The sequence below is a fragment of the Hevea brasiliensis genome, chromosome 16 (genome assembly GCF_030052815.1).
Source record: "Hevea brasiliensis isolate MT/VB/25A 57/8 chromosome 16, ASM3005281v1, whole genome shotgun sequence".
Lineage (NCBI taxonomy): Eukaryota > Viridiplantae > Streptophyta > Magnoliopsida > Malpighiales > Euphorbiaceae > Hevea > Hevea brasiliensis.
In genome coordinates this window covers 54,012,079-54,147,618 of record NC_079508.1, presented here as the reverse complement: position 1 = coordinate 54,147,618, position 135,540 = coordinate 54,012,079, and the positions used below count along the sequence as shown (strand labels likewise).

The 135,540-nt window shown below is 34.0% G+C and overlaps 11 protein-coding genes across 26 annotated transcripts; 6 read left to right on the top strand and 5 right to left on the bottom strand.

The window, feature by feature from the left end:
* The first annotated feature begins 17,546 nt into the window (after positions 1–17,546).
* Positions 17,547–20,318, top strand: LOC110635788 (sm-like protein LSM8). Of its 2 annotated transcripts, XM_021785240.2 has the most exons (7): positions 17,547–17,819; positions 18,107–18,141; positions 18,647–18,752; positions 19,422–19,462; positions 19,571–19,645; positions 19,901–19,953; positions 20,096–20,318. In XM_021785240.2, exons 3-7 carry the CDS (start codon positions 18,716–18,718, stop codon positions 20,184–20,186), a joined length of 297 nt encoding a protein of 98 aa, XP_021640932.2. In that variant the 5' UTR covers positions 17,547–17,819; positions 18,107–18,141; positions 18,647–18,715; the 3' UTR covers positions 20,187–20,318. The 2 variants fall into 2 exon arrangements, with proteins under 2 accessions (XP_021640932.2, XP_021640931.2); XM_021785239.2 differs by lacking the exon at positions 18,107–18,141 and having other exon boundaries at positions 17,552–17,819.
* A 13,469-nt stretch (positions 20,319–33,787) lies between these two features.
* Positions 33,788–35,247, top strand: LOC110635744 (uncharacterized protein At4g00950). 2 transcript variants are annotated; one of them, XM_058138277.1, is made up of 3 exons: positions 33,788–34,605; positions 34,707–34,789; positions 34,890–35,247. In XM_058138277.1, the coding sequence occupies exons 1-3, from the start codon at positions 34,036–34,038 to the stop codon at positions 35,077–35,079; spliced, it is 843 nt and encodes a 280-aa protein (XP_057994260.1). In that variant the 5' UTR covers positions 33,788–34,035; the 3' UTR covers positions 35,080–35,247. The 2 variants fall into 2 exon arrangements, with proteins under 2 accessions (XP_057994260.1, XP_021640862.2); XM_021785170.2 differs by lacking the exon at positions 34,707–34,789 and having other exon boundaries at positions 33,795–34,605.
* A 133-nt stretch (positions 35,248–35,380) lies between these two features.
* Positions 35,381–36,936, bottom strand: LOC110635787 (protein RKD4-like). Its single transcript, XM_021785238.2, has 3 exons — positions 36,643–36,936; positions 36,098–36,527; positions 35,381–36,006 (listed from the first exon to the last, which is right to left on the bottom strand). The coding sequence occupies exons 1-3, from the start codon at positions 36,735–36,737 to the stop codon at positions 35,848–35,850; spliced, it is 684 nt and encodes a 227-aa protein (XP_021640930.2). The 5' UTR covers positions 36,738–36,936; the 3' UTR covers positions 35,381–35,847.
* Positions 36,937–56,941: 20,005 nt separating this feature from the next.
* LOC110637122 (protein ECERIFERUM 2) lies at positions 56,942–59,132 on the top strand. The gene is made up of 2 exons (XM_021787064.2): positions 56,942–57,550; positions 58,059–59,132. The coding sequence occupies exons 1-2, from the start codon at positions 57,101–57,103 to the stop codon at positions 58,932–58,934; spliced, it is 1,326 nt and encodes a 441-aa protein (XP_021642756.2). The 5' UTR covers positions 56,942–57,100; the 3' UTR covers positions 58,935–59,132.
* A 1,321-nt stretch (positions 59,133–60,453) lies between these two features.
* Positions 60,454–66,488, top strand: LOC110637121 (NADPH--cytochrome P450 reductase). The gene is made up of 18 exons (XM_021787063.2): positions 60,454–61,087; positions 62,111–62,170; positions 62,274–62,350; positions 62,456–62,513; positions 62,624–62,707; positions 62,817–62,853; positions 63,115–63,184; positions 63,322–63,516; positions 63,591–63,683; positions 63,964–64,189; positions 64,287–64,370; positions 64,474–64,625; positions 64,716–64,812; positions 64,946–65,095; positions 65,170–65,247; positions 65,342–65,464; positions 65,545–65,658; positions 65,982–66,488. Exons 1-18 carry the CDS (start codon positions 60,797–60,799, stop codon positions 66,060–66,062), a joined length of 2,070 nt encoding a protein of 689 aa, XP_021642755.2. The 5' UTR covers positions 60,454–60,796; the 3' UTR covers positions 66,063–66,488.
* Positions 66,489–72,881: 6,393 nt separating this feature from the next.
* Positions 72,882–79,290, top strand: LOC110637132 (uncharacterized). Of its 2 annotated transcripts, XM_021787085.2 has the most exons (7): positions 72,882–73,095; positions 73,212–73,363; positions 73,456–73,648; positions 73,748–73,834; positions 75,187–75,555; positions 77,775–77,928; positions 78,075–79,290. In XM_021787085.2, exons 2-7 carry the CDS (start codon positions 73,293–73,295, stop codon positions 78,977–78,979), a joined length of 1,779 nt encoding a protein of 592 aa, XP_021642777.1. In that variant the 5' UTR covers positions 72,882–73,095; positions 73,212–73,292; the 3' UTR covers positions 78,980–79,290. The 2 variants fall into 2 exon arrangements, with proteins under 2 accessions (XP_021642777.1, XP_021642776.1); XM_021787084.2 differs by having other exon boundaries at positions 72,898–73,363.
* Positions 79,291–79,504: 214 nt separating this feature from the next.
* On the bottom strand, positions 79,505–83,402 carry LOC110637109 (protein NETWORKED 2A). The gene is made up of 2 exons (XM_021787052.2): positions 82,957–83,402; positions 79,505–82,542 (listed from the first exon to the last, which is right to left on the bottom strand). Exons 1-2 carry the CDS (start codon positions 83,048–83,050, stop codon positions 79,799–79,801), a joined length of 2,838 nt encoding a protein of 945 aa, XP_021642744.2. The 5' UTR covers positions 83,051–83,402; the 3' UTR covers positions 79,505–79,798.
* A 1,489-nt stretch (positions 83,403–84,891) lies between these two features.
* Positions 84,892–91,063, bottom strand: LOC110637147 (uncharacterized). Of its 2 annotated transcripts, XM_021787108.2 has the most exons (4): positions 90,903–91,044; positions 90,501–90,592; positions 89,611–90,092; positions 84,892–85,497 (listed from the first exon to the last, which is right to left on the bottom strand). In XM_021787108.2, exons 3-4 carry the CDS (start codon positions 90,071–90,073, stop codon positions 85,448–85,450), a joined length of 513 nt encoding a protein of 170 aa, XP_021642800.2. In that variant the 5' UTR covers positions 90,074–90,092; positions 90,501–90,592; positions 90,903–91,044; the 3' UTR covers positions 84,892–85,447. The 2 variants fall into 2 exon arrangements, with proteins under 2 accessions (XP_021642800.2, XP_057994019.1); XM_058138036.1 differs by lacking the exon at positions 90,501–90,592 and having other exon boundaries at positions 90,903–91,063.
* Positions 91,064–94,837: 3,774 nt separating this feature from the next.
* On the top strand, positions 94,838–101,770 carry LOC110637124 (mechanosensitive ion channel protein 2, chloroplastic). Of its 4 annotated transcripts, none has more exons than XM_021787067.2 (14): positions 94,838–95,069; positions 95,399–95,629; positions 95,743–95,808; positions 96,038–96,195; positions 96,768–96,891; positions 97,031–97,128; positions 97,211–97,324; positions 97,779–97,839; positions 98,616–98,765; positions 98,913–99,023; positions 99,239–99,406; positions 99,509–99,622; positions 100,230–100,286; positions 100,684–101,770. In XM_021787067.2, exons 2-14 carry the CDS (start codon positions 95,552–95,554, stop codon positions 101,518–101,520), a joined length of 2,136 nt encoding a protein of 711 aa, XP_021642759.2. In that variant the 5' UTR covers positions 94,838–95,069; positions 95,399–95,551; the 3' UTR covers positions 101,521–101,770. The 4 variants fall into 4 exon arrangements, with proteins under 4 accessions (XP_021642759.2, XP_021642757.2, XP_021642760.2 ...); XM_021787065.2 differs by having other exon boundaries at positions 97,028–97,128; XM_021787068.2 differs by lacking the exon at positions 96,768–96,891 and having other exon boundaries at positions 96,106–96,195.
* A 442-nt stretch (positions 101,771–102,212) lies between these two features.
* On the bottom strand, positions 102,213–106,211 carry LOC110637125 (O-fucosyltransferase 31). Of its 4 annotated transcripts, none has more exons than XM_021787074.2 (10): positions 105,791–106,211; positions 105,655–105,717; positions 105,483–105,564; positions 105,284–105,354; positions 105,068–105,156; positions 104,761–104,964; positions 103,684–103,939; positions 103,060–103,287; positions 102,710–102,907; positions 102,213–102,598 (listed from the first exon to the last, which is right to left on the bottom strand). In XM_021787074.2, exons 1-10 carry the CDS (start codon positions 105,923–105,925, stop codon positions 102,389–102,391), a joined length of 1,536 nt encoding a protein of 511 aa, XP_021642766.1. In that variant the 5' UTR covers positions 105,926–106,211; the 3' UTR covers positions 102,213–102,388. The 4 variants fall into 4 exon arrangements, with proteins under 4 accessions (XP_021642766.1, XP_057993646.1, XP_021642769.1 ...); XM_058137663.1 differs by having other exon boundaries at positions 105,437–105,564; positions 105,651–105,717; positions 105,791–105,844; XM_021787077.2 differs by having other exon boundaries at positions 105,651–105,717; positions 105,791–105,844.
* Positions 106,212–106,500: 289 nt separating this feature from the next.
* LOC110637120 (probable ubiquitin-like-specific protease 2B) lies at positions 106,501–118,743 on the bottom strand. 6 transcript variants are annotated; one of them, XM_058137662.1, is made up of 17 exons: positions 118,398–118,742; positions 117,735–118,054; positions 117,533–117,626; positions 117,391–117,440; positions 115,262–115,447; positions 115,103–115,175; positions 114,420–114,528; positions 114,194–114,250; positions 113,092–113,223; positions 111,577–111,777; positions 111,432–111,487; positions 111,265–111,358; positions 110,326–110,416; positions 109,459–109,578; positions 107,811–108,236; positions 107,585–107,654; positions 106,501–107,512 (listed from the first exon to the last, which is right to left on the bottom strand). In XM_058137662.1, exons 1-17 carry the CDS (start codon positions 118,534–118,536, stop codon positions 106,797–106,799), a joined length of 2,934 nt encoding a protein of 977 aa, XP_057993645.1. In that variant the 5' UTR covers positions 118,537–118,742; the 3' UTR covers positions 106,501–106,796. The 6 variants fall into 6 exon arrangements, with proteins under 6 accessions (XP_057993645.1, XP_021642754.2, XP_057993643.1 ...); XM_021787062.2 differs by having other exon boundaries at positions 115,109–115,175; positions 118,398–118,741; XM_058137660.1 differs by having other exon boundaries at positions 106,501–107,654; positions 118,398–118,743.
* Between the last annotated feature and the right edge of the window lie 16,797 nt (positions 118,744–135,540).

Here is a 135,540-nt window from a genome sequence, read left to right as displayed (position 1 = left end):
AAATAATGTGTAAAATTTATATTTTTAATTATATTTTATTTTTAATAAATAAATTTATATTATATACTAATAAATTAAAATAAAAAATAGAAAGAAAATTTCTAGTAAGCAAACTTATCTCGTCCTGTCATGATCCAACCTATGGGTCGGACCGACGCTAGGATCTGGGTCAGCCTAAAGTCCCCGAATCTCGTAGTAAGTCTAGCTATTCCTCAACTTAACTTTAAGGCTCATTGGGCCCAATTTCAAGAATTCAACCAGACAGAGTCTGATCATAAAGTGGACTTTTCAACGGGGAGTTTTTGACTCACCCGACCTGTAAACACAATATATAATCAATTGGGGAGTTCAACTCAATGTCATAAAAATAAATGGGAGCTCAGCTCCCTCATCCAGTCCATCAAACATGCATATAATAATACGTTTACAGGTCCAACATGAAAATTATATTATAGACCCAAATCAAATAAATACTTCTAACACATGCGGAAATTCTAGGAGTTAATAAAATTACACAAACATTAATAAACAACCTACGAAGGAAAAAAGCAGGTTAACCACAACAAAATTCTCCTGTAGCCTGAAAAATAATGAACAGGAGTGAGCGTTCGACTCAGAAAGTAAAATATCAATTTTAACCATAATTTCTATAACTATCTAAAGCCAATGCACCCTGTAGAGTGAAATGCAACATCAGCAATATTTTCACATCACAATAGCAAAAAGGTAATTTGGAGTACTCACACACCTGATAATGTCAAACACTACATATATGGGAGTTGATCCCTTATACAGCTCTCTTATTCCAACCTGTGCCAGCGAATAACTCAGCTCGGACTTCCACTTAATAAATCAAATCGGGGTCCCAGCGAAGAACTCAAGCCGTGTCTATCCCAAAGGATCGAGTCCCAGCGAAGATCTCTGTAACACCCCAAAATTTTAAATTTTTATTATTTTATGAGTATCATTGATATTTTAATTTTATTTAAATTTTAAGAAATTATTTGAGATTTTTCAGATTTTAAAAATTAGGTTTGATTTTCCGAAAATATAAACTTTGATGATTTTTAAAAATTAATTTAAAGACCACGTGGCAAAACTAAAAATATATTTGGAGTCTACAAATTTTTCTGAGTTTTCTAGAATTTTTTCGAAATTTTTGGACCTCGTTTTCGGTCCCGAGGCAGAGTAAAAATTTAAAATTTTGTATACTGAATTGAACTGGCCGAATCGAACCGGATCGGATCGGATCAGTCGAATCAGACCGGCCTTTTCTTTTTCTTCTTTCCCCTTCCCCGCGAGCGTCCGACCTCCCTCCCTTTCTCTCTCTTTTTCTCTCTCCTCCCTCCTCCCCTTGCCGTGCCGTCGCCTCCCCTGCCACCCCAGCTCGCCGGCGCCCACCCCCAGCCATCCCAACCCATCGGCCGCCGCCTGGAACGCCAGAAAACGACGCTCGAAGTGGAGCGACTCGCGCGTGCGACCGTTCGACTTTCCGGCCTAAATCCGGCCGATCCAGCCACCAATCGGATCGGGTCTTGTGTCTAAACTCATCTACTCGTCGAGAGCTTTCCATAGACACCAAGAACACTGAAATCCATCCAGCGGTTTGTCCAATTTTTGCCCGGAAAATTTTAGCCCATTTTGACTTTCGGGCTAGATTTCTCGCAAACCGTGAACCCCACGAGAAAACCGAGAGTACCAGAGCGCTCCACTCGTCGAGAGCTTCACGGGGATATAAATTTCAAAATTTTCCGACACCATTTTTCGATGGGTCCCATGAAACTTCGCAGTATTTTTTCGAGCATAAAATGAGCTTAGAAAATTCTGAAAAATTTATGTACTAACTCCCGTGTTGTGGGCTTCGTGTAGGTATCCTCAATTCACGAAAATTCGCGATTGACTGTGTCGTGAATTTCGCCGCATGCACTGCACTGGAAAAGTCTCCGAATTGGACCGAGATTTTGGCTACCCCCCCATTGTCAGACGTCCTGAGCACGTTCCCGGAGTCAGAATCGGCAAAGGTAAACCCGAACCTTGCTTTTTCGTAATTTTCTAGTGCTTGAATAGGATTAAAAATCCATAAAATATTCGTGGTAGCTTAGAAAATTATGATTCTTTTTGCAATAGCCTAGTAATATTGCTAAGGACCGCGGGGCAAAGTTTTAGAATTTTTAGAGCTTGTTTGGGTAGTTTTTGCAAAAATGATCAATTATAAGGTCTAAATTGAAATTTTACATATTGTGATGGATGATTGATTTGATGGGCCCAGGAGGGGCTGTGTGATGAGATTGAGTTGTGGATATATGGGTTGTGAATATAGAAGTGTGTTTTGGACCCTTTTGCAGGTTGGGTAGGTCCTAAGTATAGGGGAGACTCTGCCGGATTTTCGGTACGACTTAGGACGTATTTGGTCTTTTCTTGATTTGTATTGAGTCAATTATATTAAATAATTGTAATGTAATTTTCAGGTGAGCCGGGACAGCCTTCTTCCTCCGCCCAGCCGCCACAGTGACCGTTGTCAAGTCTGTGAGTAAAATATTAATTTTAATTGTAATTTCGATATTATTATATGTTCAAGCATGCCCATGCATCACTTATATGTATATATCTATGTAGTTAAAATTTAGGCACGATTTATGTTGCATTCATAACTGTTAAAGTGTCATGGATGTTGTTGTGGTAATTTGGAGCAGTGTGCGTGCGTTAGCATGCGTGTGATGTGGTGTAGACTATGGATAGGATGGGTAGACACGGCTTGAGATCTTCGCTGGGACCCGGTCCTTCGGGGTAGTCACGGCTTGAGTTTTTCGCTGGGACCCCGATTTGGTTTATTAAGTGAAAGTCCGGCTTGAGTTCTTCGCTGGCACCAGGTTGGATTTAAGAGAGCTGTATAGGGGATCAGCTCCCATATATTATGATTGATATTACTGGGTGTGTGAGTGCTCCAAATTACCTTTTTGCTGCTATGATATGAAATTATTACTGTTGTTGCATTTCACTCTACAGGGTGCATTAGTTTTAGATAGTTATAGAGATTATGGTTAAAATTGATATTTTACTCTCTGAGTCGAACGCTCACTCTTGTTCAATTTTTTCCAGGCCACAGGAGGATATTTTTGAGGTTAACCTGCTTTCTCCCTCGCAGGTCATTTATTCATGTTGGTGTAATTCTATAAATTTCTAGAATTTTCGCATCTGTTAGAAATGTTTATTTGATTTGGGTCTGTAATATAAATTGTTATGTGGACCTGTAAAATTACTATATGCATGTTTGATGGACTGGATGAGGGAGCTGAGCTCCCATTTGTCTTTATATTGATATGAGTATGTGGAGGGTGAGCTGAGCTCCCCAATTGATTATTTATCGTGTTTATAGGTCGGGTGAGTCAAAAACTCCCCGTTGAAAGGTCCATTTTATGGCCGGACTCTGTTCGATTGATTTCTTGAAATTAGGCCCAAATGGGCTTTAGAGTTGGGTTAATGAATAGTTAGGCTTACTACGGGCCTCGGGGGCTTTAGGCTGGTCCAGGTCCTAGTGCCGGTTCGGCCCATAGGTTGGGTCGTGACAAAATGTGGTATCAGAGCTTAGGCTCTAGATTCTTAGGGAATGTTTGTCTAAATTGTTGGAAAGAGTCTACTAGGAGTCACATTCGGAAAATAGGGTCCACATTCGTTTTGCATTGTCGTCTTTGCTTCTAGTTTCTGCTTTATATATTGTGTGTAAATATGAGTCAATAGAGCTATGTAATGAGTAATTTTGAATTTTGTGGGCTAATGCTGCTGAATTTCAGGAAAATGCGTAGAAGCAGGAGAGCTGCCACTGCACCAGAACCAGATGTGCCTGACGAGGTGTCGGCACAGGATGAGGCGCCTGCCCCGAGGAGGCGGGGGAGGAGGCCTAGAGCTGCTCAAGTAGAAGAGCAGCTGCCAACAGTTCAAGATCAATCTTTTATGGCATAGGGTCCCATGGACCCCATGGCAGCTACTCTAGCTGGTTTGCAGAGGACCATCGATATGATGGCACAGTATATGGTCCACCCTCCACAGCAGCAGCAGTCCACCGCACCAAGAGGGGAACCTTACAAACAGATCATAAATTTCAAGAAGTTGGTGCCTGGTACTTATGATGTATCAGATGATGCATATCGGTTTTTGGATTCCTGCATACAGGCAGGAACAGAATTGCAATTGACTGATAGAAGACTAATAGAGTGTATGCAGCATGTCATGGGGCCTATGCCTAGACAATGGATGAATGACTACATATTACCTCGGATGGAGGGTTTGTCGTAGACTCAGTTTGTGGAACTGTTCATCAATCGGTTTGTGCTAGAAAGCTTCAGGGATCAAAAGCAGTGGGCCTTTGAGGCCTTAAGACAGAATGGTAGGTCTGTAGATGAATATGTTACAGAATTTCTTGAGTTGAGCAGGTATGCCCCTACAGCAGTTGCTACAGAAACTATGAAGGTGAAGATGTTCCTAAAGGGGCTTGACAGGAGGTATGCAAACCTGGCCATGATGTCAGATCAGTCGTTTGATGAGGTAGTTGATCGAGCCAGACAGATAGAGATTAGCTATGCTGCGGATGACAGCGAAAGAGCAAAGAAAAATAGAGCAGAGGGTTCTTCAAGTGTTCCCCATATGGGTGCTCCAGATAGTGGTGGCCAGAGTCATTTCAGAGGAAGAAGTAGGAATAAGAAGAGTGGTTTTAGACACAAATCTTGAGGGTTCAGACCAGGGTACGGATCCAGCAGTGGTCACAGTTCAGGGTACAGTAGTTCTGGGTCTGGTTCAGGATCCTCCTTAGCACCTTGTGCACAGTGTGGAAGAGGACATTCAGGAGCTTGTATGATGGGTTCAGGAGTATGCTTCAGGTGTGGCCAACCAAGTCACTTTGCTAGGGAATGCCCCGTGTTCAGTGAGCCACAGATGGGGTCACAGGGTTCTGTTGCAAATGTTCCTTGCCAGTTGTATCCGGGTGCTTCGGCAAAGATGGCAGTGATTCGATGGCCAATAGGGCCGAGGACAAGGGGGACGTGGATTTGGAGGCAGATCAGGAGGTAGAAGTCAGTATCAGGGTTTTGCCACTCAGGGTAGGGTTCAAGCTCGGGTTTTCACTCTGACCCACCAGGATGCTCAGGCTTCCAATGCAGTTGTGGCAGGTATTCTACTAGTCTATTCCTACGAGGCTCGTGTTTTGATAGATCCGGGTGCTACGCACTCATTTGTCTCCCCTGTGTTTGCTATGAGATTGGGTAGAAACCCTACAACTTTAGAATGCCCTTTGTCGGTAGCTACCCCATTTAGTGACAACATAGATGTAGATATAGTTTTTCCGGGTAGCCCAGTAGTAGTGGATGGAAAGATTTTTCCAGCAGACTTAGTTCCTCTACCAGTAATGGATTTCGATATAATCTTGGGGATGGATTGGTTGGCAACTCATTATGCCACTTTAGACTGCAGTAACAAAAAGGTGTATTTCCACATACTCGGTGTGGAAGAGTTTAGCTTTGATGGTGACAAGAGCGTGGCTCCATATAACTTGGTGTCAGCAATTAGTGCTAGAAAAATGTTGAGGCGTGGATGCCAAGGGTATTTGGCATTGGTGAGAGATACATCTGTAGAAGGTGTCAACATGGAAAATGTTCCTGTTGTCAGAGAATTCATGGATGTTTTCCCTGAAGAGCTTCCAGGGTTGCCACCAGAAAGGGGAATAGAGTTTTGCATTGATGTTGTTCCGGGTAGAAACCCCATATCAATGCCACCTTACAGGATGGCCCCAGCAGAATTGAAAGAGTTAAAGGACCAACTACAGGAGCTGTTGGACAAAGGTTTCATACGTCCGAGCACTTCACCTTGGGGCGCTCCTATTCTATTCGTGAGAAAGAAGGACGGGTCATTGAGGTTGTGTATTGACTACAGACAGCTGAACAAGGTGACTGTGAAGAACAAGTATCCACTTCCTCGGATCGACGATCTGTTTGATCAGCTTCAAGGGGCTAAATTCTTTTCCAAGATAGACCTGCGATCAGGCTACCATCAGTTGAGAATCAGGAATGAGGACGTGTCCAAAATGGCATTCAGGATAAGATATGGTCATTATGAGTTCTTGGTGATGTCTTTTGGACTCACTAATGCACCAGCAGCCTTCATGGACTTGATGAACAGGGTGTTCAAGCCATTTTTGGATCGTTTTGTCATCGTATTCATAGATGACATCTTGGTATACTCTCGGACCGAGGAAGAACACGTGTGGCACTTGAGAATGGTGTTGCAGACTTTGAGGGAGCACCAGCTATATGCCAAATTTTCAAAATGTGAATTTTGGCTAGAAAGCATCTCATTCTTGGGACACGTGGTTTCTAGTGACGGCATTCAAGTAGATCCCAAGAAAATTGAAGCTGTAACTGATTGGCTTAGGCCTACAACAGTCACTGAGGTGCGAAGTTTTCTGGGTCTAGCTGGCTACTATAGGCGTTTTGTGCAAGATTTTTCCAGGATAGCGGCTCCCCTAACTAAGTTAACTCGGAAGAATGTTCCATTCATTTGGACAGATGACTGTGAGAAGAGCTTCCAGAAGATTAAGGAGTGTCTAACCACCGCCCCTGTGTTGACACTACCTATGAGTGGTGAAGGATACACCGTGTACTGTGACGCCTCCAGAGTTGGCCTAGGGTGTGTTTTGATGCAGAATGGAAAAGTAGTGGCTTATGCTTCAAGGCAGCTGAAGAGGCATGAGCAGAACTACCCCACCCATGATTTGGAAATGGCGGCTGTAGTCTTTGCACTAAAAATCTAAAGACACTACCTATACGGTGAAGTGTGCGAGATATACACCGACCACAAGAGTTTGAAGTACATCTTCCAACAGAGGGACTTAAACTTGAGACAGAGGAGATGGATGGAGCTTCTGAAAGACTATGATTGCACCATCCAGTACCACCCTGGGAAGGCCAATGTAGTAGCAGATGCTTTGAGCAAAAAATCTTCTGGCAGTTTGGTGCACATTTCAGCAGAGAAAAGACCGTTGATTCGGGAAGTACATGAGTTAATGGATCAAGGTTTAATCCTAGATCTTTCAGATGAGGGGGTATTATTGGCTCATTTTTCAGTGAGGCCAGACTTGCGAGACAGAGTTAGAGTTTTCCAGCACATAGACCAACAATTGATGAAGATCATAGAAAGAGTCCAGCAAGGTGAATGTGGTGAGTTCGAGTTTGCCAACGATGGCGCCCTTATGCAAGGTTCTAGGATATGTGTGCCTGACGTGGACAATTTCAGAAATGAAATCATGCAAGAGGCACACTATACACTGTACAATGTCCACCCAGGCTCCACCAAGATGTACCATGATGTGAAGGATAGCTATTGGTGGAATGGCATGAAAAGAGACATAGCAGACTTCGTGTCCAAGTGCTTGACTTGTCAGAAGGTGAAGTTTGAATACCAGAGACTGTCAGGGAAGCTGCAAGAGCTCCCTATCCCAGAATAGAAGTAGGAAATGATCACTATGGATTTTGTGACTGGGTTGCCTCGTACCACGTGAGGATATGACTCGATATGGGTAATTGTAGATCGTCTAACCAAATCAGCTCACTTCTTGCCTGTGAAGACTACATATTCTGTGGCACAGTATGCCTGACTCTACATTCGAGAAATAGTCAGATTGCATGGAGTTCCGGCTTCCATAATATCTGACAGAGGGCCCCAGTTCACTTCTCGATTTTGGAGGAAGTTGCAGGAAACACTTGGCACACAGTTGAACTTTAGTACGGCTTTCCACCCTCAGACAGACGGACAGTCTGAAAGGACAATCCAAATGCTGGAAGACATGCTTCGCATGAGTGTTTTGGATTTTAGAGGTCAATGGGATGATCAGCTAGCTTTGGTGGAGTTTGCTTATAACAACAGTTACCATTCCAGCATAGGGATGGCACACTATGAGACACTATATGGAAGAAAGTGTAGGTCTCCTCTGTGTTGGACGGAAATGGGAGAAGCGAAGGTGCATGATGTAGACCTAGTGCAGTACACTTCAGAGGTAGTTCCTTTAATCAGGGAACGATTGAAATGACTTTCGAGGCGTAAGAGTTATGCAGACCCCAGACGGAGGGATGTGGAGTTTGCAGTAGGCGGCTATGTATTCCTGAAGGTTTCTCCAATGAAGGGAGTCATGAGATTTGGAAAGAAGGGCAAGTTGGCACCTTGGTATATCGGATCTTTTGAGGTTACTGATAGAGTTGGAGTAGTTGCCTACCAGTTGGAGCTACCACCCAACCTTTCTCATGTTCATCCTGTGTTTCACATCTCCATGCTCAGGAAATACATTCCAGATCCTTCTCATGTACTACAGCCGGATGTAATAGAGCTAAAAGAGAACTTGACTTTTGAGGAGCAACCTGTAGCCATAGTGGACTACCAAGTGAGACAACTAAGATCAAAACAGATCCCTATGGTTAAGGTTTTGTGGAGGAGTCAGTCAGTGGAAGAGTGCACCTGGGAGTCAGAATGGGACATGCGTAGCAAGTACCCTTATCTGTTCAATGTGTAATCTTGTACTTTATTCTGCATTGTGTAAAATTCGAGGACGAATTTTCTGTAAGGGGGGAAGAATGTAACACCCCAAAATTTTAAATTTTTATTATTTTATGAGTATCATTGATATTTTAATTTTATTTAAATTTTAAGAAATTATTTGAGATTTTTTGGATTTTAAAAATCGGGTTTGATTTTCCGAAAATATAAACTTTGATGATTTTTAAAAATTAATTTAAAGACCACGTGACAAAACTAAAAATATATTAGGAGTCTATAAATTTTTCTGAGTTTTCTAGAATTTTTTCGAAATTTTTGGACCTCGTTTTCGGTCCCGAGGCAGAGTAAAAATTTAAAATTTTGTATACTGAATCGAACTGGCCCAATCGAACCGGATCGGATCGGACCGGTCAAATCGGACCGGCCTTTTCTTTTTCTTCTTTCCCCTTCCCCGCGAGCGTCCGACCTCCCTCCCTTTCTCTCTCTTTTTCTCTCTCCTCCCTCCTCCCCTTGCCGTGCCGCCGCCTCCCCTGCCACCCCAGCTCGCCGGCGCCCACCCCCAGCCATCCCAACCCATCGGCCGCCGCCTGGAACGCCAGAAAACGGCGCTCGAAGTGGAGCGACTCGTTCGTGCGACCGTTCGACTTTCCGGCCTAAATCCGGCCGATCCGGCCACCAATCGGATCGGGTCTTGTGTCTAAACTCATCTACTCGTCGAGAGCTTTCCATAGACACCAAGAATACTGAAATCCATCCAGCGGTTTGTCCAATTTTTGCCCGGGAAATTTTAGCCCATTTTAACTTTCGGGCTAGATTTCTCGCAAACCGTGAACCCCACGAGAAAACCGAGAGTACCAGAGCGCTCCACTCGTCGAGAGCTTCACGGGGATATAAATTTCAAAATTTTCCGACACCATTTTTCGATGGGTCCCAAGAAACTTCGCAGTGTTTTTCCGAGCATTAAATGAGCTTAGAAAATTCTAAAAAATTTATGTACTAACTCCCGTGTTGTGGGCTTCGTGTAGGTATCCTCAATTCACGAAAATTAGATAGTTGACCGGGTCTGTGAATTTCCGGCCAGACAGACCCGTTACCAGAAAAGTCTCCGAATTGGACCGAGATTTTGGCTACCCCCCCATTGTCAGACGTCCCGAGCACGTCCCGGGAGTCAGAATCGGCAAAGGTAAACCCGAACCTTGCTTTTTCGTAATTTTCTAGTGCTTGAATAGGATTAAAAATCCATAAAATATTCGTGGTAGCTTAGAAAATTATGATTCTTTTTGCAATAGCCTAGTAATATTGCTAAGGACCGCGGGGCAAAGTTTTAGAATTTTTAGAGCTTGTTTGGGTAGTTTTTGCAAAAATGATCAATTATAAGGTCTAAATTGAAATTTTACATATTGTGATGGATGATTGATTTGATGGGCCCAGGAGGGGCTGTATGATGAGATTGAGTTGTGGATATATGGGTTGTGAATATAGAAGTGTGTTTTGGACCCTTTTGCAGGTTGGGTAGGTCCTAGGTATAGGGGAGACTCTGCCAGATTTTCGGCACGACTTAGGACGTATTTGGTCTTTTTTTTATTTGTATTGAGTCAATTATATTAAATAATTGTAATGTAATTGTCAGGTGAGCCGGGACAGCCTTCTTCCTCCGCCCAGCCGCCACAGTGACCGTTGTTAAGTCTGTGAGTAAAATATTAATTTTAATTGTAATTTCGATATTATTATATGTTCAAGCATGCCCATGCATCACTTATATGTATATATCTATGTAGTTAAAATTTAGACACGATTTATGTTGCATTCATAACTGTTAAAGTACCATGGATGTTGTTGTGGTAATTTGGTGCGATGGCGTTAGCGCATGTGTGATGTGGTGTGGACTATGGATAGGACGGTAGACACGGCTTGAGATCTTCATTGACCGGTCCTTCGGGGTAGTCACGGCTTGAGTTCTTCGCTGGGACCCCGATTTGGTTTATTAAGCGAAAGTCCAGCTTGAGTTCTTCGCTGGCACCAGGTTGGATTTAAGAGAGCTGTATAGGGGATCAGCTCCTATATATTATGATTGATATTATTGGGTGTGTGAGTGCTCCAAATTACCTTTTTGCTGCTATGATGTGAAATTATTACTGTTGTTGCATTTCACTCTACAGGGTGCATTAGTTTTAGATAGTTATAGAGATTGTGGTTAAAATTGATATTTTACTCTCTGAGTCAAACGCTCACTCCTGTTCAATATTTTTTCAGGCCACAAGAGGATATTTTTGAGGTTGACCTGCTTTCTCCCTCGCAGGTCATTTATTCATGTTGGTGTAATTCTATAAATTTCTAGAATTTTCGCATGTGTTAGAAATGTTTATTTGATTTGGGTCTGTAATATAAATTGTTATGTGGACCTGTAAAATTACTATATGCATGTTTGATGGACTGGATGAGGGAGCTGAGCTCCCATTTGTCTTTATTTTGATATGAGTGTGTGGAGGGTGAGTTGAGCTCCCCAATTGATTATTTATCGTGTTTACAGGTCGGGTGAGTCAAAAACTCCCCGTTAAAAGGTCTATTTTATGGCCGGACTCTGTCCAGTTGATTTCTTGAAATTGGGCCCAAATGGGCTTTAGAGTTGGGTTAATGAATAGTTAGGCTTACTACGGGCCTCGGGGGCTTTAGGCTGGCCCAGGTCCTAGTGCCGGTCCGGCCCATAGGTTGGGTCGTGACAATCTCAAGCCGTGTCTACCCGTCCTGTCCATAGCCAATACTATACCATACGCACGCCAACGCACGCACACTGCTCCAAATTACCACAACAACATCCATGGCACTTTAACAGTTGTGAATGTAACATAAAACGTGCCTAGAGTTTAATTACATAGATATATACATATAAGTGATGCTTGGACATCCTTGAACATATAATAATATCGAAATTACAATTAAAATTAATATTTTACTCACAGACTAGACAGCAGTCACTGTGGCGGTTGGGCGGAGAAAGAAGGTTGTCCCGGCTCACCTGACAATTTATTATAATCATTTAATAAATTTGACTCAATACAAACTAAGAAAAATACCAAAGACGTCCTAAGTCGTGCCAAAAATCCGGCAGAGTCTCCCCTATACCTAGGACCTACTTAACCTGTAAATGAGTTTAAAATACACTTCTATATCCACCGACCAGACATCCACATCTCAATCACATCACACAGCCCCTCCTGGGCCCATCCAAACAGTCATCAATCACAATATGTAAAATTATAGTTTAGTCCTTATAATTGACCCTTTTTGCAAAAACTATCCAAATAAACTCTAAAAATTCTAAAACTTTGCCCCACGGTCCTTAGCAATATTACTAGGCTAATGCAAAAAGAATCATAATTTTCTGAGCTACCACGAATATTTTATGGATTTTAATCCCATTTAAGCACTAGAAAATTACGAAAAAGTAAGGTTCGGGTTTACCTATGCCGATTCCAATCTAGGGAACGCGCTCGGGGCGTCTGACAACAGTAGGGTAGCCAAAATTCCGATCCAATTTCAAGACATTTTCGGTAACCGGTCTGTCTAGTTGAAATTCACAGACCCGGACAACTGTCGAATTTTCTTGAATTGAAGGTACCCACACGAAGCCCACAACACGGGGGTTAGTATAAAATTTTTACGAAATTTTCTAAGCTCAATTAATACTCAGAAAAATACTGCGAAGTTTCGTGGGACCCACCAAAAAACGGTATCGAAAAATTTTTGAAATTTATATTACCGCGAAGCTTTCAACGAGTGGAGCGCTTTGGTACTCTCAGTTTTCTTGTGGAGTTCACGGTTTGCGAGAAATCTAGCCTAAAAATCAAAATGAGCTAAAATTTTCCAGATAAAAATTGGACAAACTGTTTGATGGATTTTAGTGTTTTTGATGTCTATGGAAAGCTCTCGAGGTGTAAATGGTGTTTGACACAAGACCCAGCCCAATTGGTGGCCGGATTAGCAGAATTTTGGCCGGGAAGCCAAAACGTCGCGCGGGCACAGAAGGAGCTTTGTGCGTCGTTTCCAGCGGCTTTGAAGGCCGGCCGGCGGTGGGGAGGTGTCGGGGCGGTGCGCCGATGAGTGGGGAGGCTGGGGAGGCGGCGGCACAGCCTGGGGGTGCGGGAGGAGAGAGAAAATGGGAGAGAGAGGAGGAGGGACGGGACGAGCAGGGAAAGGGAAGAAAAGAAGAAGAAGGTAGGTTCGATTCGATCGATCCGATCCGGTCTGGTTCGATTCGGCCGGTCTGATTCAAGATACAAAATTTTAAATTTTAACTCTGCCTTGGGACTAAAAACGAGACCCAAAAATTCTGAAAAAATTTTAAAAAACTCAGAAAAATTCGTAGACTCGAAATATATTTTTAGTTTTGCCACGTGGTATTTAAATTAATTTTTAAAAATCATCAAAATTTTATATTTTTGGAAAATCAAACCCGATTTTGAAAATCCGAAAAATTTCAAATAATTTTCTAAAATTTAAATAAAAATAAAAATATTAATATTACTCACAAAATAATAAATTTAAAAATTTGAGGTGTTACAGCTCCGACTCCAAATTCTTGTGAAGTGGAAGTGGAAGAAGTGATCTCTGCTCCTAAACTGTCCCGTTGCTATTCCTCATAATTGTTTCAAATAAAGTTAAATGGCAAAAGTGAATTTATATTATGGAGTAAATTAACTTGTTTAATTATTATTTAAAACTTTCATTGTTTTCTCCGTTAACTAACTTATTAATTTGATTCTAATGTAATGTTTTGGGCATCGGATGCTTTAGATTTTGTTTGGAGTAAAGTTCGTCTATCTATACAAAAAGGCCTTAATTTATTTTATAAATAGTACACACACACGGAATATATATATATATATATATATATATATATATATATATATATATATATATATATATATATATATATATATATATATATTAATTTGCATGTTGTTTACTTTTTTATTTTAATTCAATTGCTTTAAATTATTTAATAAAGTATAATTTGCTATTTTAACAACAGTGTTGCGATTATTTTACCTTATTGCAATTTCTTACTTTCAGTGCTTTTATTTTTTATTTTATCATTAAAAAACAAATTTTTTCTTTAAAATTTGTACATGATATATTTTATAATGTTTTGATGTGCTATAGTCGAATCTTTTAAATTAAAAAAAAATGCAATTAAAAAAAATGCTTAGTCCATTTTAAATTTTTATTTGGGTATTTTATTTTATTAATTAAAATTTTAAATTTTTTATTTATTTTAATTTTTAAATATTTAAGTGTTTATATGTGAATTTAAATTAAATTTTTACTATTTTAGTCATTTTGATTTTTTTAACTATTAAATTTGAATGAATTATTATTATTATCCTTGTCAAGCTAATATTTCAATGACTTTATTTTATATAGCAATATTATATTAATGGAATATCAATTTGTTATATCTTTATAAAAAATTATAATAATAATAAATTGTTAATCTATTTTAATAATATTACTTGCACTTTTTTTTTTGATATAAACACTAATTTTAAAATTGTAAAATTTTAATTGACATTTTTATTTTAGGTTTATAATAATAATAATAATAATAATAATAATAATAATAATAATAATAATAATAATAATAAATTATTATTATTATTATTTAAAAATTGTAATACCCCTAATTTTTAAATTTATTATTTTGTGGGTAAATATTAATATTTCATTTTATTTAAATTTTAGAAAATTATTTGAGATTTTTCGGGTTTTAGAAATCGGGTTCGATTTTCTGAAAATATAAAACTTTGATAATTTTTAAAAATTGATTTAAAGACTACGTGGCAAAACTAAAAATATATTTGAATTTTAAGAATTTTTTTGAGTTTTCTAGAATTTTTTCAGAATTTTTGGGCCTCGTTCTAGGTCCCAAGGCAGAGTAAAAATTTAAAAATTTGTATCTTGAATCGGATCGACAAAATCAAATCGGACCGAATCAGATCGATCAAATCAAACCGACCAGCTCCTTTTCTTCTTCCTCGGCGCGCGTCCCCGATCCCTCTTCCTCTCTCTCCCGTTTTCTCTCTCCTCCCTCCAGACTGAACCGCCGCCACCCCTCCCCACCTCGGCTGCCACCCGAGCCTTCCCCACCGCGCCGAACTTCGATCACAAAACGACGCGAAGAGATGCGACTGGCAGCGCACCATTTTGGCTTCCCGGCCAAAATTCGGCCGATCCGGCCACCGATTGGGTCAGGTCTTATGTCAAACACCATCTACACTTTGAGAACTTTCCATAGACACCAAGAACACAAAAATCCATCGAGCGGTTTGCCTAATTTTTGTCCGGAAAGTTTTAGCCCATTTTGATTTTTGGGCTAGATTTCTCGCAAACCGTAAACCCCACAAGAAAACCGAGAGTACCAGAGCGCTCCACTCGTCGAGAGCTTCGTGGTAATATAAATTTCAAAATTTTTCGACACCGTTTTTCGGTAGGTCCCACGAAACTTCATAGTGTTTTTTCGAGCGTTAAATGAGTTTAGAAAATTTCATAAAAATTATATACTAACCCCCGTGTTGTGGGCTTCGTGTAGGTACCTTCAATTCACAAAAATTCGACAGTTGTCCAGGTCTGTAAATTTCTGGCCAGATAGACAGGCTATCGAAAAAGTCTTGGAATTGAATCGAGATTTTAGCTACCCCACTGTTTTCAAATGTCCTGCGCGCGTCCCCGGAGTCGGAATCGGCATAGGTAAACCCGAACCTTACTTTTTCGTAATTTTATAGTACTTAAATGGAATTAAAAATCTATAAAATATTCGTGGTAACTCAGAAAATTATGATTCATCTTGCATTAGCTTAGTAATGTTGCTAAGGACCGCGGGGCAAAGTTTTATAATTTTTAGAGCTCATTTGAATAGTTTTTGCAAAAAGGTTAATTATAAGGACTAAACTGTAATTTTACATATTGTAATTGATGACTGTTTGATGTGATTGAGTTGTGGGTGTATAGTTTATGGCTATAGAAGTGCGTTTTAAGCTCTTTTGCAGGTTGGATAGGTCCTAGGTATAGAGGAGACTCTGTCGAATTTTTGACAGAACTTAGGATATTTTTGGTCTTTTTCTTATCTTGTATTGAGTCAAATGTACTAAATAATTGTAATAAAAATTGTCAGGTGAGCCGAGATAACCTTCCTCTTTCGCCCAGCCACCACAGTGACTGCAGTTAAGTCTGTGAGTAAAATATTAATTTTAATTGTAATTTCGATATTATTATATGTTCAAGCATGTCCATGCATCACTTATAAATATGTATCTATGTAGTTAAACACTAAGTACGTTTTACATTGCATTTATAAATGTTGAAGTGCCATGGATGTTGTTTGTGGTGATTTGGAGCAGTGTGTGTGCGTGTGGTATAGTGTTGGATATGGACAGGACGGGTAGACACGGCTTGAGATCTTCGCTGAGACCAGGTCCTTCGGGGTAGACACGGCTTGAGTTCTTCGCTGGGACCTCGTATTGGTTTATTAAGCGAAAGTCCGGCTTGAGTTCTTCGCTGGCAGAGGTTGGATTAAGAGAGCTGTAGAGGGGATCAGCTCCCATATATTTATGGTTTGACATTACCAGGTGTGTGAGTGCTCCAAATTACTTTTTTTTTTATTGTTACGATGTGAAAATATTGACGTTATTGTATTTCACTCCACAGGGTGCATTAGCTTTAGATAGTTATAGAGATTATGATTAAAATTGATATTTTACTCTCTGAGTCGAACGCTCACTCCTGTTTATTATTTTTTCAGGCTACAGGAGATTTCTTATTGAGTTCTAACCTGCCTTTCTCTCGCAGGTCGTCTATTAAAATCTGTAGTGTTTGTATAATTCTGTTAACTCCTAGAATTTCCGCATGTGTTAGAAATATTTATTTGATTGAGTCTTTAATATAATTGTCATGTTGGACCTGTAAATTTATTAAATGCATATATGGTTGGATTGAAAGAGAGAGCTGAGCTCCCATTTATTTTTATGATAATTTGATTATGAGAAGGGTGAGCTGAGCTCCCCAATTGATTATATATTGTGTTTATAGGTCGAGTAAGTTAAAAACTCTCTGTTAAAAGGTCCAATTTATGGTCGGACTCTGTCCGGTTGAATTTTTGAAATTGGTCCCAAATGGGTCTTAGAGTTGGGTTGAGTAATAGTTAGGCTTACTACGGGCCTCGGGGGCTTTAGGCTGGCTCAGGTCCTAGTGCTGATTCGGCCCATAGGTTGAATCGTGACAAAAATAACAAAAAATAATATTTATACATTTTTCATAATATCTATTTAGATTGTTAATCAAATATGTAAATTTATAAGTAACACGTAATTAAATTTATTTTACTTTTAAATTTTGATGTTATTTATAATATATTTAATTTAATTTTAATAAATTAAAATATTTTGAAACAATGTACATATATATTATTTTTTATACACTATATTGATTAATATAAGAATAGTGGTAGGCTGTAATATGGATTAAATAATTTACTTTCTCAACGGCTAAATGATAAAAAATAAACATTTAGAAATTTTTTGATTTTAATAATTTTTTTTTTTAATTTTATCAATATAGTTTTAAACTTTCACATTGATTTTAATTTTTTTATTATTTTAATAATTATTTTCAAATAAATAAAATAAAAATGTTATTTTAATAAATCAATATAATTAAATTTATTTTAGTTATATTATTTATTTGAATTTTTTAATTGTTAGGTTAAAATTGATAATTAAAAGTTTTTAATAATTTGTCATTTAGCCTTTTTTAACTCGTATTATTGTTATTATCTTATTTCATAATTAGATTTTATAATTAAATTTTTATATTATCAAAATAGACTGGTGGTCAAACCGTAAAAATAATGAATCGGTCTCTTAATGGGTTCGATTTATTTCTAAAATCCGTTTTAGAGCAAACCTCCTAAAAATCTGGGGAATCGGCTGGGTTACTGGTGATCCAGTTGACCCATCACGATTTTAACGGTTGGAGCAGGTCTGATTTAGCCTACCTGTTATTGGAACCAAAATGATGTCGATTGTTAATCCTACCATCTCAAAACGCATTCAACCTCCAACTTCAATTACTTGAGCCTTAAGTCGATTCTCTTCTTTCGCTCCCTCTCTTTTTCACCTTAAATCTTCAGTGTATTAACTCTTAACTTGATTCTCTTCAATTTCTTCACTCTTCTGCTTGAATCGCATCATTGAATCTTCAGTTTCTTCACGATGTCCGATTCTTTCTTGGTAAGTTTTTGATTTAACCCTGAAATTTTGGGTGTTTTTTATGGAATAGAAATCAAAAGAGCTGCATGGGATTTGTATTGGAGTAGTGAGTGTCGGCTGCTCTCTTGATTTGTGACTTTTTTTTGTAAATTCTGTTGATTTATTAAAGGAAATAGCTGTATGCATGCTTAGGTTATATTGTAAAAAATATGGTGGTAAAATTAGGGATGCATTTGTCATTCTATTTCCAACTCTTAAGAATTACCCTGGTGATTGCCAAATTTGATCCAATCATTCGACTTTTAAAGGAGGGAGTTGTGCGGGTCATTCCTACAGATACTCTGTATGTTTTTCAATCTCTCAACATCTACTTCTATCCTTATATATCTCTTAAATTTATTTGGTGTTTCATAAATTATCAAATTTGTATTGCCTTTAACTGTGATTCTATTGACGGTCTGGGAGCTATGTTTTTACTGTTATTTGTTCTTTAATTTAGTGATGAAACTCAACTATGGAGAATGCTTAATTTTTCTTTAATTCTAAAGTTGTTATTACGTTATGATGACTTATTTTGAACAAATTTTATATAGATAATTGTTTTTATTTATTTTTTTAATTAATTATGATGTAAAAGATTATGCATTTATATTGGATATGGTGACTTATATTAGATTGATAACACTATTATATAGGACTTTATGCAGTGGTTTGGTTCAACCTGGTTTAATCCCGATAGAACTTTAAACCCTTATCCTTCTTTGACTAAGCTAGGTCTGAAAACCATGGTTATAATTTTGTTACGGGATCTCATGGCTTTTCCTGTTTTTCCCTTTTTTTATTTGCAGAGAGATTGACTGTAGTTATAGCCAGTCTTGTAAAGGAGTTTCTCTCTCAGGTGCTTCAGGGCTTGCAACATGTCTACTGGTCCTGGTCTTGAGTCTCTTGTAGATCGTATGCAAATTCTTTTAAGACCCTTTCTAATTGCTTTCTCTTGCATGTAGCTTTTAAAGGCAAAAATGTAATCAAGGCCCCTCTCATTGGAACCATATAGGTCTTGAGATATAATTCAAGATGTGGCTTACTTCTTTAGATCTTGAGGTGTAAGCATTTTAGAATTAAAGCTTTAATGCAAGAAGTAATGTGAAATTCAAGTGACATATATTAGACTGTTTTGAAAAAGCATGTTAAGACAATAAAGAAATTCACTTAAAAATTTCGTAAGGTGATAAATAAATTTGTAAAATCAAATGACATACTGCAGAAATACTATCATTAAACAAAATCGTAATATAAGGAACTTTGATTAACATTGGTTTGCTACTAAATGAAAATAAAGACATGATCTAGTATCATCTGATCTGATTAAGCTTGGGCTTCATGTGTTGAGGTAAAATAGATTGCAAGTTCACAACCTAAACTGTGCCTTGGCGCATGAACATTATGCTTTACATCTTAATTTTGAGGTGTATGGTCTTTGTTGTGTAATTTTATTTTTAATGGTTGTTTCACATAATTGTTGCTGGGAAAGGAACTATTTCGATGCTTTGACTTCTTTAGGTTTTGTGGCTTAATTTCTCTACTTTAGCATAGTTATTCTGTCGCTATTTCCCTCTTTTGCAGAAACAATTTCAGTTATAACCAATGACGGCCGCAACATAGTGGTATGCTATAATTTTTTTCACCATACAGCTGCATGATCTATATTTCTTTAATGCACTCATGTGATCATTTATAATATCATCTTAACCTTAAAGAGCTTTCTAATTCAGGGAATCTTGAAGGGCTTTGACCAGGCCACAAATATCATCCTTGATGAATCTCATGAACGGGTTTACTCTACTAAGGTTTGCATGCTTATTTGTCTAAGAAACTGTACATGTAGCAGTGAATTATTCTTGGTTGTCTAACAAATTTGATGCAGATTAACAGTTCCCTAGGGGATATTTACTTTTTTTTATCTGAGTTGAGCTACTCTTATTTAAATGATGTAATTGTAGCTCCACTTTATACAGTGTAATATAGAGATGAGTTGAAACTTCATTTATGGCTTGAACAGTTGGACATGATATTTTGTATACTCACCGTTGGTTAGTTTGCAGGAAGGCGTTCAACAACTTGTTCTGGGTTTGTACATAATAAGGGGTGACAACATGTAAATGTTTTCTTCACTACTGCTTGCACTTTATCTTATTTTTGTTTTTCGGTTGGTGAGGTGTATACTGTATTTTAGTTTCTTTGCATTCTAGCTACATCTGAAACTGAGGCTTCTTATCTTTTGTGATTAATTCTTTCAGAAGCATTGTCGGGGAACTAGATGAAGAGCTCGATTCACATCTTGACCTGTCAAACCTAAGAGCTCATCCCCTCAAGCCAGTCATCCATTGATCACCTATGAATATGTTGGTTGATATAGAACTAACGTATGGAGTACAAAATGTTACAATGGTGTAATTCTTGATGGTTGTAAACCTAGTCCTTATCTAATCAAATTCTGCTGGTATTATTTTGTTTTTTTAACTTTGTTTGCATCCATTTCTCTTTGTTTAATTTGTGAATATTGATGCTATTTATATTGCCATTTTTTTTTTTTTTACATATTTTGCCTCTTTATGCAGGCTAGTGTGGTACAAAGTACTTCCTCCATCCATTTTTAATTGTCACATTTGGGTTTTTCTTTTGTTTAAAATTAAATGTCGCATTTGGAAAATCAATGGGTTTTAACTTTTTTTTTTTCAATTTTACTCTTTATCTCTATTAAATACTATAATAAATATTTATAAAATTTTTCAAATGAGATAAAGAGTAATTTTATCTATTTTTAATATATTTTTATAAAAATGAGATTATTCAATTATTTTCTTAATTACTATTCAAAACTCAAATGCCACACAGAGTAAGTAAATTATAATGTGAGTGCTCTGTGTTAATTCACAATTGGATAGGATTACAGTAAACAAGATGCTGCCTCGTTATTGTCTTGTTTTGTTTGTTTCAGTCTTCGCTGCACTGAATAAAAAAAGGGCTAGTAAATTGTGACAGCTACATTACTGTTGTTGTTCTTTAACTATTGATTTATTACTGGTCAGTTCTCATCCGGTCAAACTATAGTGTGTTTTGGATTGCGTTTCAGATCAGACCTGCATTTTGGAAAAGTATCTTGTATAACTATTTTTAAGTTTCTACGCTTTAAATTGTAATAGTTTCTAACTAACAATTTAGGAAATTATTCTTCTCAATAATAATTTCAATAGTAATAATATCCAGACTCTATGTCTTTTGGTTTAAGATTCAGTGTAAAGTGGAACTTTTACTAGTTGAACTCCTGTTTTAAGCTTTCAATAATTTGTTGTTAGAAGTCGTGGTTGACTTGTAGGTCTTCAAACGCACTAATTTTTGCTTTCAACAGTACCCAACAATACAACACGCTAATGTTCCATCTTTTCTTTGGTTCTTTTACATATCTCATGGGGAAAAAAGAATTAAAAAAAATCGTGTATTTTTTAAAAATTGTAATTTATCTTTTTTGTAATTTTTTTTTTAATTTTTAACATAATCTTGTACTATTGAAAATAATTTTGATCTATTTATAAAAGAGAAAGAAATTTATGCGTAAAGCCTAAAGAAAAAGAAAAAGAAAATTTTAGTTTTTCTTTTTATCATTATGCCAAAATTGGATTATAAAAAGTAAATTAGGATGTGACCAAGCAAAATAGCGACAAGAAAAGCACATGGACCAGTGAGACGGAGGAAAGACAAGTCGTGGGACTGGGCAATTGTTGGTTGCCATTCACTGTGCAGTACAGTGTGTAAGGAGGTGGTGGTGATGTTTGTTCTCACCCATTAGACACTTTGGCACGGTTTGAGATCGTGATGGATGGGTTAAAAATTTATTTTTTAAAAAAATATATAAATATAAATTTAAAAAATTTATTTAATTTTTTTAAAATTTGTTATAATTAAAATATATTTGATTTGATTTTAGATTAACTTTTTATATTTTATAATTAATATATTTTAAGTAAATAATTTTTTAATAATAATTTCAATAATAATGTTCTTTGACAGGTCAATGTATTTGGTTGTGTCCAAATGCCACCATGAGTCTGGCACCACCTGCTGGTTAAGGTCAAGTGAGTGGCATTTGGGCAGATGTGCGTAGTCCATGACCACAACAGCCTTTACTAAAATAAATTCCTATTGATTCTTTGAAAATCTAATAAATCAAATAACAATAGATGAACTGGTATATTTTTTTTTATTTTTTATTGTAAAAATAATAAATAAAAAAACTCAAATTCAAGATATTTCTAATCTATAGATCTTAAAAATAAGTAAGATTAATTATATTAACTTTATTATTTATTAAAATTTAATATTAATAAAATTAAAATTATTATTTAAGGGTTTTTTTTTATATAAAGAATGGGACAATGTGAACTCATGTAATCATTATATTAACATTATTAGTCATTAAAATTTAATATTAGTTAAATTAAAATTATTACTCGAAGGATTAGAAAGTGAGAACTCAAATTTAGTATTTGTTAAATAAATGATATATTGTTAATCACTGAATAAATTAGATTAGATTATTTTTTAGTTATAACACCTTAAAAATATCATTTATATATTAAAATTTACTTTTAAATAAAATTTCATATATTTTAATCATAAAAATTGTGAAAGAATTAAATTAAATTTAAATTTCCTTTTTATAACTTTTAAATTTTTGTTTTTATAAAAAGATTATTTCTTAATGAGTAATTTTTACAGCTTCAAAACTTGATTATTTTTTTTTTACTATTAAATAAAACTGTCACAATCCAAACTACTGACCGAACCGATACTAAGACTTGAGTCAGCTTAAGGCTCTCAAAACCCATAGTAAGCCTAATTATTCATAACCTAACTATGAGACCCATCACTATAGTCAAATTTCAAGAAAACAAACGGACAGAATCCGATAATAAATTGGACTATTTAAGAGGAGTTTTTAGCTTACCCAACCTGTAAATATAAAATATATTAAATTGGAGAGCTTATGCACCCTTACTATCCTCAATCAATCACAAATTAATCAAGCGGGAGCTCAGCTCCCTCATCTATAAAACAGCCCATCTTAGATGCTCATACACAGTCACATATATAATATTACAACCCCAAAGTTTAGTTATTTCAAACCCAAATAAATATTACACTACTGATACATGCGAAGTTCTAGAATGAAGATAAAGAAAAAGAAGAATATAATAGAACTTCTTTGACTGAACCTGTGAGAAAGAATACAGGTTATACTAAAAAACAGATCTTCCCATAGTCTGGAAAAATAAGATGAACATGAGTGAGCGATCAACTTATAGAGTAAGATATTGATTTTAAATATAATTTATATAACTATCCAAGGTTAATGCATCCCTAACTATGAAATGCAACATATACAAATATATTCAACTAAATTCAAACAATACTCGCACAAAAGATAATTTGGAGCATTCACACATTCTTGTGTCATATCAATCATATATATATATGAACGCTGATTCCTTCTACAACTCTCTTAATTCCAACATTTGTCAGCGAGATTAACTCGAGCCGGACTTTCTCTTCATAATCCAAATGCGGGGGTCAGCGAGATCAACTCAATACCGTACTCACTCCGACTTATCACAAAAAGGATTGGGTCTCAGCCAGACTAGCTTCAGCCGATCTACCTGTCATACCCATAACCAGTATTACACCACACGCACACATCACTAAATTACTTTAAGGCGACACCCACATCAATTTTATCAAACAAGAATGCAACACAAAGCGTGCCTAATAATAGCTATATACATATATTTATAAGTGTCACAACCCAACCTATGGACCGGACCATAACTAGGACCTGGGCCAGCATAAAGCCCCCAAGGCCCATAGTAAGCCTTACTGTTCCCAAATCCATGACTAGACCCATAATTTAGGCCCAACGTGCATATAAAAATAATTTAAATTAAAATATTATAATTTTATTCCAGGCTAACTTAACTCGATAATTATCAGAAACTCAAATTAGGGAAGCTCAGCTCAACTCGATTACATCATTTATAAATTGTTTAAGTATCATACAAATCTTTATTTATTAACCTTAAGAATTTAAATTAACACAATTCCTAACATGGTCTATACTATTGCTAACACATGCAGAGTTTTAAATTTCAAATTTAGATAATAATAATACAGTTAAGTAATTTTTTTTTATAACTTGCAAGGAAAGAAGCAGGTTATTCCGAAAAAGTCTCCTCCTGTAGCCTGAAAAAATAGGGTGAACATGAGTGAGCATTCGACTCAGAGAGTAAAATACTAATTCTAACCACAATTTTTATAGCTATCTAAAGCTAATACATCCTAAGGAATGGAAAGCAACATCATCATAAATTTTATACAAATCACATCATAATAGTAAAAAGGTAATTTGGAGTACTCACGCACCCAACACTGTTCAAACAGTACATATATGGGAGCTGATCCCCTATACAGCTCTCTTAATCCAACATTTGCCGGCGAGTATCTCTCAAGCTGAACTTTTGCTTAATAAACCAAATGTGGGGTCCCAACGAGTGTCTCTCAAGTAGTGTCTACCCGTCCTGTCCATATCCAATACCATACTACACGCATGCCAACGCAGGCACACTGCTCCAAATTACCACAAACAACATTCATGGCACTTCATCAATTATGAATGCAATATAAAATGTGCTAGTGTTTAACTACATATATACATATTTATAAGTCATGCATGAGCATGCTTGAACATATAATAATATCGAAATTATAATTAAAATTAATATTTTATTCACAGTACACCGAGAACTATTGTGGCTACTGGATGGAGGAAAATAGCCGACCTCGATCACTTAATAATTATATGATAAATTTATTAGTACGAAGTCAACATAAAACTTTAAAGAGACAACAGACAACCTAATTTATGTCGGAAATTCGATAGAATTTTCCCTATACCTGGGACCTATATAACTTGCAAAAATGGTTCAGATAACACTTTTAAACTCAACCCATATCTCATCATCATTATATGGCCCCTCCTGGGCCCTCCAAACCAGGCAATACTTACAATCTTAAAAATTACATTTTAGTCTCTATAATTGATATTTGTAAAAATCCACTCAAACAAGTTATAAAAATTCTAAAATTTTGCTTCGTGGCCCTTAATAAGGTTATAAGACTATTGCAAAAAGAATTATAATTTTATAATCACCCATGAATATTTTATGAATTTTTATTCTAAATCAGTATTAGCCGAAAATGAGCAACTTGGAGTTAGGGTTTACCTATGCCAATTCTGACACCTAGAACGCGTCCAGAACATCTGAAAATGCTAGAATTGACTATAATATCGACCACGTTCTGAGATGGGCTACCGGGCAGCCGAATCTGGCTGAAATGTGGTCTCGACGCTTGTGAGCTATCCTCGATCCGATTGCACCTAAATTAAGTCCAAATTATATTAATAATTATAATAAAATTATTTTAAAATTTTGAGAATCGAAAAGTGCGAAAATCTCATCAAGCGATCTGAACCATCCGATTATCGCCTTTTTCAAACGATGTCTGATCGGAGCGGGACTAATCCTATCTCGAAGATTTCGCCGTCCTGAGTCCATCAGTGGTCTCGAATTTTTGATCCGACAGTCGGATCGCCGGAAAAATGGTCAGAAATCCATTGCACAATTTTTCTCTCCTCTTTCTCTCTTTTTGAAACTCATCGGGAACCTCTATGGAGCGGAGCACCGCCAGTCGGGATGGGAAGCCCGTGGTCCCAGGAGTCGAGCGCCACCCTCCACTGGCCAGAATGCCACCGAAAATCACCAGAATTGGGCCTAAAAGGACGTGACTGCTGCGCACATTGAGGCCTCCCTTCGCTGCCATTCACTGTCCATGGGGGTTGCCGACACCGCTGGGGAGCTGTTGGAAGCTAGCCGGACCCTTGCCAACTGTCGCCTGCCATTGGGTCAGCCGGAGACGCAATGAACGGAGAGGGAGAGAGAGAGAGACGGGAGGGGGGGGGGGCGCTATTTGCAAAAAAAATTTTTTTAACTCTACTCTTTTTTTTTTTTTACTTTTAATTTTATTAAAATCCCTAAACTTTTCTTGTTTATTCACATAGATCCCTAATCTTCCTTTAATACATTTAAATTGATAATAATAACAATGTTAATAATAATTATTATTATAATGTGTATTAAATTAATAATAATTTAATTAAACTATATTATGATAATTGATTTAATATTAATGTATAAAACTAACCATTTCAATTAAAATTGGACTATTTAGTAATTATAAATTAGGTGAATACTATTAAATTAATATTTTAATACCATATATAAAATTTTAAAACTTGTATTTTAAAATTCAGGTCATTACGATCTTCCCCCCTTAAGAAAAATTCGTCTTCGAATTTTCGAATAAACTGGGAATAAAAGAAAGAAGATTATTAGTACAAGTGCGAGCATTACTCCTCCAGCTAAGCAAAGAGGGTTAAAACGCTTTATTCTCCCAACTCTTTGTATATTATAGATTACATTCCTCTGCTCTCTGATTTTTACTGTAGTGTCCTAACTATTATCATCTTTTACTAGAGATGCTCTTATCTTGTAACTATTCATTGGCCATTTTTCTAACATTTCAAGTATTCGTTATTCCTCACTGCTCTTAACTTGATGTATCATTACTTCAATCCATTTGGTGGTTAGCTTGCGCCCTAACACGTCTCTTACTGATTTTTGTCCTTATTCTTCCTTTTTAACAATTTATGTTTCCAAAGGACATGACTTTTGTTCCTTATCCTAAGGCATCCTATGAGTAGCTTTCCTATAGCACTTAATCTACGCATCTTGTTCGAGATCTTCACTCTTCTTATGACCTCAGTGGTCAACACCTATGCATTCCTTATAACACTCCAAATTCCCAATTTACTTTGAGTCATAACTAAGGTACTTAGACCGACCTCTATCCATCTTATGTAACTAGTTAGGTAGAGTTTCCTCCAAGGGCCAAGTGTACCATTTATCAACATTGGAAAGTGAACTGGGTCTCTTCTCTTATATAACAAAAGTGTTTATATTTCCTGACAACTCAGTCCATGCTACTTTATCGTTTCCCACTCCTTCTCTGGAATGGAAATATTAGACTTCTTCCTAAAGCTTCTTAGTATGTGGCCTACTTCTGACACATTGGCACTTAGATTGATGCTCTACTACTCCTTTAATCTATCATCTCATAATAACCTGTTTTAAGCATCTCTTAGTGTGTTCCTAGCATACTTATTCCTTCTTATCCTCATCATTATAATTAGCTTTACCGAGCTTTCTTCCTGTCCTTCGGATCTTATCCGCTTCCTTTTTCCTGTTTCTACTATTGTTGATATCTTTTCAACCTGCTGTACTTATTCCTTAATCTTAGTTTTATCTCACCCTTACACCTTTTCCTTCAAGGATGTCCATCCCATCATCAACTTTAACTTTCTTTTTATTTCTTAGTCTTATCTTGATTATTAGTTCTATTACTTCGAGAATTCTAATCATACGATTGACTCTTACTAGCATATTCTTCACATTATGTAACACTTGTAATTAACCATAGCAAATTCTTTTTGTATCCCCTTTCTCAACTTAACTATCAGAACATTATTATTCCCTACCAGCCTTAGTAGGAAATTGCTCATCCTAGATGGATAGGAGCCCTAGAAACTATAAGTTCTATCTGAACTAACACGGCTGTGGGAAATGTGTGCCACGTGTTCATTCTCCTTAATATAAATTGGAAGCCACTGCACAATTTTTCTCTCTCCTCTTTCTCTCTCTTCGAAACTCGCCGGAAACCTCCATGGAACGGAGCACCGCCAGTCGAGATGGGAAGCCCGTGGTCCCAGGAGTTGAGCGCCACCCTCCACTGGCCGGAATGCCACTGGAAATCGCCGGAATCGCGCCTGAAAGGACATGGCTGCTGCACACATTAAGGCCTCCCTTCGCCGCCGTTCGCTGTCCATGGGGGTTGCCAGCGCCACTGGGGAACTGCTGGAAGCTCGCCGAACCTTTGCCGACCGTCGCCCGCCACTGGGTCGGCTGGAGACGCAGTGAACGGAGAGGGAGAGGGAGAGAGACAGGAGGAAGAGAAAGAGAGATAGGAGAGGAGGCTGTTTGTAAATTTTTTTTTTTAACTCTGTTCTTTTTTTTTAACTTTTAATTTTATTGAAATCCCTAACTTTTCTTGTTTGTTCACATAGGTCCCTAATCTTCCTTTAATACATTTAAATTGATAATAATAACAATGTTAATAATAATAATTATTATTATTATTATGTGTATTAAATTAATAATAATTTAATTAAACTATATTATGATAATTAATTTAATATTAATGTATAAAACTAACCATTTCAATTAAAATTGGACTGTTTAGTAATTATAAATTAGGTGAATACTATTAAATTAATATTTTAATACCATATATAAAATTTTAAAACTTGTATTTTAAAATTCAGGTCATTACAATAAGTGAGTGCATGGGATGCCTTGAATATTCAATAATATTAAAATCATAAATAAAATCAATATTTACTCACAGATTAACTAGAAGCTACAGTGGCAGTTGAGTGAAGGAGGATGGCTGATCCTGATCACCTAAACAGTTATATTATAAATTTATCAGTAGTAACTTCAAAACAAGACTTTAAAGAGACAAAAGACATCTTAATTTATGTCAAAAATCTAGCAAATTTTTTCATGTACCTATGACCTACCCAATAAGTAAAGTGGTTCAAATCAAACTTCTAAAATGACAAGTTTCAAACCTACATCTCAACAATATCGCATGGCCCCTCCAAACCAGACAAAACTCACATACTCATAAACTTTAGTTGTAGTCTGATATTCTGTAAAAATTATTCAAATTAGCTCTAAAAATTCTATAATTTTACCCATGGTCCTTAACAATGCTATAAGGCTACTACAAAAGAATTATAATTTTCTAGTCACCCACGAATATTTTATAGATTTTTATTCGAAACCTGACACTAGGCAATTAAGGGAATTGAGAGTTTGGGTTTACCTACGTCAATTCTGACTCTAGAAACGCGTTTGGGGCATTTGAAAATAGTTGGGGGAGGGGGGGGAGCCCGCCTGTTCATTCCGAAAATGCAGATCGGGTGCCGGTGGAATTTTAGCGAAACGAAAGTTTCTACGCGAAGCCCATAATAATAGGAGTTATAATATAATTTTTATTTAATTAAATAAGCTCATAAAAGGCTCAAAAAAATGCTACAAAGTTCATGGAATCCATCGGGTTTTTGGTATTAAAAAATTTTGAAATTTATATCACCGCAAAACTTTCACCAAGTAGAGCATGTTGGTACTCTTGAAATCTCTACGGGGTTCCCGGTTTGAGAAAAATCTAGCCCAAAAATTAAAATGGACTAAAACTTTTTGGGCTTAAATCGGACAAATCATTCAACAGAATTTATGTTTTTGGTGTATTTAGAAAGCTCTCGAAGAGTAGAACAAAATAGATGTAAGACCCCGTTTGATTGGTGGCCGGATCAGTCGAAATTTAGTCGGGAAGATGAAATAGTGTGATGCGCGTGGGGAGGGATTCAAGGTTGATTTTTCAGCGACAGGCCAACAGTGGGGAGGTGTCCAGGTGGGGCGCCAACAAGTGGGGGAGGGACTGGGGGTGGTTAGCCAGCGTGGGAGAAGGGAGAGGAGAGAGAAAAATTAAAGAGAAGGGGAGGAGGTGCTGCACGTGGGAAAAGAGGAAGGAGAAAAAGAAAGGCAGTCCCATTCGATTGATCCAATCCGATCCTTTTAGATTCTGCTAGTTCGATTCAAGTGAACTGAAATTCGATATTTACTCTGTCATGAAACTCAAAACGAGGCCCGAAAATTTAGAAAAAATTACAAAAAATTTAGAAAAATTTTTAGAGTCCAAATATAATTTTTTAATTTGTCACTTTGTCTTTAAATTAATTTTTAAAAATTGATAAAATTTAGTATCTCAATAAATCAAACCCGATTTTAAAAATCTAAAAAATTCTAATTTAATTTTTATAATATTTAATACAATAAAATATTATAATTTATGTATAAAATAATTATTTAAAAATTGGAGCCTTACAAAAACATAGAAATAACAACTATAGGGGACGTTTGCTTATAATTTATTTATTATTTTTATATTTTTTAAACAAAAGGCAGAAATGATGAGATTTTTAGGGTCCGTTTGATTGTGAAAATAATTTTCTTTTCTTTATTATTTTTTAAAATTACAGTTTTTTTTTTATGAAAAAAATACTCAATAATAAAAAATTGTTTTTTACTTTTATTTTTTTAATATGAGATATTTATTTATTTTATAATGGTATGATTAATTTTGATACTATGAGTAAATATTTTCAAAATAAATTATTTAATTTTAGTTATGAAAAATTATAATATAATTTTGACAATAAAAAAGTTATTTTTTTATCTAACAATAATTGAGAAATAGATTTTTTTGTTATAAAAGAAAAGGAGAAAATATCAAATAACTAAAGCTTTTAAAATTTTCACAATGTTATCTGTAGGCCCTGTAAGCTAAAATGAGCTTGATTTTGATGATAACAAAACTTAATGAAATATACATTAACCTTTTGTGTATAAGTATTTGAAGTGATTTTATAGGTCATGATATGCAAAGATATTGATGGAAGGACTATTCTATTGACATGACTGATATAAAAGGAGTTTATCATCTTGTATAACACAAGACGAATCAAAGTCCATGAAGAAATATGATAGAAATTAAGCTCTTAGGTCCATTATACAAAATTGGAGAATTTATGCCATTTGAGACCTAAAATCAATTCTGTTTTTAGATTCAAGGGTTTAGAAAGTGTTTTTATATCATTCCTAAGGTTTTTGAATGGTCAAAATAATTTTTACAACATTTCTTTAAAAACTCAAAATTTCAATTTTTAAGTCAGGCAGTAGCGAAATTAGTTAACCCGTTGCGAAAATTAGTTAACTAGTTTTGATGTCTAAAATTCTCTGTCTTACAAAACTAGTTAACCGGTGAAAATTTTAGTTAACTATTTTTATGACCTGACCTGACTCAACTCTGCTGTACGACTTTCTAAGCAATAACGGCTAGTTTTTTGAAAATTAAAGAGCCGTTGGACACACTCTTCAGCAGACGTTTTTTGCAATGAAAAGCACCTATAAAAGGCATCATTTACTACAATTCTAACTAATGAAAGTGCTCTTATTCATAGTGAATTTATTGTGGTATTTTTGAAGCTTTCATTCAATTACTCTTGGCAAATCTTCTCTCTCAATCTTCTAGCATTAAATTCTGTATTTGAGAGTTATTGAGAGTGATTTCTTCTACACCAAAACCTATTTAAGGTTGTGGAAGTGTGAGGACACACTTGTGGAAGGTTTTCAAGCACCTTGTGAAGCTTGTGGGAGGTTTTCAAGCACCTTGTGAAGCTTGTGGTCTTTTGTGGGAAGCAAATACGTTGTAAAGGTCCTCAAGCACCTGGGAAGCTTGTTGATATTGTAAAGGCTTTGAATCTTGCCTGTTGAAAAGATCAAATAGTGGAGTGACTCTCAAAGTGGGACTTTGGGAAGAGTGGATGTAGGCCAAGAGAAATTTGAACCACTATAAACATTGTGTTTGATTCTCTTCTTCCCTTAACTCTTTAATTTTCAGCACTTTGATTTTCTGATTATATATTGAATGTGTTGAGAATTTGTTTTATTGAGCTAATATTGCAAACTTTGAATTATATGTGAGAAAATACACTTGATATCAAGTAATTATTTTGTGTATGAGCTAGTATTTGTGCATAACTTGATTGATTACTTAAATTACATCCTAGGAACAGAGTTATACATATACATAGAAGTGCAAAGCCTCAATTTTTCATTAAGTCTTGAGCAAGGACTAAAAAATTGTCTAAAGTGTCCAATTCACCCCCTCTTGGTTACTTTCTTTGGGACAACATTATCTAAAACTAAAAATTACTAAATAAATCTTGTATTTTTTTTTATATTTGTCTAATTACACCTTACCATCAACAAATCAGTTAATTAGCTAATAAAATGCCATGTCAGACGTCTTTAACTTCAATTAACCTAATTTAAACCTAATTAAGTCTAATAAAATAAAATAAAATAAAATAATAAAATAAAAGACAGAAGGTTTTGATAATTGAGGTATTTGAATGTAATCTTTTATCAAAATTTTTTTCTTAAACTAAGCTTTGATAAAAAAAACTTCAAAGTCATTTTCTTTTTGTTTTATTTTTTTTTATTTTATTTAATTAGAATTTAATTGAGTTAATTAAAGGATAAAGTACATCTAATATGATCGACCTTATTGACAGTAGAGTGTAATTGGACAAACATAAAAAGTATAAAAATTTATATATATATATATATATATATATATATATATATATATTAATTTAAGGTAGAATTGCAAAAAAAATGTTAAAAGTTCATATTTTTTAGTAATTTCCTCAAAGGAAAATAATGTGAAGCTATTTTTAAAATTTAATTAATTTTTAAAAATTTGAAAAATACATTTTCAAATATTTATATTAAAAAAATGGATACATGTTTCCTAAATTAAATTTGAGTTCCTTTTCGATTTTATAATAAGAGTCATAGAAGCAGACGGTTACTCTTATCATGTAGTATTGTAATTCATATGTTATTATGACCTTTTAAAAGTAACTTTAAACAAAAAAAAAAAGAAAGAAAAAGAAATTAATCATATTATTTACCTTTTTTTTTATGGTTCTTTTTATAAAGTGTAAATGAGTCGTGCAAATTAGTATTTCTATTTTATAAAAGTAGTTGAATTTAATTAAACACGAGAATTAAATGAAATCTAATTGTGCCAATGACAAACTCAAAATTAAATCCATCCTTAACCAATCTATGAATTGATTTTAGGCTTAAGTTTATTCATATTATATTATTATAATAAAAATATAATAGACTAAATTTACCTCAAAATCCGTCATTGTTGATTTTTCTTAAACAATGTATGGACCAAATTTAATACCGAATCATGTAATAAGTTAGAAGAAAATAAATGTTTAATCCTATATTTTTTTAGTACATAAAAATAATTAAATTATGAAAAAAAAAATTTGGGTCACTTGAAATTATTAAAAAAAAAAAAATTCATTGGTATTTTTAATGAATATGGTAATAGTAGACATCAATCCCTTTCATTACGTGATGAGTTCTGGGCATTTTCCACATATGAACAGATGACAACTTGTTGGTGTGGCATTTCTCTCCATTTTTAGCCACTCCCACTTCCCTTTAGCATACGCGTCTGTTGGCTTATTGGTGTATTTAATATATTACTTTTAAAATATTTATTAAGAAAATCAAATTATAATTAATAAAGAAGAAATATTATTATCCTTGCATTAACGTCATTGGATTTAAATTAAAAATCATACTAGCTAGAGAATAATAGATATGGCTCCAATCTGTTATTTTTATTTTTTCATATTTTTACTTTACAAATTATTAAAATTAAATATATTTTAAATATTTTTTCTATTGAGAAATGAAAAATAAACAATTTTCTTTTTAAATAAGGCCGGCTTAGATAATATTTTTTGTTAGGTAAGGGTTTCAATTATCCAATTGGCTTGCCATTACCTTATCATCATCAAAAATCATCAGTCCCCATTAGCATCTAATCACCTTAATTAATGAAAACAAGTAGCTAATTAAGATTGGTCTTATTATCAAAAATAAATAAATAAAGATTGGTCTTTCTCTCTCTCTCATTTTCTCCTTCTATGACTTTTGAGAAGAAACAATTGACCGTTAATGATCGTTACAGTAATAAACCAAGGTGGGACCCTCCCTTTGCCCAGCCGTGTGAGAAAGAAACTCGTGAAGAAGAAGCGCTAGGAGCGTTCCTCTCCTTCCTCACCATTCACATTCAACACCATCACCATTTCTCTGTTTCTACCTACCCGGAAAAAAAAAAAACAAAACTTTCTCCACCTATAAGAACAACTTTGATTCTTCAACACCTACCTAATAACCTCATAATCCTCATCAGAAATTCAGAATACCAACTGGGTATCTGCTATTTTCTATTGAGAATCACTCCTGCATGATCGTTTAGACACAGAAAAGAAGATAAAATTTTCAAAACTATGGGTTCTGAAGCAAGTCCTACACCTAGGCTCCCCCTGTTTTCGCTTCGAAGCAAGTCAAATGAGCCACAAGGGTTACCGACTCCACCTATCCATACCTTAGCCTCAGTTCCATTCCAGTGGGAGGAAGCACCAGGAAAGCCCCGACCCTGCACCACCACCAACGAGCAGCAGCCCAAGTCGAAGACTGCAAGATGCCTAGAGTTGCCTCCGAGGCTGTTATGTGAAGCCAAAGTCAATAACCTTCCCTCTCCTACCACTATCTTGGATGGACCTTATTTGGGTCACTCTCGGTCTCGCTCTAGGTCGCTGTCGTTTGGGAAAGGAATGTCGTCCTTTAGTAGCTTAGAGAACCTGGGCAGGAGAGGAAATAAGGGGAGAATGATATTTGGGTCTAGCCGGTGGGGGAGTTTTAGAAGGAATAAAGAGGTTGTTGAAGGCAGTGTTGACTTTTCATCTTCCCCAGTTTTTGATAGTGGTGATGGTGGTCTTAGTACAAAGGTGAAAATCACAAGGATTAGAAGGAAGTCCAGCTTCTTGAGTTTCTCTTCCACAAGATCACATTTGTGGGTAAGCGTACCAATTCTTTATTTTTTTTTTTAATGCAAAACACTATTTATAAATGGTGCTAATTAGTAATTAAGGAAGGTTAATGGTTCTTTCTTCCTCAGAAGCCATTGATTTTCTTGATTGATTCCTGGGGAAGTACTTCACTTGAAAAATTTCCAAAACAATGCGTGCGCCTTGGAAGCTTGTAAATATAGTTATTTCTCTTGAGAGTCATTTGGTTTCTTCAGGTTTTTGATGTTTAAAAGTGGTGTTTAATGATGAATTATTGTAATTTGTTACTGCAGACAAACATCTATGAAAGCTTTAAGCAGGTGGTCCCATGGAGACGTAGGCAGCAGAGAAATTGAGACAGATAATAAGCCAGTAATTTATCACCAAATGCCAACTTTTGATCTTCTAGACCTGGTAAAGTCCAATTCCAAGTGGTGTGCTCTAATTCCCCTGCCATGTTTGGTTGAAATTTTGTATATATAGGAACAATGTTGAAGACAATAGTTCCTGCTTAGTTAATTTGATAATGTAATAATATTTGGATAAATGCTGCCAACTTAGTATCATCTGATGTTTACTTAATATTACTAATGAATTTGCTTAAATGTCAACTGATACGATTAACTATTATTATGCATATACTTTTCTCAACCATTTGCCTATCAAGCTCATATAATTTATCTCTATAATTTTTGGCAACAATGATATGGTTATTTCTATGGGGATAATATGAATATAATGATATCTACTTAATTTATTGGAATAATTTTTATTATTTATAGTGATAAATATTATTGTATCTGCTGTTAAAGTGCGAGTAGAAAGATTGATAACAAAGAGGAAATTGAGATGCTTTCTTTGACTTAATCTCACTGCCCTATTGGCATGCTCTTACTAATTTTCCACTGCAGTGAAAACACTGGTGATGACTTTAATAAAAGATTAGCATTATGGAAGTTAATTATCCTGCAAAGATTTCAACAAAATTAAGGAGAATTTATCAACTTAACTAATAACTAAAAACACCTAGCAAAATCTAATCAGTATCCAATACTCATATATACCTTCATCTACAGAGCGTTGATTCTAATTATATTCCCTGCCTATATTTTTATATATATCATATATAAAATATACCCAATGTGTGCGCACCAAATGTCTAAAAAACTGCTTCCTCAAAGCAGCAAGTTTTCCCCTTTCTATTCCCTGTTTACGAAATAAAAGAAAAAACACATCAGCAAGAGGGTAAAGTCAAGCATGATGAGCTGCCAAGCACCTTTTCTTGTAATTTGCTTTGAAAATGGACTGCCTAAGCCTCTTTGTAGAATCATTCAGCTCCATATCTGGTTTTTTCTCTAGAAGCCTTTGATGCTCCTCTAGCATCACTATTTCATTAGTCAGCCCCATCTCCTGCATATGTTAATTTACACCCATTTAGTAATTACATCAAACAAGTTATGATCTCATATACATAAACAAACCCAAATTAAATTAAATATACCTTGACATTGCTGATAAGAGACTTCAAGCTCCTGATTTTTCTGTGAGGCCATCTCGTTATGCCGAGTTCTCTACATCTCTTCTTCAAAACAGTTAATCCCACCTTCATTTTCTTGGCTGCTTTCGTAATGGGCACATCAAAGTGCTTTCGAATCTCCACCAATTCTAATGGAGCAGATCTCTTCCTTCCACTTACTACCCTCTTTTCCTTTTCCTTGCTTGAAGTAGCTCCAAAATCATCATCACACTTAACAATGTTGTCTATGGTAGGCTTTGCGTCGACTACAACATCTTCATCCCAAGAATTGTTCCCCAAAAAGTAATCATTAATGTTCAGGTCTTGAAATCCGTCGAACCCAAAATTGGTATCATATGGTAAAGAGATAGAATCGAACTCCAAGATGCTCTCCAGTGATGGCAGTTCTGAAAGTCTGCATGCATATATGGCAGCAAAAAACAAAAGTAAAAAAATTGAAACTTAACATTATAATTATTCTACGTACTGCCATGTTCCAGGAGTAGTGGATAAGTGATGAAGAAAATTACTTTTCAAAGGATTCATCCATGAAGAAGCAATCAGTGTCATGTGTATTCTCTTTCTTTGGAATGTTCATTAGTTGTTCATTTCTTTTAGAATCCATTTGAGAGAGAGAGAGAGAGAGGATTGGTGATTTGGAGAGATGACAGAGGGGATGAGTTGCTGTTATAATATATATGGGGAGGGAAAATTCTATGGTACACGGGAGCAAATAAATTTAGTGTTGCCTTAATCGTATAAAAGCGAGTCCTCGTGCATTAAAAAGGTAGACTCTATCTATTTTCATGTAAGCGAGAGAGTGCGTGCACGGATAAATGGAATAATCCTTATAGGGAGGAGAAGGATATGGAGATTATTGGAGTTTGGACGTCTTATGAGAGTTACAAAAACTAAGTGAAATGTAGTAAATATGGCATTTATTAGAGGAACGATTACCAATCACTAATTATTACTACTAATCACTATATTTAGGGGACTGCATGATGCATGCATTCTCTTCTATATGAGAACATTTTAATTTTCCAATTTTTTTTTCTAATTCTTGCTTTTAAGGTAGATGAGTGGTCATACTAAACAAAGTCCCGAGAGTATTAGAGAAAATGTAAGAGTGATATCAATTGAGGATAAGTTGAGAGAAGAGAAATTGAGGTGGTTTGATCATGTAAAACGTAAATATACGGAGGCTCCAGTTAGACAAATAGAGTACATTAGGTTAGATGATAGAAAGAAAATGGATAGACCTAAACTGACTTAGAGGAGAGTAGTACAACATAACTTAGAAGCATTACATATTTCCAAGGATTTATTTCAAAATTGTTTAGAGTGGAGAAAGAGAATCTATATAGCCAACCCAAATTTTTGGGATAAAAACTTACTTGAATTGAGTTGAGTTTTTCTTTTAAATACATATGGAATTTAAAATTGAAATTAATAATGCAATTTAACATTAATTACTAGAACTCATTTTAATTATCAATGAACTTTAATATCAATTTCATTTGTGAAGCCTCTATTTTAGTATGAAGCTAATAAAAAATATATATTTTTTAATAAAATACAATTTTAATTCTTATACTTTTTAATTTTTAACATCCAACTTTTATTTTTTAATTATTTTTAATTGTTTTAGTTGAATTTAATAATTTTTAATTAAATTTATTAAAACAAGGCTGGATGAGAAAAATAAAAATATAAGCGCTCACAATAATTAAAAAAAATAAAATAAAATAAAGAGTACAAGGGCTTCAAGGCCTGTTTTTTAATTAAAAAAAAGGTGAAAAAAAAAATTTACTGATTTTGATTTGGATGAGGAGATTCATGTAATCAATGCATGAATGAATGTTGATGTCTATTCTTCCTGCCTTCTTCCACGTCTCACAGAAAGCATACCTCTTTCCATTGAGCTCTTTTCTCTTCCACTGATTTTTCTTTCTTAACCATGGGCAGGGGGGTTGCTCTCTGCTACCCTTCAGGTTCGTTGAAACCTTCCCTAGAATTGCAAAGGCAGTTCAAGGTCCAATTGAATGCACTCCACTTTATTTCCTCTCTCCCCCCCCCCCCCCCACCGTTAGAATTTTTACATATGCATGGATTTGCAGTATTGTTCAGTCGTATTCTTAGTTCTTACATTTGTTCTTGAAGATGATATACATATATATTCTGGAAGGTGACATGTTTTGATTTATAGTTTAAAGGTCGATCTGCAGTATTGTCTACAGTTTCTGAGTTGAACACAAGGGTTAAACATGCTGAATACATAACATAGCTTATGATAATTGATCGATTATAAAAAAATTATATAATAAAATCGATATATTTATAATAATTTAATTATAATTATTAATTATAATGAGATTTATATAAATTTTATTATAATTAATTATTATAATTAAATTATTAATATATAAATATACTCAACTCAACTAAGCCTTTATCCCAAAAATTTGGGGTCGGCTATATGGATTCGCTTTTTCCACTCTGAACGATTTTGGGTTAAATCCTCAGAAATGTGTAATGCTTCTAAGTCATGTTGTACTACTCTCCTCCAAGTTAATTTAGGTCTACCCCTTTTTTTCTTTCTATCCTCTAACCTAATGTGCTCTACTTGTCTAACTGGAGCATCCGTATGTCTACGATTCATATGACCAAACCACCTCAATCTCCCTTCTCTCAACTTATCTTCAATTGGCATCACTCCTACCTTTTCTCTGATACTCTCATTAAGGACTTTATCTAGTCTAGTATGGCCACTCATCCACCTTAACATTCTCATCTCTGCAACTCTTATCTTAGATGCATACGACTCTTTCAGTGCCCAACACTCACTACCATATAACATAGCCGGTCGTATGGCAGTACGGTAAAATTTTCCTTTTAATTTATTGGGAATCTTACGATCACATAAAACTCCCGTGGCACGTCTCCACTTCAACCATCCGGCTTTAATCCTATGACTAACATCCTCCTCACATCCCCCATCTACTTGAAGGACTGAGCCTAGATATTTAAAGTGATTACTTTGGGACAGTACCACCCCATTCAAACTAACTCCTTCCCTATCACGGTTTGGCCTTCACCGAACTTGCAATGCATGTATTACGTCTTCGTTCTACTTAACTTAAAACCCTTTGACTCTAGAGCACTTCTCCAAAGTTCTAGCTTCCTATTGACTCCTTCTCGTGTCTCATCTATCAGAACAATATCATCCGCAAACATCATGTACCAAGGAATACTCTCTTGTATATGTTTCGTCAGTTCATCTAAAACTAATGTAAAAGGTAAGGGCTTATGGTGATCCTTGGTGTAATCCAATTGAGATCGGAAAATCACTTGTGTCCCCTCCTTTGTGCGCACAATAGTAGTTGCTCCTTCATACATATCTTTCAATACTTGTATGTACCTAATAGATACCCTCTTTTGTTCTAACACATTCCATAAGATCTCTCTTGGAACACTATCATAAGCCTTCTCCAAATCAATAAAAACGATGTGTAGATCTTTCTTCCCATCTCTATATTTCTCCATCAAGCTTCTAATGAGAAAGATCGCTTCCATAGTTGAACGACCGGGCATGAAACCAAATTGATTGAGAGAGATAGAAGTATCATGACGTAGTCGATGCTCCACAACTCTCTCCCACAACTTCATAGTATGGCTCATGAGTTTAATTCCCCTATAGTTTGAGCAACTCTGTATGTCTCTCTTATTTTTAAAAATAGGTACTAAAATACTCTTCCTCCATTCATTAGGCATTTTCTTTGAGTTTAGAATCTTATTAAATAATTTAGTTAACCATGCCACTCCCATATCTCCCAAATACTTCCACACTTCAATTGGTATTTCATCGGGTCCACAGGCTTTACCCACTTTCATTCTCTTAAGTGCTTCCTTTACTTCTAAAGATCGAATCCTTCTAGTATAATTTACATTCTTTTCTATTGTTCTATAATCTATATTCACGCTATTACCATTTTGACTATTATTAAAGAGATCATTAAAATAATTTCTCCATCTTTCTTTAATGTCCTCATCTTTCACCAACACTTTTCCTTCTTTATCCTTAATGCACCTAACTTGATTGAGATCTTGACATTTCCTTTCTCTACTCCTTGCTAATCTATAAATATCTTTCTCCCCTTCTTTAGTTCCAAGTTTCTCATATAACTTTTCAAAGGCCTGTGCTCTTGCTTGACTAACTGCCTTTTTTGCCTCTTTCTTTGCTATCTTGTACTGTTCATATGCCTCATTATTATCACATTTAGGTAATTTCTTATACCATTCCCTTTTTCTCTTCACTGCCTTTTGTACTTCCTCATTCCACCACCATCTCTCTTTTGAGGGTGGTCCATGTCCTTTAGATTCTCCAAGTACTTTTCTAGCTACTTCTCTAATCTTTGATGCCATCTGTATCCACATATCATTGGCCTCCATATCTAGCTTCCATACTTCGGACTCGAGAAGCTCATTTTTGAACTTCACTTGCTTTACTCCTTTGAACTCCCACCACTTTGTTCGAGCTACACTATTTCTTCTAACCTTACTTGAATTGTTCCTAAACTTGACATCCAAGACCACCAACCTATGTTGACTTGTTAAAGCCTCTCCTGGAATGACCTTGCAATCCTTGCATAGAGCTCTATTTGTCTTCCTGGTTAAGAGGAAGTCGATTTGGCTTCTAGGTTGCCCACTTTTGAAAGTCACTAAATGTGACTCTCTTTTTATAAAGTAGGTATTTGCTAATATTATGTCGTATGCCATAGCAAAATCCAGGATGCTTTTTCCCTCCTCATTTCGACTGCCAAAACCAAAACCTCCATGAACATTCTCATAACCTTGCCTATCACTTCCTATATGTCCATTCAAATCTCCACCAATGAAAACGTTCTCTTCATTCGGTATGCTTTGCATTAAATCATCCATATCTTCCCAAAACCTTTGTTTACTCTCACTATCTAGTCCTATTTGTGGGGCATAAGCACTAACTATATTTATTGTTTCTCCTTCTAGTACTAGCTTTACTAGTATAATTCTATCTCCTACTCTTTTCACAGCTACTACTGCGTCTTTCAATGTTCTGTCTATGATTATAACAACTACGAAATTATATCTCTCATTTCAGGTAAACCACAGTTTGTACTGAATTACCCACTTCCTTACTTTTCTCTCCTACCCATTTAGTCTCCTGAATGCAAGCAATATTCACCCTTCTCCTTTCCAAGGTATCCACAAGCTCCATTAATTTTCCTGTAAGTGATCCAACATTCCAAGTACCAACCCTGATCCTCCTCCTATCCTGCTCCTTCCTAATTGGTCTCCTTCTATGATATCTTCTATTGTTTTCTATATCTATCTTGTGTTCTGTTCCACTATTTGTTCTACTATCTGTCCTATGGACTAACTTCTTTACCCACACCCGTCCATGATGTGGGAACCCTTGCTCACTTAACACCACACCGGCGCGGTATGGCGTCGCTTTCGGTGAACGCCCTACACCCTTGCATATTTATCACTACACCCGGGCTCCGATGTAGCGCGTCGTTAGTAGAGGACGCCCCAACGTTTATATCATTTGAATCCATATCATAGGGTGTGACGAAATTTTTACGCTGGTTGTCACCTACCGCAACCCTCCTCCTTTACCCGGGCTTGGGACCGGCTAAGCGCAAACTACTTAGGCGGAGTTTATTAATATATAAATATACTTTAAATAAAAATTTTCTCAAGTTTAAATTCATAAAAAAAAAATAAATAAAATTTGATGCTTGATTTGAGCAAAGTACTTAATAAATTATGGAAAGAGAGATTTGACTAAGCACAATTCTTATCACTTTATTTTTTAAAACATATAATATTTTAATATGAATTATAAAATTTTGTTTAAAATTAGAATTTATCATAATAAGAAAATTAATTTTTATTTTCAAAGAAAGATTTGGTAATACATATTGTTTTTCTTAATTAATAACGTCATCTTAAACAATTAATGCAACCGCCTATTTGTTGGGCGTTAGAAGTCTAAGTGTCTAATCCATTAAAATTTAAGACTTTTCATTATCATCAACACGGATAAACATCAATATATGTGAGAGAGAGAGAGAGATATGCAACAAGAAAATAATTAATATAAAAAAATTATGATTTAATTTTAAAAAAATTATTATTTAATTTTTATATTTTAATAAAATTAATTATTTAATTTTTATATTTTAAAAAAATATTATTTAATATTTATATTTTATTTTTATTAAATATTTATTTTTTATCAAAATTTTTATGAATCAATACTAATTAAATTATTATTTAATTTATTTATTTTAATAAAATTAATTAATTTATCTTTGTATTTTATAAAATATTATTATTTAGTCTTTCTATTTTAATAAAATTAATTAATTATTTCATATATTTTGAAAACATAATACTTCGAAAAAAATATTCTTAAATGAAAATGAAAATTTTACTGTATAGACTACTTTATGTGAAAGAAGAAAAGAGTGTAGGTGTAGAAAAAAAAAATGAAAAGACAAATAAGGAGAATGGGGTTACGGCAATTTTAGTATAAAAAAATTAACATAGAGGACTAGAAAATCAAATTATAGAGGCTTATTATTATGTTTTTTAAAATATGAGAATTAATTAATTAATTTTATTAAAATATAATATATATATATATAAATCAATCTTATTATGATTTGATCATATATACATCATATGCCGCATTTACAGACCACCCTGAATTTTAAATTGAAATTAAAATTATAAATAAAATTAAAAAATGTCAATAAACTAATTGCAATTGTGATCAGAAGAGCACATGAACATATATAGAATTCTGATCTACTAATCTACATGTAATATTACTTGTGTTTCTGGTGGCAATTATGTTAATTAAAGCCACAAAAAGTTGTTGGGTCAAATTAAATTGGTAAAATCTTAATTCTTAATTTGTTTGTTGGTTTGATGAGATGCTCCAATGCAAGCCCAAAGTATCATAGCTCTCTCTCTTTCCTCTGTTAAAGAGAGATGCTCTCCCTTTGCAGTAGTTTTTTTTTTTCTCCTCCTAAATTTTCCACTCTTTGCTATGTCACATAAAGCGGCTTTCTTACTCAGTGTGTGGGTTTCCTCTCTAGCCACTGTTTGGGTTGTAAATAGGTTTTAGTTGATGAAGCAACAGGCACTTTACAGAAGAAGGCTCTTGTGGCTGCAGTTATTTTCTGTGTTCTTGGTTGTTATTCTTCCCAATGTGTTATGGTTATTACATGTAGGTGGTTTCCTTGAGTTTCTAGGACAAGGTATTCTCTGGGACATTTTGGTATCCGTAGTGGCTATTCGGTCCCTTAGAGCACTGCCTGTCTCTGGTCCTCTAGCTTATTGGCCTTTGCTCTTCAATAAGTCCAGAAGGATCCTAGTTCTCGGCCGTTGCCTAGGAAGTCGATTTGCTTGGAAGCTTCTACTTGGCTTTGGCGGGTTCCTATCTCTGGCCAATGCTGGTGTGAAGACTTACTCCTACGCCACTGCCATTGCTTTGTTACCATTCAAAGGAAAGGAGACACGGTACAGTTTTGTTGTCCCAAAAATAGTCCAAGAGGGGGGTGAATTGGACTTTAACAATTTTTCGGCCCTTGCTTGTAGCCTAATGAAAAATTATGGCTTTGTTCAACTAAGTGCTACTCTATATATACTGAAAATAATATGCGCTTCAAAAATGTGTTCCTAAGTAGCAATTCAACCCTCAATCAATGTATATGGCAATATCTAACAAGGCATGTATCATACAATATACAATTTGTTTCTCAAGTCACTCAATATGTACTCAAATTCATCAATTCAATCTTATTCAAACAACATTCAATATCATATATATAGCAAGTAAAATTTAAATTGCACAAAATTAAGGAGGTAAAGGTTAGAGAGATCAAACACAACGATTTTTATAGTGGTTCGGCTTAACTAGCCTACATCCACTCTCTCAAAGAACCCTCTTTGAGTCTTCTCTCCACTATTTGCTCTTTTGAAGGCAAGAGACCAAAAACCCTTTACAACTTTTCAACACCAAGCTTTTACAAGGTAGCTTGAAACCTTCACAAGTGCTATCACAAGCACTTTCTCTCTCAAGCTTCAATAGGTGCTTGTACAACCTCTCTTAAATGCAATTCAATATTGTAACACTCACTCTTACTCAATACAAATCAAACTATAAAGAAGAGATGAGTTGATTTGCCAATGGAAGCTCAAAATCTTTAAAGCTCTTGAATGAAAGCAATAAATGAAAAATCAATGTTGGAGTTCAAATGTAGGCTTTCATCAAGTGTAAATGAAGTAGAGAATGTGTATTTATAGTCCCAATTTATTTTAGACCGTTTGAAACCCTTTTGGAACGTTACACACACTGCCCAAGACAAAATAGCCGTTATTTTGTCCTTTTGTGCGAAGTTGAGCAGCTCTGATAAATTAGCAAACTAATGAAATTTTAGGATCAGTCAGTAAACTGGTTAGTAAACTAACTTTTTTAGCAAACTCATTAGCAAACTGAAAAATTTAGCAAACCAGTTAGCAAACTAAGTCAACAGCTGCATATCTCAACTTGCAATGTCAAATGATTTAGACCTTAAAAAATATTTCAATGGTAGTATCCAAGGTCATGATGAGAAAAAGTAATCAGAAGATAAAATTTTATTTTTGAGCTCCATATGACTAAATTCTCATTCATTCTTTTCACAAAAGACCTAAGACTCACTCCTTAATACTATGCCTTTCATACCTTTTCTTTGAGTCTTGGCTTCCATAGTCTTGTCCTTTTCTCATCTTGAATTTGTCTTGAAATGCCTTTGAGTATCCTTTCTCCTTAGATGCAACTTCAAGAATTCTTTAGTAATAAGACAAAGAATCTACACATCACTTTGAAGTTGGGTTAGATAGATTCTCTTTCAGTTTTGTTATCATCAAAATCAATGCTCATTTTGAGCTACACGGGGTCAACAATCTCCCCCTTTTTGATGATGACAAAACTCAACTGAATCAACAATCAAAGATAAAAGTGTGTGAAAGTTTATGTGAGTATGTAAATTCAAGTATAGTATACCGAAAATGCTCCCCCTAAATATATGCACATAATTTCCAAGAAATCTATTATAAGCTCCCCCTGAATTTATGCTATAAAGCATATTCAAAATTCTCAAATATAAACACCAGTATAAACACATATCCATCAACACAAGTATCAACACATATTCACACACATATCCATCATATTCACATGTCCATATCCATCCTATTCTCCCCCTTTTTGTCATCAATCAAAAAGGAAACAGGACAAAAGAACCCAAAAAGAATCATGTTAGCCCAAATTTAAATGCAGTAAGGTGTGCAGTAGCAAACTAAAAATCAATAGTAGCAAACAGACTAGTAAACTAAAAATGAAGCTCACTCATAAATTCATTTGTAGAATCGGAACCAACCTTAGCTGAGGAAGAACCACCCTTTTCAAACCGTTTCTTTCTTCCATCAGTGTCAGAGTGTATTTCTCGAAGCACAATCAAATCAGTCCTAGAGCTTTCCTTAGAAACATTTACATTTAGCTCTTTAAACACAGTAGTCAAGAGATGTGCATAAGGCAGTTTTCCAATTCCATAAGCTTTGCACATGTTCTTGAAAATTAAATAAGCCAAATTCATCCTTACTTTGTTAACAATGTGCCACATAATACACATGTCCAGGTGACTCAAATAACCATAGCTACCAGATTTAGGACAGAAAATGTAGTTCACCATATTGTGAATGATTTTGAAATGTTGAAGAGCTTTTGTGCTAGTGGACTTTTCATTTATTGCAGTGTTAGCAGGGAACACTTCGTTTTCAAATTCAACCAAATTAAAGCCTGCCACCCTAGCAACATCCTTATGTGTGGAAATTTTATTTCCATCATTAGGTAAGTTTAAAGCCGTAGCTATCATTTCAACGGAGACACCATATACACTGTCATTCAAAATCACCTCAAATTTATCTTCATCATCAACTATTCGTAAAGTCCTATAAAAATCTTGAACAAGCCTAGGGTAATACTCATTTGTACATTCACACACATCCATCCATCCTTGAAACTCAAAAATCTCTTTAAATTGAAAGTTTACCTGATTGAAGTACTCCCATTTGATAAATTTGCAATCTAACAGTGCTTTATCCACTGAGCCCGAAGATTGGGCAGCCCCATTTTTGCGTTGGGTACCAATCTTTCGCATTTGCCGCTTCTTTTTCTTTTCTGGTGCTGATGCAGTGGGTTCAACATCCTTGGATGGGTCGGAAGAGGCACTGGTTGATTTCGATTCAGGTAATTTCTTCTTTCCCCTCAATTTCTTTCGTAATGTGGTGACAGGGATGTCGTCGGAGGCTGATGAAGAAGACGAAGCAGCCGCAGCAATAGGAGACTTCCGTTTAGCACGAGCCATTGACGAGAAGAAAAGAAATGGTGAATTTGAACACTGGTTTTTCGGTGTGTAAGGAGTGGAGAAGAAGGAGAGCCAAGAAGTCTGATGGGTTTGGATCAATTTTGTCGGGAAGAAAATGGGTATGTTTTAGTGGTATGGTGTTGTGAACCAATGCAGAGGAGAGAAGGTGGCGGTTTCGTGTGGCAAAGGATTTAAGTCCTCTTGAGTCCCGCGCTTTTCTATTTCAGTGTACTTTCTCTGAACCTGTTTTCTTTCACCTTTTTATTTTATTTTATTTTATGTTTCAAACAAGTCTATCTATCTCTTATATGCACAAATAAACATTTCTATATGTCTGACACAACACTGAAAGTATGATATCAAATGTGAAAAGATAAATGCATTAGTGGACACGCAGAAAATTTCAAGAACAATCACCTTTCGGTTTGAAATTTGAACAGTACATGATGTAGCAAACTAATTTTAGTCACGCAATATTAGCATACAACTTAGTAAACTAATTTTACGAGTACACAAACAAGTTAGCTAATATTCTTTAAAGATTTCTTAGCAAACTTATATCACAGCAAATCACACACGCATTAAACAAGATGTAAAACATGAAATTTTTTATGACTTAAATTTTAAGCAAGTGGTTCACACATACCAATTTCCCTTCTAATTCTACAAAAGGTTTCTTCATTAAGAGGTTTTGTAAAAATGTCAGCAAGTTGATTTTCAGAGGCAACATACTCGATTTTGATATTTCCATTTTGAACATGATCTCTAATAAAATGATGTCTGATCTCAATATGTTTAGTTCTTGAATGTTGGACTGGATTTTTGACCAAGTTTATGGCACTTGTGTTGTCACACCTAATTGGGACAAGGTTATATTTTAAACCAAAATCTTCCAATTGTTGTTTTATCCATAAGATTTGAGCAACACAACTACCGTGACTATATATTACGCCTCAATTTGTAGATAAAGCTACTGAAGTTTGTTTCTTACTGTGCCAAGAAACTAGTGCAAGACCAAGAAATTGACAAGTACCTGAAGTACTTTTTCTATCCAGTTTACTTCCAGCAAAATCAGAGTCACTATAGCCAACAAGATTAAATGATTCACACTTTGGATACCATAAACCAATTGATTGTGAGCCAATAAGATATCTAAAAATCCTTTTAACTGCACTTAGATGAGATTCTTTTGGACATGATTGAAATCTTGCACACAAGCAAACACTAAAGTGTATGTCTGGCCCAGATGCAGTAAGATACAAAAGAGAGCCAATCATACCTCTATAAAGCTTTGTATCCACTTCTTTACCTTTTTCATCATTGTCAATTTTGATTGTTGAACTCATAGGAGTGCCCATACTCTTCAAATCTTCCATCTTAAATTTCTTTAGCATATCCTTGATGTACTTTGATTGATTTATGAAGATGCCATCATTCATTTGCTTAATTTGAAGTCCAAGGAAGAATGTGAGCTCACCCATCATGCTCATTTCAAATTCATTTTGCATAATCTTAGAAAATTTCTTGCAAAGAGATTCGTTAGTAGCACCAAAAATTATATCATCAACATAAATTTGCACAATGAGCATATCATCATGATGCTTCTTAACAAAAAGTGTTGTATCCACTTTTCCTCTTTGAAAATCATTTTGTAAAAGGAATTTACTAAGCCTTTCATACCATGCTCTAGGAGCTTGCTTTAAACCATATAAAGCTTTAGTGAGTTTATAAACATGATTTGGATGCTCATGATTTTCAAAGCCTGGTGGTTGTGCAACATACACTTCCTCATCAATATAACCATTTAAAAATGCACTCTTGACATCCATTTGATAAAACATAAAATCCTTGAAACATGCAAAGGCACACAACATCCTAATAGCCTCAATTCTAGCAACCGGAGCAAAGGTTTCATCAAAATCAATCCCTTCCTCTTGGTTGTAGCCTTGAGCCACTAGTCTAGCTTTGTTCCTAACAACATTGCCTTTTCATCCATTTTGTTTCTAAAAACCCATTTAGTACCAATAATTGAATGATCTTTTGGTTTAGGCACTAAATTCCAAACTTTATTTCTCTCAAATTGATTTAGTTCTTCTTGCATAGCAAGAATCCAACTTTCATCATTTTGAGCATCTTCAAAACATTTAGGTTCAATTTGTGAAACAAAAGCAACATTACCAAAATATCTTCTCAATTGAGCTCTAGTCATCATCCTCTGAGATGGATCATCAATAATGTCTTCTTGAGGATGATTTCTATGGAATCTCCATTCTTTAGGTAAATCTTCATGTTGGGGCTCATTTACTTGTAATTCTTCCAAATTTGGCATTTCTTCATTAATTTGATCTTCATTGGCATCATGGACATCTATTGTAGTTTCTCCTTGAGTTTCCTCATCTTTGTCATCAACTTGTTCCATTTCTTAACTTGATATTGAATTTTCTTTTCCAAAAATCTGCTCATTATTATCATCACAAGCATTTTTCCTTCTAATAGAAGGGTTAGTCTCATCAAACAAAACATGAATAGTTTCCTCAATAACCAAAGTTCTTCTATTAAACACTCTATAGGCTTTACTCTTTGTTGAATACCCAAGAAAGATTCCTTCATCGGATTTAGCATCAAATTTCTTCAAGTTATCCTTCTTGTTATTTAAAATATAGCACTTACAACCAAATGCTTTGAAATATGAGATATTTGGTTTCCTTCCTTTCCATAGCTCATAGGGGGTCTTTTTCAAAATTGGTCTAATCAAAACTCTATTCAACACATAGCAAGATGTATTAACAGCTTCAGCCTAAAAGTATTTTGGCAAATTATTTTCACTCAACATAGTTCTAGTCATTTCTTGCAAAGTCCTATTTTTCCTTTCCACTACCCCATTTTGTTGTGGTGTTCTAGGAGCTGAAAAATTATGATTAATTCCATGTTTATCACAATATTTCTCAAACAAATGATTTTCAAATTCAGTTCCATGGTCACTTCTTATAGATGAGATGCAAAAGCCTTTTTCATTTTGAACCATTTTACTAAAAGAGGTGAATTTTTCAAAAGTTTCATCTTTATGAGCAAGGAAAAATGTCCATGTATATCTTGAATAGTCATCAACAATAACTAAAGCATATGACTTTCCACCAAGACTAGTAGGAGTTACGGGTCCAAATAAATCAAGATGAAGCAATTCTAATGGCCTAGTGGTAGACACAATATTTTTAGATTTAAAAGATGCTCTAGTATGCTTTCCTAGTGCACAAGCTCTACATTGAAATTCATTTTCATACTTAATCTTAGGAAGACCATTAACAAGTTCTTTCTTAGACAATTTTGAGAGTGTATGCATGCTTGCATGACCTAGTCTTCTATGCCACAAATAACTAGAGTTATCAAGAGATACTATACATGTACCATGATTAGTTTCAAAATTATTCATGTCAAGCAAGTAAACATTATTGGATCTATTAGCAATGAACAATGTATCATTATCTAAGTTATTGATTGTACACAAAGAAGAAGTAAACTTTACCTCAAAACCTTTATCACAGAGTTGGCTTACACTTAGCAAGTTGTATTTCAAACTTTCAACAAGTGATACATCTTCAATACAAGGTTTGGTTCCAATTGAGCCATTTCCAATTATTTTTCCTTTTCCTTTATCTCCAAATTTTACATATCCTCCATCTTTCATTGTGATTTTTGAAAACTTGTCCTTTTCACCAGTCATGTGCTTTGAACAACCACTATCTATGTACCATTTTTCACTTTCCTTCATCCCTTTGAAACAAACCTGAAATTTAATCATTAAACTTTAGGTACCCAAGCAACTTTGGGTCCTTGGGGGTTAGTGACCTTAGGTAAGGTTCCCTTTGGTACCCATACCTTCTTTACCTTAAGATGACCTTTTCTAAGTGCACAAGAACTAATCATATGACCTCTTTTATTGCAATAATAACATGTAACATTAGGCAAGGAGGATGTAGATGCTTTAATGAAATGATTCTTGTACTTGTCATAGTTCATGAAACCATCAAAACCAATTCCATATTTCTCATTTGAAATTCTTTGGTTTTCAAGAAGTACATCTAGAGTTTCTTTTCCTTTTGTAAATTTTGCCAAGTCATTTGTCAAAGACTCTACTTTAGCTTCAAGAACTTTATTTTTCTCAATGAGCATTTCACAAGTTTCTTTTGAGGATTTCAACTCTAAGTCTAGTTCTTTAAACAAAGCAATTTGTCCTTTGTAAAATTCATTTTCTTTATACACATTGGACATGGCAATATTTTGTGATTTCAATGATTCAATCTCTAAATTCATTTTACTGCATTTTCTCTTGTAATTTCTATACTCATCATATACTCTAGCAAATGCAAGTTCAAGTTCTTCTACATTAGGAGATTCATAAGAGTTTACCTCATTGTCACTTTCTTCTTCCTTTTGTGAGCTTTCGACTTTCTCTTCAAGTGCCATCATACAAAGAAGAGCAGCCTCTTTGTCACTTGATTCATCATGTCACGACCCAACCTATGGGCCGGACCGGCACTAGGACCCGGGCCAGCCTAAAGCCCCCGAGGCCCGTAGTAAGCCTTAACTATTCATTAACCCAACTCTAAGGCCCATTTGGGCCCAATATCAAGAAAACAAACGGACAGAGTCCGGCCATAAAATGGACTTTCCAACGGGGAGTTTTCGACTCACCCGACCTGTAAACACAATAAACAATCCATTGGGGAGCTCAGCTCACCCTCCACATACTCATCAACATAATAATAAATGGGAGCTCAGCTCCCTCATCCAATCCATCAAACAGACTTAAAATATTAAGTTTACAGGTCCAACATGAATATAATATTACAGACCAATTTCAAATAATTACTGCTAACACATGCGGAAATTCTAGGAGTAATTAAAATTACACAATATTGATAAACAACCTGCGAGGTAAAAAGGCAGGTTAACCCAGAACAAAATATCCTCCTGTGGCCTGTAAAATTTTTTGAACAGGAGTGAGCGTTCGACTCAGAGAGTAAAATATCAATCTTAACTATAATCTCTATAACTATCTGAAACTAATGCAACATCTAGAGTTAAATGCAACATACACAAAATTTACACAACATAACATCAAAAAGGTAATTTGGAGCACTCACACACCCACTATAATCAATCATAACATATGGGAGCCGATCCCTATCTGACTCTCTTAAATCCAACTTGGTGCCGGTAATTACTCAAGCTCGGACTTCCACTTAATAACCAAATCGAGGGTCCCAAATTACTCAAGCCGTGACTACCCCTCGAAGGATCGGGTCCCAATGAATTACTCAAGCCGTGATCGCCGGCCCTATCCATAGTCCACACCACATCACACGCACGCCAACGCACGCTTCGCTCCAAATTACCACAATAACATTCATGGCACATTATGATTATGAATGCAACATAATTCGTGCCTAGAGTTTAACTAAATAAATATATGCATATAAGTGATGCATGGGCATCTTGAACATATAATAATATCGAAATTACAATTAAAATTAATATTTTACTCACGGACTTGACGACAAATTACTTGTGGCGGTGGGCGGAGGAAGAAGGTCTGCTCACGACAATCATATTACATTTATTTAATACAATCGACTCAATACAAATAAGGAAAAAGACCAATTACGTCCTAAGTCGTGCGAAAATCCGTGAGTCTCCCTATACCTAGGACCTACCCAACTTTGCAAAAGGGCTAAAAACGCACTTCTATACTCACAATCCATATATCAACAGTTCAATCATATCACACAGCCCCTCCTGGGCCCATCAAATCAATCATCCATCACAATACGCAAAATTTCAATTTAGTCCTTATTATTGATCATTTTTGCAAAAGCGCCCAAACAAGCTCTAAAAATTATAAAACTTTGCCCATGGTCCTTAGCAATATTACTAAGCTATTGCAAAAAGAATCGTAATTTTCTAAGCTACCACGAATATTTTATGGATTTTTAATCCTATTTAAGCACTAGAAAATTACGTAAAAACTAGGTTCGGGTTTACCTTTGCCGATTCCGACTTCGGGGACGCGCTCGGGACGTCTGACAATGGGGGGCTAGCCAAAACCTCGGCCCAATTCGGAGACTTTTCCGGTCACGGTCCATCGGCACGAAATTTGCGCACCGGTCAATCGTCGAATTTCGCGAATCGAGGATACCTACGAAGCCCATAACACGGGGTTAGCACATAAATTTTTCAGAATTTTCTAAGCTCATTTAATGCTCGAAATTACAACTGCGGTTAGTGGGACCCACCAAAAGCGGTGTCGGAAAAATTTGAAATTTATGTCGTTGCGAAGCTCTCGGCGAATGGAGCGTCTTTGGTGGCCTCGGTTTTCTCGTGGGATTCACGTTTTTTGAGAAATCTAGCTCAAAAGTCGAAATGGGCTAAAATCTTCCCGAGCAAAAATCGGACAAACCGCTTGATGGATTTCGGCGTTCTTGGTGTCTATGGAAAGCTCTCGCCGAGTAGATGATTTTAGACACAAGACCCGGTCCAATCGGTGGCCGGATCGGCGGTTGGCCGAGAAATCGGAGCGACGGCAGCGAGGAGGAGGAGAGAGAAAAGAAAGAGAAAAGAGAGGGACGACGCGCGCGGGAGAAGAAAAAGGAAAGGGAGCCGGTTCGATTCGACCGGTCCGATCCGGTCCGGTTCGATTCGGCCGGTTCGATTCGAAATACAAAATTTTGAATTTTACTCGCCTCGGACCAAAACGAGGTCCAAAATTAGAAAAAATTCGAAAACTCAGAAAAATACGTAGACTCCAAATATATTTTTAGTTTTGCCACGTGGTCTTTAAATTAATTTTTAAAAATCATCAAAGTTTATATTTTTGGAAAATCGAACCCGATTTTTAAAATCCGAAAAATCTCAAAAAAATTCCTAAAATTCAAATAAAATTAAAATACCAAAAATACTCATAAATAATAAAATTTGGGGTGTTACACATCATTTGAAGATTCTTCACTGTTGCTCCATACTACTTTCATAGCTTTCTTGCTCCTATCTTCTTTTCCTTTCTTCTTTTTGAGCAATGGACATCTGGGCTTGATATTTCCAGGTTTGTGACACTCATAACATACAATTTCTTCTTTTAAATCTCTGAAGTGTTTATCCTTGGGAGTATACTTTTTTAAGAATTTCTTGTATTTGCTTCCTCCTTTCTTGAAAGCTCTTTTAAATTTTCTTGCAAGCATAGCCATTTCATCATCATCTTCACTCGAAGCACTTGAGTTGTCACTTGAGTCAACTTTGAATGCAACTCCTTTCTTCTTATCTTCATCCTTATTTGACTTGAGAGCAATGATTTTCTTCTTCTTTTGCTCATTTTCAACTTCATCTTTCTTGTATACCATCTCATGTGCAATGAGAGAACCAATGAGTTCATTATAGGTGAATGTTTTGAAATCTTTGGTATCTTGGATAACTGTTGTCTTTGCTTCCCAAGACTTTGGAAGTGATCTAAGAATTTTCTTCATAAGTTCAGCTTCCTCAAATCTTTTACCGAGCGCTTTGAGAAGATTTACAAGATCAATAAACCTTGTACTCATATCCGCAATTGATTCTCCTGACCTCATTTCAAACAGCTCATAATCTCGAATAAGAAGGTTTGCTTTGGACTCTTTAACAACATCAGTTCCTTCATAAGTCACTTCAAGCTTATCCCAAATTTCCTTAGCAGATTGACATCCTGAAACACGATTGTATTCATTAAGGTCAAGTGAGCAATGCAAAATATTAATAGCTTTAGCATTTATAGAAGTTTTCTTCCAATCATTGTCATCATATTCATCTTCAAGTTTTGGAACCTTTGTAGTTCTTGGACCATTCTTTTGAGGAACATGTGGACCATTTTTAATAATTCTCCATGCATCAATATCTACAGATTGTATGAAATTTCTCATTCTTACTTTCCAAAATGAATAATTAGTGCTATTAAAGAGTGGTGGTCTAGTGATTGAGTAGCCTTCAACTAATGGTGCGGGTATACCGGCAGAATTACTAGATGAACTAGCCATTGTGGATCACTCTAAGGTTGTAAGACCCTAAGCAAGAGAACCAGGCTCTGATACCAATTTGTTGTCCCAAAAATAGTCCAAGAGGGGGGTGAATTGGACTTTAACAATTTTTCGGCCCTTGCTTGTAGCCTAATGAAAAATTATGGCTTTGTTCAACTAAGTGCTACTCTATATATACTGAAAATAATATGCACTTCAAAAATGTGTTCCTAAGTAGCAATTCAACCCTCAATCAATGTATATGGCAATATCTAACAAGGCATATATCATACAATATACAATTTGTTTCTCAAGTCACTCAATATGTACTCAAATTCATCAATTCAATCTTATTCAAACAACATTCAATATCATATATATAGCAAGTAAAATTTAAATTGCACAAAATTAAGGAGGTAAAGGTTAGAGAGATCAAACACAATGATTTTTATAGTGGTTTGGCTTAACTAGCCTACATCCACTCTCTCAAAGAACCCTCTTTGAGTCTTCTCTCCACTATTTGCTCTTTTGAAGGCAAGAGACCAAAAGCCCTTTACAACTTTTCAACACCAAGCTTTTACAAGGTAGCTTGAAACCTTCACAAGTGCTATCACAAGCACTTTCTCTCTCAAGCTTCAATAGGTGCTTGTACAACCTCTCTTAAATGCAATTCAATATTGTAACACTCACTCTTACTCAATACAAATCAAACTATAAAGAAGAGATGAGTTGATTTGCCAATGGAAGCTCAAAATCTTTAAAGCTCTTGAATGAAAGCAATAAATGAAAAATCAATGTTGGAGTTCAAATGTAGGCTTTCATCAAGTGTAAATGAAGTAGAGAATGTGTATTTATAGTCCCAATTTATTTTAGACCGTTTGAAACCCTTTTGGAACGTTACACACACTGCCCAAGACAAAATAGCCGTTATTTTGTCCTTTTGTGCGAAGTTGAGCAGCTCTGATAAATTAGCAAACTAATGAAATTTTAGGATCGATCGATGGCGGTTAGTAAACTAACTTTTTTAGCAAACTCATTAGCAAACTGAAAAATTTAGCAAACCAGTTAGCAAACTAAGTCAACAGCTGCATATCTCAACTTGCAATGTCAAATAATTTAGACCTTAAAAAATATTTCAATAGTAGTATCCAAGGTCATGATGAGAAAAAGTAATCAGAAGATAAAATTTTATTTTTGAGCTCCATATGACTAAATTCTCATTCATTCTTTTCACAAAAGACCTAAGACTCACTCATTAATACTATGCCTTTCATACATTTTCTTTGAGTCTTGGCTTCCATAGTCTTGTCCTTTTCTCATCTTGAATTTGTCTTGAAATGCCTTTGAGTATCCTTTCTCCTTAGATGCAACTTCAAGAATTCTTTAGTAATAAGACAAATAATCTACACATCACTTTGAAGTTGGGTTAGATAGATTCTCTTTGAGTTTTGTTATCATCAAAATCAATGCTCATTTTGAGCTACACGGGGTCAACAAGTTTGTTGTCCCAATCAGTAGTTGCCAATTATTTAACGCACAAAATTTAAATTCATCTTAGACTCAAATTTGATATCTTATAACTTTGAGTGCGATTTTAGTATCTCTTTGTTTAATATGTTTAATATAATATAATTAGCACAACATTTTTGCAATTTGCACAGTTGGTCTATATATTTAAGAGTTGCTTCATGATAAAAATCAAATTAATTAGGGCAATAAATTAAAATTTCGAAGAGAAAACAAAATTTCAAACTAATTTTTATAATTCAAAAAAAAAACCCTCTTATGACCTCAGATTAAAACCCAACCAACATTAATATGCCCTCAGGAGTAGTTAGGAAGTTAAGAAATTAAAATTTTGCTATTACAGGCAAAACAAAGGGGAGTGAGCAGCAACAGCAAAGGACAAGAGTGAGATGCAAATATGCATAATGTGGAGGTTGAATTATTCTGGGTTTCCTAATTTTCTACATTATGAAAAAATGGACTGATGAATTATTTAATAGACAAAATAATAAATTATGAACTAGCTAATGTAATTATTAAAATTTATAGGTCAGATAATATAAATGATAAAAATATTTGGAAATTTCAACCTAGTGGAAACAGAATTTTATTATTAATTAGCGTAATTAAAAGAAGAGACTCGCAGCAACATGCACGTAATGTCGCCACTGGCTAAAGGACACAGAACGCATCCTCCAACAAACTTAATTAAATTGCTCATGTAATTCATTTTGGCAACTACTCAATAGTCGGTGCTTTTTTCCACAACGATCCCATCTTTTTTTTTTTTTATGGATTTTACTTTTTTTCCTTAATGAATGACATATCCAAAATCATTCCCCCACATTCAGAATGGAATTTAATCCAAAGTATTTAATTTGCCTTATCCGTCCGTAGACCCTAATACTCTTAATATAACCAAGTCCTCTTTCCCTCTTCTCCGATATCTCTACCCTATCTTCTCTTCCTATTACAGGTTGATGACAATGTTACCACTTACCCTCCACACCCCACTCTCTGGCGTTAGGATATCGTCCGTGGTGCCGGCGGAGAAGACTGGCGACGATGACGCAGACCATCCAATCACAAATATGGGGTTGGCCTTGAAGCTCCACTACATTAGAGGTGTATACTTTTTCTCAGCTGAAGCAGTTGAAGGTCTCACCATTTATGACTTGAAGAAGCCAATGTTTCCCTGGCTAGCTCTCTTCTACACCGCCTCAGGGAGGATTCGGAGATCTGAAACAGGCAGACCTTTCATCAAGTGTAACGATGGGGGTGTACGGATTGTTGAAGCACACTGTGAGAAAACCATAGAAGAGTTGCTGCTGGCAAGGAATAATGATCATCATTTTTCTGTGGATAGCTTTCTTGCTCATGATCAAGTTCTGGGCCCTGATTTAGGATTCTCTCCCCTCGTCTATATTCAGGTAATTAATTAATGTTCTGTTTTATATATCTTTTTTTTCCCAGTTGGATTATGTTTAATTATGAAGGGAGAAGATAAGAAGAATAAAGAAATATTAACGAAATTTAATTTAATTATGTGATCCCATGCAAAAATAAGCCAGGCAATTCACTCTTGAAGGTGTCCCATCCTAGCTGGTAGGATGAAATATAAAATTTTAAAACAATAATAGATATTTAATCATGGTTACTAATTACCAAATAATGCTTGTTGAATCTGGATTTATGAAAGGGAAAGCAATTTGCTGCCATCTTTTTGCCCATCAACCATTACTTCTATGAACAGATATATTATTTATTTTCATATTAAAGCACATCAGACATCTCTAATCTGTCAGCTCTTATTTTTCTGCATAATTAATTTTTCCAAGAATATGTTTCATATACCAAATTTTAGGGTTTCTGTTCTTTTTTTTAAAAAAAATGAAATCTAATTAGTATTATTTTTTATTTTTGTAATTTGATCATCAGTTCACTTGGTTCAAGTGTGGAGGCATGTCTGTGGGACTCAGCTGGGCTCATGTTCTTGGGGATCCATTCTCAGCTTCAACCTTCATCAACATGTGGGGCCAATCCATGAAAGGTCATGTGCCATCCAAGTCTCTGCCCCTGCCGCGCCCCAAGAAACCTGAGTTCCCACTTTCAACTATCATCAAGGAACCATTTTCCCTAAAACGGGTCGATCCAGTTGGGGACTACTGGCTAACTACCAATAACTGTAAAATGGAAACTCACTATTTCCATTTCACCGGAAAACAGCTAGACGACATAGTATCAAACATTTCCAGTCTAGTCCAGCCGGTAAAGATCTCGCACTTCGAAGTCATCTCTGCAATGATATGGAAATCTTTATCCAAAGTCAGGGGAGATTCAGGACCAAGAATTGTGACATTTTGTACAAGAATTTCTCGCACTAGTGAAACGGATGAGAATGAAGTTCCAAGCAACAAGATAGTGTTTAGCATTGCTAGAACAGATATCAACCCGGCGAAAGGCGATTTACAAGAATTGGCAGCATTGATTGCAGAGAAACAAGAAGAGGAAAATAGTCTGATTGAAGAAACAATTGAGAGTGGCAAGGGAGAGTATATGGTATATGGAACAAATTTGACATTTGTGAATTTGGAACAAGCAGATATTTATGGGCTGGAATTGAAAGGACATAAACCTGTTTTTGCATATTATACCATCAAAGGCGTTGGTGATGAAGGAGCTGTTCTTGTGCTTCCTAGGAAGGGTAACGGCAGCGACAAGAGAGGTGCTGGTAGGACAGTTAATGTGATTCTGCCGGAGAATCAACTTGCAGGTCTAAAGAATGAGCTCAGGAAAGAATGGGGTATCGTCTAATGAAACAAGGTCACAGCTTTGGTTTGTAGCAAAAGTGTTCCATGGGTATAATAAAGTGTAAAACTAGTGCCAAAATTCCCATTTCCAAGCAAATGGGGCATAAAAGATTTAGCTGCGATTATTTGTTAGTGATAACTGATGATATTATGATGTCGAAAATATTAGTTTATCATATTACTCGTTACAAGTTTATTTTAACTTAGCTTGAGTTTGATATGTTTAATATTTATTATCCAAATTAATTTATATAAATTATTAATTAAATATGAAATATGTATTTTATAAGATTATTAAAATTTTAAAATATAAATTATTAATAAACAAATACTTTTACACTACATAAAATTAAATGGTTTAAATAATATTAAATAATGATAATTGAATTTAGAAATTATTTATAATTAATAATGAATTTTAATTTACTACAGTCCCTAAAAACTCATTTTTTATTATATTCTATAAATTAGGAAATTTAATTTCTACAGTTAAGGGAATCAATAATTTTTCTTTTTAAGAATGAAAATGATTATTTGTTAAAAGGTAAATGTTTAATTTTATTATGTACTTATCGGGATGCTTTAATTTATATTTTTATATTATTAATTAATATTTTATTTTTTCATATAATTAATTAGAAATTAAAATTAAAATGAAAAATAATTATAAAAATTAAAACATATATTTTTTATATTTTCATTTAATTAATTAAATTAAAATGTAAAAATATAAAAGAATTGTAATTTTAAGTTAATTTTTATTAAGTATAAATTAAGTTCCATAATGATTCCGCAAATTATATATACCAATCAAATATTTTAAAAAAGAATTTAATTTTAATTTTAAAATAAATTAAATATAAATAAAAATTTATTATCTCGTTTCTATTTCAATTTCAGTTACTCAATTTGATTTTAATGAATTAAACGGGCCATTAGATTAGGTGAAAATGGAGAAGAAGGAAGCGATCCTTTGGCGGATTTGGGATATTGGACAACAACGCAAATTCAACTTTCAAGTGATTATGACTTTGTATTATGATACGGGAAAATGACCTTCATGAGCTGCATATTAATCTCACATTTCTTTCATTGTTATTTTTTGTGCTAAATACTTATGTCATCATATTTGTGATTTGATTTCATAAATAAAATTATTATTATTACTAATATTAAATTTTAATTAATAATATGAAAAGTAAACTTGTTCTATTAAAGTTTTACTTAATTGAAAGAGAAGTACAACTACCAACCATAGATGACCAAGTGGAGTAGATCATTTTTATTTTTGCACAATTATGCTGATCCATCCATAGAGAATCTTATATATAATATATAAATTTTAATGTAAATATTTAATTAAAAATAAATATCCCGTAAAATTAAATTTACATAAAATAAAAATCCAATAAAACAGAAAAAAAGAGGACATTTAATCGCGGTGGCTGCACGGACACGAAGGCAACTATACTTCCCCGGCGGGCGCCCAAGAATTTTGCAAAAAGGAGAATTTCCCTTCCCTTTTTTTGTTCCGGGCTTAAGGAGGAAAAAAAAAAAAAAAAACACCGGTCAGGATCCGGGTGGGTCCCGCCTACATACATTACGCCTGTTTCTCCTTGTCTCAACCGTCTCTCTCCCCACCCTACGCCATTTCTCTCTCTCTCCCTCTGCTTACCCACCCCCATTTTTTAGAGCTCATTCTCGAAAGGCCCCGAGAGAGAGAGAGAGAGAGAGAGAGAGGGAGAGGAGGGCAAACTGACTGAAACGAAACGATATCTAACCAAACCATAAGCGAAGTCCATTATTTTTCAAAGCTTGAATTATTTATTTGGGCATTATTGAATTATTTGGATTTTGTCGATCGAGATGAGTTCGGATTTGGTTAGATTCGTTGAGTCGATGCTCGGCGTCTCGCTCGGGAGCTCTGTGTCTGACTCTGTGCTTTTGATTGTAACGACGTCGTTTGCTTTGATAGTAGGGTTGTTGATCTTTTCGTGGAAGAGATCGTCGGATCGGAACAAAGAGCTGAAGCCTGTAGTACTTACTAAGTCGCTTGCTGTGAGGGATGAGGAGGATGAGGCTGAGGCTTTTGCGGGGAAAACTAAACTTACAGTCTTTTATGGGACTCAGACTGGAACATCTGAGGGCTTTGCTAAGGTATGATCATTTTTCATATATTTTTATGAGGTTCTTTGATTCCTTTTGATTTTGGCCTTTGATTATGGATTGATGATTGGGGATTTGGCTGGATTTGTTAAAAAGAAAGAGAATCCATCAGCGTGGCCGCAGATGATGGCTCTTTTTGAAGTCAAAGTTAAGCGATAATTTTGACTGATGTGAAATCCCAATTAGTTTTTGGTTAATAGTCCTTAATAAGACGTGGCTGACATGATTCTGGATTTTTAACTTAGTCTGCTGGAAAATGGCATTGAATTTTGAAATGAGCTGAACTGTGTCCAATTGTTCTGGCCACTCTTTGACAAGCTATTTGGAAGTGGTTTTTGTCACTTTGAAAAAAAAAAAAAAAAAAAAAAATCTTTGTTAGAGGGGGCACTTTCTGATTGCAGATTACAGTAACATAATTGACTCTAAGCTAAAACTCGCACGTGATCTCATGGACAGAATTGCAGTACTAGTAACTGTTCAATTTGTCAGTTATGATTAGGTGAAAAGCAAATGAAATGAGGGAATTTTTAGCTTTACATGGCAATTGATTCGATGGTGTTGGCATTGTTGTGTGCATAATGATGATATGACATTTGGATGAAGGCATTAATCATTGCAAATGGGGTAAATAGGGGCAGAGATATGTAGCTTACTTTTATGATTTCAAGAAACTGTTATGATTTCAACAAACTTTTATACTAAATTCCATGAACTTTGGAGTGGACCCCTATAAGAAAGTGATTGCATAGGTAAAAACTGCAGTGAATAGGGTGGTTTGGGGACTTGCTGTTGATACAATAGATAATTGTGTGTTTAGACGAATATGCTTTTCAGTCTGTGTGCATTGTTGCATATTTGTTTTTCCTGGCATATTCAGTGTTAGAATCAGAGGAACCGCTGCACAATCCTGTGTTGAGTGTGATATCTTTATTTTACCATGAATCTATACAAGACACTCCTAATCTGTGTTGGTTATGCTTTTAATGAAGATTTTTCCCCTAATTATTATTTCAGGCCTTAGCTGAGGAGATCAAGGCAAGATATGAGAAAGCAGCTGTTAAAGTTGTTGACCTGGTATGTTGGTGGGATTCTTGCATAGCTTTGTGAAATTTAATGATAAAATTGCTTCTTTGGAATGTAATGGTAGAAATTTTCATGTCAATATTGTTTGAATCAGGATGATTATGCCATGGATGATGATCAATATGAAGAAAAGTTGAAGAAGGAGACACTGGCATTTTTCATGGTTGCCACGTAAGATAAATTCTTACATTTACTGGCCTTTTGTATACATAAACCATATGATTGAGCTTTCAGAAAGAATGATGCATTCAATGTGGTTTGAGCCCTACATTGCAGTTATGGAGATGGAGAGCCAACTGATAATGCTGCAAGATTTTACAAGTGGTTTACTGAGGTTGGTGATTTTGCTAAGATGCTGAAATTGTATAACATTCCAAGACGCATTTTATCACCATCTATAGCCTGCATCATATTTCATGTGTCCTGATGGTGATTTAATTTCAGGAAAATGAAAGGGAAGTTTGGCTTCAACAGCTCACGTATGGTGTTTTTGGCTTGGGTAACCGTCAATATGAACATTTTAATAAGGTAAATTTAGCAGGATATGTTCTTTTTCTTTCTCTCTTTCCCTTTCTTTTGCTATTTTTATATCATGATTTTATGATTTGATGAAATATCTTTGCACTTTGCTAAACAGATAGCGAAGGTGCTTGACGAACAACTTAGTGAACAAGGTATATTTCCATAATTCTGTTTATATTTGTTTGTGTGGCTATACATAAATAATCATACTTTCTATTGATTGGATTCTTGTGCTCCTTTTGGAAGGTGATTTAGCTGTATGTCACATATATAGGTATTCATGACTAGTTTTGCATCTAGCCACGGTTGGTGCTTGTTATCATTTTGTTTGTCTCATCAAGTTTCTTATTTTATGGTTTGAAGTTAATGTTCATCTTTCTAATATGATAGATTCATCTTTGTGATTTAAATAGGTGCAAAACGCCTCATTCCTGTTGGCCTTGGTGATGATGATCAATGCATTGAAGATGATTTTACTGCTTGGTATACTATATTGTTAGAATTGAACATGCATTAACCTAAGCTCTTGCAATATATGGTCAAGCTCATGCATTTCTCCAACTGAGTCGATGGAGCTTTTTGCAATATGTTGTATTAACTGTAAGTTTGATTTCTCCTAGGAGAGAATTATTGTGGCCTGAGTTAGACCAGTTACTCAGAGATGAAGATGATATGAATGGTGCATCTACTCCATATACAGCTGCTATACCTGAATACCGAGTGGTGATTCATGATGCTTCTGTGACATCATTTGAAGATAAATTGTCAAACTTGGCAAATGGGAATACTTTGTTTGATATTCACCATCCATGCAGGTATTTGGTAATGGGTATGTGCCTTTTTTCACACATTAATTGTGCACTGAAATGTTTTCCTTCTTTTCCTAAAGAGTAAATGTTGCTGTTCAAAAGGAGCTCCACAAACCCGAGTCTGACCGCTCTTGCATACATCTGGAGTTTGACATATCAGGGACTGGTATAATGTAAGTTCATTGCTGTAAACTTGTTTGATTCTTTTTTTATTGGGTCACAAAGCTCTAGTTTATTAGGGGCTTTTAACTACTTTTTGACATGGGAAGAGAAGGTGTTTGATTTTTAAATGTGCTTTTGTGTTTAATAGATTTCTACCATTTGCATTGTCTTGTGTAATGTGGAATTATCAATACATGACTTTTTATCACCCTCTTGGTTATGTAGTTGACCTTATGTTGATCTTAACAATATTTGCTTTACTTATTTTTGTGTATTCATTTGTTTCTTTAGATATGAAACTGGAGACCATGTGGGTGTTTATGCTGAGAATCATGATGAAACTGTTGAAGAAGCAGGGAAGTTGTTGGGTCAACCCTTGGATTTGCTATTTTCCATTCACAATGACGATGAGGATGGCACACCCCTTGGAAGTTCATTGCCACCTCCTTTCCCAGGGCCTTGCACACTTCGATCTGCTTTGTCACGCAATGCAGATCTATTGAACCCCCCTCGAAAGGTGATATTTTGGTACATTTGGTGTACATTTGTCTGTCTCTATATGTGTTGATATTGTTACACAAATTTTGTTTCTGTATTGTGTTGTCACTTGTCAGGCTGCTTTGATTGCTTTGGCTGCTCATGCCAGTGAACCTAGTGAGGCAGAAAGACTCAAGTTTTTATCATCGCCACAGGGGAAGGTCAATGAATCATTCATGCTATTTGTTGATATTTGATCTTGTGAGTTTCATATGCATCTTTTGTGTCTATTCGTGCTTACGTTTCATTCTTTTTGCCGTCCAGGAGGAGTACACCCAATGGGTTATTGCAAGTCAGAGAAGTCTTCTTGAGGTAATGGCTGAGTTCCCATCTGCAAAACCTCCACTTGGTGTTTTTTTTGCTGCAGTAGCTCCTCGCCTGCAACCTCGCTATTATTCAATCTCATCCTCCCCTAGGTGATTTACTACTTATAACTGGGTGTTGGAAATGCATTTTATTTAATTTTTAGAGTCACAAAAACATAATTCCCATCATACCTGGTGCAGATTTGCTCCCAGTAGAGTACATGTGACCTGTGCTTTAGTTTATGGTCCAAAACCAACTGGTAGAATTCACAGAGGGGTTTGCTCAACCTGGATGAAGGTAGTGTAGTTACTAGGCCTTGAATATATTTCACACCGCTGAACTCTTCTTGCCTCACATGTTGCTGCTGCATGTGCATGACCCTAGGACAATTTTGCTTTTGTAACTAACATCCACCTCTAAAAAAAAACAGAATGCAGTTCCTCTGGAGAAAAGTAGTGACTGTAGCTGGGCTCCAATTTTCATCAGGACATCTAATTTCAAGTTACCATCTGACCCTTCAATACCAATCATCATGGTGGGACCTGGTACTGGATTGGCACCTTTTAGAGGATTTCTACAGGTATGGAATCGTTATTTGATGGTGGTTTTCATTATTTGTTTTTCTAAATAATAAAGTAAATAATTGTTTCTCAGGAAAGAATGGCCCTGAAAGAGGATGGTTCTCAGCTTGGTCCTGCTCTGCTCTTCTTTGGATGTAGAAATCGTCGAATGGTTGGGATCTTTGCCATGCGTGACTCTTTATTAGATAATTATTGATAACATTGCAATCCTATGCTCAATGATTTGCTTCTGTGTTCGTTTACAGGATTTCATATATGAGGATGAGCTCAATGATTTTGTGGAACAAGGTGTGATTTCTGAGTTGATTGCTGCATTCTCAAGGGAAGGGCCACAGAAGGAGTATGTTCAACATAAGATGGTGGACAAAGTAAGTACTTCTGTACAGCAAAACCAATTGTCTTGACAAGAAGAAAACAAATTTTTATTGCGTCATTTAATGCAATGCAGGCAGCACAAATTTGGAGCATAATTTCTCAGGGGGGATATCTTTATGTGTGTGGTGATGCCAAGGGCATGGCTAGAGATGTTCATAGGACTTTGCATACCATTGTTCAGGAGCAGGTATTACATCTACCCTAACACCTTTTTTCCCCTCTCCTTTCCTTTGTGTGCATGTGTGTGCATATGTGTGCACATTCACATGCATTGCCTGTTGGAGGGTGGGGGTGTCCCACTCTTAATCTTTCAAAATGCAACATACTGAAAATCATGCATACATGCGTGAAGCTTGTTTTGAGTTTCCTGTTTTACAGTTTTAGTAGAGTTGTTAAGTGGTGGTTCCCATTCTTTGGGAACTTTCTCTTGTATGAAATGCGGTCATTCTAATGTTTGAATTTATGTTTGTTTTTGTCCAATGTCCTGTCTTTTTAATCTTTGTATTTCAGGGAAATTTGGACTCATCAAAGACAGAGTCTATGGTTAAGAAACTCCAGATGGACGGACGATACCTCAGAGATGTCTGGTGACAGCTCCAATTTTAACATTCAATCTTGTGGTTGTTTGCAGTAACCATCTGAGTATAGCATTGAATTTATTCATCTACATTCTCAAGCTTCTTGACCAGTTTATATCTGCCCTCCTCAAGTTATAGCGGGGTTGATAAGGATGGCAACCCAAACTTGATTTCCTTTAAAAACTGGAATCATGCCCCCTACCTACCCTTTAATCATCTTGAACTTTTTCTTTTTCAAATACAAGGATCCTGTTAATCAACGACAGTCTCCTAAATGGAAAAAACCGAGCGGGCAATAGCATGTGGTTAGTTGTTAAATGTCAATAGACGCTAACAGGTGGCAATGTATGAATCATTGTAGTAAAAGATGGTAATGAATAAACTGAAGATTGTTCTCGAAAACGAAAACAATGACTTAAATTTCTGTTGTTTTTGTGAATGTCTATCTGTTGAACTTGTATCTGTTGCTGTTAGAAGATAAGATAGCAAGAGGGGGCATTGTTGAGACCTGGCAACCTTGGTGTGACGAAGATAGAAATTTTTTAGAACAAACATGATGCAAGCGGGCATTTTTTTTAATCATTTTACCTATCTTCATGATTTGCTGAAGGGCTTGATGGGGCACCATTTAATTCTGGTCAGTTGTATATTTTTAACCAAAGCTCTGAAATTAATTTCAATAAAAGCTCTTAGGGGTAAGAATCAAACGCTGTTAGGGTTTGATTCTGAGATGGTGTTACAATATTTAAACGATGGTTTGCTCCGGCGTCATCCACATGCCCTTGAAGAAGTTGTAGCCTTTCAAGATAATACTATTATAACGCCTGTGAACGGTGATAAAAGCATCCTTGGTTTTTGCCGAGTGTGAAAGAGCTGGTCACATGCTCAAGCGAGCTTAGGACTAGGAAGGGGTAGGACTCTTTTAAATTCATAACCATCATGAAGCTCTCTTCGATGGTTAGGCAACCAGTAAGCTGCTTGCATTACAGATTGGATTGGTAGAATCTTGTTACTTTTTCTGTAATTCATTCACATACGGGGCTTCTTATTTCATTTGGTTTGGATTGAAGAACAAATTCCAAACGAGAAATTCAGTATTACTAACAAATGCCTCGGAAAATACACATAATTCCTAAAAATTGTCATATTCTTAATTCTTAAATAAATAAATAAGACAAAACAACACTTAATGCTACCCAGCAAGAGGTTAGCTAAAATTTTGTTCTTTTTTGGAAAAAAAAAAAGTATTACTTAAACTTCAAATATTATTATTTTTTTTTACTTATATAAATATAATTTATTTTTCTCGATTAATAAAAGGCCAACACATAAATAAGCAGATTGATATATTTGTATCTGTGCTGAATAATATCCCTTTTTAGTATGAGACCTTGGAGGGGAGTTGGTATGAGTTTTTAGCACCAAGTCACAGCTATGTGAAAGCTAAAATAGAAAATATGGTACCTACACCACAATAACAAGTTTGCATCCAATCACTCAGCATTAAGGGTGTTAAGTTTCCATTTTCATTTTGATTCTTTCCAAGAATTTAAATCGAAATTGAATTTTCAATTTTTTTATTTTTATGTATTAAAATTGGAAGCTTATAAAAAAATTAACCTTAATTATTCTTCATCCATTTTTATTTAATATTTAATATAATATTTTAAATTGCCCATATTCTTAATTGTATTTTTTAATTACTTATCCAATTAAAATAGGAAGTATTAAGTGATATTAAATTTTTTAATATTATAAATATTATAAAAATTTAAAAAATATTTTAATCAGTTTATAAGCGGTCCATATATATATATATATATATATATATATATATATATATATATATATATATATATATATATATATTATGAAACTATAAATAGCTCATATTTTTCAATAAATAGTTAAATAAGTCTAAAATTAAGTTTTGAAACAAATAAACTCTATATTTTTTAATAAGATTAAATAAGTTTATGCTTAATAAAATAATTTTTTTAATAATAAAATATTTTTTTAATTTAAAATATTAAAAATTATTTATTAGTTTTAATTAAAATAAAATAAAAAATTGAGAAACATGAGATGAACAAAAATTGTTTCATATTAAAATTATTATTTTTGATATTTTATTAGATATAAATTTATTTGATTTTAATAACAAAGTACAGATATTTAACCAACATATTAATAGAAATAGTAAAAAATTTTATATCTTTTAAATACTATCAATAATTGAATTTTATGAATAATTTTTTTTTTATTTCTATAATGGGCCTCAATCTTATGAAAAAAAAAAATTCATGTTCAAACGCTTTATTTTCACAATAAATTTATCCAATACGAATAAGATTAAATCTAACCTATTTGATAGGAATGCTTTATTCCCATATCGAGCCTTCCTACATGAGTAGCATTAAGGAGGTGTTTGATTTACCTATTGAGTGGGACTGGTAATTGATAGACACATAAACAGGTAAACTAAAATACTTGATAAGTTTAAAAAAATAAAAATGATAGTTGATGGGTAGCCGATATGATACCCATCAGTTGCAGTTTATATCACCTCTATTTTTATAATTGTTTATCATCAGCTGGTAGCTGATTTGATTTTATTTTTTATTTTGACTATATTATCTTTTTTTATTTAACTCGAAAATTAATATTATTAATACTTTTATATTTTTCATTTATAATTTTAACATTTTAATTAATACATTTACCTTTGTTAAAATATTTTTTATTAATAATATAAAATATAAAATATTTATTTATATCTAAAAACTTAAAATTAATTATAAGTTTTTTCTTTATCAATAACAATAATTACTTTGTTATTTTATCTATATTTTTAAAATTATTTAATTATTTTTTTAAAAAAATTTAATTATTTTTTTATTTCAATAATAAAATAAATAATCTAATATAATAGATTAATAATTATATTTTTATTTTAATAATATAATAAATGATATAATATATTAATTTGATAATTGTATATTTAATTTAATAATAATATACTATAATATAATATAATATAATAAATTTATAATTTTATATTTAGTTTAATAATAAAATAAATTATACAATATATATCCTTATTGGTCATTTCACATATCAACAGCAACAACTAAATATAGTTTTACCAAATAATTAACATAAATCAACTATCATTAGCTATCATGTCACACCTTACCCCTCCGTAAGGCATCACATGATCCCGTAGTAACTTAATGAATTACCGAACTTTACCTACCGATAACCCATTAAATACACTACAAGAGATTTTAAAATAATTTTAATTCTTTTTGAAGATGGCAAGTACTTTTAACAGGTATTAAAAACTTTTAATTTAAGTTTAAATGCTAGGTAAAATTTTTGACAAATTCTATTTTTCAGCAAATTTTATAAAAATTTCAACAGAGTGCCGGCTGTAATTGAGAAAAACAAAAAATTTTGACATATAGAAAACACTTCCAAATGCACTTTATCAAATATCAACCACCAATAACTCAATTCAATACAAATCAACTCAATCTCCACAATTCATAGTATTTCCAAAACAATTAAATAAACCCATTCACATAGAATTTAAAATATTTAATTTGCATTCATAATTTAATTTACAGATATAAAATCTCAAAAATAATATTATTACACATTGACTGTACAACTGCTCAGTCTACATTAATACATATGATACTAAGCTATTTATATCAAAATAATTATAAAGGTATAAATAAATACCCGTACAAAAATCTCGGTGTAGTCCTCAACTAATCAGCATCTCACTCTGCTGTTTTTTCCTTTCCTCTATCTGCGACAGCAAAAAAAGCTATCGCTGAGTATAATTTACTCATTGGTGTACAATAAAAATTTAAAATGCTTAATTTAAAAGATTTATTGATGAATCACAATTCAAATATTTCACAATCTAATTTCACAATTTTCAAAGCTCATTATAACACAATTTTGGTCAAACAATTTAGTAACACAGTGTTGCCAATCTATACACAACTTAAGTCATGACACAAAATTTTCAATAAATGCCGTGTTGTACACCACGACAAAGCGATCTACAACCTCACTAATCCAAATCAATGAGGAAGGTGGCTAGCTAGCTAATGAGTACTCATCCGATCTCAACCTCAACTGGAAAGCTAGAGAGGGAGGAAAATAATCAATCTCATCCCCATAAATGGAGGAGGAATAATAAGGCACTGTCATACTAAGTGTGAATCCGAAATCAATTTAAAACAATTTATTTAAATAATTCATGAGAAATCCGATCAATTTCCAAAGTCATATTTGCAGTCACAAAGTGGCAATACAATTCATAATCACACGAAAATTTCATAAAACATAACAAATCAATATTCAATAAGAAAATGATTAAATAGATTTATTGTGCACAAACCTGATGCGAGACACCTCTAGGCCTTGACTCAGTTTACTGTATCATTTTTCAGGTTTTTTTCAGCTAAAATACACAAATTACAGTGTTTCAGTATCTTATCTCATAACAAATCCAATAATTAAATTTATGTCTACTTAATTCTAGTCCTAATATGCTTAAAATAACATTCTTTGTAGTTTGCATTTTGGGGTTACTATTCATGACACTATTCAAGTCAAAATATTGACTTTCTTATGCTTAATAGGTTTATGGATTCTAATTATACCCATATACTATATTTTGGGTGTCTAATTTGTTGGTTTATGTTATTATTTCAATTTATGGGTTTCCTAAGATAAAATTCAATTTTTTTTTCAGTTTTAATGCTCTATATTGCACTGTTTCATTAGTCAAGTTACTGTGAGAATTTGGCTAAGTGTTTTTTTTATAAAAGTTGTTCCTTATTGTCTTAACTTTAATTCCCTTCTTGAATCACTCAATTTGGAGTTTTGTAACCCAAGATATGGCCATTTGAATAGGGCTAACCGGATTAGTGTTACTCAGAATTTCTGGGCACTTTATTGGTTCTGATAATTTTGGACAATTAACTTTGGCTGGCAAAATGACTTGGTTATGGGCAGAATTTTGGTTGATGTTCTTAATGAAAGTTGTAGTTCTATGTCATACCTTTCCAATGCCACAAAAATCAGGTCATTTTGACATGTCTAGCCCAAGTTATGGCTAAATGAACAAGCACTGTTTATTTGGTCATTTTTGTACAGTGAAAGTGCACATTATCCGGATTTGACCTAATTGTTCACTATCTAAATGTCATTTTCTGGGCATAGTCTCCAAATGAAAATTGTGTCTTTATTTGTCTAATTTCATTTCCAATTGGCCTTACACCAATTGAGTTGATAAAATTTCAGTTTTGGTCGCTGAAAGAGACCTAGGTTAATCTGCCAGATTGGGACTCTAACCAATCCGAATTTTATTTTGTTTCCACTCATTCCTATACATCACAATTGGTCCCAATGGACTATTTTTAACCTCAATTAGGGTCAATTGTATCAATTGACCATTTCCTCCAATTTTTCTCCCAATTTCAAGAATTCAAGAACTCTAAATTTGTAATTCATTCAATCAATGAAATTAAAGTGTATAATCTTACTCTACATACTTAATTTAACTTCTCTATCACTATAATTTCATCAAACTAAAGCAATCTCTACCTCCCTATAGGCTAGCCGAAATTTACTATTAGTCTCCCATAATTGTTTTGTTTACATTTTCACTTTAATTCTAAGTTAATTTAGCTAGAAACATAAGCATCGAACTATAAATTATAAGTTTATATTACTAACCTTTCTCTTTGAAATTCAACCACCCAAATCCTTCACTTTTCTTTCAAAATTTCTTGATCAATCTTCTTTTCTAGTTGCCCAAACAAGGTTTAATCAACAAAATTGAGTAATTTATGGGAGATTTTTAGGGTTTATAGAGCTTGAAATCAAGTTTCAATGGAAGATTTTGAGAGAGAGAAGAGAGAGGGATGAGGGACGGCAATTGAAGGAAGATGAAGACCAATTTCCTTTTTCAATTATTTTTGTTTTATCCTCATTTTGACTTAGTTAAAAATTAGGGAAATTAAATTCCATTTTTGACATCATAGGTGATGTCACTAAAGTGATGTAATAAACCTATTTTCATTTCTTTTCCTTTTTTTTTTTTTATTTTTTCATAGTTCTTTAATTTAATTCTATATTTTAAAATTTTCATTTCTTCGATTTTCTTTGATAGTTAGGTCGTGAATCACCCCTAGGGGTGAATTGACTAATTTACTAATCGTCGGTTTGATCCGGTTTACAAATAATTCGATATTTCTTCCGAATCTCTGACCTAATTATTTGACCTATTTATCAGTTATTTTCTATGATTTTTTTATTTTTCACTAGATTCGCAATAATCCTTAGGACCGCAGTGTCATAATTTTTCATTCAAAATTAGGGTTAGGACGATCTCGCAGTCACTTCCTGAGAATGTCACCCATCACTGTGACCCCTGGCTCATTTAACATTTTACATTTTATGCTCTGTTTTTCTTATTTATATTTAACTATCTAGTAATTATTATTTATTATCATTCAGAGCTTTTCTAAGTATCTTACATGTGTTTCTGATTCCCTTGATTATCCGGACCGACATCGATCACTAGAACAATGCAATATACTAGGCTATACATATAGGAGTGTTACATACCAGCTATCAGCTAATAGTAATAACTATTAGCTTTATTCAACAGTTAAACTAAATAGGACCTAGAGAGTTATTATTATTATTTTTTTCTAAACAGACTGTATAATATATTTTTTAATTTTAATACAATTGTTTAATTTGATTTGAAATTCCAAAATCGTGCACAGGTCCTGCTCAACATCATAAAGCCAATGAAAAACAGGCACCAAATCAAGAAGTCCTCCTTAGATCCCGCCACGGAGGGCAATTTCGCACTGAGAAAGTACCATCACATTCTCTTCGAGGCCCAAACGCCTTTCCGCAGTTCAGTTTTTCACTTTTCGGTATAGTGCTCACCGTTTCTTTCTCCGCCCGAAAACATCCTGCTAGGCGCGTGCCATCCACGCTGTTCAACGGTCGGTCCTCCTCCGTACTTAATACCATTTCTTCTTCCCAATTCTCCGCTTCTCACCATCTCTCTTCCTTTCTGAGTTTTCACTCTCTCTCGTTCTCTCTGTAAAATCATTGCTAGGGTTTTGGCTAATTGGGGCTTAGCAACTAATTATTGCTTCAGTGTTCTACTTGATACGCAATTCTACGATAAGCAAGCACAATGATTGAGAAAACCAAGAAACAGAAGAGGGGAATAATTAGTGAAGAAGACATCTCCACTCTCCTGCAAAGGTAACTTCTTTGTTCTTCCTCTTTTTTTTTTTTTGGAAATTTATCAGTCTTATTTTTTTCTGTTCGGTGGGGTTTTGGGTTTTGGGGGAAAGGCATACAGCGAATACGGTGCTTGCATTGCTTCAAGAAGTGGCTCAATTCGAAGGCGTGAAGTTTGATTGGAATGCGCTCGTGAAGAAGACGAGGACGGGAATTTCTAATGCGAGAGAGTACCAGATGCTCTGGAGGCATTTGGCCTATGGACACGCCTTGCTTGAAAAATTGGAAGATGGAGCTCAGCCTCTGGTTTGTTTTGTCACTTCCCCTCAAATTTCTTAGTTTCCAAAACATCCAATTTATCTTCTCCCTCCACTTTTGAAGTTATTGCTAATTTCTGTCTTGCAGGATGATGACAGTGATTTAGAGTATGAATTAGAAGCATTTCCGGATGTTAGTAGTGAAGCTTCAACTGAGGCTGCTGCTTGTGTCAAGGTAAAGGAAATGAAATTAGGCTCTGACGATTCATTTCCTGTAGTAATTGAAAATCTGAAAAGTATAATAATAATAATAATAATAATAATAATAATAATAATAATAATAATAATAATAATAATAATAATAATATAAACTTATTTTTTGAAGTACAAAATTCCGAAAATTTCTATTGGTATGGACACTTGTGTATCTATTTTACTTAGCAAATTGTGCTTCAGAACTTGATAACTCCTGGTGGAAAACCAAAGTTTTTTCTACTACTGGGATGTTTCCCTGGGAACTTGGAGACTTCTATAAAGCCTCTTTTTTTTTCCCAAAAAAAAAGAGAAGATTTTTTAATTTTCATTCATTTTAATAGTTGAATATATGGTTGGAAAAGGATGAATTTGTCAAGATTTACCATTCAAAGCCTGTGACAGATAAATGATTGGCACATATCCTGTAATGCCCATAACCTACGATAACAGCTTGGCACTAAGCAAATTTTTTTAAAAATTTGCAAAGTACATAAATGAGTAGATATTGGTAGATACAAGCAAAACTAAAATACACAGCTATGTAATAAGCATAAATATTATTTTGTAATTAATAATGTATTTTAGCAAAAATAATTATGAAAAATAGTTAAAATTAGAAAAAAATAGAACACATAAACTTATATATCGGTCAAATTAATGCTTCATACTATTAATTTTACTATAAATCTAACCTCAAACAAAATTTTCTTCAATAAATATGCAAAAAACAACAAATAATACTCACCCTTTGCAAGAAGTAGTTGTGAAAAATCAAAATATTTATGATGATCTTATCTTGAAAAAGAATGAGCGAGATATTTGTAAAAAGGAGAAGTTTAGTTGGAATTTTGAGAGAATATGATAGAATAAGTAGTTGGAAGGCTGGAACACTCATAGAATTAAAAAAACTGAAGAAAACACCATGACTCTGATGTTTGAATGGACTAAACTGTGTTTAGCACACAATTCACCTACCAAAATAGGAACTTTGGAGAGGAATTGCAGAAATCATGAACCTTGTGATGCACTGATATGATGGCCTTTAGTCCTTCCCTCTCTCTCTTCAGGGAGTATTATTGTAAGATGTTGGCAGGATAAGCTTGAGGTTCTGTCACTTTTTTGTGTCCTATGGGGAATGCTAGGAGGGTAGAATGATGTAATTTCTGTCGAGTAGCTTGGGTTGTATATAATTGGGGATGGCATGTCAGTCTCCTTGACTAATGGGAGATTAAATTTATTTTTGAAATTACTTTAAAAAAATTTGTTTCATATTAGTGCCTGTGATTTTGTTGATTCTGTGAGCTTATTTAATGTGAATGGTTGTCTTGTTAGGTCCTGATTGCTTCTGGTTTATCAAGTGACTCTGTCCACCCAAATAGTACAACAGTTGAGGCTCCCTTAACCATAAATATACCTAATGGACAAGCAGTAAATTCGCAACCTGCTACATTGCGAGGGATGAATATAACAGTTCCAGTTTCTGTTCAGAAACAGCCTCTGCCTGCAGTAACATCCACTGAAGGATTGGATGCAAACGGATCTGTAAGTGGCACCATTCCTGCACGAAGGAAAAGAAAACCATGGTTGGAATCAGAGGACATGGAGCTGATTGCTGCTGTGCAGAAATATGGTGAAGGGAATTGGGCAAATATCTTACGGAGTGAATTCAAGTGGGATAGAACAGCTTCACAGCTATCTCAGGTTGTTTTCCTATCAAAGGTCCCATTCACTTATGTTGTTTTCATCTCCCACCTTTTCGACCCCATTCTTCATGTTCTTACCATGCATTAGATGTGAGACTTTTTTTACTTGATTTAGTCTCATAGGTTGGAGTCAAACATGTTGGATTAAATGAATCATTTGCTGTTTACTTAAGAACTCCTTCTGCTTTCTACAATTAACTCTACACCTTTGATATTGTGATAACAATTTCTGTATGAATTGGGGATTCATATAATATCATAGCTGGGTTACTTTGCCCTGGACATGTCTTGAAAGTTCTTGGAAATCATTGAGATATATGGTTTGCATGGTTAGTAAGGACTTCAGCTCTTAAAGGAATACATGGAATGTTGCATATGGGACTATATAGAATTGGCTCTCTTCTGGGGCACTGCCTGGTTTTTGATGGAGAAGTTTTCTAAGTAGATTTAAAGTGAGGTGTTCAGAATTAAGGAAGCTATTTAAAAAAAAATTGTTGGGTGACTAATTCCAGGAAATGTAGGGTAAGGATTATAGAGTAAGGATTTGATCATATGTGATGAACTAGATGTAACCTCAATGGGGAACTAGGAGACTCATTTAAGGCGTGGTAACTCAAATTTATTAGTGTAATAAAAGGGATCAAAAAAAGGCACTGGATGGAATATCCAAAATGTGGTGAGAAAAAACATTGCTGAGGAATGGCAGGGAGTTTTACAATAGCTAGAGTGGATAGCACAGAAGTGTTCATACACCACATAGTTGCTCATTCATTTTTAAAAATGTGGAATCATATAGAATATATTTCATTTTAAAATTTGCTAATGGTTTATGATAATTCTTCCTTAATCTGTTGCCCTCTCTCAGAGGGTTTATATATACAAATTGCAATGTGCAAGTGGATGCTTAATTGTATATTGCACATTTTCCAACTCTCGTTTTTCTCTTCTGAAAAGGAAGGTATGAAAAGACTATTTGAGTTGATCGTCAGTTTGGTGCAATAGTTCGTTTATTTGGTGCAAACATGGAACCATGTTGATGTGCTTTTGTTTATATGTTTACTTATTTTGTTCTGTAAGATTTCTTCCTGAGGTCTATGCAAATCGCCACCATGTACCTTTACCACCTTATCCAAGGCCCAGGAAAGTACTTTAAATTTGATAAGGTATATATGCATTTGCTGGTAGAAGATTTGAAGGTGCTGAATAAAGCTTAAATAAAAAGGCTAGCTGAAAAGAGTAAAGTTATTTAATAATTGTTATTTCATAATCAATGATGCGATAAGTGTTAAACATTGCATTTGATAGGAGGCTGAAGAGCGTAACATTTGTTACATTGTCTGAGAGAGAGAGGGAGTGAGAGAATATAGAAGAGGTCAATGATATTTATAAAACATTTGAGAAACAACACAATTAATTGCCAATACTGTGTTGGAGCTATATATGCATTTTGAGTTACATCAGGATTGGTTTATTATTGTTAAGATCTCAAGAGTAGAACCAGTTCTTGGCATCATCTATGCAAGTCAATTATATGTGTCTGCATCAGTGTTAAAGTTGAAATTCTATCAGTAGCTACTATTTTTTTTTAACCATTATATGTAATTGATCGAAATGCTTTTGTTAATTGACTTTTTTGAGAGTGAATAATCTGTATATAAGCTGAGGCATCATTGGAGAATCACACTTTACCAACCTTCTGTGCCATAATGTTAGTTCTGGCAACATGAAATAATTATTTAAATTAAATGGTTAATTGCTTATATTATTGAATAAATATTACTTATCCTTAAACTGAATTTATATTTATAAGTTGCCTTGGCGGATTTATCTGTTTGGGTTTATTACATCGGAAAATAAATAATGCCATGTAAACCAATCCGTTGTCATCTAGTCCGGTTAGGATGTCTGGGTTTACCCAGTATTCCCGGGTTCAAATCCCGGCAACGGAATTTTTCTGATTTTTTACATGTCATTTTTGCCTGTTATGGTAAATTCTTTGACAATATATTAAGGTTGATCATGTCAATTAAATTTGAATCTGGGTTCATCTTCACTGTTATTCTTTCCTCTCTATTCTTCTACTAAATTTCAGGGCAAATTGGGCAAATTCTATGTTATTTTTGGAGCTGGCATTTTTTACTGTTATGCAGTTCTGCTCCTTTTAGCTAGGTTTTTCTTTGTTTTCGTTCTCCTAATAGTCATAGTTTGTCCAAGCAGAGGTGGGCCATCATCCGTAAAAGGCGACTTGGCAACTGGAATCTGGGAGGTAACACAAGTGGTGTGCAAATAACTGAGGCACAGCGCGCGGCACTTCATGCAATGAATTTAGCCCTTGATCTGCCAGTTAAGAATACATTTACAAATAACTCTGGTAATTATCTTGTGTCTCAATCGAGTGCAATCTGTCCTGCAATCTAAAAAGCAAGTTAAACTTTTGAATTGGCATAACTGTTATGAAATTTCTATTGGCTCTTGCTTTATTGAGTCCTGATAATTACTCTATGATTGTTGGTATAGGTGAAACTTCATCTTCCCAACTCCAGTCTCAACGCCCCTTTGCAACGAAATCATCTTCTGTGGGACCACTGGGTTCTGCTGCTAATTCTCAAGTCGCTGTGAACAAAACAGTGAAGCCTGATTTTAGTTCAAATACAGTAAGAGCTGCTGCAGTTGCTGCTGGGGCCCGTATTACTACTCAATCAGATGCTGCTTCATTGCACAAGGCTACTCAGGCAAAGAGTGCTGTTCATATTATGCCAGCAGCTGGTTCTTCAATATCATCCATGGCTGGTGGTGCATCCAGCCACTTTGAGGCTCACCCTAATGTTCATTTTGATGACCTGGCAGCTGTATCATTTCCCACCCATCCAGCTGTCTCATCCAATGGCCAACACCTTGCTTTGGAGGCAGCTTCCTCACCAACCACTCAGCCTACTCCAATTTCTAGTACGGCCATGAACATGTCATCTGAACAGGCTCATGCTGAACTTCAGTCAAAGCAAGATGTGACAAAAGAGCAAGTCAAAGAACATGGAGGCCTTGTCTGTGGAAATGCTCCACGTGAGCAAGTTCAAGAAAGAAAAGCAGCCTTGCCAAACCAAGAAGCAGAATTTAAAACTCAAGTAGCTGTAGCCCAGAGTTCTAATGCTTCACGGAAAGTGGAAATGGGTGAAAGTGACATGGTCGATGTCCCTGGCAACCAGGCTGAAGGGAGTCAAAATTCAAATGGTGATAAGAGCACGTATCTAGCGGTTGGAAAGGATGAATATCAATCTGCAGTTCAGGAGAATTGTGGCAATCAAAGCACGAGTGGCAAACAAGCTGATCTGCGAAGCATGGCAACTGATGAATGCAGCAAAAAAGTTGAAGCTGTAAGCAAAGCAGAACCTTGCAATGTGATTACAGAGGGAGGTCTTGTATAAAGCAGCCGGGAATTTCTTTCTTTTTTCCTTTTCAGGGCAATCTTCCATTTGCATTTTAATTGACTTCAGAAATTAGTTAGGGCAAGTTATAGAATTTTGTGGTAAGTAAATGATTGAATGCATATCTTTGTTATGGTGCAAATACATTTCCTATTTGCTTGGAGTGATGAGATTACTGGGAATGCATATGAACGTGTAAGAATTAAGGCTTTCTGTTGGGTGCTAAAATGCCCTAATTATTTATGTAAACATTAACTTTTGTAAAGATGGCAATGGCACTTGCATATATAATGGAGCTGAGGTTTCCTTTCTCCTGCTTCTTCCTCCCCTTCCCCTTCCCCTTCCCCTTCCCTTTACCTCCCTTTTTTCTCAGGACAGAGTGGTTCAATGATTTTGAAAGTCAAGTTCATCCAACTGTCCGATAAAATAATTCTTTGTTTCTCCTGAAAATTTAGACAAGCCGATGCAGGTCTGATCAAGAAGATAAGAACTACTCAATTATAACGAAATCAAATGTTTACATGTTGAACCCTTTTAACAATCTCAATTTGCAGCTGCATGCTATGAATTCAGAATTAAAGATGAGCATTTAGGACTGAGAAGGGAGGATGTTTACTTGTTAAACTAAAATATTTGAATAGAACATGATACAAACAATTGTAGGAACATAATGCTTTCATCCAATTCTACCTTGTGTTTCTAAAGCTATCAGAATCAGGGCCATGGAGGAGAGAAACAAAAATCTACTAAGATGGGTCCCTTCTTCAATAGTTCTTAGAGATTTGAAAGAAAAGGTGGAAAGGAAAGGGAGAAGGCAGTCTATTGTGGGTGTTCCTCCACGGGCATATCATATTTTAGATCATCAAATTCAGGAAATGCACATGCGAAGAGTGATGCTGACTTCTGTCTCTTGTGCCTCTTTAACTTAACACCAAATAAGAAAGACCGCAGGGGGATCCTTGAACGTATTGATCTTTGTTTAGATTCTGAAAATCCAAGCTCATCATCCATTTTTGACAGTGTCTTCTCAACTTCATCCTTTAGACCGATCACACGGTCCACACCTGCCTGAAGCTCACCTGCAACCTTCTTGTTTTCTTGTTTCATGTTGAGAATCTCACCTTGAAATTTAGCTGCCTGATATACGCTTAGTTCAGGCTCTTCTGCTTTGGAAGTTTCACTCATAACTCTTGATAACTCTTCTTGAATACTGCACAAAGATGCATATCTGCCATGCAGTTCTTCTTTGAATACTGAATTGGTCTCCAACCATAATGTTAATTCTGTTTGTATCTGTCTCAGGTGTCTGTATATCGGCCGAGCTTCTGAGATGAGAGATTTATTTTTACCACTTCCATCTTGGCTTTTGCTATCTGTCAGCTTTGCTAGCTCCGTCTTTAAGTCTTGGACTGAAGTATGGAACTTTTGTATTTGATGAAATGAGGTGCTAAATCTCAGCCAGAACTCCAAGTTTTCCTCCAGCAGTCCATCAATGTCCAAACGGATTTTTTCTTCAATAGCTGAAGCAATGTGGAGTGTATCAACACTTTTCATCTTGATCTCATTTCTAATCTCCTTCGGATCGGACATATTATTGCCTCCAATTGCAGCTAATTCATGCATTCTTCTTCTGGATTCTATGTGATGTTCATGTGCAGACTCAAAAATTGGCTGATGAGGAGAACTAAGGTTTGAGTGATTAGAATCCAGGATGCTAGGTGCTATTATCGTGCTTTCTGGAGACCCTATAGGAACAGAATACTTATCTTTTGTTGAATTAATATCATTATTTTCATCTTCATGTTTTTGCAGAAAGCTTAATTTCCGTAAAGATTGAATCTCTTCATCCCTCACCGATAGAGCATTTTTCAATTCTCTTATCTGCAGTGCCAATTCAAAGAACCCATCTCGATTTTTCTTCTCCACATCACCAAGCCTCTTCCTCACTCCCTTATAATTCCGAAGGACCATCATGTACTCCTCCAGTAAAAGCTTTTCTCTATCTTCTAGACCACTCGCAAAAAGACGCCTCCAGTTTGGTTGATCTTCTTCCTCATCATTCCCCAGTTCCTCTACCAGATTGTCAAGATTAGTCTCTGCATGTGACAAATCTTTCTTCCCATCATCAGACTTTTGGTTTGGGTCAAATCCCTTGGCTTCGATAGAATTCGTAACCTCATCTTTCTTCTCTTCCTTTTCTTTACTCTCTCCGTCTGTTTCGGTATCTGGGGCAGCTACCTCAGCTACCTCATCTTTAGTCATGCCTGCATTCTCTACATCCTCATCTGGCTTCACAGTTTGTAACTTCACAGTCAAATGATCAATTTTACAACTTGCTACAGTGAAATGTGATTGAAGGCTCTGATTTTGGTCTTTGACATTTTGGTCAAGGCTTTTCACTCTGTGCATTTCCTCCTCCAACTCCTTTAGCTTGTTGCTCATGATCTCCGAATTTTCCATGAGAATCTCCTTCTCCTCTTCCAGGGTCTTAATGTTTTCCTGAAGGCCATCTGCTTCTGACCTTAAAACGTTTATGAGAGCATGTTGAGAAGAAACTGCAGTTTCTATGCTGACAACCTTATCAACAAGCTCATCGATCCTTCCTGCCAGTTGCATCACTGTGAGGGAGGAATTGGAATCTGCTTCCAGCTCTTTCTTAATCTTCTTCCGCAATAATTCTGTATCAGGTTGATCTATGTTTTCTGATTCAGTCTCTTTTTCAACAGTTGGCACTCGCAGATTTGTTTCATCGGAATGAAATTCTCCTTGGAGGTTTGAGAACTTCTTGATCATTTCCTTTACCCTTCGGCTCTCTACTTTAGCCTCTTGTGCTGATTGCTCTTGTTTCTCTTGCAACTTAACCAAGGTCTCCTGACATGATTTTAGAGCTGTGGCTGCCATCAAAGTCCTAGCTTCATCATCATCAATAACATTGCCAATACCAAACTCATCTTGTAAGCTGCTAACTCTAGCCTGCATATCAGTTATTTGGTTATCAATTTTGCTGCATTTTGCGTAACTGCGTTCATATATGCTTTGTACAAACTCTCTTTCAGTCTGCAGTGCCAAAATTTCTTTCTGAATCTTATCAATTTCCTCTATGGCCTCTTCTTGGCTCAGGCCTGAACATGGAGGTGCAGCAGCTTTAGCAGTGCTAGAAGTTCTATTTAGCTGCGCCCTTTTTAACAGTAACGAGGACCGATTCTTGAATTCTTTCTTTGGCATGGGGGGGACTTCCGGAACTTTTCGTTTGGAAACATTGCATGGCTTCTTGGCATCATCAGAAGAAGTGGAGGCGGGGTTGTTCGCTTCATTGTCATCATAATCATCCACTTCATATTGAACTTGTTCTGGGAAGACAGCCGCAATGGTGCGATTGGCACTTTGCATCTCTCTTGATAGCAGATTATATCTCTCCGCCAATGCTCGATACGAGCGGTAGGAGTCTTCCACATGTCCAATAAGCTCTGGCCTCTTCCTATAGTACATTTCGGCTCTTTCTGCAAAAGAGTCCCCATCGTTTTCGATGATTTTGAGCATGTTGGTCACCCTTTCCTCCATATCTGCACTTTTTCAAATGCATATCAGATGCCTATTGTAGAGGGAGAGAAAGCAAATGTTTTGAAATTTCATATGTGCTTATTATATATGTAATAATCATGATATTATGCAAGCATATTCAGATCCATTTCAAACTAATTGTTCTTTCTTCCCTCCACCCTCTTATTTCCGGTTCCTTGCTATAAATCTATCACACATATTTTGTTATTAATGTCCAAAAAAAAAAATTCTAAGGTTTTCCCTTTTGTTTCCAGCCAGATATGTCATATTTTAATTAATCTAAGCAAGCAGAGCAAATTGTTTATATAAAAAAAATAAATGAAATTGAAAAGTACCCATGTCATAAGCTTCTCCAGGCACAAGGATACAAAATGAGAAACCATAAAAGATAAGAACCCACACTAGAAATAATATACCTTGAAGGTTTTCTTCCAGCCATTTCGACTGCTTTGTCCTTATGTGGCTTGCCCACCACCATGAATATGCATTGCTGGCTGCTCTCTGCAGCATATCTCAGTTTTTATATCTTAAAATGTGAAGAAATACATTCATTCAAACCATTAGAGAAAAGCAATTGGTGGGTGATGATCAAGATTAAACGTAAAAAATTAACAGAGAGAAAAAAAAAAAAAAATTCTCCTCCCTTGCCGAGTAAACGCAAATATTATTGCGTAATGCCTCAAATGAACCAGACATGGAGGGGAGGATATTTAGGCCCGGATTACTTGACCATCCTTTAACAACCTCAACAGACATAGGGACACTGGATGATCCCTAGTTTTGCCAGCTTGGTAAATGCTAACCTAAAATGAAGGGATCATGCCTCTTCTTATTTCATCTGTTTTACATGTTTGTTTTACTGGGGTCCAAATCTAAATGGACTTTTGTTACCATTTCCTCTTTTTTGTTTTTCACTTTTATTTGTTTTTCCCTGTGAGAGTAACAACTCAGACTCGGCTAATGGTCCTTTACATTCTTACGAAGATATACTATTTATGGTTCAGTCAGCTGAGATCGACAACCTAACACTTGCCATATTTGTAGGAAAGAGAGAAATTTTTTTCATAAATAGCTATATCTTATCTATAATACAATTTAATTTTTAAATTTAAAATATTAAAATGAAAATATTTCTCATTAGTAACTGTAAAATCAAACGTTTGCATATTTTTACATTTTAATCATATCGTTTTAATTAAAAAATATATATATAATATGATAAATATATCAAATCCAGCTTGAAAAGCAATAATCTATATTAATCTAGTTTGAATTGTGATGATCTCCATCGTAAAAACACAAGTATGTTGCCAGAGGAATCAAGAACAATTAAAACAACACATTTTTATAAATTTAAGTACAGCTCTAATTTTTATAACAGAATTATACTATGAAGTCTTAAATATTAAAAATTCAATAATTATCATACAACATTTCTATGAATTTTATATGTTGTATAATTCATTAATACGATGAAATGAAATATATTTAGTAATAAAATACTACAACTTAAACATTTTCAACTAGTTCTTATAAAATTGGTTACCCAAAAGCCAAAGAATCAAAATGACAAACACAATTATTGCTTTATTTGTTTTAAGGGAAATGTAGAGTAAGAAAAAATAAAAATAAATGTTAATTCTTTATTTTCTTTTATTGGGATATTAATTAGAAAAGAAAAAAGGAAAAATAGTGGGATTTAAATTTCCTAATTTCACTCCAAATCTCTAAAAATTTCTTTTCAATTTGGAGTGAAAAGTAAAGAAATGAGAGAGTGAAAAATCATAAAGGCTAAAATTATGAATACACTCTTACACCACGTAAAATGATGAAGGTATACGAGTATAAATACACTTAAAACCTTTTTTTTCCTTTTCTATTCACTTCCTCAAATGAAATAATTAAACAATAAAATGAAAACAAGTTTATCTTATATTTTTAAGTTTAGCTTTGTCTTAAAAATATAAACTTTTTTAAGAGAAGAGGAGTAAGAGCAAGCTAATAAAGTTGGTGTCAGCGAGGATAATGAAATAAATTTGAGATTGTGAAAGAAGATGAGAAGAAAGATGAATTGTCTGTATTGGAGTGGTCTCTAGAGCTATGAGATATCGAGTTCAAATCCCAATCGGAACCAATTGTATAAAAAAAAAAAAAATGAACTGTATGCAAAAACGAACATGGTAATGATGCTGGGAATAGGGTTGGTCTCAAAGAATGACATACTGCGCAATACGAGTGTATGCTTTCCGATACATAAATATATGAAGCAACACAAGAACCCCACCCTATCCCAATGCATATAGTTTATCTTACTACTTAATCTTTGAAGAGAATCAAATTATAATGCACAATTTACATAATAACTATTAATTATATACATTTTATTTTCAGCAATAAAATGAAGCATGAACCTGCTTCTATATGTACAAGGATATTTACATCAAAGAATTGGAAGTACACACGCACACCCTTCTTTCTTTTTATTAGTATCTTACATCACATAATAATATCGTTATTTCTAGACGTTGAGTATGGGGGGAAGACAACGGAGAAAACTCCCAAGTCAAGAAATGATTTAGAAGCCAAGAAACCCATCACTTCTAGCGCTTTAAAGCTTAACCATTATGGTTCCTTCATCGTTAACAGTCCTGCTTGTCATATGTTCATACTAGCTAAAACAGAACATTAGCCAATCCTCTTCAGCAGCAATCAATCAACTATGCCACCTACTGTCTCTTTTTTTTTTTTGTTCCTTCTTTTTTGAAGCTTTTCACTTTCATATCTTCCACAATACCTTTAACTTTATACAATATATCTTTCATTATTCATTCAAAAGGACAGATTCTTCCAGAAGATCCAGCTGCAGCAAACGAAAGAACTATTTGCAGCTATTAGCAGCAGTGAATGTCAGTTGTTCTGGAGCGCAGAGAGCCACTTTTCCATATACTTTATGCTCTCTGCACATTGAGGTAAAACAGAAGAAAGTAAAAAAGATTAACCACTAAATTTGCTTCCACAAACCACTTAGATGACTATCGCAACTAATATAACATCAAGAAATAAGCAAATGAGAAGCAAAAAGAAGAACATTGAGAGGTAAGAAATTGTACAGGGACTAGGGAAGTAGGATCTAGTCTTTTTTTGTTATGTGAAGGCACATTCAATTGCAGATGACGTGATGACCCTATGATAACTCAGTGATTGAAGCATAAACATGAAACACAGATAAATGTAATCTTGAGATGAATACAGAGACATTTCAGAATAGGATGCGAGGGACCACAATGGCAATTCATTGGAAAGTGATTAACCATGGAAGTAAACCACAGCAAGTTCAAAAATTGGGAGGATCAAAATTTAAATGGAACAAATTATATTTATACCGCCAAGCAACTTTTCCACAACCAAATCAACATGCATTGAACTTCCACATGCTAACAAAAAACAACAATGCATATGACAATATATCAACATACGAGTTCCTTCAGACCTTATAGCCTTGTAGGGGGGAAAAGCTTACCAACCACCTAGTAAGATATGCCAGTTTTGGATAATCCATCCTTGTAAATTTATGGATAGTTAGAGTTCATATACTTGGACATGTATGGTTCAGATCTAAAAATAACAAGAGGCTAGAACTTGAGGCTGAATTGGGGTTGAAGTGATTGATTTTTGAGGCAAAACAAATGGTTGTTTAGTTCTCAAATCTCATATTCCACTTGCAGGCATCTCTGGCTGCAGGAAACTTTTGGGTTTTAATGATTCTTTCAGGTAATTAATTGACAGGCAAATTCTGGATACAAGCAAGGTGTTCTAGGGTTCTTATTGGTGTGTTCATTCGCTGGAATTTTGGTTTTGGAATATTAAAGGCCTGATTTGGTGGTTGTCCACTATGCAAGTGAATAGTAACCAAGACATTTCAGCAGCAGGTTTAAAGATCAAGAAAAGGGAGCGAAAAGAAGAGGAACTATCATGGACCATTCAATTCTAGCACAACAAACTTTAACCAAAGTTTCACAAGAAGTAAATTAAATTTAACAAGATTAGGAACCATAGCTTATTTGGAAATACAAAGAACACCATTAAAAAAAAAAAAAAAATCTAAACTGGATTATACCACATTCATTTCAATTATTTTAGGTTTAACATACATGCAATCCCTGATGTGTTCTATTCCAAATATGCCTCAACATAAGAAAGAAGAGTTTGACCATTACTTGGCCACTTAATAAACAGGATTGCACTATTTCGTATCCTTTGCAGCTAAAATAGGGGATAACAACAATCGGCTTCATAAAAGTTGCAGTAGATATTTAGTGCAGAACTTCCTGGAAAATTTGCACTGCTAACACATTTCATGGGAAACTATTAGCTAAAGAAGAATCCTTTGTATTAAAGAACACTGAAAACTGCTTAATCTCGCAACTAGCTGAAATACGTGCCATTTTGGATGAAAAATGAACTTTCCAGCATGAAATTCATAAAGCAAAATACAGAAGTGCACATGCACACAAACAAGATGAGAGAGGAGAAAAAAAGAAAAAAAAAGAAGAAGAAGAAGAGAGAGAGAGAGAGAGAGAGAGAGAGATTTATTGACCTTAAAATCTAAAGCACAGAAGATAACCTAGTCTTATTAATCATGTTTTACATGCATCCACTGGCCACACTACCTCAAAGCCACACTACTCAAAGCCACACTACTTCAAACTGTTGAATTTCCACCTTTGAGTTTAAAAAGCTTCAGCATAAGGGTTGATTGTTTGAAATTCAATAACCCAGAAGTGGTCTGTGGTCAACTAACTGTACAAACAGCTTATCCAATCAAGGACTCAATTCAATTTTAGGTTGGTAAATTCAGACTTGGCCATCAAGGCTTTTGACCTAGATTGGTGACGTGGAGAGCAAATCAAGATTAAACCCGAAGACCTGCATTTTCTATATTTCACAAGGACATGTGGTTTTAGTTGGATTCTTTATTTTCCTAGATAGTTTTATTTATATTTCCTAGTTTATTTAGGACTCTAAAATATTATTTCTATTTAATTTAGGTCGTTAAATATATTTTCTATTTATATTATAACTCTTTAATTTATTTTTACCTAGATTAGGATTTAGAATTCTATAAATATCCATTGTATTTTTTATTATGTTCAAGTTTTCAGATTTATTCAATGAAGTTTTCTTCTTCATAAATCTATGTTTGCTTTATTTTATCTTTAGATTCTATATTTAATTTTGTGTTTCTTAGGATCTTCGATTAAATCTTAATCGAAGTACCAATCCTTTTTTGTGATATACGCTGCATCAGGTGGTATCAGAGTAGAAATTTCACCCTCATTAAGATAGCCAATACTAGTGGTACTAGTGGTAATCAACCTCATGACGATTATCAGGAGTTGCACATTATTTGTCAAGCAATCAAAGAGCAGACAAACAATATTAAACAATTAAATATGAATATAGGGCATCAATTTCAAAAGATTTGCCATTTATTGAGAGTTCGTGATGTTGAGAAAGGAAGCTATAAATTGAATCAAGCTGGAAGAGTTAACCACAATAGAGCCAATTTATGATTCTATTCTCTTTAATTCTAAAAGAATAATTGTTAATAATGATGAATATAAAAGAAGTGGTGTTCAGGAATTGTGCACTTCAACAAAAAAAAAAATGGAGGTGAAAGCAAAGCTTGTTGACACATCTAAGGGCATTAAAGATTTGGAGCAAAAAAAAAAAGAGATCAAGTCAAAGTAAAGAAATTTGAGTTTGAGGAGTTTATAATGCCTTTCACTATGATTGATGATAATGAGTTTGAATTGGAATTATTTATCAATTTACCATAGAAGATGAAGTTGAAACTCATAAAAAAGAGTAAGGAGAGTTGGAGATTTCAACGGAAACTGAAGAGAAACAATCCATGGAGACCATAGAGGAAATTGAAGAAAATCAAATCATGGAGTTTATGGAGAATGGAAATTTTTCTAACCCTTTAATTCCTATTGTCTTGGTTGATTTTATTTGTCCAGATATTTCTGTAGATGCAAAGGACAATATGAAGTTTTTCAATTCAATCTTGGTCAAGTCAATTTTATTGATACCATTCAAGAAGACATGGTGTGATCTTTCAATGGTGTTTTGATTATTCCACACTTTAAAATTCGGGATCAAATTTTCTCAAAAGGGTGGGTGAATGACGCAGTGTGTAAATCAAGACAAAACCCGAAGACATGCGTTTCACAAGGACTTGTAGTTTTAGCTAAATTCTTTATTTTCCTAAATAGATTTTATTTATATTTCCTAATTTATTTAGGACTCTAAAATATTATTTCTATTTAATTTAGGTTTTTAAATATATTTTCTATTTAGATTAGGATTCTTTAATTTATTTCTACTTAGATTAGGATTTAGAATTTTATAAAAACCCATTGTATTTTCATTATATACAAGTTTTCAAGTTTATTCAATGAAATTTTCTTCTCTATAAAGTTATATTTGCTTTATTTTATCCTTAGATTTCGAAATAAATTTTGAATTTTTTAAGATCTTAGATTAGATCTTGTTTATTTTAAGGTTTTGATCATGTGTCGATCCTTTTTCGTGTGACATGCCACGTCAATTGGGCATTAAATTAATGACTTTCCTATTAAATGTTTGATGTAAATTGTGTATCACCATAGCAAATTACATTTGTCTTCTCCGTTCAAAGGCTTTCTCAAGTAATCACATTTCTTTGTACAACTGGGCTAACATTGTAAAGATACAAAGAAGCCCAACAACTCTACATTCTACATTAGACTAACCACATGTTTCTATTTTTGCATTTTCATAGTTTGCTCGCATATCATAAACACAACAAGGAACATGCTCAAGAACTTGGGCAGAAGAAATAGATATAAAATATTTGTGTCATTCATAACATGAATACCAGAACACTAATTAATCAGACAATAACCTAACTAGTAAATTATTAGTCAATGTAAAGGAAAATTATGTTGACAATGCAGAACAAAATATAATATCTCATGACTAGTAAAAGACAAAGAAAATGACAATTAACAGCAAACAACTCTTACCATCAGAGTAACCATCTTGAATGTTGACAATGGCACCAAACTTACTGTTCTTTGAATTCTCAAATAATTTTTCTTGAGCACGCCCATAACATGTGACCAGTACAGCAAAACTGTTATCTGAATCCTCATCACTCTGGAATTCAGGTCCATGAGGCTCCAACCATCCAATGGAATAATCAGAATCATCAGACTCAGACCCTGAAAAACAACCACCATCAGATGGCACGAGAACAGCATCGTATTCCTTGTCAAATTTCCTCTCCTCCCGGCTATGCCATTTTCGCTTAACCCTTCTAGAAGAGGAAGCCACATTAGCCTCCTGAACCAAAGGAAATTTCAGAGTATCTGATTCCCTTAAGTCTGAATCAGGTCTGGCATTTAAAGAGGATGCATTAGAGATGCTAGGCTTCTGATGCTTTCCACTCCATAACCACCATGAAAGATTGGTAAATGCCAATGCCATGGTGAATGGTTCTTTCCTCCTGCCATCATAATTGAGAATAAGAACAAACTGAACATAAATAAACACCCAACCTAAAAAACTAAAAAAGCAGAACAAAAACAGAAGCTATACAGCAATGGTAAAGAAGATAGGGTTGCTGGCAAGTCAAAGGAATGGAAGGAAGATTAAATATTCTTTATGATTTCCTTCGCTTTTTTGAACCATAAAAGACAAATACTTTCAGAAAAATTTTGCAAAATTCTTCTAAAAGATGCTTGCAATATTTCTCATTGTTTTAACATAATAAAATAACAAACAACAAAGGAAAAGAGTTGAGAAACATTTTCATGTTTTCTTTCTTTCTTTCTTTCTTCAAATCTGCCCATCATCCAATACCCTCTTTACCATACATAACTAACGAAACTGACAACACATAGTTTCAATATACCTCCTGTCAATACAATACAATGGATCAAGGACAATGAACCAGGACACCGCAGAAATATCTTTAAAAAATAGAAATCTAGCTTGGCAAATTACCTTCAAAAAAATTAAACTATCAAAAAACAGTGGCAATAAATATAAAACAGGTAGTTAAGCAGAAAATAGATCCATTAAGCCAAAAAATAATGAAATTAAACAAAATACGAAACAACATGAATCAAAAGGATTTTCATCAAATTTATCAACACTAAAGCTTTCTTTTTTTTTTTTTTTGGGTTTTGATACAACTCCAATCCCACGATCAAGCAAGCATTGAATCGAATTCAAAAACAACTTGTTGCTGAGATTTGGAATATCAGAGGAGATTCAAAAAGGCACGCCCCTGGAGAAAATATAATGCAGATACCTTCAAAGGCACAATTGGAATGTAGAAACCCTAATTTGTTTGCCTCCTCTCTCTGTCTCCTCCAACTGAGAAGGCAAGTGATGGAATTATAGAGAAAATTTTGGTTCCAACTCCTGATGCGAATGTTCTTCCTTTGATCTTTATCAGCTGCTTCAACAATTTCGTATTATTCTATGGAAGTGAGATCGTAAGTGAAACGAGCACTGACGTACACGTGTAAGATAACGGGACCTAAGAGGAATTTCAAAAGAGAGAATAGGATAATTTCGTCAATAAAGCTGGTAGTACGGTGGACTTGGATGCAGGAGAGGGTAGCCATAAGTAGCCAGGTCAGAATGGATGGCTGCGGCTGCAGGAAAGGAGACAAATCTAATTAATATATCTCACATAAATAAAATATTTGGTAATTTGAAAAATTGCGACATAGCATTTTAAAAGATGGCATATAAACAAGACACTTGATTTTCTTTAAAAATCACTGTGTGATATATCAAAAAAATAAAATTAATACAATTTAAAGATATTTTATTAATTTATCTTAAAATTTAAAATTAAATAATATATATATTTATATTATTTATTAAATATAAAATTGTATTATTTGTTATAAAATATATTTAGATTAAACTAATTAATAACCATTTTAAGAAATGAAAATTTAATATATATATATATATATATAAAAGGACATAATACAGTTTAAAAGATAATAAAAATAATATATTAATCAACAGTTAGTGTTAAAATATAAGATATTATTTTATTATATTTTTATAAAGAAATATTTGAAAATAATAATTAATAATTATTTAAAAAATAAAATTTTAATTTAATTTATGGTCATAGAATTATTCAAAATTTTCATATAAATTAAAATTATATTTAATATAATTAATTAAAGATTTTAAAATTAACAAAATTTTAATATAATTTTAAAAATATAAAACACAAAAAGTAAATCTTAAATTACATTATAATTTTAAAAATATAAAACACAAAAAGTAAATATTAAATTGCATTATTAAAATAAATAAATAATTTGCGTAACTTATGGACCAAACTGCTAACAATATAGTAAAACTGTTATTTCATGTAAATATAGGCTATATAAAATAACAAATTAATAAAAATTATACATGTATATCTAGTAAGTTTTACAAATTTAAATTTTATTTGTGTTAGAAATAGTTTTTTTTTATTATAATAACTTTTTATTTATTTTTCTTTATATGTCATTTTATAATTACTTTCCCATTTCATATATTAATTCTACATAAAATAAAAAATATATATATAATATATTATCTCTAAAAAGAGAGGAAGAAAATAATGATATAGCGTAAGAAATAACTAAAGGGAGTAAGTTATAAAATATATTTAGTTTTGTAGTGTATCAGATATTTAAAAAATAATAATAATAATTGAGCATCTAATTAAAATAATAATAATAATAATAAGACTCTCACGCACCTAATTATTTACCTTTAAAATAAAGAGAGGGGAGTAATTTTGCGTGTAAGTAGCTCATAACTCCTCATCCTTCCGACTACTGAGTAGACCTGTTAAGAATTTATGGTCTCAAAAACCCTATAATTGATTGAACTGAACCTATAATTAATTAATTTATTAATGAAAGGTAACATTTTTATTGATGGCAATGGCTCAAACATTCTTATGTTACTTTATTCATATATTTAAGATTATTAATGTAACATAATTGAATTTTATAAATATTTAAAATTATTAATTATAAATTATTTCACAATAAAATTAAATTTTAATTGATATGGGCACTCTAATTAATACTTTTATTTTTATATTCATAACATAAATGAGATTATTTTTTATTTTTAAGTATTTTAGTAGCTTATACAATGGTTAATTTTAGTAACTTTCCTAAGTGATATGAAATTTTTGTAGTGTTTGAATTAAAGGTTTGAGATAGCTGATGGAGGTTTCATATCCAACAGCTACTCTAAATATTATTGTATTTCAAAAAATTATAAAATTAGAGCTATTATTAATCAACTATTATTATTTTAAAATAAAAAGATTATTTTATCTTCTTTCATAATATATATTTATATTATTAAAAATTTATATTACTCATTTTTTTTATATTATTTAATTTTTAATTATTTATTTTAATAATAAATAAATTATATGATATAATAAATTATTAATTTATATATACACTCTTATTAATTATTTTACATATCAATAATAAAAATTAAATAAAATTTATTAAATATTTAATATAAATTAATTAACATTATCAATCATGGTTAATAAAAAAAAAAACTACACAACTGTTGACCGTATTTAACTATTAAACCAAACAGCATTTGGTAGCTTGTCATAGGTTGGTGAAGATTTTTGCCACGCCTTTAATCCTTGACTTCCAGAGGTCATTGATAAACTTCTTAGAGGCTTCCTCAAAGTTCTACGGGATTTATCACCTTCCAATGGTTGATGAAGACACTTGCAAAGGCTTTTTTAATGTTTCACGAGTCGCTTGTTTCTGGCTATTTTAGAACCAAACTAAATTGGCCCCTGGAACCAATGTTTCCGGCCCCTGGATTTTGGCCGAGAGACGGAAGACAGTAGAGGCTCGGTTGGGTTTTGTTTTTGGCAGAAAGCCTAGTGTCCATTAGTCATTTAATTAAAAATAATCAGTACAAAATTTGTTTGATCATGTAGATGTCAGTATGAAAAATAGTAAAATACTTTTCCAAGACTGCGCCAAGCTGATATTCCTGCATTGCTGCAAGTTCTATTGCTTCTTCCACAGACAACGCACGCTATCCGTTCGAAGAAATTCCCCATTTACATTCCTCTTCAGCAAGCGCCAAGATAACTGATGATGGTAGAGCCCACGCAACCCACCTTCGAAGTAAATTGGGAGTCCTTATCCAAAACCATAAAGTGATGAAGATAAAAGAATATTAGCATGCCATGCCCGTGTCTCACGAAGCCCCTTTCAAGGATGAGGGCTGACAAAGATCGTCCTGTGCTGTGTCCAAATCTATATCATAAACTTCACAAAAGCAATACTAAATCACAAGAAAAATTGTAAATTATTTTAGATTTACTAAACATAACATATCTGATATTTATATTGGTTTGTATAATATTAGTTTATAATAATATGACTCTTAATTTTTTTAAAATTAATTAAATTATAATTATTTTCATAAATTTTTTATTATAATAAATTAAATATATAATTTTATTTATAATATAATTATAACTCTTAATTTTTTTATTGTTAATTAAATTAAAACTATTTTTATAAATTTTTAAATAAATGAAAAAGATTAAAAAAAATCTAAAAAAGCAAAGAAATGATAAAATTTTATTGTTATCTTTGATGTGATTCTCCTATTATACTGAGTGACGTTAATGTAAAAGGCCACGCGATGATAATTTATTTTAGTGTTTAGTTTTATTATATTAGATTACAATTTTAATGTACACAAGATATTTTTAAATTTAAATATTAAAAAAAAAAATAAACGATGTAGTATTTATAATACAATGAGAGTGCTTTTTAAAATATAATCAAGTGATGTTTAAATCAATTTTACGTGCGCTTGATTTTTTTATTGAGAAAAAAAAATAAAAAAAGAGAATTTGTTAAGGGCGTTTTCACTCCCCATGGAGCGGAAAGCAGATAAGCCAACTCTCCTTCTTTGTGCACGTTTGAACAATAACTACGAGTCCCTAAAGCGGCAAGTCGCCACGTAATCTCCAGTTCTCCACTAACCGCTGCAACAATAAAGTTCGCGCCTCGCCACGTCATCCCACAGTAAATTAAAAAAAAAATAGTGGTCAGCAGGAAAACTATGCTAAATCCAAAATCGTACAATCAGATTGGACCACGTCGGATGGGGAAGATTCAACCCCCGGTGCACGTTAGCAGAGTTTCAAAGCATTTTGGCAATCTCCATCTCTAATCCTTCCTTACAAAATGTGACTGCTTCCCATTTGAGGAAAAAGCACATAAATTTAGGCAACTGTTTCGCTTAAGCCATTGTCTGCTTGCTTTCTTGTCCCTTCAGTGTCTCACCAAAATTTCCCGGAAATTCTGTTCTGTTTGTTTCTGTTTTCTTTGTTGATTGGGGCCCTGTGGAAGTTGAAGCACTGATTTGAAGCTCTTGTTCATAGGTTGATATTTCTGTATATTGTTTTGTTTCTGCTGTTGTGTTCTTTTCATGGATGTGGGAGTAATTGCAAGGCATTTGGAAATTGATGGCTATTAGTTGTTATAATATTCTTCAGGCAATTGTGAAACTAGGGTTTTGGCTTTAGATTGAGCTTGAAAGAAAAGTGGAAAAAAACTGATCATTATAGAGTCATTTTTTTTTTATTAAATCTGTCTATTTATTAGGAAGTATATCTACGATTGGGTGGATTTCAAATTTTGTGTGTATTTGTTGGGCTACCTATTTGTTTGTACATGCACTTAAATTGTGTTGTTTTCTTGATTTTGGCAGGTGTCATACTTGTTTGTTTGGTGCACTAATACCTAATTGGTCTTTGCACTCCATTTCACAGTAAAACATAGTTTAGGAGTACTAAGGTGGAAGTTTATTGGAACAAAGTTATTACATTGAGCTTTTGGTGGCATCTCCTCTTTCAATCCAGCCATGACTCGTGCAAGTTCGATCCAATCATCTCAAGAATTAAGGATTTATAATAGTCGTGGATGCAGTAGCCAACATACTGTACGTACCTAGAATTTTTAGATATATCACAAGTGTCTCTTTGGAAGTGTAAAGGCTCATTTTTAATGTTATATTATTTAATTTATTCTTTTTTATTTCCCTGTTATCCACAGTGTGTGATGGGAAAGGGAAAGAACAGAGTACAGTTGGTTAATGCCAGTCTTTCATCGCATGGTTTGGTATGTAAACTTTTATGGATTCGCAAAATTATCTGTGTAATTTAGATGCTATGTATTGCAATTGCTTGCTATTGTGCATGAAGCTTTTTAGCATGGTTGTTTAAAGTTTGGATTGCAGAACTCAATTGTGCCTGTGAAGGTTATTCATGCATCCAGTTCACTCATGTGATATGAATGATTGTGTTGTTAGAATCTAAAACCACGGAAATTTTTGTATGTTCATCTTTAGCGACAGGATGCTTGGACTGTTCACTTTTTAAGTAGCACACGCAGGCCAATAATTGCTACACCTTCCAGATGCAATGTATTTGTCTGCCGTTCTCTTCTAACACCCAGTGGAGGAAATACGATTCCGGTTCTGAAATTTGCATCTGTGATCTTGACAAGGTACTTTCCATGTTGCTATCTGCATTTTTTTCCACTATATTTTATTATGCATACATTTTTCAATTCCAGGTACAAATATAAATGTATACTTAATATTTTTATGCCTAAAGTAATCTCAACTCAACCTGCACTGGGTGAGAAATATAATTAAATGTAGCCATTCTTAAGTGACTCTTAGTTTGTAAGAATAACCCCTTGGATGTTGTTACTAAGTTCCTTTGTAGCTGTTATAATTTCAATAATGAGAGGCTAAGTTTTTCAAGATGGGTTATCCTGTAGTTATTATCCTTTTTTCTCTTGACGGATGATTCTGCTTTAACTTAAGTATTATACCCTTTTAAGTGATAATAACTTTGCAATATATATTTGAAATTCAAATGCTTAAATTCGCACAAATATCTATCCATATAAGGCCAAGCTTACTTACATATAAACATCAATATGCAACTTATCACTTAGGCAGGGAGATCCTCCCATTAAATAATGAATTTTTTTTCTCCAATAATTTCATTCTTCTCTCCTACTCTTGGAATTTTAAAATTTTTTAATAAAAATTTTGGCAAATTGTGTAGGTCATATGATGTCCTGTGCAGAAGTCAAGTTGTGCTTGAATTGATCCCAGCAATTGGTATCATTGCTTTTGCTACATGGGGTCTTGGTCCACTCATGCATCTGGGCAGGATTATTTTTTTCTATGTATTTCACTCTTATTTTTCTACATTCCTTTGTTTTATACGATGGTTGAATTACTCAGTTTCAGATTCACTCTATCATTCTCCTATACCCCATTTTTTACCTTTTTTTTTTTCATTTTTTTGGTTGCAATCTTCAGCAGAAGTCTGATAATAATTGGAGTAAAAGTAGAACAAATTATGTTATGACCTCATACCTTCAGCCTTTGCTACTGTGGACTGGAATGACACTCATCTGCAGGTATTTTGAGAAAGCTGAGTTAAATCTTTAAAGAGACGCATTTTGGCCAACCAATTTAATATTTGTGATCTGAATGTTTCAGAGCATTAAATCCTGTAATTTTACATTCAGAAGTGAGCCAGGCTGTGAAGCAACGACTTCTGAATTTTGTACAATCATTATCAACTGTGCTGGCATTTGCCTATTGTTTATCAAGGTGTGTTTGCTTGCCACCGAACAGCTTGTTCAAGCATTTGGCTGCTGATTAATTTTTTGACTTTCCAGTTTCTTTTTCCAGAAATATATATATATGTATATATGTATATAGTCCGTTTAAAAATTTGTGACAACAACTTTATTACCTTGTTTGGGCAAGTGGTTGTCATAACTGTTGAGCCACTCCGTCAATTTGGAAGCTTGCATCTGCAACTTTTCACCTAGCCACTTAATGTGCAGTTTTTGTTTGTAGGTTTGTGAGCATAAGTCCATATTTGCTTCTGATGTTCAGTTCCCTCCTGATTTCTGCCACTGTTCGCTTTCGTTGAATATTGATTAACATCCCTTTTGGTTTTCATTCTTACTGTATTGTTGATTGTCATTATATTTAGTATGTTTTAATTTCTTTTGGGGCTCGAATCATAATTTTTGTTATGGCCATTTCCTCTTCACAGATTGATTCAACAGGCACAGAAGTTCCTCTCAGAGACAAGGGACTCTGATAATGCAACACATGTATGTTTCTGTGACCTCTGCAGTTTACTACTGTGTTTATTTCCTTTACATGTCTTTATTAGAGCTATGGTACTTGCACTAGAAAATTGAGTTTTCCATCAAGGAGTGGTTGACTTAGCATGTGAAACTGACAAGAACGTTTGGCTTGGAAATGAATTTTAAATGCTTACCTTTTGGCAGCAATGAGATCCAAACATGGTAAACGGCAATAATGCACCTCAGTCCTAGTTACATGGTTCAGTTTAAAGAGTTCATTTTTTGCATTATCTCTGTAGCTAGAATTAAATACTCCTTGTTTTGGCATTCTTATCCCTTTGATGAGTTCAAAGTAGAGCAGCCACTCCTCCATAGGGAAACAACAGATCTGTTATTCGTATTGCAGTTCCTTGCTTCATCCTCAATGAGTACCACCCACTTGTCAATAATCAGTACTGCCTCTAAACTTTTTTCATGTTTACACTTAATTGTGCTTTGTGTTTTTTGTTGAGTTTCCTTAGTAGCCAGGTCTAGCTTCTGATTTTGGATCAGAATTATTTATGTCTGATTATGCAATAATCTTTTAATGGGGAAGTGCATTATGGATGCTCTTAGAAGCTGTGCATTTTATAAATACAATATATTTCAAATATTATTAAGAAGCATACTAATGTTATTTGGAGTCACTTATTATGCGTGAAAGTTTTGGTTAAAAGTCAAGGTGATTATAATTTATTAATGATGAGGCTGTGTTAAGCTAATGAATATCATTTTACATGAGTTATTTCTTCCTCTGGCAGATGGGATTTAGTTTCGCTGGAAAAGCTGTTTATAGTGCTGTTTGGATTGCTGCTGTATCATTGTGCATGGAATTGCTGGGTTTCTCTACCCAAAGGTGGCTCACAGCTGGGGGTCTTGGTACCGTGCTGCTCACCCTTGCTGGTCGGGAGGTAAACATTCTGGGTTTCTGTGCATAATATTGTGCTGTAGTTTTCATGTTTACAGGTTGTAGTTCATTGTCGTGTGTGAAGAAACTTGGCTTGAGTGGATTTTATCTAGTGGACCTTTATTTATTTATTTATTTATTTTGAATTCAGGTATTTACAAATTTTCTTTCAAGTGTAATGATCCATGCAACACGGCCATTTGTGGTGAATGAATGGATTCAGACAAAGATTGAAGGCTATGAGGTTTCTGGCACGGTTGAGGTTTGTGTTTTCTTCCATTCACTAATACCTTATAAAAAGGAAACAAGCATTATTTTATGGTAAAAAAGATCACATCATGCATATTCTTTATCTGCTATTCATAAAATGAAGTGGGAGTTAGAGACTTGGGTTCTTTGAAACATATAGTAAATGGATTTGGGCTGCTTTAACAATTTACAAGTATTCATGTAATTGACATATTTATGTTGTTCCAGCATGTGGGATGGTGGTCACCTACAATCATAAGAGGTGATGATCGTGAAGCAGTTCACATTCCAAACCATAAATTCACTGTGAATGTTGTTAGAAATCTCAGCCAGAAGACTCATTGGCGTGTTAAGACCCACCTTGCTATCAGTCACTTGGATGTCAATAAAATAATTGTAAGAATCAATCTAAGTTTTTCTGCATTTTAAATACTTGTACATTTCCTCTCTCTCTTCACCTCAGATAAGAATTTGGGTCTTTCCGTTTTCTATGTGCAGAACATTGTTGCTGATATGCGCAAGGTTTTGGCTAAAAATCCTCAAATAGAGCAGCAAAGATTGCACAGAAGAGTTTTCTTGGATAACATTGACCCAGAGAATCAGGCTCTTAAGGTGAGGCTTAACTCTTAAGTTGCCTTCTTTACTCTTTCAAATTTAAGATATTTATATATTTCTCATGAAGATCTAAAATGATGTGTGCATTATCTAAAGAAAAGGATTGCTTTCTGAAAAGATGTCTTGAGAACACATTCTTTTCTCTCTTTATTCTTTGTATAAATTTGCTTTGCTTGTGAATATTAAAAAAATGTTAATTTTTGGACATTATATTATGATTTTGGTGTTAAAGACTTGAAATGATTTGTTTTTGGCCTTCATTGTGTTGTTTTTTCCCTTTTCAATTTAAGGGTTTTGCTTCCCCATGGATGGTTTGTGTTTACATTTGAATAATTGAAGTAGAACACGTTAATGCACATGCTCTAATGAAGCTAAAGTTTCCTTGATTACAATTGGCTGGAACTTCGATTGGAATACTCTTAAAAAGTTCTGTCTTTAATTCTAAAGTTTGGTATCTCTGCAAACACAGATGAAGGGTATATTTTTGGTGGCATCTGGTTTAAAAATTAGAAAAAAAATAATGTACATTTTTGGATCATATTTGTGATTATGTTTAAAAAATTTGTTCAATGTCTTACTGTCTATCCGTTGGTTTTTGTTGCAGATTTTGGTATCATGCTTTGTGAAAACCTCACATTTTGAAGAGTACCTCCGTGTAAAGGTAAGTCATTTGTATTATGCAAAATGAATGTGTTGCTGCTATTAGATGGTATAACAATGCAGAGAATTAAATGTATCTGTTGCTATTATTGCTTTCAAAATCCTATCTGTTTTTGGACAAAAACCAAACTCCAGGAAATGATTGTTTGAATTACTTAAAGACTTCAAATACTAAATGTAGAGCCACAGATTCCCTGGTAATCAGCAGTTATGGGCCATCTGGCTCCTGCATCTCTGTCTGGATGGACAACTGGTGCATGATGGTCACTATGAGTGCATCTGTCATGTTTGATGTGTTAATTTTGATATCCTCATGTGCCTGGATTTTCTGACTGTTGATCTCCTTATCTTCTACTAGAAAATTAGCTGACTTGGCATTATCAAATGCAATGTGACAGGAAGCAATACTCTTGGATCTTCTTAGAGTTATAAGCCATCATCGGGCCCGGCTTGCCACACACATCCGTACTGTTCAAAAAATATACAATGAGGCTGATTTGGATAATGTACCATTTTCCAACACTATTTTTACTCATTCAGGAGTAGCTGCTAACTGTCCATTATTGCTGATCGAACCCTCTCATAAAATCAATGCTGATGATAAAACTAAAGCTTCAACTCGTTCAGTACGTACTAATGAGGAAAAGGATGCAAAGGGTGAAGCAGCCTCAACATCTGAGTCTATGGCTGAGCCAAATGTTGATTCAATAAAAGATAAGGTCACAACAACAACTTCTGACTCCAGTACAACTTCTAACGTTTCAGCAATCCCTAAATCCAATCCCCAACTTGGGAAATCATTGCATGATAATTCAGTGCAAAACAGTTCTGAAACATTGCAGCCTAGCGGAAGCACAGGACACGTATGTAAGAAGAAAATGGGGCTAAATACTGAAGAAATAACTCCAGGCAGGACAACACTTGAAGAATATTCAGTTAATGAATCTAAAAAAAGTGATATCCCGACAGCCACTTCACAGGCTAAACAGGACGTGGAGAGGACTGTCAGCTCACCATCAGTAGGCCGGCCTCCTTTGGAAGAAAACATTGTTCTCGGTGTTGCTCTTGAGGGCTCAAAACGAACACTTCTGATTGAAGAAGAAATTGATCCATCTTCTTTCCCCCAAAAGTCGAAGGAATTGGCTGGCAGCCGGGATGGAAATGGGTCTCCTGCTGGGAAGGATAAGAAAGATGGTCAGATGCCAACAGTTCAAAGTACCTCACAAATTGATTAACAGTATGAAGAGCGGTAGTCAAATTGTGGGCGTTGTATATGCCCATTGAAGATTGAAATTGTGCAAGGATACAACAGCTGTGTTTTTGAAGCTGTTCATTATGCTGTTTATACTTGTCATGAATTGCCATTATTTGTAAATAATTGTTAAATTGAGTAAGTGCTAATCTGAAGAAGTAACTGACAAGCCAAAGCCAATGGAGCCTATTAACTGCAAATACTATTAATGTTTCAATTTTATTTAATTCTCAGTTCTCTTCTTGTGCGCTATATTTGGAACTTAAGATACGGCCTGTCGCGATCAAATGATCCTGCAAAATTGCCGTTCGATGATTTATCAGAGAAGAAAGCTGAGTGGTCACACCTGCCAGTAGTAGTCTCCCTGAAAGTCCAGCAAGTGAATTCAAAACTTTAGTTAAAGTAGAAGCCATTGAGTACTTGCATCCATTTAATGGAGCTTCAAAACCCATTTCCTCCCACGTAGCTTTCACCAACAAAACAAAACCCCCCCAACAACCAACAAAAACCAAAACCCCAAAAAGAGAGAGAGAGAGAGAGAGAGAGAGAGAGAGAAGTGAAAACATTGAAGTAGCCCCATATGTGCTGCATTTAGTGCGTTACTACTACAATATTCCAATTTGATTTTCAACTTCGATCCTAAAGTATCACACTAAAGAAACAAAACTTGAAAGCTTAGCGGAGAAAAGTGAAACCGACGTGCAATTCTGCATATCCATAATCACAAATTCAATCAAAATGCAAAACCAAAATATTCTAGACACTAGCTATACACAAGTCAGGAAAAGAATGTAATAATTGCAGATAAATATGCAAAAAATTGCAGTTTAGAACTTCTGCATCCATCCCAGTTACAATTGACACATACAATCAGGAACAGGGTATGTATATATTGATTGCTTCTCCTTTCTCAATCTAATCTGCCCTTGTCTACTTTTATGACCATTAACCACTGCAAGCTGAAACTCTGACCACTCCAAGCTTTTGTTCAGGAAAAGCGGGCCCAGCAGCACCATGTTTGGTCTTATGGTCTTCAGGTTCAAGTAAGCTCTGTGCCCCACCTGCCATTGAAGCAACCACTCAACTTACATCCACCAGAATTTAAAATATGCATGGACAGCTTATAATCTACTATCACAAATAGCACACAAGATTAACAGTGATCTGTTTACCAAAGCATTGTGCATGTTTCCTGGAGACGCAGATATAAAGACATTGCTCTGCAAGCTCACATAATAGTCAACTGCAGCCAATAGAGAAGCCTTGCCTTCAACTTCAACCAGTTCCTCCGCAGAGGCCAGGCTCTTCTTGTCTTCCATCATGGGGAATAATTGCTTCAAGGTAGAGATCCTTGCTTCTCCACCATAAACCTGAAAAGAAAATTTCTTCAAGCATCAAATTCTCAAAGGAAATAAAAAATCTATGCTACCCTGAGGCATATGATAAACCACAGTCCAACTAGTTAGTAGCAAATGATTACAAAAAACTTCCTACTTTTTGAAAGATAAGGTTCAAGACTAACCTTGTGTGAAGCAAGATAGAGACGAGTACTATTGCTGAAACCTAAAGCTGCTAGCAATAATCCAATCTCTTCAGGTGTCAATGGGCAACGGCCCTGACTTCTCAACTCCTCATCTGAAAACTGTGAGTTTAAAACCCTTCCTTGCCAAAGAACTTGGCGATATTTGGCAAGAGCAAGTTTTTCAGCTTTACCACCACCAAAATCACATGCTGAGTGTGCAGCCATATCCTGTAAGTATTTAGGTTGGAGTAAGAGGACACAAAAATATTAACGCTAAAAAAGAAACTCTGGATGATTAACAGATACCTACTCTAAACAAATCAAAGTAATCACCAAGGAGGTACTATAGTTTTAACAACAAATTCTTAATGCCTGGAACTGGAAATAACAATAGGTCTGTTTTGAAAGGACATCTCAGATTTATTAAAGGCATTGTAGGCCTTGTACCTTTCAAAAACACTGAAGCCAAAAGAATTCAATTTTTCAAAGCAAAACGAATCTGAATATACTTTCAAAGCAAAAAGAATTTGAATATACCCTCTAAAATAGTCCAATTCTCATAGACGGTTCATAAGTTCAAACATAAAATTTTGGCCTATTGTTTATATGAGCTGAGGATCTTACCTTATCAAAGCGAAGATGCAACACAACAAACTTTCCAGATCCCACTTTTTCAGCATCACCTCTTCTCTCCTTCAGGAACTCTGTCCCTGAGTCACCATAGCGGAGACGATGAACAAGTGTATCCCCCAATGACTTTATACCAGGAACGAATACTAATGCTTCAAAATTCACTTTACAACGTAGGCGTTGGATGTTTGTAGGCAATTTGTCAAAAGCCAAGCGGTGAGAAAATGGGGCAATAGCAACAATTCCATAACTGCAACAATAAAATACTATTTGAATGCAAAAGTCAATGTCATGCATTTCAATCAAATAACTTTTCTAAAAGCAATTGCTATACCAATACATATTAATAAATATTTGTACCCCAAATAATGCACCATCAAGTAGATGTTACATGCGAATTTCAGCTCGAAATGTAACAAAATCATCAGAAAAGAGAAAAGGTAATGATCAGACCAAATCAACAGCCAAGCCATGCAAGTCCAGAATTTAGGAGATTGTGATAAAATACAACAGTAATAGCAGAGTAAAGCTCATCAAATTGTGTGATGTCAAGCAACCATTTTATAGGGCCCTCAGAACTTAACTATTCTCTACTAAGCTTTCTGGGGAAGGTTGCATAATTTAACCTTCCCATAGCCCCTAATGTAGGAAACCTTGTGCATTGCAAGATTGCAACAATGGGACACCCATAAATAAATTTAATGGGGAGGGGGAATGAAAAATAACTCTTCTCTAGTAAGCTTTCTGGGGAAGGTTGCATATATTTAACCTCCATAGCCCCTAATGTAGAAAACCTTGTGCATTGCAAGTTTACAACAACGGGACACCCATAAATAAATTTAATGGGGAGGGGCAATGAAAAATAAATTTACAAGAAAATGCCAAAAGAATTATTGCAGTATGAGCAAGGTATATATGAGAGCATCTACAAGGAAAAAGAAGCATGAAATGTTTATGCATATATAAATCCGAGAGAAACAACCAAACAAACCATGCACTATGAAATACTCTTAAGAAACTCCAACAACTTATTGTGGTTCTAACAAAACAATGATCAGACAAAATACCAACCTCTGCAATACTGGCAAAACATTTTCCAGATACCAGTTAGCTGAAGCATGGAGAGGTGCTGTCTTGATTCTAGTAGCTCGTATACCTGTAGCATAATACTCGCGTGTACTCCAAGAGTACTCACTAGGAGGCTCTTTAACAATAGAAATTTCATGACGTAGGACATCAATAAAATGATCGACATCAAATATATCCACGAATGAACTGAAGACACAACATAATTACTACTTTAAGGTCTCAATTTAAGACAGAAATCCATAATGTCACATAGGTATAAATTTTCAAAGACAACTCAATAATAAATTACCTTGAATCTTGCCAGACAGGATTTACTTCAAGGTGTGGGATTACAAGAGTTGCATTTAGTATTTTAGCAACAGCAACAGCATCACATATCTTGGACAAAGGGAAAGAAAGGGGGTAAAAAAAAATACAAAAACAATCAGTCCAATGCAAACAAAATTACAACAACGAATCACACACATTGATTATACAAATGTTTCTTGGTAATTTAGGTACTTACTCCCATTCTTTGTTGGTTTAATCCTCCATCAAGAAATACTTGGATATACCCACCAGATTTTTTAGGCAACGCTTCAAAATGTAATTTAAGTTTGTTAGAAATTGCACCTTATCAATTGCCAATGATATTACATCAACGTCCAATGTAATTTACCACAACGATTATGCAGACCTCACGTAATCACCATTTAAACACTTACAAGGCACAGTTGATTGTCCAGAGCAAGGTATCCATCCTTGGTAAGGCAAAGGGGACCAAAGCTCAGACTGTTGTCGAGTGAGCTTAAAAGTAAACACAAATCTAAAGTAAATACTCTAAGGAAGGTAAAGAAAATAATCCCAAAAATTTCAAATAAGAGGCCACCTACTTACAATATGGCGAGTTAAAGCAGCTTTTAGAAGTGGCAGATGTCTAGGTTTTGGAGCATTCCATTCCTGCAATGCAATATTCCCTTAAGAAACCACAGAGAGAGAAAGACAGAGAAACCACTCGGATAGGAGGACGTACGGAGAAGAGAGCAGGCGAGGCTCGGCCCAGTGGACCGAAAAGGCGAGGGAAGAAAATGGGAAGCAGAATTAGGAGAAGACCAGCAAAAGCCATTCTCTGAGAATGGTTCTGATGAGTGTACAACAACTGCTTCATAATTGCCCGATTCGAATAGAAAACCCTAACCCTAGATTTTTACATGAACAAACAATGAGAGATGCACAACTTTTCTACGCAAATAGCATTTCTACGCAAATAGCAAGTGTCTTTTGGCAGTGATGGATTGGAGGAGGTGTCTCATGATCTGTAAATGGTTGTCTTCGTTAGAAGCAGTCTAAGGAAAGGGAGAACTTATCATGTGTGGGCGCCCTCACCATTTTGGATTTACACCTTTTCGTCCTTTTCCTCTTTTCCCATCCCTTATCCTTGGCCATTGGCATTGGCGATATCAATTTAATTAAAAAACAATTTGTCTCTTAACTCATGGCACGTTTAACGATCATTAGTAACCAAAAAATCTTATTCATGCTAAATACGTATAGCATGGAGCACTCTCATGCTGAAAGATCTAAAAGGTGCTGAAATAGTAGAAAGCTCTTCTAGTCATTACCCGTCAATTATGTTTATTTTGCTTCCAATTTTAGCCAATGAAATTCATAACATAAATCAAGCATTTATATTACATTTCCCTCCAATGGTTGTGGGTTCTATTTCAGAGGAAAAAATGGTACTTCTTTGCAAAGCAGCTAAAGGCTCACCATTACATAATTGCAAAGTACAACTTGTAGTCCTGAACTAGAAGAATTTTAATTCCCTTTGCTAGGCCCAAAAATATTCTGGTCGCTTAATTATTAACAAAAGAACTTGATGCAATTTTCTCCTTTTTCCTACAAGACAACCCAAGCTAATGATTGTTAAAATATGGCCATGGCACTATTCACAGAATGGCATATCAAAATCTAGTGAGATCCAGGTTCACAATTATGTTAACAAAAATCTAAGAGGACAGCTCCACCTACATCCTAAATTACAAATGGAGATCCTTTGACAGGCTTCCAATGGTATCTCTCTCCCCTTCTTCTGGAGGTGTAACCCGACTCCTTTTTGCAGCTTGCTGTTCTTCCGATTCTGCCATCACATTAACCGGCCTTTTTGCAGCTTGCTGTTCTTCTGATTCAGCCATCACATTATTCCCGATTATTTGCTTCTCGTTTGATTCTGCCATCACATTAACTTCGATCATCTGCTTCTCATCTGATTCGGCCATCATATTAACCTGCCTTTTTGCAGCTTGCTGTTCTTCTGATTCTGCCATCACATTAACCTCGATCATTTGCTTCTCATCTGATTCTGCCACCACATCATCACCAATGATCTCTGTTTGTTCTGAGTCTTGATGCAACCCATTTTCTACCATGTCAGTGTCTTTATGCAATGTAGTTGGATTTTCTTGACACAAGGCAAGGTCGCCATTCTTATTGGCGTCATGCATCCTATCAGGGTCTTCAGTACTTTTAATGGCAGAGGTCTCCAGCATCTCACTAGAACTTGTAGCAAGTTTCTCTGTCAAAAACTCAATTTTTTCCATTGAAAGAGACATTTGTTGATCAATTTTCTCTTCTTGAGCTAAATCCAAATCTTTCTCAACAGGACAATTTTCAATAATTCCTACATCAGAATCATCAGAGGCACATATTGATGTTTCTGGGGATGAGCCATCATCCTCTCCTTGCATAGAAATTCCTGGATTCCAAGAAGGATCAGTGCCAAAACCACTTAGTGGATACGGAATAAAACCAGCTTGAGGTGTTATACCAGCAATTTGTTGAAACAAAACATCTCCAGAAGGGAAATAAACAAAGGGCTCTCCAGTTTCTGCATGATTCTGGTATAAAACCAAAAAATATGAGCCATAAAATGTACAACTGTCATAGTCAATTTCCAATGGAAATTTCCAGTATCATGTACTATTTTCAAAATAAGGAGCCTTAAATCACATAGAATAAATTATTCTGCTATTATAATGAAGAAATGTTGATACCTCAATCTGTTGTGACATAGCACCATTAAGACGGTAATAAGATTGCTGGTCAAAGGATGAACAATGCGCAAGTAATGACCCTGCAGCAACTCCAGGCTCAAAGAATTCCCTGAGAACCAAGCCTGGATCATTGACACAATCAGAATTCCTCACAGAAGATGCTTCCAACAGAGTGATTTCAATCCCTTGACTGGCATCAGAAGTTGATAAATTCCCATGACAAGCTACAGCAGGAGTGCATTCCTCTGAAACAAACTGGACTCTAGTTTCTTTCTCATTATTTTCTGGCAAACTACACTCTGGTTCATCACTGCAATCACCAGAAGAGAGTTCTCGATGGCAATTTTCTAGGAGCTCAGAAATTAGTCTCTGGATAAGAGTACGCTTCAGAGATGCCTCAGCAGGGGGAAACCAATCCACATTAAGCTGTTATAAATTTTTTCAAAAATAAAAGAAAAAAGAGAAATGTAAATGGCTAAACATGCAGAAGACAAAAAAAAAGAGTACTGTCATTAGGTAACAGAAGGTCGATTGAAACCACGCTCATTTTACAATAGAAGTTCGGGGCACCTCATTACTGAATACAGAATACATAGTTAATAAAGGTTATATATCTAATTCTAGATGTCTTATTAGTAAAACTCTTCCAAAGTGAGACATTCCTGAAGAGCTGTATATTCTTGTTGCAGACTATGTAGCACGGAAACGGAAACGCGGACACGAGGAAACGGACACTGGGAAATGACATTTTAAAAAATATAGGAAACGGAAACGTAGGGGAAACGCGTAAATATAAAAAATATAGGGATATATTTATAAATAAATAACATATATATATATATATATATATATATATGAATTTGAAAGTTCTAGTTATAATAAATTTAAATATTAAAAAAAGAAAAAAATAATGAAATTAATTATTTAATTAATTAATTAGATTATTTATATATTTATAATTATAAATAATTGAAATAATAAATATATAGAATAATAAAACTAATATTAAAATGCTGAAAATAAAAGGTTGAATGTTTTAATATAGTGAAAATTGAAAAAAAAAATGATTAAAAAAAATTTCAAATAGGAGATTCAGGCAAGGAGTAGAGCCATGAAGAAGGAGCAGCGCCATCGGGGAAGGGAGGCTGATTGGCAGAGCAACATCGGATGGGGAAGGAAGCAGAGACCAGTCACCTCCCATCACCGGCACGCTATCGCACCAGGTACTCCTCCTCCTTCTCCTCTTCTTCTTCTTTTTCTTCTTCTTCTTCTTCTTTTTTCTTTGCCTTCTCCTTTCTTCCTGGAGGTGCGATTTTTTTTTTTTTAAAGAAACGCGTGTCTAGCGAATGAAACGCGTTTCCGATTTCAAGGAATTACGGAAACGGCCCGGAGACGTTTCCTAGCCGTGTCCTAACGTTTCCGGCAAGGAAAAGTTTCCAGAACGGGGAAACGCTCCTGCCTCCCGTTTCTGTGCATCCTAGGTTGCAGATCAGCAATTTACACAATAAGGTATCAAGTCTTTATATTATACTACAACCTTAATTCAAACGCCAAGATTGACATTTGACCATTTGTTAGAATGAAAAACATAGCCTTCCTTGAAGTATAATCTTACTGAGAAACTTGCTATAGAGTGAAATCCACTTACAAACTTGGAGAACTCGTTTATTTTGAATGGGGTGAAATTCACAGGAGCCTCCGCCAAAAATAACTCCAGGTAGTGGAGCAGGAACAGGCCGCAATCAAATGAATTTTCCTGCTGTGGCAACTAACATGAAAATGAACAAGATGTCAATACAAGACAGCATAAACATGAAGCTGGTTTCTGTGCAGAGTGCACATACAGAGGCTAACAAGTAGTGTATAATGTGTACTTTCTACACAAGAACGGATGTAAATATCATGTAAAACATAGCAAAATATCTCCCCCCCCCCCCCCCAACCCTCCCTTTTTCTGTTTCATCTTTTTAGCATCACATAATAGTAAAAATAATTAAATTTCATCAACTTACATTGGATTTACTTGTGAAAATGAATAGCAATCAAAATTTATCTCCTAATCAATTGCTTCCAGGTGATGCTTGTATTGACTATTGAATGGCATTGTTCAACTATGGTTAATTTACGGATTTTCCTACCATAAAATCCAAATACATAAGCTTATTTAGAAATTCAATTTCTTGCCTTAACCTCATCTGCCTTAGCAGCAAAAGACTTTTGATTACCAAGATGTTAAAATTTGTTATCCTTCCCATTTTTGAGGACACAATAAGAGCATTTCCATGGGCCTATGTGTTGGTGCCAAGCAATTTGGCAAGCCTAAACCTAAGGAAAGCATTGCCATTAACAATAAATTTACTACATCTACGCAAAGATTGATGCCAATAGCACATCTGAAAAATCTTCACAACAATTCCTTCCTATGGTACCCCAGTAGCTAGAAGCAGCTATTATGCCAAAATTGCAAGAACTACACTAAGAAGTAGCTAAATACAGCTCCAAGTGTAGGCAATACCTCAAGTTGGACAAACCGCAAATTCAAAAATTTTGAAGATAAGTCTTCTGATGCCTCCTTTTGCCTCGATTTCCACTCTTCCCATAGATAACTGTCAAGAGTAAATGCAACAAATTAATAAATGACAATGTCCAACATTTGGAAAGAATATTTATTCAAATGAAAGGCTATCAAAAAAAAGGATAATGAAATGAAGCACAGAAGTTTATGTCACAAAGCGTGTACATATAAAAATTAAGAGGAAATGTGTGATTTTAGCTGAATGCATTCCATGTGGGAAGATAAGATGTGGTGCATCCACTTTTCCACCAGAGCACTTAACCAAAAAAAAAAATCTTTTGGAATTTCCACACTCTTGACATAAACTTCTATTCTGCTAAAGAAAACATTAGATGAGGACTGATTGGACCATAACTCCATGCCAACCAACCACCACACTCCAACTCCATCCCACAGATGATCTGGTCAGAAGCTGATGTACAATAAATTTCATTCAACATGAAGGAAACTAATTTAACTGACATGGAGCAGGAACCTCAACATTACTCATCATGCTCCTTCAGCTCCTTAAAGAAGGATGCCAGAGATAGAAAAATACTCACATGTCCTCTTAAATGAAGAGATGAAATCATACTAAAATTTTTTGAGACAATAAGGGAGAGAGATAGAGCTCTAGACCACCAATATATTCAACAATCAGAACATAGCCAAATCAACAATTGATATGATCTGTGCCTAACTCTGTGCAGAAGAATCTAAGGGTTTGAGAATTGAATAGTCTTCTAACCTGAAGAAGAAAAAATCTTTTCATTCAAATACAACAGACAACAAAGAGAATGATGCAAACACCTTTGATTCACCCCTCAAATTCCGAACTCCACATAAAAATAAATAGATGCTTAGATAGATAAAAACATAAAAAGGAATTTTACGGTATACCTTTGAACAAGGTTTTTGAGACCTGCATGAGTTCCTTTAATAGAATCCATGTGCAATATGCATGGTACTCTCAAGTAATTCCCTAAGTCTTCATCTGTAATACAGTACAAATCTATGAAGGATCACTGATTTCCAAACAGATCATCATAAATCCAGCAAGAACTCACCTTTCAAACCAGCCACTTCACCAGGATGACATATTACCAATAAACTCCAATGAAGACTATCATCCAAAAGCATTCACATCTCATTAGCAAAGTACCATAAAACCACATCTTAGAAAACACAAGGTTTGTTTATCTACTTCCTTACTTGAAATTTACAGGGACGAAAACATAGTCTTTTCCAAACATGTCCACTTTCCTTGTCCATTTATGAACACGTAAAAAAGCAGCCCTACCATCTGAAGCACTGGATGGATCTTTGTCTAGATCCGCAAGCTTCCGAAAGAAAAAGCTATTAAAAAAATGGAACCTATGCTTCTCGTCAGGTGGAATCTGATTCTTTAAATACCTGCAATCAATATTATTTAAAAAAAATAAAAAAACCTAAGAGTAGACATAAATAATCGCAAATAAAACAAGTGGTAGAAGTTGCAAATAATCTTAGGATTGGACTCCATTAATATCAATTAATTGTGCCCAATTCAAGGTTAACTATATTTGAAAGGATAATGATCAAGTTCACAACAACAACAACTAAGTCCTAATCCCAAACTAGTTGGAGTCGGCTAATAGATCCTTTTTTGTCATTCAGCTCTATTAGAAACCAATTTTGCATTAACATCCAAAAATTCTAAATCTTTTTTTATAGCTTTTCCATCCACACCATTTTAAGTCTCCCCATTTTCATTTCCACTCCTACCACTAGCTTGTCATACTTTTGTATTGGGGCATTCAATGTTCTACGTTGGATATGACCAAGCCATCTTAATCGACCCTCATTCATTTTATATCCAATGTGTGCTACATGTACTCTATATGAATGTGGTCATTCCTAATCTATCTTAATATTTATCTTAACTTCACATTTTTGCCCCACACTTATCTTGTAAGTAAGTTGTACCTTAGATGCCCAACATTCACTCCCATGCGACATGGTTAGTTTGACCACAATTCTATAGAACTTATCTTTCACTTTGTCAAGGATCATATGGTTGCATAACACACCCATCACACTCCCCTATCTCATCCATCCTATTTTGATCCTATAAGTTAAATCCTCATATATTACTCCACTCTTCTAGATGATAGACCATAAATACTTGAATTGGTTGCATTTTAGCATTAAAACTCAATCCAATAGAATGTCACCTCATTTCCTTTGATGAGAGCTAAACTTGAAATGCACATATTCCATCTTACAGTCTTACTTCTATTTAGCCAAAAAAACTTCACTAGTTTCGTCCACTAAGACAACATCATTCACAAATAACATGCACCATGGGATATCATCTTAAATATGATTGGTCAGCTTATTCACAACTAAGGTAAACAAGTATGGACTCAAACTCAATCCCAAATACAAACTCACTATTAAAGGAAACTCATTAGCATAATCGCATCCCCTCCCACTATTCTTACACTTATGACCGCCCCCTCTTACATTTCCTTAATGACAAGCTAAACAAAAATTCAACCTCCAAAAGAACCACTACTACTGACAAAATAAAATATAAAATAACAAAAACAGAAAAAGGTTAAAAAAAGAAACCTTGCTTGCATTTTAAAACAAAGTCAAGGAAATGGAAATGGACAAATCATAAACGAAAGCAAGTATATAATGCATGAAAGTGAACTTTTTTTCTCAACTTGAAAGTGAACCTACTTGATATAAAAGTCAATAATTGTATCATTGATAAATTTCTCAGGTTGTAGTAGATCAAAATCTCTCTTGCTAATGGAAACTGCATCTGAATCCCCCTTCGGATAGACAACATCTTCAACAGCCTCATCAAAACTGTAATGTCCCAAGTTTAGTTAGTAATTTGTTATATTTTGTTTACCTACACATGCATAAACACTTCATTCCTCCATTTCACTCTTACATAAAGTTGATGCTACAAGCAATACAGTGGCATACACAACTTGTATAAGAGACCACCTCCTATAAGGATAAAATCAAACCATAAAGGCAGACCATGCATCACATTATATTCAAATGCAGAAGCTTTGGAACAAAGTAAGTCCAAAATTTTCAAATAAGGGCAAATCTTAGCAAAGCAAATTAATGAACTCCCTTGGAAACTCCATTGAACATCTATTATAGCATTTTTCCTGTCAAGAAAATTTAAGAATGCCTTTTACAGGCAGCTTATGGGGAACGCTTGCATTTGAAAGCTCTTGAACAGATAACATTTTAGATGTTGAAAAATTAAGAAAACATGGTTATCAAAATTATTTTGGAAAAAGATAGCATTCTTGAATAAGCACAAAATTCTGACATTGATAGATGTGAACAAGACCAGAAAAATCAAAAAGAGATTTATATAAGATTCAGGTACTCTATCACACCAGACCTCCATAAAAAGTCCCTTTGCTTTGTTTATTTTACCTAGTAGGATTTGATGCCAAAAAAGGTACCCTTATTTTTTCTTTTCAACTAGTATGATTAAGACCAGAACACCTCAATTCATCCCTTCATGCCTTAAAGTAGATCCCAAAATCCATTTATATTTATATGTAAAAATTATTGCATTAAAACAAAGATGAAATTGTTTTGAAATCAAAATGTTACGATAAACACAAAAAAAGTATTATTGCTGGTTGAACCATAAATAGAGCTAGATGCATTGATGAATATAACAGCAGATGGAAGATGAAAAGTGGCAAAAACAAAAAGCACAAAATTACAATTTAACAAGGCCAGCACAACACGTTGAAAGTAACACTCCTTATTGACTAAGAAGAAATGCATAGCTATCACTCACATCGGAAAATAAGGCCTCTGTCGAAGCAAGTCAGATCTTTCATCCATTGAGACATTCCTACAACAAAGACAGATGAAACAGTCAAGAAAAAATAAGAGGAAAAAACCAGTGACAATGAAATTATAAATAAATAGGAGAAATACAGACAACTTGCATTCCTTACATTTGAAAACTTTTTCTATTCATTGAAACCTATAAGATGAATAAAGCTTAATCAAAAACTTACTCATGCACCATGGCAGATAAAGCTAAATATTTAATATTCAGAGATGCAATCTCCTCCAATTTCCCAGACCAGTTGGGCTCATAAATTGCAAACTCCAGCTGCTCAACCCCTAGGGAAGTTTAGATTGCAAACAAATCAGCAAAACAAGAATTTACACTTCCAAGAAACTGTGAAAAGTGAAAGAATAAACCAAAATAATGAAAATTCTGAACAAGGAAAAACTAAAATAATCTACCATTTAGTTATCAACTACATTAAAATTTGAAATCAATAAAACTTTTAATTAATACGGCAATACCAAAAAGTTACTTGACCAATGCTGCTTCATTCATATCGAGCACGATCAATATTCTTTACAAGTTCACTATTATTAACAAAATAAAAATTTAAAAAAAAAAAAGTAGGAGGCTTGAGTTACACATGATAGAGCTACGTAAAAGAAACATCACCATTGCAACTCCCCCCTATCTATATTGTACAATTTTAGATATTTTCAATAAATTTGTTAATGTCTACCATGTCCAAAAATACCAAAGCAAGAAAAATGAATGGAACGATCAGCACAAGTTCCAAACTAATACAATGTCACTGCAGTTAAAATTACCTACATAATGCATTAAAACAAAAAAACTGCAAGCGACACTAAATCATGAAATGTCCTAAATCTGTAAAGGGCTACTAACCCATACCATAGGCATTAGTTGATTGTGCAGCATCCTTCGATAGTAAGTGGAGCTTAACAGTGACGGTTCCAAACTGCACATTACACACATGTTGAGCTTTAACGAACTAAGCACAATCCAACATCACAAGATAAACAACCAAAATAAACTAGAGCTCACCCTTTGAAGATGCTGAGACTCAATACGAATAATATCATCAATTCCCCTTTCAAATCTAAAGGTTCCATCGTCTCCATATGCAGGCATACCACTGATTTTAATTCCATCACAAGAAAAAGTTACCAGGCACCCGGTACAGTAATTATCCCGATATACAACATAATCAACTGCAATATTTATGATATCCTGAGAATTGAACAAGGTTCATTCAGCAATCTCAAAGCTTTTCTGACTATCATAAAAAAAAAATTAGACAGAAGCCTGCATCACAACTCTTGGCACAATATATTCTGTTCTGAGCAGAAGAAGATCCTTCTATCCAAAACCAAGCATGAACAACATCGACTAATAGTGATCTATATAGCACGGAAACGGAAACGGAAATGCGGACACTGCGAAACATGGAAACGGATGTGGGAAAACGATATTTTAAAAAATATAGGAAACGAAAACATAGAGGAAAATATAAAAAATATAGGGGTGTCCACACACACACACACACACAGCGCGTATATATCCAAATCATGTCTAAATTAATTACTTGATTAATTAACACACACACACACGCGCGCGTACACACACACACACGCGCGTACAAACACACACAACGCGTATATATCCAAATCATGTCTAAATTAATTACTTGATTAATTAACACACACACACACACACACGCGCGCGCGTACACACACACAGCGCGTATATATCCAAACACACACACACACACACACACACACAGCGCGTATATATCCAAATCATGTCTAAATTAATTACTTGATTAATTAACACACACACACACACACACACGCGCGTACACACACACACACACACACACAGCGCGTATATATCCAAATCATGTCTAAATTAATTACTTGATTAATTAACACACACACACGCGCGCGCGTATATATCCAAATCATGTCTAAATTAATTACTTGATTAATTAATTAGACTATTTATATATTTAACACAAACACACACACACACACACACACACACACACACACACACACACACACGCGCGCGCGTATATATCCAAATCATGTCTAAATTAATTACTTGATTAATTAACACACACACACACACACGCGCGTATATATCCAAATCATGTCTAAATTAATTACTTGATTAATTAATTAGACTATTATATATTTATAATTATAAATAATTGAAATAATAAATATATAGAATAATAAATTAATTAAATATATAGGATAAATTACAATTATTCAAACTGATTTTATCACTATTTTTCTAGTACCAAAGGGCTAAACTATAACATACCCTAAAATATAGTGTAAAATTAAATAAATAAAATTAATAACTATTTTTCCTAAGAAAAAAATTAATAATTGTTCAAATAGCAAGTTTATTGGGTATCGATCTCACAAGTCACAACGCACATCAGGGATTGTTAGCAGAGCAGCATGGGAAGGGAGGCAGAGGGGCAGAGCATCGGCAACATACCTGACTTGAGCCCCGAGCTGCCACCGCCCTGCCAGCGCCAAGTACTTTTCTTCTTATTCTTCTTCTTCTTGCAGCGCAATTAGATTTTAACCTAATGTCCCAATCTGGCTGTTCACGATCCTTTTAAGTTTTGATTTTAGGTTTTTTTTTTTTTTAAGAAATGTGTGTCTGGCAAAGGAAAAGCGTTTCCAATTTCAAGGAATTGTAGAAACGGCCTGGAGACGTTTCCTGGCCTTGTCCTCACGTTTCCAACAAGGAAATGTTTCCAGAAGGAGGAAACTCAGCCCATCCCATTTCCGTGCATCGTAGATACTAGATAGTGATACAGTAAGCTAAAAGGTAAAGTGGATTTTACATTAAACAGTAACCATGACAAATATATCTCCCAAAATGTTTCCTAATACTTGAGCAAATAATTACACCCAAATAAAAAAAATTCAGATATTTTGTGCAGATCCAGGAAATTGCAAAACATAAGGACCTACAAGGCCATAAAGGAGTGTACTAAAATCAGAAAATGTTGATTATCAAGTAAATAATGATCTAATGCAACAACTATATCTAAGCATAAGAAATCTTGGACCTTCCAAAGAGAAAAGCAGTCTAATTCATTTTTAATTAACAATGAAATTAATTATATTTATTAAAGAAAAATACTATACCATCTCTGATGCGCTGAAATAATTGTTTGATGAGTGGCCATTTAAAATAGCTGAAAATGCAACAAATACTAGTAAGCTATCAAAATACACCTTTCAAATTTTCATGGACAACAGGTTATGTTAAAATATCACATGGAAATACCACCATTCTCTGCAATATCAGAAGCAGGAGTTGATGGAGAACTCTCGTTCATGCTAGCATCAGCATCTGATTTTACATTGAACACTGGTCCACTCTGCAAAGTTTTCAGACAAAGAAAATATGAATTTGTATAGAATGGCAAAGAAAAAAAAAGGATCTCCAAGTCATTGTAATTCAGTAAACAAATGAAAAGCCAAAGTACGTGAGAAGGAGAGGCCGCAAGGGCACAATTAGATTGGCTTTTCCGAGGTGACAGTGCTTCATTGTATGAAACCCTTCCCTCCTGTTCAATAAAAGAGCTTTTGGATTCATTATTATCCATCTTTGAACAAGAGTCTTTTTCATGACTCAGAGATTCTGACTGGTAAGCCCCATCTCGGTTGTATTCTTTGGTGGTAGAGTCGTCTCTAACCGCTTCCAAAGGGGAGTATGCAGTAGCACTATTGCCATATTCAATTGCATCAACATCTATACAAGTTATGGTGCCACTTTCCTTTTTTACAGCAGCAGATCCCTGGGCAACTGCAAACACAGCTGATATCATATGATCAAACAACTTCCATTTATATTTACTAATAAAAATATCAAATTAGCATTAAAAAGATTGGATCAAAAATTTACAACAGTGATATCAAATGTAAACCAAGACAAATAACTACATGAACAGCAGAATTCAAAATTGAGAAAAATGCAGTCTACACAGCATGACAGTCACAATTTAGCACATCGAATACCGAAAATATTAAACACTGAATTCAAAACTAATTTCAAATTAAATTGAGGTCCTCTCACTATTACTTTCTATGAAAGGAAACCCTCGAACCACAATCAAGGAAAGCTTAGGGGAAGAAGAGAGAAACGGTACCGCATTCGAGGAAGTCGCACTTCAAAAAAGCGGGATTGTCAAGGCTAGGGTTTTTGAACTTGCGGAGGATTTTACCAGCTGCATATTCAGCGAGCTCGTCCTCTTCCTTGAAATCGAAGACCTCGAGTCCACTCTTCATCGCGAAGAGATGAGCGAGTGAACAACTCAGATTCAGCCAGCAAGACTCGGACAGAGAAAAAGCAGGAGGAAGACTCGCTGAGTTGACATGTACGGCTTTATATGTTTGTTGATGATCCAACGAGGGAGAGAGTCAGAAAGAGAAACGGAAATTAGGCCAATTAGAGAAAAAAAAAAATTAAAAAGGGAAATTTTGCTGCAATTGTGTGTTACGCGCAAGATGTGAGAGTGTAAACACGATTTGATCGGAAGAGGGAGCGAGCCTATTTTAATAGCGTAGATGGGAGATACATGAAGCACGTGATTCTTGAATATTTGTAGTTAGCAAGTGAAAGATGAAATTGCTTTGCAGTTGCGCTAGCTGTGACTTGGGCTCGGGTTGTCGTGAATGAGCTAAACCGAGTTTTAAGGAGTTTAGGCTTAATTTATTAAAATTTTTTCGAATTCGATTTCACCTTGTGTCAAATATTTATAAATTTTGTAGATAAGTCAAGTCAAATCGAATGTTTTTACTACATTAAGTTTGAAGTGGCTTGTAAATAACTTGATTTATTTGTAAATGAGTTTTAGATTTATAATTATAAAGTTTAAATTAGGTAATTTTAATTAGTTTTTATATTAAAAATAATTTAATTTTTATAAAAATATTAATTTAAATTATAACTAATTATATTTAATAATTACATCTCATATATTGATTATATTATAATTTTAAATAATACATTATTTTAGAATATTTATAAATAAAATAATAAATATTTATAATATAATGAAATATAATAACTAATATAAATATTTTTATAAACGAGTCTGTTCATGAGTCTATTTAATAAGTTGGCTCGCGAGTCTGTAAATAAGTTAGCTCACAAACCTTAACAAGTCAAATATTACGAAACTCGAGCTTAACTCATTTATTAAATGAGTTTAAAAATTGAGTTTGGGTTCAACTTATTGTCTAAATGAGTCGAATCGAGTCGAGTCTCAAGTAACTCATAAAGAGCTCCATTCATTTACAGCCCTACTTGGGGCATAAAGAACGAAAATTCACAAGTCTGAATTTCATGTTCAACCTTAAATTATGAGATTAATTATTTAAATAACGTGAATTTAAAATTTTTTTATCAAAATAATGTGAAATTTAAACTATTTACTAAAATAATATAACATCGTAGAAATCACTAATTGAATAAACGATTTCATGTATATTAATCTGAACAAAAAATCTCCAATTGAAATAATATTTTTGTAGTTTTTGTCGGTATTAGTAGAGTAAAATTGCTCTCAAAACTGTCAATCAAATTGACAGTTTTATGTATTATTTCATCGCCTATATGTGTTATCACATGAACTAATTGTGTAAATTTTTTATACTAAAATCGTAATTCCATTTGTCAGTTTCAAGAGCAAATTATAACCCTCTAATAGTGCATTGAAAAAAAAAATATTATAAGGATGTAGGGAATTTATTCTCTCTACTCACACATGAGTTTTTGTTGCCCTTGAGTTGTTAATAGCTTTAAAAGTTAGAAACAAGTCTTCAAATTTGAGACTTTCCATTACTCGAGCAATTTTTTTTTATATATCTAGTAATTTTTTTTCTTTGCATTCAACATAATTTTTTTATATATATTATATACAATATATTCAAGTTGTGTTCCTGCTCAGATTTTTACATTAGGAAGTAAAAATATTACATTTAAGGTATATTTTCAACTTTAATGTAAAATATTATTGTGATAATTTATATGATATATTTATTTAATATTTTAATTATGATAATTTATTAATATGCATGTCAAATTTTGTGATAAATTTAGTGTTATGTATTTAAATTATTGTAGTTAGTTAAAATTTAAATTAGTAAGTTTATATGATGTGAAATATTGTGATTTTACTTTTTATGCTATTAAGTTTGTGATAATTGGAAAAAATAAAATGAACATGCTCTTGCTAATATGTTGACGTAGTGTATAAATTTTTATAATATATATGTTAACAAATTAATTTTAGTGATAAAAATGTCAATTTTTAAAAAAATTTGCAAAATAAAAATTAGAAAGGTATGAAATTAATATTTTTATTAATATATATTGTGCATGTAAAGCATATATATATATATATATATATATATATATATATATATATATATATATATATATGCTTTACATGCACAATATCATTAAAATAAAAATTTGAAAATTTTAGTGTTATGCATGCAAAATTTGATTATTTTTTTTAATATATAAAATTTAATTTAATAAAATTAATATTTCATATTAATTATTGGAACACAAAAATTATAAATATAAAGTTTAATTAGAATTTATGTGCTATGCTTATTAAATTTGAATTTGCATTGAAAGTCTAGTGTGTCGTTGGAGAATAAATTATTTACATATCATACATTCTAAAGTTTTGATAAATTCTGATGCATCTTAAAAAATTACTAGTTGAAATGATGTTTTCGTAAACAATTTAACACGTTCTAAAAATACTAGTTTGATTAGTGATTTTTTGTATACCTGACGATACACTGACACAATGATAATGACACACTGATTTACTAACTTTGCCTGTGAAATTGATTGACTTTGTTAATGAAATTGCTTATTGAATTAGCGATTTTATGATTATTAGTTAACCATTGAAATTACTTTTTTAGTTAACATTTTTACAAGTATATATCATATTTGTAAATAGTTTCAAATTTACATTATTTTAGTAAAAAGTTTTTAAAAATACATTATTTAAATGATTAACCCAATATTTCGGACTATATGGGCTGACCCGCCGAAAACATTGATATTTTTTTTTACTTTTCTTTTTAAATGCTATTTTTTTTAAGGACAAAAAAGAGCATGGATTGAATAGTAAAAAATAAATCTGAAATATAAATTCGATTCATTGCTGTGGATTTAGACTTTTGAAAGAGATAAAAAGTTTAAACAATTGAAATTGGAATACATTTTAATTATAATTTTTTTATGCATATGAATATTTTCAATATCGAGAGAGAATGTTTATATTACTTATTTAATAAAAATATGTAAACATGGTATTGTCAATTCAATTTATAAAATAATATATTTTGACATGGAAGAAAAATATATACCTCTTCAAATCATACAATGTGTTTATGGAAGTCATTACAACCTAAAATCATAATGAACAAATCGTGAACAATCATATAAATTTAACTTGGCCTATAAGAGGGTAAAGCCTAGATTTACATGCTCATGGTTTGACCTCTACGACCATAACTCCCCAAGATTGACTCTATCGATTCTCCAAGTGAACTAAACTCTTTCATGAGTATTTCAATACTCTACTTCAAAAGTTTCTTGTATTTTAAGTCACCTCAAGCCAATCGTGGACATTAAATTGTAAAATAAATCTTAAAAGATAATAATAATCATAAATATAATATGAATCATAAACATAAGATTCAACCATTATCTTAATAATGGATCTTGAATAAAAAAATGATCACAGATCTAGAAAGCGTACTTGATATGGAGGTTAATTGAGTCATGCTAATAATTGAGAGAAACCAATTAATTTGATAAACTGATTTCTCCTACTTGACCCTTTTTTATTCACACACAATAATTTAGCGATAGAATACTTTATTGAGATGATCATATTATCTCTGACTTTATGAAAGATAATGTATATGACCTTATTGGTAAAGAGAGGACCAACTCATATATATATATATATATATATATATATATATATATATATATATATATATATATATATATTCACACACAAGAATTTAGCGATGGAATACTTTATTGAGATGATCATATTATCTCTGACTTTATGAAAGATAATGTATATGACCTTATTGGTAAAGAGAGGACCAGCTCATATATATATATATATATATATATATATATCCGAAACTTAATATGGTAAATCCATCAAGTATCCTTATACAATTAGAATTGGGATTTACTTAAAATAAAGTAATCATTGTACAATTATGATTTATATTAATTAAAGCAAATATCAATTAATATTGGAGCACATTAAATAAATTGATTTTGGCCAATATGGTAATATTAATTACCGGATAAAATCTTATATTCTCTCATTTGACACAATAATTAAAAGATATAAACTTTAATAACATAAACATTAGACGTGCATAAAATAAACAAATCATTTTTATAATGTACTTCATAATTACCTTTCTATAATAAATTACTAACTATGGGTTATGACGGTTGTACATTGTTTAATCACATACTTCATTCCATATACCACAATACTAGCAACTTACCATAGTAGGTACATAATGGATATATATTTATCACATAATGGTCCATAATAATGTCTCAAAAGACTTTTCCTATTATCATTCACTCAAAATATTATGTGTACACAATCATGAGAAACAGAAAATACTTTAATATACATTAGAAACACATCAATGAGCTCAGAATATCAAAGTCAATACATCATTAATTAATACAACCAAGACCCTTTTTAAGCACATGTTCTTTAAATGTCTTAGGTTGTAAGACTTTAGTCAATGGATCTGCAATCATGAGATCAGTATTAATGTGCTCAATAGATACTCTTCGTTTTTGAACTTCCTCCTTAACTACAAAATACTTTAATTCCATATGTTTGGCAGCCTTCGAATATTTGTCATTCTTGGAGAAAAATAATGCTGCGGAATTATCACAATAAATTCTTAGCGGCTTGCTAATGGTGTTGACTACCCCAAGTCTTGAGATAAAGTTTCGCATCCATAATGCATGAATTGTGGCTTCAAAACATGCCACAAATTCTGCTTCCATAGTGGATAAAGCAATAATAGATTATTTGGCACTTTTCCATGATATTGCTCATTCAGCTAATAGGAACAGGTAGCTAAAAGTAGACTTTCTACTGTCAACACATCCAGCAAAATCTGAATCTGAGTATCCAACCACTTCTAAATGATTAGATCTCCTATAAGTGAGCATGTGATCATTAGTTCCTTGCAGGTATCGTAAAACTTTATTTGCAGCTTTCTAGTGATGGATTCCAGGATTGCTTTGATATCTACCAAGCATTCCAACGGTAAAGCTAATGTCGGGTCTTGTGCAAGGTTGAGCATACATAAAACTGCCCACAACTGAAGCATAAGGAATTGATTCCATTTCTTTAAGTTCCACATCATTCTTTGGACATTGATTGAGACTGAATTTGTCCCCTTTTTGTATGGGAACAATTCCTGCTAAACATTTATGCATATTAAATCTCTGTAAAATTCTATCAATATAGGCTTTCTGAGACAATCTCAATAGTCCTTGTGATATATTACGGAATATTTCTATTCCAATCACAAATGATGCCTCTCCCATATATTTCATTTCAAAATTTATTAAGAGAAAATCTTTAGTCTCACATAATATGCCCAAATCATTTGCAGCAAGTAATATATCATCAACATACAGAATTAAGAAAGTAAATTTACTCCCACTAATCCTTTGATATATACATCGATCAACGACGTTTTCCTTAAAATCAAAGACTTTATGGTATCATTGAACTTAATATACCATTGGTGGGAGGCTTGCTTAAGTCTATATATTGATTTCTTAAGTTACACATCATATGGCCTTTTCCTTCAACTGATAAACCTTCAGGTTGGTCCATATAAACTTTCTCTTCAAGTTCTACATTTAGAAAGGCTGTTTTCACATCCATTTGGTGCAACTCTAAGTCATAATGAGCCACCAATACCATGATAATTCTTAATGAGTCTTTCTTTGAGACTGGTGAAAATGTTTCTTTATAGTCAACACCATCCTTCTGAGTATAACCCTTGGCAATAAGTCTTACTTTATATCGTTCGATTTTGCCATTCAAGTCACACTTGGTCTTAAAGACCCATTTACACCCAACTCGTTTAGATCCTTTAGGCAATGCGATGAGATCCCATACTTTGTTTTGTTTCATAGATTTTAACTCATCTTTCATGGCATCTAACCGCTTATCAGACTCATTACTTTTTATAGCTTGTGAAAAGGAAACTGGATCTTTATTAATTCCTATGTCAAAATCTGACTCTTGTAAGTAAATCACGTAATCATTAGCAATTGCCGATCTCCTTTCTCTTTGAGATATTCTTAATGGCATTTCTTATGGTTCACCTTCATTAGCTCTTTGTGGGTTAGCTTATTCAGGATGTGTTTCATCATTATGTTGTATAGCATTTTTAGGTCCTTCAACAACTGCTGGAACAACATGTGGAGCAGGAGTGGATATTGGAACTTTAATAGGCACATGAAAATCAACTTCATTATATCCACATCCTGTCTCTCAACACTCTCACTAACTTCACCATTCTCAAGGAATCTTGCATTACCAGTTTTCACAATTCTTGGACTATGGTTTGGAACATAAAACCTATATCCTTTAAATTTCTCTGGATAACTAATAAAGTATCTACTTATTGTTCGAGAATCTAATTTCTTTTTATGTGGATTATAAATTCTTGCTTCCATTTGGCAATCCCAAACATGCAGGTGCCTTAAACTAGGTTTCCTTCCAATCCATAATTCATAAGGTGTCTTTGAGACTGCCTTGCTAGGAACCCTATTTAGCAAGTATATAGCGGTTTTAAGTGCATACATCTATAAAGATATAGGTAAAGAAGAGTTACTCATCATACTCCTAACCATATTCATTAAAGTTTGATTTCACCTTTCTGCCATCAAATTTTGTTGAGGAGTACCTGGCATAGAATATTGTGCACAAATGCCACGACTTTCTAAGAACTTTGCAATTGGACCAGGACATTGTCCCATTTCAATGTGTTTTTCATAGTATTCACCACCTCTATCTGACCTTACTATTTTCACTTTTCTATATAATTGCCTTTCTGTAACACCCCTATTTGTATAGCCTGGTATATTTCACTGTTCCGATGACCGGTGTCGGTCAGGACAATTAAGGGGATTAGAACCATACTTAAGACAACTAGAGAAGCCATAAACACAAATAATTAGTAATGTTTAATTAGTTAACTATAAATAAGAAAAACAGAACATAAGAGGTTAAACGAGCCGAGAGTCACAGCGATGGGTGACCTCCTCGGGAACGACTGCGAAGTCATTTTAAACTCAAATTTCGAACCGTAAAAAGTGACGCTGCGGTCCTTAGGACCCTTATGAACACAGTGGAAAAGAGAAAATCACAAAAAAGAATTGTTAAGTCAGTCAAATAATTAGGTCAGGGAGCCGGAAGAAATATGGAATTATTTGTAATCCTGACCTAACTGTCAAACAAAATCGGAGAAAAGAAAATTTCGGAATCGAGAATTAAATTAAAGAACTAATAGAAAAAAATAAATAAAAAAAAAGAAAGAAGATGGAAAAGTCAAAGGTGATGACATCATGCATGATGTCATAAATGATTAATTTATTTATTTTATTAATTTGGGATTTTTGGTCTTCAAAAAGGGAATAAGATTAAAGAAAATAAAACAAAAAAAAATTAGAATTGTCTTCTTCCTTTCCCTTGGTTGCCGCCCCACTTCCTCCACGAATCTCCATGGAATTTTCTTCCTTTAAGCTTACACTTAAGCTTAATTCTCTTCCCTTAACCTTCATAACTCCCTTAAATACCTCACTAGAACTTGTAATCTCAACTTAGGAAGAAGAGTATAAGAAGAAAGAAGGGCTAAAGCTAGAGATTTGAAGCTTTAAGTTAAGGTTAGTATGTTAACTCCTTATTTTTCCATTTAAATGCATAATTAGTGTTTGAAATGAGCTTAGAACTTGATTAAATGAAACAAATATGGGGGAAGGACCCATGCTGAAATTTCGGCCTGGTTGAAGGGAGTATGAATTGCATGAATTAAATGAGTTAGAATGAGTTTAAAAGTTTTAATTAGTTGAATGGTTAAGTTGAAATTCTTACATGTAATAAATTGCAACAAAGTATTGAAGTTAGGGTTTGAATGTTAGGGTTTGTGAACCAAATTTTGGAGAAATGTATAAATGATGACTTTGCTCTATTGTAAGATGAAAAATGGTCAATAATGACCAAAAGAGGTGTGTGGAAATTGTGAGAATGAAAGTTAAATTCGTAGGTCAAATGGTCATGCTGCTGGCAGCATGACCAAACCTACTTTGAAGGACCAAAACGGGAATTTTACAAGCCCAATTGATATGCACCAATTAGGGATGAAAATAGACATAAAATGACACAATTTTCATTAAGGAACCATGGCCAAAAACTGACTAAAACTTGATGAACCAATTGACCAAAGTGAAATGAGAGCAGCTGCCATCAAGATTAAATGACCAAATGAACAGTAACTGTTCATTTGGTCATAATTCGAGCTAGACAGGTCAAATTGACCTGAAATTTTACCAGCAATTAGATAAGATATAGATCTAAAACTTTCATGAAGAACACCAACCCAAATTATGCCATTAACCCATTCAAATTATTGAGCAAAGTTGAGTTACTGTACCTGTAAAACTGCAGGAATGCCATTTGAGCAGTAATGTTTGAATGGCTATAACTCTCTCTAGAAAACTCTGATTTAGGTGATTCTTAAACCAATGGAAACCTAAGACATATTAGAACATTTCATATGAAGAAAGTTAGACCAAATTATGAACTTAACTTGATCAAATTATTGAATGAAGTTGGACCAAAAATCTACCAGAACCAAAATTGCAGCATGAATAGTGCACGTGAATAGTAATTGTATTTTGGCTATAACTTGAGCTACAAAACTCCGATTGGGGTGATCCAAAAATGAGAATACACTTAAGAAAATAAGGAACATTTTCTATGAAGGAAGTTTTGCCAAATTCCAACAGTAGATGGACCAATGAAACAGTGCAATTTAGAACTCCAAAACCGAAAATTGGCAATTTTGCCTAAAAGACCTAAGCTTTGAGAAAATGGCCAAAACTAACAAGTTTAGTGACCAAAATGTGGTATGTGGGTGAAGTTGGAATTCCCATACCTATTAAGCCTTAGAAAGTCAACTATTTGACTTGAATAGTGCAGTGAATAGTAACTCGAAACATAAAATTTAAAGAACGTCGAATTTAACACGTTAGAGCTAGGTAATTGTGAAGCTAAATTTATTTTGGATTTATGTTAAGTTCTAGTACTGAAACATTGTAAAATTGTGTGTTTCAGTTGAAAAGAATATCGGGAAGGAACCCGAGGAACCGAGTCGAGGCTAAGGGACGACTCGCTGGAGGTTTGTGCACAATAAACCCTATTTAAGCATTTTATCCTTGAAAAATTGATTTAGTACGCATTATGAATTTATAAACTTTTGTGTTGCCACCTTGTGATCAAATTGTAACCTTAGAAATTGATTTGATTTTTGTATGCAATATTTAAATGAAATGTTTGAAATGGATTTTTTATTCACACTTAGCATGACAGTTACTTATTATTCCTCCTCCATTTATGGGGTTGAGATCGTTTATTTTCCTCCCTCTCTAGCTTGTCAGTTGAGGTTGTAGATCGGATGAGTACTCATTAGCTAGCTAGCCACCTCCCTTATTGATTTCGATTAATGGGGTTGAGATCGCTTTGTCGTGGTGTACAACGCGGCATTGATCGGAAATTTTGTGTCATTGCTTAAGTTGTGTATAACTTTGGCAACACTGTGTTTATGAAATTGTTTGACTAAACTGTGTTTAATAGATTATTTGACAAAATGATGTTATTATGAACTTTAATATTTGTGAAATGTAATTGAGAAACATTTAAATTGTGTTTGGCAATGAATGATTTATTTATTGCATTTTAAATTTTTATTGTGCACCACTGAGTATCTTTATACTCAGCGATAGCTTATTTTGCTGTCGCAGATAAGAGCAAGGAGAAAGCAGCAGAGTGAGCTGCTGTTAAATCGAGGACTACTCTGATCATTTTGTACATGTATTATTTTATACCCTTGTAGATAATCTTGATATAAATATAGAAATATTATTTGTATCAATGTAAGTTGAGCAGTTGTAAATAAATTGTAATGATATTATTTTAGACTTTCTTCTGTAAATTTAATATTTGTACATATGAAATTCCTACTTTATGCTTTGTGAATGGAATTATTAACTATTCTGAGTTGATAAATTTGATTTGGATTGTGGAACTGTTTTGAAATGAATTGATTGGAGTTGAATTGTGATTTATTGGAGGTTGGAAATTGTGAAACATTTTTTGGAGTATTTTTCTCAGGTATTTGAAGAACGGTTTTCTCCAAAAACAAACGGAACTCTGTCAAAATTTTTATAAAAATTGCGGCAAAAGTAAAATGGACAAAAATTTTTACTAGTATTTAAACTTGAATAAATGGTTTTTAATTCTCACTAAAATGCTCACCACTTCCAAAATGTAAGAAAATCGTTTTAAAATCTCTTGTAGGGTACTTAATGAGTTATCGGTAGGGGAAGTTTGGTAATTCATTAAGTATTCTACGGGATCATGTTATGCCTTACGGAGGGGTAAGGTGTGACACTTTCAACCTCATTTATGTACACTTCAAGTGCATTTATTAATTGAGATTTTTCATTAAGCAAATAAATATGTCCATAACATGAAAAATTATCAATAAAGGTAATAAAGTACTTTTCTCCACTAAAAGATGGAGCATCAAAAGGCCCACATATATCAGTGTGTATAATTTCAAGAAGCTGACTGCTTCTTGTGGCTCTTTTCTTATTGTGTTTGGTTTGCTTTCCCTTAATGCAATCCACACACACATCAAGATCAGTAAAATCTAGATTCGGTAGAATCTCATTCTTTACCAACCTCTCTAATATTTCTTTGGATATGTGACCCAAACGCTTATGCCACAAAAAGCAAAATCTTCATTCAGTCTACTATGGATAATTCCAATATTGCTAAAAATGACAAGCAAGGATTCAACAAAATTATCATCAAGTTTCAGCTTATATAAACCATCAATAAGAATTCCAAAACTAATAATGGAATTATTATTAAATAAACTGAAACATCCATGTCCAAGCTTAACATTAAACCCAAATTCATCAAGATTTGAAATAGAAATAACATTCCTAGAAACTAAAGGTACATAGAGAGTTTGTAAAAGGTCTAAGTGATAACCATTGTCCAAGATCAAACGGTAAGTCCCTATGCCTTCAATTGGGGCCTTCATTCGGTTCTCCATAAATAGGAAGTCTTTAGTTGGGTTTGTGGTTTGGTCATAAGAAATCCCTGTATCAAGTTGGATACATGAGTAGTAGCACCAGAATCAAGCCACCAAGTATTATTAGGAACTTCTATTAAGTTTGATTCAAAACATACATAAGCATAAGGATTACCTTTCTTTTTGAACCAAGTTTACATTTCAGGCAATCTTTCTGATAGTGTCCTACTTTCTTACTGAAGCGACACTTATCTACCATTTATTCCCCTTTTTCAGTTTGAGAAGCATTTGAAGATCCTTTCTTTTTCTTCTTAAACTTGTTGGCCTTTGGTTTAAGTCCTTTACCAGCTCCTTGACCCATAATATTGACAGAATGAGTCCCTTGATTCTTTAGTCTCGTTTCCTTCTGAACTAGCTTACTAGCCAATTCATTAACATTCCACTTATCATTAATAGTGTTGTAATTGATTTGAAATGGCCCATATTCAGGAGGCAGTGAGTTTAGAATGAATTGCACCAAGAAGGAATCATCCACCGTCATCCCTAAGGTCTTTAGCCTTGTTGCAATATCACTCTGTTAGTACCATGTCCTAGAGCATATCATTTAGTATGTATCTTGTACAAATTTTATTAATAAAAAGCATTTTCACTTTTCCATTTACATAATATATTTATGTGTAATAGAAAAGGTCCATTGATATTTTGTTAGAAATTCTATTCTTAAGTTGTTAAGAATATGAGTGACAGTATTTCTAGCACAAAATATCATAAATTGGTTCACAATCGAGGATACTTCACAATAAGGACATGACTTATCCAGAAAGATTGTAATCATATTTGTTCCCAAGTTATTTATATGAGATGTAAATAAGATGGAATGGTATAGGTGGTTTGAGTTTCATACTGCTTTCATACTTGTACTATGTATGGGTATATGGACATGTGTTGGCTTCTACTAGTTATATATGGAGATAGGTGTTGATTAAGATGGAATCTGTTCCTCTAAGTAAATAGGGATAAAATCCTATGTTCATTTAATTGTTCTTGATGTTTCAAGTTCCTGGCCATGACAAATAGATTTAATCAGAAAAGAGTTTATGATGAGAAAATCCTTTTAATCAATAACTGGAATTAAAAGAGAACATAATATTCATAGCAAATGGGGTTTGACATAAACCATGACTCCAGCTTGAATTGGAATTTTGTAACAGAGAGATTTTAGTGCATGGTAACATATGATTATAGGTTCATTTAAGGTAAATCTTATTACTAATTGAGTGGCCATGGCATGCTATGCTAGGTGTTAACCATGGTCTATGAGGTGCATAAAATGATTTAAAGAAATCATTTATGATAAGAAAGAGTTATGATGATATTAAGAGTTGATATCATATCTCATTGTCAATTAGTGATGAGTCTAGCAAGTCACACACATACACAAGTAATCACCAAATTAAATATAATTTAATTAATTAATTAAAGAGTTTAATTGATTAATTAAATAGATTTGGTTTGCAATTAGATTGCAAAGTCCATAGCATGGCTTGAAACCAAATATAGGTTATTGGATGTATAGTATAAGTTAAATTTATATTTAAAGTGTTTAAATATGAATTTAATTAATGAAAAATTAATTAATAGAGATTAATTAATTAATTTATATTTGATATAAATTGATTAGAAGAAGAGAAATAATTATTTTGGGTTAAGAACTCAAAATTAAGACACAGGGGTATTTTGGTCATTTTGCAGGGTGACATGTGGCACAATGAGATGGTGATACATGGCACTACACATAAGCTTGCCAAATATCTTTTAATCATATAAGATAATTAAAGTCAAGATTAAATATTAGTTTGACACTTGGCACAATGTGATTGGGTTAATTAAAACCTAGAGCCAATCAGAAAGTAACATGTGACAAGGGTTTTAAGTGGTAACCTAGCTATATAAGTGTAATGATGAAAGAACAAAATACACAAGCTACCATTCATCTCTTTGTGCCGCCACCCTTGGCTGCTCTCCCTTATCTTCTTCTTCATCTCTCATCAATTCAAAGAGATTAGCAAACAATCTTGAATTAAAAATACTAGAAATTATTTTTAGTGTCTTGTTTACATCTGTAATCTCTCAAAAGGCGAAACTTGATTTTCTAATTCATAAAAAAAGCTTTAAAAGCTGTTCAAGGGCTGTCATAGGTAATCTTGGTGTGAACAAGCTAAAGGAACAACATTTGGTGTCCTAAGACGCATCCCAAAGGTGTCAAACATACTGCAGTATATCAAAAGGTTAGTGCATTTGTTCTTATTCTAATATAGGGTTTTAATGAATTAATCTGATTAATTCTAAAATCTCAAATGGAAAATCTAAATCCAAAAACATATTAAAAGAGTTTTAATATGCTATCTATTATTGAAATCAAATAGATAAAAATGAATCTTGCATGATGCATGTGACCCTAGGTGAAAAATTTTTAAATTCAATGATATAAACTTGTGTTTTTTATGCTTTCGCTCCTTCACACTCATCTCTATAATGTGCTTATGCATACTCTTTGACCCAATATACTTCATGGTCGTGAGTTGTGCCATTAGAGTACCAGTGAGTGACTTGTCTGCAGAATGAAATCGTTCTTCCACAAAATTTATTCTTTTGCATTTTTAGTTTGTGGAATTGTTGTCTTGATGTTGCTGGCAATAGTCATTCGCAGAAACATAAGGCTTAATCTGTTTGACTGTTTCCATTACTTATGGTACAACTTCTCTTCTTCACTGCTTGTATCTGTAATAGCAGTGGGTTTGTCTTCCAATAATGCTAAGTCAAGTTCCAAGACACCTAAATTGAACTTGACTTGCTCACACCATTCAGAGAAGTTTAGCCCATTAAATACAATAACAGATGAAGCTTGCAAATGAAGAGTAATAGCTGCAAAATATTTTATAAATACTCAAATTAAAATAGATTCAGAAAATTCAAATAATCAAAGTATACTACAGTTCTCATTTGGGTCGATACTATAATATACTTTCCTAAATTAAATGCCTTTAAACTTGATTAGACAATAATTAACTTACATCAAATATACATGTTGTCTTTGGACATCCAATGTATATTTGATAAAATATTATTGTCCTCATAATTCTCACTATCATAGAATAATTAATTTACTTTTGGGTAAAATCCTTAAGTTCTGATGACTAATGGGTATCAATTAATCCAATTTTCATTACAGACATCTATTGGTATGGATAATTGATAAGTTTTATATGCATGTAAACATTATTCATAGTTCGGCCACTTTAGTTACTAACAAACTATTTATTTTATTTTATATTAATTTGATCACTTTGGTGACTAATAAACTAAAATATATATCATAAGACATGCATATAAATTATATATCTTAATAAACCTAATATTTATTCATTCATTAGGTTTAATTACAAATCTTAATTAGATTGGGTAGAAAACATGATTTTTTTTAATTCATTTCTTTTGAGAAAATATGATCTCAAATTTAAATCTCTTTATAACACGATTTTTCGTCGTGTTAATAATTCTCATACCTAAAACTTAATTGGGTCAAATTTTAATAATATTATTTTAATTATTTTAGTTATTAACATTGATCATAAAATTTTCACGATCTACAATTTAATTCTACCCGTATCTAATAACAAGAAAGATCTTTAATATTATGTTTACCACCATAAATTTAATAGAGAAATTTGATTGTTCAAAATCTAAGACTCTGATACCACATGTAAAATAAATATTAATAAATAATAACAATAATAAATATAATGTGAATCATAAACGTAAGATTTAATAATTACCCTAATAATGGATCTTGAACAAATAAATTCTCACATATCTAGAAAGCGTATCTGATGCAGAGGTTAATTGAGTCATGCTAATAATTGAGAGAGACTTTTTAATTTAATAAACTGATTTCTCCCTCTTGACCCTTCTTGATATCACACAATAATTTAGCGATTGAAGACTTTCTTGAGATGACCTTATTATCTCTGATTTTATGAAAGAAAATGTGTGTGACCTTATTGGTAGAGAGAGGACCAGCTCATATATATATATATATATATATATATATATATATATATATCCGAGACTTAATCTAGTACGCCCACCAAGTATCCTTATACAATTAGAATTAGAATTTACTTCAAATAAAGTAATAATTGTATAATTAGGATTTGTATTAATTAAAGTAAATATCAATTAATATTGGACTACATTAAAAGAATTGATTTTGACTCATATAATAATATTAATTATCAGATAAAATCTTACATAAATAACTAACTAAATGTATTTAGTATCTATTTGATATTGTGTTTAAAGATTTAAAATTTTTTTTAAATAAAATATTATTAAAAAATAATTTAAGAAATTATTTTATTATTTTATGATTAAAATTTAATATATTTAATTTTAAAATATTTTAAAATATTTAATAATTAATATATTTTAAAAAATAATTTTTTCTACGACAGTTCCGATATCTATATTAAAAAATATCCTTAATATTTTCGATTTCGAGGAGCTTTGACTCGAGCAGTGACATGGCTACCGTAGGAAACCTAGATCTTAAGTTAATCACCATAGATACCCACAGTATGACGGCTACTACCTATAAGTGCAATAGAAAAGGCATTCCGTCAGAGCATGCACTAATCTATCAATGGCCACAACTTGCTCACTTGCTCTGAGCTTCCATCACAACTTGTTTATGGGGTTCTCGTCGTTTTTTTCTAGTTTTTGGTGCTCTGAAGGGATTTTAACTTCAGTACTAGTTTGGTATTTCTTGGGTAGCTAACATAGCATCGGCTTGACTTCCTGTAGTTATTGGTGAGTGGGTGCAAAACCTAGTGGTAGTATATTGTGAGATTGTTGAGCCAAAATGGCTGACTCGGAAGGCATGAGTCGGATGTCGAAGTGTTAGCAGTATGCCCTATAGCATATCATTTAGTATGTATCTTATACATATTTTTATTAATAAAAGGCATTTCTACTTTTCCGTTTACATAATATATTTATGTGTAATAGAAAAGGTCCATTGATATTTTGTTAGAAATTCTATTCTTAAGTTGTTAAGAATATGAGTGACAGTATTTCTAGTACAAAGTATCATAAATAGGTTCACAATTGAGGATACTTCATAATAAGGACATGACTTATCCAGATAGATTGTATTCATATTTGTTCCCGAGTTATTTATATGAGATATAAATAAGATGGAATGGTGAGTCTCATGCCATATAACAAACATGATAGGCACTTATACATGATAAGTAGGCCGAACCAGTGACACTTATGACAAGCACATGGAGTTTACTCTTGTCAATATTTTGTCATAAATCATATCAATGCATATAATCTTTAGACCTGAGATAGCACAGTTATCTTGTATATAGGTAGTTTGAGTTTGATACTGCTTTCATACTTGTACTATGTATGGGTATATGGGCATCTGTTGGCTCCTACTAGTTATATATGGAGGTAGGTGTTGATCAAGATGGAATCTGTTCCTCTAAGTAAATAGAGATAAAATCCTATGTTCATTTAATTGTTCTTGATGTTTTAAGTTTCTGGCCAGGACAGATAGATTTATTCAGAAAAGATTTTCTGATGAGAAAAATCTTTTTAATCAATAACTGAAATTAAAAGAGAACATAATATTCATAGCAAATGGAGTTTGACATAAACCATGACTCCAGCTTGAGTTGGGATTTTGTAACAGAGAGATTCTAGTGCATGGTAACATGTGATTATAGGTTCATTTAAGGTAAACCTTATTACTAATTGGGTGGCCATGGCATGCTATGCTAGGTG

Bases quoted from the DNA above. Each gene is read 5' to 3' on its own strand.
- LOC110635788 (XM_021785240.2), top strand. From the start codon at position 18,716: ATGTCTACTGGTCCTGGTCTTGAGTCTCTTGTAGATC. The intron at 18,753-19,421 runs GTATGCAAATTC...CCTCTTTTGCAG, and splicing joins TCTTGAGTCTCTTGTAGATC to AAACAATTTCAGTTATAACC. The intron at 19,954-20,095 runs GTAAATGTTTTC...TAATTCTTTCAG, and splicing joins ATAATAAGGGGTGACAACAT to AAGCATTGTCGGGGAACTAG.
- LOC110635744 (XM_058138277.1), top strand. From the start codon at position 34,036: ATGGGTTCTGAAGCAAGTCCTACACCTAGGCTCCCCCTGTTTTCGCTT. The intron at 34,606-34,706 runs GTAAGCGTACCA...TTTCTTCCTCAG, and splicing joins CCACAAGATCACATTTGTGG to AAGCCATTGATTTTCTTGAT. The intron at 34,790-34,889 runs GTAAATATAGTT...TTGTTACTGCAG, and splicing joins TGCGTGCGCCTTGGAAGCTT to ACAAACATCTATGAAAGCTT.
- LOC110635787 (XM_021785238.2), bottom strand. From the start codon at position 36,737: ATGGATTCTAAAAGAAATGAACAACTAATGAACATTCCAAAGAAAGAG. The intron at 36,528-36,642 runs GTAATTTTCTTC...ATATGCATGCAG, and splicing joins ATGGATGAATCCTTTGAAAA to ACTTTCAGAACTGCCATCAC. The intron at 36,007-36,097 runs GTATATTTAATT...TAACATATGCAG, and splicing joins CTCTTATCAGCAATGTCAAG to GAGATGGGGCTGACTAATGA.
- LOC110637122 (XM_021787064.2), top strand. From the start codon at position 57,101: ATGACAATGTTACCACTTACCCTCCACACCCCACTCTCTGGCGTTAGG. The intron at 57,551-58,058 runs GTAATTAATTAA...TTTGATCATCAG, and splicing joins CTCCCCTCGTCTATATTCAG to TTCACTTGGTTCAAGTGTGG.
- LOC110637121 (XM_021787063.2), top strand. From the start codon at position 60,797: ATGAGTTCGGATTTGGTTAGATTCGTTGAGTCGATGCTCGGCGTCTCG. The intron at 63,517-63,590 runs GTATTTGGTAAT...CTTTTCCTAAAG, and splicing joins GATATTCACCATCCATGCAG to AGTAAATGTTGCTGTTCAAA. The intron at 65,248-65,341 runs GTTGGGATCTTT...GTTCGTTTACAG, and splicing joins GATGTAGAAATCGTCGAATG to GATTTCATATATGAGGATGA.
- LOC110637132 (XM_021787085.2), top strand. From the start codon at position 73,293: ATGATTGAGAAAACCAAGAAACAGAAGAGGGGAATAATTAGTGAAGAA. The intron at 75,556-77,774 runs GTTGTTTTCCTA...TTGTCCAAGCAG, and splicing joins CAGCTTCACAGCTATCTCAG to AGGTGGGCCATCATCCGTAA. The intron at 77,929-78,074 runs GTAATTATCTTG...TTGTTGGTATAG, and splicing joins TACATTTACAAATAACTCTG to GTGAAACTTCATCTTCCCAA.
- LOC110637109 (XM_021787052.2), bottom strand. From the start codon at position 83,050: ATGCTGCAGAGAGCAGCCAGCAATGCATATTCATGGTGGTGGGCAAGC. The intron at 82,543-82,956 runs GTATATTATTTC...GAAAAAGTGCAG, and splicing joins GCTGGAAGAAAACCTTCAAG to ATATGGAGGAAAGGGTGACC.
- LOC110637147 (XM_058138036.1), bottom strand. From the start codon at position 90,073: ATGGCATTGGCATTTACCAATCTTTCATGGTGGTTATGGAGTGGAAAG. The intron at 85,498-89,610 runs GTAAGAGTTGTT...CTCAATGTGCAG, and splicing joins TCAAGATGGTTACTCTGATG to AGAGCATAAAGTATATGGAA.
- LOC110637124 (XM_021787065.2), top strand. From the start codon at position 95,552: ATGACTCGTGCAAGTTCGATCCAATCATCTCAAGAATTAAGGATTTAT. The intron at 96,196-96,767 runs GTACTTTCCATG...CAAATTGTGTAG, and splicing joins GCATCTGTGATCTTGACAAG to GTCATATGATGTCCTGTGCA. The intron at 98,766-98,912 runs GTAAACATTCTG...TTTTGAATTCAG, and splicing joins TCACCCTTGCTGGTCGGGAG to GTATTTACAAATTTTCTTTC.
- LOC110637125 (XM_021787074.2), bottom strand. From the start codon at position 105,925: ATGAAGCAGTTGTTGTACACTCATCAGAACCATTCTCAGAGAATGGCT. The intron at 105,157-105,283 runs GTAAGTACCTAA...CCTTTGTCCAAG, and splicing joins TAAACCAACAAAGAATGGGA to ATATGTGATGCTGTTGCTGT. The intron at 102,908-103,059 runs GTTAGTCTTGAA...TTTTCTTTTCAG, and splicing joins TCTATCTTGCTTCACACAAG to GTTTATGGTGGAGAAGCAAG.
- LOC110637120 (XM_058137660.1), bottom strand. From the start codon at position 118,536: ATGAAGAGTGGACTCGAGGTCTTCGATTTCAAGGAAGAGGACGAGCTC. The intron at 115,176-115,261 runs GTGAGCTCTAGT...TGTAATGTGCAG, and splicing joins AGTCTCAGCATCTTCAAAGG to TTTGGAACCGTCACTGTTAA. The intron at 111,488-111,576 runs GTAAGGAAGTAG...TTTGGATGATAG, and splicing joins TTCGTCCCTGTAAATTTCAA to TCTTCATTGGAGTTTATTGG.